General features: G+C 33.1%; 2 protein-coding genes across 4 annotated transcripts in view; one reads left to right on the top strand and one right to left on the bottom strand.

Moving 5' to 3' along the window:
* Window positions 1-24,209, top strand: part of LOC129225289 (hypoxanthine-guanine phosphoribosyltransferase-like) — a 27,131-nt gene extending 2,922 nt beyond the window's left edge. For 2 of the 3 annotated variants that reach the window (XM_054859877.1, XM_054859878.1), the window contains exons 2-8: window positions 6,869-6,975; window positions 7,679-7,865; window positions 11,764-11,829; window positions 12,464-12,564; window positions 13,152-13,198; window positions 15,144-15,220; window positions 15,810-16,193. In XM_054859877.1, the coding sequence (XP_054715852.1) occupies window positions 6,869-6,975; window positions 7,679-7,865; window positions 11,764-11,829; window positions 12,464-12,564; window positions 13,152-13,198; window positions 15,144-15,220; window positions 15,810-15,860 (636 nt within the window). In that variant the 3' untranslated portion in view covers window positions 15,861-16,193. Of the gene's footprint in view, window positions 1-6,868; window positions 6,976-7,678; window positions 7,866-11,763; window positions 11,830-12,463; window positions 12,565-13,151; window positions 13,199-15,143; window positions 15,221-15,809; window positions 16,194-22,989 lie in introns of those variants that run through there. The other variant, XR_008580731.1, reaches the window with a different exon arrangement.
* Window positions 24,210-35,515: 11,306 nt separating this feature from the next.
* LOC129224869 (potassium voltage-gated channel subfamily H member 7-like) lies at window positions 35,516-128,549 on the bottom strand. Its single transcript, XM_054859415.1, has 14 exons — window positions 128,520-128,549; window positions 127,008-127,412; window positions 88,586-88,979; window positions 78,002-78,201; window positions 72,733-72,985; window positions 62,565-62,758; window positions 58,633-58,708; window positions 56,657-56,908; window positions 53,216-53,437; window positions 51,008-51,185; window positions 49,693-49,914; window positions 44,325-44,612; window positions 41,774-41,927; window positions 35,516-35,794 (listed from the first exon to the last, which is right to left on the bottom strand). The coding sequence occupies exons 1-14, from the start codon at window positions 128,547-128,549 to the stop codon at window positions 35,516-35,518; spliced, it is 3,147 nt and encodes a 1,048-aa protein (XP_054715390.1).
* Between the last annotated feature and the right edge of the window lie 15,630 nt (window positions 128,550-144,179).

Raw genomic sequence — 144,179 nt, 5'->3', positions numbered from 1 at the left:
AGCTTCTTTCCATGAGACGCCAGGTCAGTTTAGTCAAATACTTCAATAAACTTTCTAGTATAGGTCATGGAAACAAAACTGCTTGCTACCTAAACAGTTGGACAAACAATAAAAGACTAAAGAGAAACAGCACCTTTTCACTGATAAAATCACAACAACTAATTGCATCAAATGTGGAACCTCACTATATTCATTGTAACTTAAATACTTGTACAGACCTCTCCAATGTTGAGTTTTGTGATGGTCTCCTTACCACCCTCAATAAGAAAGAATGTGTTCCTGAACTTCTTAGACAACTGGCCCTGGAAGTCATCAATAAAATCTCTCCAAATGATATTACAATATATTCAGATGGCAGCAAAATGAATATTCAGGCAGGTAGTGGAACTTAATTAAAACTCCTCAAGAGAAGTTCTTCCTAAAGCAACGAAATCCAGATTTTTGTTCAGTTTTCCGAAGCGAATTAATAAATTGCCATTCACATAGGACTGGAGAAAATTATGTGCGAAAACAACTTCGGTGATCTTTGGATACTTTCTGACAGTAAAAGTTCAATTCAACACCTCAGAAACTGGTCCCTCATAGAAGACAAAACTAGCCTATCAATCTTACATAAAGCAAAGCTCATAGCCCTTCAGCATAAGGTCCACTTTCAATGGATCCCTTCCCATGTTGATATCTACGGTAACGAGCTGGCCGATACTCTTGCCAAAGAGAGTCTTGCCCATCCAACACCTTTCACCTCGGAGCTCACCTATCTAGAACTGTTCTCCAAGCAAAAAGCCAATAATAAAGAAAAATGGTTAATACCTCCATCGCACAATTGGTACAAAGGCAAAAGGCCAGGACAATCTTTTGCCCTTCCCTGTGACAGGCAGACTAACACCCTTCTGTCTCGCCTCGCCAGTGGACATCTGAAAAGTCTCACTTTCTCTGGAAGCGCCAAGAGGTTCCCCATCTGCCCTAAATGCCAACAAGACCAGGCATCACCACAGCATATCTTGAGCTGCCTGGGATTGGATTGGAACAACATATTCGACAGTCCACTGCTAGTGTCAGATTTCATAAGGGTCAATGGCTTCATCGATTTGGTCTGACTCTGTCAGACCAAAGGGAGATTAAAAACAACAACAACAAAATTTAAATTAGGGATGCACCAGATATCCGGTATCCGGCCTATCCGACTGATTTTTTAACTATCCGGAACTATGAGGTATCCGATCCGGCAAGCCACTCTGAATCCGGATATCCGACAGTTTTTTGCAGGATATCCGGGAAGTTATCCAGTAAAAATGTGAGAGATATCCGGGGTTGATGTGGGGTTATCCGGTACCAAATGAGGGTTTAATTTTGAATTTACTTTTGCAAAAATTCCAGTTAAAGCTTTCACTGTTTCATAAACTTTTTGATGATGCTTTCTCTTTTAATTGCTGCTTCAAAAACAATCATTCCTCTTCAAACCTAGCTTCTGGCATTCCCCCGCGTCCCCCCCCTCTCCTTCGCAAATCTGCTGACGGTATGTTGCCAATAATTTCTACCTCTTAATTGATTATTTAAGCGTAAGTTTATTAATTTGTTTTTAAAAAGTGAACGCGTTGAGAATGACTCTTAATACTGTATTTAAGATGTTAATTTGCATCTTTTAAGAGAGTGAATCTTTGTTTTCTGGAATTAAAGTAAAATTTTCAGTTGATTATTTTAGCATAAGTTTATTAATTTGTTAATTGGGTTGCCCACCTGGGGGGGGGGGGGGGGGTTAGGGGTATTTTCTCTTTTTTCCGGGGAACTTTTTATTTGGGGGGTATTTATGTTTTTAGGGGATGGGCCATTGCTCTTAGGGGGGGGGCACCCCTGTATTTAAGATGCTAATTTGCATTTTTAGAGAAAATGTACTTTTATTTCTGGAATTAAAGTAAAATTTTCAGTTGATTATTTAAGTTTATTTATTTATTTTTTGAGTCAAACTGGCCCTGTTTTAATATTTTCTTTTTTAACTTGTATGTTAGAAAAATTTTACACGTGTATTATCTGCAATAAAAATGATTTCAAAGCAAAGTTTTAGTTTTTGTTATTTCTAAATTGGAAATAAGAAAATGTATTACTTTATGATGAAATTTAAAAAAATTTCTCCACGTCATGCAAATCTAATAACAAATACGACGCATTATACAACCTTTAAGATTTCAACTATGAATAATTAAAAGTTTAAACCATGTGTACATTACATACAGAATTAATTTTTGCCGAAAGTTTGTCTCTTTCAAAAAAATCTGTCGAAATAAAACAATATTTTAATGTTTCATTTTATATATAGCACAATTCCAAATTTAAAATATAGAGGCTCTAAAAAAGTACATTTGAATGTACTTAGCATGTTTTTAAAGAAATGATATGTGGAACAAGTTTGATTTATTGTTTTGAAACGGCGTTGTAGAAAAATATACGAACATGCAATGCAATCAAAATGCCGGATATCTGTCGGATATCCGAATCCGGCAGGTAGGGGGGCATCGGATATCCGGTATCCGGCAAAATCACCATCCGGTGCATCCCTAATTTAAATTAAATACAAATACAAAAGTGACGACCAGCAACAGGCTCTGGGCCCAGCTAGATTGGTCCTAGTCAATTTACAATTCCCAGGGAAGATCAATGGCCCTCTTAAAACTATCTACTCCCTTGCTCATTACCACCTCTTCCGGTAAGCTGTTCCAAGGTTCCACACCCTGCAAAAATAATATTTTTTCCTAATATCCATGTTAGTCTGAGATTTAAATAGCTTAAAACAATGACCCCTTGCCCTGTTTTCGGTGCTAAACCTCAGCCCCGTAACATCTTTCATTTTAATAAATTTAAACAACTGAATCATGTCCCCTCGGTCTTTTCTTTGCTCAAGACTACATTTTTTGCCTTCTAAGCCTGGAATCATAATCTAAGTGAGAAAGTCCATTTATTAGCCTTGTAGTCCGCCTTTGATACCTTTCCAATACATTAATATTTTTCTTAAGATAAGGAGACCAAAACTGAACAGCATACTCCAAATGAGGTCTTACCAAACTTCTATATAAGGTCAGAAGAACTTCCTTAGATTTGTTTGAAATAGATCTATTGATAAACCCAAGCATCTTAATATTCTTAAATATTAAATTGTTATTTAACTATTTAATGCTGCCATATGAAGGCAGACAGTATCAGGGTTTAAACTGGGTTCAAAAGTTCTGTAGCGTAAAAGCTAAAATTGTGGGAAAAGTTTTAACAATATGCTAAAATGTTACGTATTTTCATATCTTTCTAAATGCCTCAGTGTGTTTTATCTCCAGTTGAAAATAAAATTCTTATTTCATCTATGACGTCTTTAAAGAAATGAGTACCAGCTATTTTTTTAACGTAGAATAAAAAAAAAGAAGCCATATGTTTGGTTTTTTAGAATGTTGCATTCCCCTCCTCCTAATCACGTAGTTATTGATGGGACATAATGCGGGAAGACTAAGTATTGTTGAACTTAATAGTAATTTAAAAATCTTGGTTTAAGATTTAAAAAAGATTAAGTTGATTGATGCCATTCTGCTTCCTCTCTTGGATCATATATTGTTTCTTTTTTAAAAATTTATTTAATTTTTGGTTGAGTCAAAAAGCAAAAAATGCTTTGCTTTATTTTTGCAATTGAGATCTAGTGTTTTCGCATTTTGCGAAAAATGCAACCGTAGTGGAAACCCTGGGCAGTATATTTGTGCTGTGATAAATTCCCTGTTTTGTACTAATGTAAAAATAGGCTTGCCAGATTTCTGAAACCGAGACACCAGAATGCCCCCCTCCCTTCCCCGAGTCTCAAGTATTCAAAAGAAACACATACCTATGGCTACAAATTTTTAGCCTGACCAGGGGGAAAAAATGACACAAGCAGATAGAATTGAACATTTTATTTCTTACATGCAAAAATTTATAAACCAAAGGCCGTAGCTGGGTTTCTATGTTAAATCTGCCCTAGCGGATTTTTCAGCTCACAATTGGAGGATCATTTTGGTGTCAAATAAAAATAATTTAGCCAAATTTTCAGCTCTTTATCTAAACCCACCTTTGAGTTTTTCAAAAAAAAAAAAAAAACCTGTTTTTTTTAATTAAAACCTTTTTTAATAGTAAAATTCAAAATTAATGAATGGTAATTTTTTCCCTCATTCTTAGGATTAAAGTACATGAAAAATTATTATAGTAATAATTTTTCAAGATTATTACTCTAATGAAATTACTTATTATGAAAAATTATTAGAGTAATAATTTTTTAACGAAAAGCCAATTATTGGTAACGGGAATAAGATTTAAATATTTTTTTTTCAATGCCTTTCTGAAAATTGGAATTTTTTTCAAATATTTTAAAGTGGTGGAGCAATATGAAAAAAATTAAAAAGTGATTTTTTTTCATCATTTTGCATTTAAACAAATTTAAACATTTTTGATGGCCAAAAAAATTTATTTGAACTATGTCAGTAAAAAATCTTTTGCTAAGTGAAAAAAATTAAAAAAAAAAAGAAAACTTTGAAAATACTATCTTACCAGAAAAAAAAACACCATAAAAAACTAAGACATATCCTTCATGAATGTAGGACATGTAATGTAATTAAAAATGATTAAAGAGTATTTAAATAAATATTATTCAATCCCCTAAATTGTACATAGAGACGATTATATAATTTGTTCACGTTATTTTGAATAATCTTCCCATCTCGATCCAATAAAGACAAAAATTTCAAATATTAAAGTAACTTTTTTGCACCATTTAACATATTTTTTTAAAAATAACTGACACTAAATATAATAATTTTCAAAAATTTATGATTTCTTAAGTAAAAAAGGTTAGTCTTTGTCACTGTCTTCATTCACAAAAACACTTACTTTTTCATCAACGAACAGACTACTTAATATTTCGGCAGGCTTTACTATTTTTGCCAAATACCGAGCATGAGGCAAAAAATATATGATCAGGGGTGATTGTGTACTGAATTTCCGGTATTTTCGAACGTATTTCCGGTATTTTTATGTCTGAAAATACCAGAATTATGTTTTTTTTGTTATGCTTTTATCTTCCTACCTCCGAAATTTTTAAAAATTATATAATACTCATCAAATATACCTGCAACAGCCTTAAGATGGACACCTATCCCTTAAGATGGACAAATAAATGTCAAGATAATTTGTATAATACCAGCTCAAAAGTAACTTCGTAACCCATTAAAAATTTAATCACATGTACACACAATAGTTTGACTCAGAACTATTTAATACTATAGCAAAGGTGCACTTAAGTAATAAGGGTCAAAGATTAACCCCCCCCCCCCCCGATCTCGCTTTGAAACTTTCAGGTATTTTTTGATGAACTCACAATCACCCCTGTATGATCACAGCTATGTGTGAGCAATCACAGTGCGCCTACCATTAGCAGTCACAACAATATCTTGTAATCCCAGTAATGTCATTTTGGCAATCAAAAATATTTAAATTTGTTTAAATGCAAAAGGATAAAAAAAAAAAAACTTTTTAATTTTTTTAGTATTGTTCCACCACTTCAAATAATTTGAAAAAATTCCTAATTGCAGAGGAGTATAAAAGACGTTTTCTGACAAAATTTGGTGAGTGACACTTTTCAGAAAAGCATTGGAAAAAATATTAACATTTTATTTCCGTCGCCAAAAATCAGCTTTTCGTTTAAAAATTATGACTATAATAATTTTTCATGTATTTTATTCCTAAGAATAAGGGGAAAAATTACCATTCATTAATTTTGAATTTTATTATGAAAAAAAATAAAATCGAATGAGAAGGTTTTTTTTGAAGAACTCGAAGGTTTATTGAGATCAAGACCTGAAAATTTGGCTAGATTATTTTTATTCGATACCAAAATGATCCCCCAAGTGCAAGCCAAAAAAAAGCCACAAGGGCAGATTTAACATAGAAACCCGGCTATAGCCTTTATCTTTTACCAGGAGGTGAAGTAAACCGGCCGAGACGCCGGGATTTTGCCTGAAAACCGGGACTGTCCGGTCAAACTGGGATGTCTGGCAAGCCTATGTAGAAGTAGTACCTGGGTAGCAAAATGTAATGAAACAGCTATGCGGCAAATATGTTTAATGCTTGTTGAATAGATCCAATCTGCTGTGGGAATTTTTAAGGACAATTAAATAAACATGCATGCATGATTTAAAAGAGCTTTTGTGTCAAGGGACCCTTTAGAGAGTGACACCCAAAGAGTATTTAAGAGTTTTTTGAAAATAATAAATATTAAAATCTCAATATTCCAAATTAAATTTACTTTAGCAAGAGTTAAAAAGATGTGTATCACACATCAGCAGAAAAAAAAATCGTCTTTCCTTTTTTCTTATTTTTAAAAATTTATTCTTCATTGCATTCGATAAAAACACTGCCATCCAATGGCGGTAGAATATTTGAAACCAATTTTTTATAACTATGCTTGATTTTATTATTATTATTTTAGATGCTTTCGAAGCATTTAGAATTGGGAGGAGTGTAAACAAATGTTTTTATGATGTGAGGGGAACCTTTTTGCTTTTGTTTAAGCAGTTAAGTTTTATTCTTGTTGCCCTTGCATTCAATAGAAATTTTAAGATACAAGGTTTGGAACTACCTTTTCCCAAATTTTCAGGGTTTTCAAACATTTGAAAATAAAATGTATTATCTCAAGAGCTTGTTTAGCTAATGGGTTTGTCCAGCCCTGACCCCACCATTCATGTACAATACTGTAGCTAATTTTGTAATTTCTGTAAAAAAAAAAAAAAACCTTATGTCTTTTTCAGTATTTTTTTCTTGTGTGAAAGGTTGCAAGTACGATTTACTTAAATTTATTTTTCTGCTTTAGGTTTCAGAGGAAGAAGAAGGTTATCCTTTAGATGCTTTTTGCATTCCTAGTCATTATGAAGCATATCTTGAAAGAGTTCTGGTACCATGCGGACTAATTATGGACAGGTTCAGAAATAATTTCAGTTTCACTTGCCTTTAAAATTCAAATTCATTTAATATTCTACCACAAAAAAAAAAAAAAGAAAAAAAAAAAAGAAAAAAAAAAATTTGCAATTTCAAATTCATGTATAAGTAGTAGTGATGCAACGAATAGTGGTTTGGCTGAATACCGAATATTCGGCTGCCAAATAGCTTACTTTTGTGTAAAAACACAAAACACCAATAGCTAACACACCAATAGCTTACTTTTGTGTTTTTACTTTTTGTGTAAAAACAAAGCACAGGTTGCATTTAAAGTGTAATTTTGTGTGGTTAATAGTTCAATATACATTAATAATAATTTTTAAAATGATTTGGAAAAGTTTTTTCAAAAAATTATAACATTAGTTTCAAATTTACAACTATTCGGCCGAAAAATTACTAAAAAGAAGCCTTAGCAACAGTTCATAAGCATGAACGTCCTATTTTTAAGCTTTAAAATAGCATTTTTTCTAGTAGAGTCATTCAGTTTTGCAAATTAATTAAGAAAAAAATAAATAAAATAAATAACTGAAATATTTTAGTGCGAAATTGCACCATATAATTTTCTGTCGCATAGACTTTTAGCAAAATTAGATGCAACAATATGTAGCATACCTTACAATGCAAAATTTATAGCGAGTTTACCATAAACCAAAGTCATCTGCAATTTTTGAATTTTCCTTTATAGAATTGAAAGACTTTCAAGAGATATTGCTCAAGATTATGTCAATCAACCCTTCACTGCCCTATGTGTTCTAAAAGGAGGCTACAAGTTTTGTGCTGATTTATTAGACAAAATAAAGCAGAATGTAAGAAACTCTGAAAATCCAACTGGTGTAATATCTGTCGATTTCATCCGTTTGAAAAGTTATGTGGTATGTTTGAGTATCTTTTCTTCTTCATTTCCGTTTGAATTAAATCATCTTTTTTCCTCATTTTGTTGAGTTTATCTATAAACAAAAATTTCCACATATTGGACGTAACTTAAAAAATTTTATGGGAGGAAAGAAATAATTCTTTTAATAGTATTTCAAATAATTTGTTGTTGAGAACAACAGCAAGCAAGTCTAGTGCTGTAAATTTAGGTTGTATTATTTAGAAACTTCTTGATCGCTTGTAAATTAAAGTTGCATAGCTTAGAAGTTTCTACAAATTGATGCAAACTAATGTACGATAAAATTAATTTCTTAATAATTATAGAACTTGAACATTTTATAATAATTATTGTGTAGCCAAGCAATGAAATCCACATTAATGTTTTGTCTTGCAACTAAAAGTGTTCATTTTGCAACATTTCTTAAAATTCTCAAAATTATGCACTACCTCTTCCAGGGGTTGATTACACAAATTGGGTGTTCTTTGCAGTTCCTTCACAAAGTTCTATATCGCAAAGGTGATCACTTCACAAAATTTTAGATCTTAAAATTAGTCCTTTCACAAAATTTCATTTGTCACAGTTCCTTTCTTAACTTTTAAGCTTAATACATTTGTTTGACAGCAAACATTAATAAAAACTCCCGCTTCCAGGTCATTTCCAGTAAAATATTTTAGGCCAAAGGAATTTCAGAGTAGATTTGTGATAGCTAAACATGCTGTGTTTACCTTGACATTAAATAATAATAATAGTTATTAAATCGAAGGTTCAAATAAAACTTTCACTTATAAATATCACTATGAATAATATTGATTCATTACAGCACAAAAACCAGTTCTATATACACAATATTACAAACAGCTGTTGTACACAATACAGTAGAATACCTTTATAACGTCGACCTATTTACTGCAATTCTCTATAAACCGCACAACTTTTCAGATGTAAACAATAAGTTTTGCAGTTGCGCAAAGCCCTTTATTCCAACTTGAAAGCATAAAAATTCTCAGGCAAATTAAATTTTGAAACAATCTTTCATCTTTCCATCTTAATTAAAAGCTTTTAAATTAAAATTAGTATTCACAGACAGAAAAAAAAGTATGCCAGATTGCTCTAGAAAATGCAGCTCATATACAAACCATGGAGTATATCACTTTATTTTGATTGTGAAACATTTATTTGTGAATGATAATGTGTATATTATGTTGCTTAATTAATGCTTTAATACTCATTGCAATTAAAACTTATTCTGAAGTGTAAACATGTAGATATATTCTGAACATATGTAGAAAATTTGGGAAATTATCTGTATAACGCAAAAGCTCAGGTCCCAAGATGTGCATTATAAAGGTCTTCTACTATATAACAAAACAGCTGTTACAACGGCTGTTAAGTGCAAAACATTTTTAGCAGTACAGTCGAATCCCGACTTACGCGAGGGATGCGTTCCAAGACTCCTCGCATAAGTTGAAATTTCGTGTTGTGGAAAAATACATGCATACAAATTTTTTAAAGCATACCAAATACTTTTAGGCACTCATAAACACCCCTCAAAGTGCTCTAAAGCATTCCTTAATCATTACAGTTTCTTCCATAAAGAACTGAACTTTTACTGTATTTAAAAAATAAAAAACTTATTCAACATGAAATACTTAAGATACACAAAATGAATGACCAATGGGAATAAATATATAAAATAAAACAACATGGTACGCACTGCATGCAGTAAAATTAAAATGATGCACAAAATAGTACTGTAAGTAGATACAATAGCAATATTTACGAGTTAAAAAATGAGGATACTAGTGATGATTTATGCTGAAAGATCAGATCGTTATTTTTATCTAATACATTTTTAAATACGCTTCACCTTTTATTTAAAATGTTTGAATTTGTGGCTGCATCTCCTCTATAGCGCGCGTAGCTTCCATTTTCATAATTTTTACTTTGCTAGACTGCTCTGCAAGCTTCAATATTGAAACTAAGTTCTAAACTTTTACGGACATCTTTTTGTTTTGACTTTTAATTGTACATATGGAAGATTCACTCATACTTATTGTCGCGCTACCTTCGACGTATTTTAATTGTTCAAGCATATCAAGAATCTTAGCCTTTTTTAATTTTTTTCATCAGAAACTTTCTTTTTCTTCACATTTTCAAACTTTAGATGAAGGTGACCCTAAGGTGCCATTATGGTTATTTGATGCACAAGACTAGTTTTCCGTGGAAACTTTGACTGTCAGTGATGCTCAAAGGGACGTAATAACATTCACGAAATCAATATTTAGTAGCCAATAACGAAGCTGATACTTCCTTCTAAAGAAATTCATGTTGTGGGCGAAATTAGCTCTAAAATTCGTTACTCGTGAAAAATTCGCGTTATAGCCATTTCTCGTAAGTCGGATCGCGTTGTAGCGGGAGTCTGTATACCGAACTGTATACCGAATGTGAATATGCTTACTGGGTATGCTACACATAGTTAAACGTCATTAATAATAGGAGATTATTTTTTGGCTAAATGAGGTAGAGTTATGTGAAAGAGATAATTGTCTTGAATGAATAAAAGCATTTACATAATTTTTTAAACATTTTTTAAACATTTAATACTATTTAAATACCCTAAATTAAATTTCTTGATTACACTTTCTTTGGTCATTCACTTTTATAACTGTTAAGAAATGATTTTCTCAATCAGTTCATACCAATATAATTGGGGGGAAAGTTAAATATAGAATGAAAGGGGATTGTACTATTTTCTTCATTTTTCATTCTTAAAAATAAATAAATAAAAATAAAACTACGGTGAAAGTAAAACTACGTCATGCAACCATTTTTTAAGGCAAACAAACTATACATGTACAAATAATGATTTCATTGAAAAAAAAAAGTCTTTATAGGGCTTAAAAGTGAGAAAGAAAAATCATGACTTTTGTTGGATTTCAATCGCCATACAAACTCTGAATTCACCGTTTCCTGCACTATTCTTATGATAGAGCTTTTGCTGCAGTTAAAGTCTTCAACTAAGGGCCAGATTATATGTCATAATATGTGAGTATTTAGTGTTAAGTTAAAAGGGTAAGCTAAAATCGGAGTTTTCAATTTCTGTTTGGAAATTTTATCCAGAGATATTGGTTGTCAAGGGGCCACCTTGTTGATCCCCCAAATTTGAGCCTCATTTTTTATACTTATTTGTTTAACCATACACACTGTAACTATTTCGATTAAAGCGCATGAAATTCTTAAACTCATCAAGGTGAGTGTTTAATAAGTGCCATGTTGCGAAACTCTGGGTAGCAATCTGAAACTCGGCATATTTATAAAGTTTAAAATGGGTGTTTGTTCCGTTTCTTCCTTATTTCAGGCCCTATGCTGTGCTTACTTTTAATTATGCAGTAAAACTATGTAAATAATAGTTAGATCCCCCCTTTTTTTTTCTTTCCCTTCTGGTGTTTTCTTCAAGTTAGCATCGGTTGCTGATGGATAATTCTTTGAACCATCAGCATCGATGTGTCGTCCTGGCCAATGCATCGATCGATACCTACTATTTTCCTTGTTGACTGCAGAAGTGAAAAGTTTCAAAATTTTTGTGGCACCAAACTGTTGAATATTTTGTGATTCATGACTTTTTTTTATGTCTTTTTTTATTAATTCCTCAAGTATAAAATTTGTGTTATTAAATTGATTGCCTAATTTATGCTATTTTGGAATTGAAGTTACAAAATGCAAAATTTTAATACAAGTTTGGTAAAAGCAATTACTCAACTTAATTAAATTATGCAAAATACATGAAGGTCACATTTTTAAGGTTTTGACTGTTGTATTTCTTAATCTCTCTTTTTAAAACTAGTGTCTTACTGCACTTTTAACTAAAATTTTATGTGTATTTTAATTATTTTTAGAATGAAGAATCCACTGGAAAGCTTAAAGTTATGGGAATCGACAATCTCTCAACATTAGCAGGAAGGGTAATTATACAACACTGTTCTTTTTAAAGTTTGCATATGTGATTTTTACAACAATTAACAATAACAAATTTGTAATTATTAAAGTGTCCCAATAATGGGGGCAAAATGTTCGTAAACAGATGTACAAAGTAAAACAGATAATTATTTTCCGAAAATTTTGATATTTCTACATTTTTTGTAATTTCTAGTTTTGGTTCCTTAATTGGAAAATAAAATAAATTTCCCATAAGGGGGGGGGTTGCCCCCCCTCCCCCGAATCGCTGCCACTGATGTTCTGCAAAGCAAAATGTGCTGTAGAATGCAATTTTGTGTACTATTTTCAGTTTAAAGTATAAAACATAAATGCTCAGTAAATAATTTAAATGTAATACTGAAGCATATCTCTTTTTCATTTAAATTCTACAATACTTGCAATTTTCACATTTAAAGATTAACTTTTATTTTATATGAATTAATATCTTCCTGAATAAATCCATATGTAACAACAGAAATTTTTACTGCTTTAGAGAAAAGCAAATTTCGCAAGCCCTTGGGTTTCATATGAAAAATGAAAATTTTCAAATAAAATTTTAAATGAGTATATATTTGTAATGAAATATTTCAGTTTTTTACTATTTTTCATGTATATTTTCAGAATCTATTAATTGTTGAAGATATCATTGATACTGGTTTTACTATGTCAAATTTGCTAGTATTACTTAAAGAGTTCAAACCAAAATCTGTGCGAGTTGTAAGGTAAGTTTTGTTAAATTATTCCTTTTTACTTGATATGAATCTATATTGTTCAAATGTCGTAAAAATGTATTAGACTGCTTATTTATACAAAAATGCTACATCTTTTAAACCTGAAAGATAATTTCTTCCTCTTTTTAAATATGTAGATAATGGAATGGAGAAATTAACAGCTTTTTCGTGACCAGCAAAATAATTAAGAACATTTTAATTAAAAAAAAATGCAAAATAATCTCACATAAAAAATATTTCTAGTATTTTTCAGTTAGAACTGGGGGAGGGGGATGGGTGAAGTTGTGGGACAAGTCCCATACAATCTGCTATTTCTTGCTGTGATACTGTTAATACATGAAGCAAAGGGATGTAAATGCCTTTGGCATTTACAACCCTTTCCAAACTTGTTTCCACGAGAAAAAAGTTGGGAAATGCTGATCAAGAAGAAAGTACTGCTCCCAAGAGTTGCTCGACAATAGGGCTCAGAGCATTAAAAGTTGAGAAATATAAATGCAATTTTGTTTTCTAGGAGTAATTTAATGTTTTCATTTTTGTTTGGTTTAATTGATTTATGACTTCTCCTGTTCCCTTTTCAGTTTGTTTGTCAAAAGGAGTCCCAATAGCAATGGTTATAAACCAGATTGTAAGTAGACTTTTTCTTTTCCTAAAAGAAATCATGTGCTTAGATGTTCTGTTCTAGTTTATGTACAAGTTGATAAATTTGTTCCTTTCCTTGTTTCAGAAAAGAATTTTTTTTTAAATTTATATAAATAAATAATGAGATTTGCTCATGCAGCATAAACAAATCATTCGGATGTCCCAAATACTAGAGTTGTGTCCTCAGTGATGGTCCCAAAATTGTTTGGAAATTTGAGTTTAAAAACTTTTGGATGGCCTTAGAACCAAAAAAAGTCCCAACCCTCCCCGCTGCGCAATGTAAGGCAAAACAACTTGAGGATGAACGGGGATTTCTGAATGTAGCATTTTATGGAGATATTCTGAAGCCTTACAGAACAGGATACACACAATGACACGAAACTTAACCATAACCTGCTCATCCTCAGAATGTTTTTCAACACAAATAGGACAATATTTTAAAGAATTTTGTGTGTTATTAAAACTTTTACATGATATAATTCCAAAGCTCCTAGACTTCTTCAAACTTTTTTCTTGCTACTTAGGGGGAGGAGGGGGGGGGGGCGATCTTGTACTTTCATTGTATAATGGTGGTGAAAGAACTGGAAATTAAAAAGTTTTAAAGCCTGGGAAAATAAAGACGAAAATAACATTAAAATTTGCCATTTTTTCTTAAAATAAAAATTTTGTTATTGTTTGTTTTCCAAATGTTGCAAGTGATCTTTTCTATTGAGTATTCATTTTTACAAGACAGCTACAGCAAGACAGCAACAAAAGCAAAGAACCATCTACAGAACAAGCAAAATAAATGAATAAGTAAACAAGAAAAGCAGCTGTAGCAGTAATCTATGAACATACAGCGTCACTGACTTTCTAGTAACTGCTCACAAGAGAGGGTGTGGTTAGTGCTTTGCAAAAGATGAGATTACAGAGCCTGCAGATAGGACTTGAAACTATTCAGAAGCAGCTCAGATCCTCCATAAGGCAGTCATGCGGAGTGACAGGATAAAAACAGCCACCATTTTATATCTGGAACATTTGAAGACTGAAGATACATTGATTTTCGTTTTAAGAGCAGCGTTCTTTTAAAACTCCTCTGCCAGAAAAACACATTAAGATCTTCAGATTTAGGCATTTTCATTTGTCTTTTTCTCCTAAGTTATGAGTTTCTTCTGAATAAAGTATTAAATGATTTGATTATTCCAACTATATATTTCCTGCATTGAAAATCAATGTTTAATTTGACTTTTTTGTTGCAGCATCTCTGTTTGAAATCCATTATCTTTTTGCATTCACCAAAGAAATTTACAATATTTCATTCAAGGCATTTCATAAATACCATCAGCAAATAAAAATAAATAATTCTTTGTTTTCATAAAATATGAAAATTTATAACATTTTCTGCCTTTTATTGAGAATAAAGAAATATATGAAAATATTAAAAGAAGCTTGTTTGCTTGTAAACAACAGATTAAGAATAAGATCAAAGGTTAAAATCCATTTTACAGTTTTTTTGAGCATTTTATGTAATTTCACGTATTTTCTGTATGGACAGGATCAAAAGTTCAAATCAATTTTGCAGCTTTTTGTGTATTTTGTGTGCATAGTTTTAATGAAGTTAAAGATATGCATTAAAAATATACTGACATTTGTATTTAAGTAAAATTTCTGTTTTGTCACAAGTCCTTCTAACAGTTTCATTTTATTTTCAAATGACATTTATCAAAACAACTAAGCTTTAAGTTGCTAGTTTTTTTAAAAAAAAATCCCACATAAGTTTTGAAATTATATGATTTAAAATGATTGTTGCTGTTAAAAAAAATTGGTCCCTGGATTTACTTTTATTGATTATTTTGTTTAAAAAACAATCACATCAAAGAAAATTGTTTGTTCAAAAATGAAGTACTCATTTTTTTCTCTAAAAGCGTTCCTTTTATTTTGAATGTTTACAGATATTGGATTTGAAGTTCCAAACAAATTCATAGTTGGATATGCCCTTGACTACAATGAATATTTCCGAGATCTGAATGTAAGTTGACTTTTTTTTACTGTAATAGAAATTCATTTTGAATATTTTGAAAGCATTCACAGATACATTTGAGTTACTATGTTTAGTTGCCACACTGCCAGGAAATTTAGCTACATGAATCAATTAAATTTATTAATTTCTGTAAACATTCTATTTTTCTGTTTCATGATGTAAATTTAAATCAAATCATATGCAAGTTTCATGGTTCCTTTTTCTATTCTGCTAATAAACCACCGCTTTGCTGAATGAAATAAAATAAGCATTTTGTGCAAAAATATCAATGAAAAATGCTGAATAGTGTGCATAAATGAATTGAAGTTGGAACATTTGGAGAATATATTAGAACTACAACAGATGGAAAAGCTTATTATAACACTTATAAAATGTTTCGTTCATAAACTGCAGTTAAAAGAATCACATAATTTAGAAAGACATGAAACTGTAATTTGAATATATGAGTAAGTTCAAAACAAAATCCTGGAGAAGTGTTTATCTTCAACGGATTAGCTCTTTTTTTTTTGTATATATAAATATATATTTATATATATGAGGTGTATCTTTAATGTTATTTCTTTTTTCTCTCTTTTAGCATGTTTGTATTATAAATGAGAAAGGCAAAGTTAAATATGGAAAAAAATGAAGCTGAAATATTTTTTAGTGGGAAGATATGAATCTCAGTTTGCAACTGTGATGTTTTATGAATGTAAGAAAGTGTTATTTATATATTGACTACACTGTGCCCTATACATGGAAGAAAAATTTGTATCCTACGTTTTTTTGTGTGAAATGTATGCATTTTTTTAAAAAGCATATCTGCCTCGTAAAAAGTCTCATATGCAAAATATATTAGATTTGTTTTATAAAGAGGAATCTCTTTTATGCATTTTATTTGTGATTTTACTTTGAGAGAAAAAACAATAACTTTATTCATATAGTAGTCTTTGCTTAATACAATTGTGCTTATTGTTACCAAAATCGCTCCTCTTGATTTTCTCGATTCATGTTCTCTTTACATGTTAAAATGTTAAAATTATCACTTTTTGTGATTATTACATCATTTTTGAACCTTATTAACTATAATAGAAACATTCAGTATGTATTCAGAAGAAACCTGTTCTTTTCTTGTTTCTGGGTTATTGTTTGAATTTCCACGAATTTTCTGTATTTATGCTCGGGAAATGAGAAATGCCCAAAAGAGTAGGGACTGACACATTTCCGAAATTTGAAGAAATACCCACACCTTCAGGTGGTTTATGTCAATGTTCCTTTTTAGAGACATATGTTAGGTAAGCAGAAATCAACACATAAACATAAAACAACACTGTGATCGTGGAATTATTACTACTTTTGAAACATATTATCAACATGAAAAGTTGCCATTAATAATGGAAGACAACCAAAAACTAACTGGCCAAGAAAACTGCCATGAATTTATAAATGAGTTTCTTAGGAGAATTTGTAGACAATCAAAAAATCATATGTAGGTAACTGATGATTAAAAAAATCTGTAATTTTTTAAATATTTTAAAAGGAAATATATTGTACAGTCGACTCCCGCTACAACGCAATTCGACTTGTGTGAAATGGCTGTAACGCGAATTTTTCACAAGTAATGAATTTTAGACTGAACGCGAATTTTTAGTTCACAACACGAAATTTTTTGGAAGGTAGTATCGGTTTTGTTATTGGCTACTAAATATTGATTTTGTGAATTTTATTACATATTTCTTTGAGCTTCACTGACAGCGTGATAGCGAAAGTTCCCACACCAAATTAGTCTAAAAGTTGAAATATAATGGCACCTTAGTGGTACCTTCATCTAAAGTTAATGAAAATGGGAATAAAAAAAAAGTTTCTGATAAAAAAGAAACGAACTAAGAGTCTCGATATGTTGCAACTACAAATTAAGCAAAAAAAAAAGGCGACGGTTAGGGGCAGCGCGGTAATAAGTATGAGTGAATCTTCCATAAGTACAATTAAAAGTCAAAACAAAAAGATATCCTTAAAATTTCAGAAGTTAGTTTCAATACTGAAGCTTGCACAGCAGTCTAGCGAAGTGAATATTAAAATGGAAGCTGCTCTTGTACTGTGGATTAAATAGATCAAGAGGAGGAGCTGTTGCCATTATTGAAACGTTATAAAAGCAACTGTATTTAAAAATGTATTCAATAAGAATAACGATCTTATCATGCTGCATAAATCATCATTATCTTCATTTTTTTAACTCATAAATGTTGCTACTGTATTTACTGTACAGCACTATTATAGTGCAGCAATTTTTTCTTTCATACTGTGCGTGCCGTGTTGTTTTATTTTATATCTTTTCCTCCCTTTGATCATTCATTTTATGCACCTTGTATTTCATGTTGAACAGTTTTTATTTTTTAAATACAGAAAAAGTTCATTTCTTTGTGTAGGAAACTCTAGTGTATAGTTGAGCAATGCTTTAAAGCAGTTTGGGGGTGTTTATAAGTGTCTAAAAGAATTTGGTATGCTTCTAAATAAAATCAAAGCATATGTTTTACCACAACGCGAAATTTCGACTTACACGAGGAGTCTTGGAACGCATCCCTCGCGTAAGTCGGGACTCGACTGTACAAAAATATAAGCTGATTTTTTAAAAATTTTATTTTGAAACTCAATATAAGGGGCGTTGGTTATTTTTTTTATTCTAATTTCCTGATTCACTTTTTGTTATCAAAATCATTGAGTCCCAGAGTTAAGCAGACATTAAGCAGAAACTACTGTACAGCATTTTTATTTCAAAGCCAAATTGTAAGCCACTACATTTATTTTTGTGTACTGATTAAGTAATGTTTTGAAATACAGTTGTAATACTTAAGTGTAAATCTATATTTTGTATTCTGCTAGAATTTTCAAGGAACTTAAGAGTGATTCCTCTTATACAGTCTGAGTAAAAACTTTAAGTCCAGTGCTTTTTTTTGAGAAATTGGACACACCTTAATCTTAGGATCAAAAAGTCATATGAGTGATAATTATTAACCTTAAATAGAAGTAAAAAAGACAAAAAAATTTAATTATAAGTGTTTCATTATCAGAAAATATTACAGATCAATATTTGAACCTGAGTAAAATCTTTAAGGCCAACATAGAAAAAAGCATATGAGGACAAATATTCAAATATTTATAAGCTTGTGTGGGAGCCATTCCTTCAAATTACTTCAAATATTCTTGTTTTCATGAATGAAACTAGTTTTTGACAAGGTTCAGGATGTATTTTTTACCATTCATCTTCTATGGTAGATTTCAGCTCTATTGATGAAGTAAAATGTCTCTCCTTTGCATAAACTCTTCTTGCTGAGTCACCAGATAAGTTCTCTATTCTGTTAAGATCTGGAGACTTAGTTGGTCATTTCAAAGTTTCAACATTGTTTACTTGGAGCCTATTTTTTGCACTGTTACTCGGACGGATAGATGCATTGTTTTTCTGATATTTTCAATTTTATCCAGCAATAAATTCAGCATTTGGTAAAAGATGACATGGGAGGACATTTTGATATGTTTGTGAGTTCATTTTACCTGAAACAAACTCAACTGAGCACACACTATTGTAAGCAAAGCACTCTCAAGTTCTGACAGAGCCTTCATCTCATTGGCGCTTGTAGAATATTTCTTTTTCTTTTCGTAAATCATGCCAAGAGTACTTCCGTCCGTTTGGTCCATCCAAACTCCACTTCTTTTCGTTAGAAAAAATTATTTGTATTCATTGGTTATCCCAGGTCATAATTTTCTAGCTAAAGTTGAAACGCTCTATATTGTGCATTTTCAATAAATGAGGTTTAAGCTATTTTGCAGCATTAATAAAATTTCCACACTTTCTAATTGTGTTGTATATCGTTTTTGACAAACACTTAAACCTATCGTCTGAATAAGTTTCCTGGTTGAGTACTTTTCAGGTAAAATAATAATTTCCAAACTCTTCTTCCATGACGCGAGGACAAAACTCTAAGTTTTCCCGGGTTTTCTTTTTACCCTAATGTACTTAAATCAAACAAAAATGTTGACTTCAGTCTTCGATCTTCCTATTCTTTCGCAATAGTACGCCTGCTTCTCCTTGTTGAAGAAAAAGCTTCAATCTGCCCTCTTTCTTGAACAGTTAACTTTTTATCTTACGATATCGTCACAAGTAGGACAAAAACTTTGATAAAAATAATCACAAAACTGCAAGTTGAAAGGTTTCCACAATCTTGTTAACTGAGGTGACATTTATTATAGTACAAGTACTTGCAGTTTTTTAAAAATACTAGTGGCCTTAAAGTTTTTACTCAAGCTGAAATGCTAACTTTGAGTAAACCACTGCTTTTCTGGTTATTGTATGCTTTACAAATCCTGTCTGTTGCGTTATTTCTTACTAATGAACATTAATAATTAATAATACAATAATATTAAAATCCCTTTAATTTCATTTTCCTTTTTTCAAAGAAAATTATACTGGCCTTAAAGTTTTTACTCAGACTGTATGTCGGTTTTTGGTTACTGCTCCAAAATCGAGGTGACGAACAAAAAATATCTTTGAAAAAAAGGGGAAGGGGGTAGAGGAGGGTATTTTCTTTAAAAGTAGAAAGATTTGCTATATAAAATCAGCCAAATGTTGCTGATTTTGACCTCAACTTCTCGAATTTCATCAAAATTTCATAATATATCGTCATAGTGTAATGTAGGAAAATACTTTTTCTTGATTTTTCATTTTAAGTATGCAGAGTTAATATGTGAATTAAAAGTCTACGTGATTAAATGATCAAAATATAGTAGTATTCGAATGATTCTCTCCAAATGAGCCAAATTCATTTGTTTATTATTGTTTTAAAAATAAATTTAACAGGCATGCATAATATGATGTTTGAAAGTTATTTTGGTAGTTTTTGAATTATAGATTTTTATAAATTTCTTAATACTGTAATTTAAACCAATCATTCATCACTCCCTCTTACTGTCCCCACACAAGATTTCAACTTTTAAAATTATTTTTTGCAATCTTTAAGTATAAATGTATTATTTATATTTTAATAATTTGATTTTATGTTCAAATAGGGACTATAATATCATTATTATAATTTATTATTAAAAATACTAACTTTAATATCATCATTGAATGTTGTTCCCACTTTCTTACTTTACTCCCTCACTGACCTATCAAAATTCCTTGCACTGCTACTCGAGGTCACCTAAAACTAGTTGATGGAATTAGAATGTTTTGGTTGCCATCACAACACCTTGCATATTAAAAACCTTATTAATTTCTTTTATATCTAATATATAGAAAAAGTATTGGTTTTGTGCAAATTTTTGAATCTTAATGAATTTGAAGGTTTTGGGGTGTGGAGTTCATTTGACCATTTTTGGAAAAAGTACGCTTGTGTGTGTGTGTGATCAGTTTTTTCCACTCTACAGCAATAACTACTGCATGAAATCAAACGAAATTTGGTACACATATGTGCCCATTAGTTTGTGGCGCGAATTCCTCCCAGGGGGGTGGAGCAATGGGGAACATTTCTTGAGTTATGCGTACCTGTTATTCCCCAGGAAGTAACTGGCGAAATCACAAAAATTGGTCCATATGTTGCCCCTAAAAGTAAAGCTGAAAACTGGGAAATTTGGTTAGTAGCCGGTAGACTCAGGTTTATTAGTGGCCACTTTTTAAAGTTAGTAGCCACTTTTTAAAACTGCAACTATGCTTCAAATTTTTATTGATAATGAAAAAAAGTATCATCAGAGTATCGCTCTTCGGTTTTAGAGCGTTAGTAAATCATTTCGCAAACCATAGGGACCTTTATGATGTTTTTCCTGTTGTAAGCAACATCTCAAGTAATGAAAATATTTTAGTACAAATATAATTTATTTATTGTATCGTTCAATAAAGCGTATAATTCATTGTTATGAAATGCGCATGTGCAGTATTTGCAGCCTTTTCCATTTCATCGATGTCACTGTCACGATGTCGTGCTTCTGTGAGAAAGCTTAATGTGGATATTTTACTAGGGATTGATACATTTCCTTAGATAATTTCCTAGTAGTCATTTTTCATTTGTAGTCATAGAATTTCATCTATAGGTTTTCACTTTTGTGTGCTTTTTGGTGAATTGCTTCCCCTACGTGTCCTGTTTTTTTTTCTTCCAAGTATTTTATTAGCAAGGTGTTTTTAAATTATATTTAAGTCTTATAATTTTTTTTTCTAAAGAAGACTTGATTCTTGAAATTTCATTCATAATATTGTTTTTATTTCAAATATAAAAGATTTCAGTATAACAGGGTGGCGACAGATCAGGGAAATGAGGGAAAAGTCAGGAAACTTGGAAAAATCAGGAAATAGCAGGGAATTTTGAAAAAATAACAAAAATTCAGGGTAAATTGATCTTATGAAGAAAAAAAAATTCCCTTGCAAAATGAAGTAATTTGATCCCCTACGAATTTTCTGCTAATTATTTGTTTTAAAAAAGTAAAATTAATGATGTGCGATTATATAGTGCCATATATTTATGCATCTTTTTTCCTCAAGGTCAAAGTATTCAATCTTAGGATGAGCTTCCTAAGATTGCTTCTGTATCTGTTAAGTTGTTTATTTTTCCTTGCTTGAATCTTCCTTCCACGCATTCTAAGCTATGTAAAATAAACATCCCTACAGGCAAAGAGGAAGCCGTCATTAAAGACTTTGCTCCCTTGCTTTTACCCATTGTATTGAAGTAATTAGCATACTGTTATCACAATTTCAAGAAAAAATCTTTCTTTTTTAAATTAATGCTGAAAAAATCTTAAATGTTATCACTTGGCATTTTTAATTTAATTGCTAAAATTGAAATTTGACTGAAAATCAAATGTTTTTTTTTGCTATGGTATTATTTGCTGTCACTTCAGATTACACAAAGGGTTTTTTAAAGACTTTAAAACTCTTTTATTTTAAAACCATATGCATATACATTTCAAAATTAATAATTGTTTTTGAATCGCAATGTTGTTTGTTACTAAAGTAATCTAAGATTTTTTTTCAACAACTGATGAAATCATTTGAAATTGAATTGTGTACATAAGTAAATGTTTTCATTATCTTTTTAATAGAAAATGCTGTATTCATTCATTAAAACCTAAGTTCTTCATTAGAGAATAGCTCGATATGACTGGCTGTTGAGAGATTTCAATTTGTTTTACATAAATATGTCTATTCTGCTGTGTGCAAGTAAAGGGCAGTAACTGCACATTTTTCATTTTTTTCTTCATTTTTGTCATGTATTGTACGTTATCTTTATTATAAATACTCTCTTATTTGGTTTCCGCTGAAAAAGAGGTGGGAAAAAACATCTAATTCGACCATTTTCCTGTTGTTAGTACTGAATCCACCACACATTTCTTCAAATATCTCGAAAACTAATTTCTACAGATACTGCCGTTTACCTGCACATGGCAGTATAATTTGCGTAAGTAAAACTATATTACTTCTATACTTTTAACTATGACTTGTTATTCTTGCAGCAACAATTATACTGCTTAAAAATTCAGTTTAAAATTATTTCCATTAAAATTTTTTAGTTTTATCAGGATTAGATATGCCTTTAAGAGTGGTTTTAATAATTTCTTAGAATTCTTATGTCAACTGGTCCCTGGAAGTAAAGTACTTGTTTTAGATTTCCTACAATATTTCTGCGTTGATAATTTAATGTATTTTTTTTTTTTAAAGGAACATCTTTTCAAAATATATTTTTAATTAACAGCTTAAACCAATTTAAACACTGCATTTTATTTAATTTGCTTTTCAGGTAGGGCAAAGGAAGGAAAACATTATCATTGGTAATGTAAGTCAGGGAAATTTGGTGAACTTAATCAGGGAAAAGCCAGGAAACTTTTTTCCAGTTCCTGTCGCCACCCTGTATAACTTAATAATAAATAGGTATATCCTGTGATAAACATTTTTAAGAGTCAAAAGAAACTTCTGATTTATTTTCCTATTTTGGTGCATTGAGTGATAATTTGTATCATATAATTATGAATTAAAATAAGCTGCATGCATTTTTTTGAGGCTTCATGTTGATTATTTTCATTTGTGGGTTTCAACATATACTTGGTTCTTAGTTATTTAGATAGAAACTTCAATGTTCTTTAAAGTAGACGTCTTCTTCTATTCCTTACAGTTGTAAAAATAAGTTGGAATCGAAAGAGCATTGGAAAGCAGGTTTCTGGAGGCATAAGTTATTTGGTCTCGTGTCCCCATTATCTAAATACGTGGTTTTAAAATCTGCCAAAATTTAAGAAATGTTGCCAAAATTAGCAAGTTTCAGTTAGTAATGGAAGAGGTCTTTCACAGGACTTGTAGATGAATGCAGATGGTGAAATTTCGTGATAAATTTCTTGCCAAGTCTTCAAATTTGACCTCTTTTCAAAAATTTCGGCAGAGTTTAAGACCCTATATCTTGATAACAGGTGGACGAGGACATTTAATTTTTGCATCAAAAATATGTCTCAAGATGCTCTTTCGATTGTTATCTATTTAACATTTTTTTGTTATACTATTTGTGTGTTTTTTTTAGTTTGCTGATATCAGGTGGATTCAGTAAAAGCCACTACGCCTCAAAGGTTTTTTATCCTTTAAACAACTTTTGGAATTGCCATGTATTTTTTGTCCAAAAAAAAAAAAAAGCTATAGTGTATTCATCGAGAAGTGAAAGGGGAAGTAAACAAAACAATGACACTTGGCGATAAGGTTGTTGCTTGGCGCTAGGATTATTGAAAACAGCACCAATCATATAAGCGATTTCATAAATGAAATTGCCAATCCAATGAAGAATTCATGAAAGTGATAAATGTTGGCACCAAACTAACATCAACCCTTTTGTTTACTTTTGCTATCACTTCTCCCTGAATCCACTGTTTGATGGGCTAAAATGAAGCCACATGCCTCAGAGGGTTGGGTATTTCTAATATTGTTTGTTGGAGTCTAATGTTGTTTCTGTAATGAAATTATTTGAGAGGAAGGAATAAAAATCGCTTTTATTCTGAATAAGAATTTATTCTTTATAACCATTTGACAGGTGTTTTCTCAGTTCAATGTGCCTTTAATGGCAATAAACTGATGCAAACAGAACAGGATTGGCTATTATCACAAAACTGCAATGGAATGACGAAAAAAAGTTCCATGTCTCCTAACGTTCTTCACTTAACCGATATGTCGGTGCAGACAGTTTTTGAATTGTCGAGTTTTTTTAAAAATGCAATATATATTTCACTCTTTTAAAATTGTTGTGCTATGGAACAGGAACGAACATTCATGAAAATGAATGTTCTAAACCTTGATGGTATGAAACCTTGATGTTCTAAATGTTCTTAAAATTATCATTCATCTCTTTTTAATACCATTTCATAATTTTTTTTTGCATATATTTTATGAGAATATCCATTTAACATATGCTGTTTTAGGTTCATTTTTCAGTAGACCTGGGAAGTATCCCTGCAAAGAGAGCTTTAATAATGATAATAGGTTTAATTGTCTGCACCAAGAACGGTTTCCCCAAAGGAAAAGAAATCTATTTAACTGAAGTTCTACTATTCATCTGCTTTATACTTTACTAATCTCTGTAACGCTATTTACATCGATAAGTCATAGGCTGTTTGTTTGATGCCCAAGAAACAAATGACACAGGGTCCGTAGAAACAATCAAGCAGCAAAATATAACAAGTTATATCACAATGGATTTCAATAACAACATATTTATGTACAGAGGGTTCAGATGTTTATATAAATAAAAACTCTTGGCTCAGAAAAAAGCATAGGCAAATAGAAGGACTGGAATGGTGCGAATATGCTAGGTGTCATCGTGTCAGGTCTATTCTCTATGTGTCAGATAAACCAAAAGGAAATAGATAGGTTGTCAGAAGTTTTGCCACATTTGAGGATTTTCGCTACAATAAGAAGCGTAAGCTAATATTCAGTCTTCTTGGCGCTGTTTTGTTGTTTTACACTCCAAACATGGGATTGATGCTGCCAATTGGCATATTTTTTTAAAATATAGATCTAGTCTAGCTTTGTTGTGAATCCAGAATAGTTTTTAATTTTTAAGATGGTTCAGTAATGAAAAAGAACTATTTGTGTTGTGGAAATCATCATCGAAGTCCACCCTAACTGATGATATATTTTAGTTTTAAATGCAAAATACCAGCATTGTTCCAGAAGAACCGAGAACAGTTAAAACAGTAGCTCAGATGTTTAGCTGAAATATTAGTGACATTAAATATTTTAGGTTATTTTGACAATTTCTATTGCTGAGTACACATACAATGAAGAACATAAATTTCAAAATTTGTTACACATAGTTTAAGTTCATTTTAAAAAGACATTTTATAGTTACCATTAAATTTGCCTTGATTTCTTCTGAAATAAGCAAAACTTTTGCCGACATTTTCTTTCCACAAAAAGTATGAAATCAAGCATTTAATGTTAATTTTTGAACTATTAATTCTTGGAAAATATCAAAGGATAAAACCAAGTTTTGAAAACTCTCATATTATTTAGTTTCAATTTTCTAACTCCCCTCCCCCCACTATCTATATATATATAAATGAATGTTTGTCTGTATGTCATCCATGAACTCAAAAACTACCCGGCAGATTTGGCTGAAACTTTCACCGTTTGTTATTTTTGGTACTGGGAATGTTTATAGACCAGTTCGAAAAAAATCCGATTGATAGTTCCCTTTTTATTCCAATTTAAGTCACAATCCATTGGATAAATACAAATAAAATTATCGGCTGCAGAAATTAATTCGCGTGAAAGATCTCATTGATAAGAAGTTAGCTGTTGCTATTTTTCTTGAGTTTGAACAAATAAATTCTTTCTTTATTGTTTTATGGCTTTCCATGCAACGGGGGGATTTAAAACTTTTTCTATTTGATATTTTTAGCGATTGATTGATCTTGCAAACTGGCTGAGTACAAAATTTGAGTATAGTCACGGCTTCACTTGATACCTGGATTGATTATTATGAAAATTGCTATATATATGTATTTTTCCACGGAGAAGGTGCATAATATGCTCATTGAAGCCACTCGCCACCAGGTGGCACTGCAGAGTAGCAACTTCTGCCCCGTTCAACCGATTGTCATGAAAATCAGTATAATGATGTATTTTTTTGTTGGCGTAGCCACGCGTGTCGGGTACAGCTAGTCTCTTATAAAAACGAACAAAAAAAACCCCCCTTTCTGCTGAGCTTGTTCAGCATACCTTAACACTGTTTTTGAAAGATCGCTTGACCTTTGAAATAGAATAACTGAACGGTTCAACTGAATGCAAAATATATTGAGTTTTCTCTTACACAAAATTTCTTACCACTTTGTAGAATACCAAAAAAAAAAAAAAAAAAACTGAGTACTGCTGAAGTAAATGATTTCATTATCAAGTGTTTCGGTAAATCATTTCTGCATGATGCTATGTGTTAAAAGTTTGCTTTTAGCATCAGGATAAGCTTTATTTTAATGTATAATTACTTTAAAAATTTGCTAATCATAATTGTGTTTGCGTATTTCTATTTGTAAGCTAGAATGTTTTGTTTTCATTTTTAAAAATTTGCATATTTTAATGCTCAACCAAAGTTTTCATCTTTAATGCTCTTTTGCCATTATCAAAGCTCACTAAAAATGGAAATCTACAGAATGTTTTTTCTGATTTCCAGTTTGAGTTACTGTGTATGAGTTATATGTTCAAAAAAAGCATGTTACTGTGGCACTGAGTTTCCCTTTACTGATGGGTAATTTATTGTTTAAAAATAATTATAATGATAAACAAGTTGTAAAATAATAGTTTTCCATTGAATCAAACATGGTGCACTATTAGAAGAGGCTTACACAATGACACCCAGCATATCCATTATGGACAGACGTTTAAAAGGAGAAGGCATTTTCTTTACATTATCTTTATATACAAATAACTCATTCCTTTTGAATTCAGTAGTTACATAATTTAAGACTTTTAATTTTCAAACACACATTCTAAATTTTTTCTTAACTTGAACTTCATAATTCTCATGCTAATCGAAGAGTCCTTCAAACTTGTTTTTAATTTAAAATTCAATGTTTCATAAATCCTCGAGGCTGTCTAAATGATGTTTACTTTACTTTGACTACGCTTTCTTCAACTTTCGTTATTTTCCGGAATCAATGTTAACCCAGGTAGCTCTTGTGACATTTAAAAGTTACATAAACGTTTTAAAATAGTTGTCAACGTAAACAAACATTTTAAAATGCTATCTGAGAAAACACACCTAGCATTTTCATGCATAGTGTAAAAGAGAATACAGGCACATAAATTAGCATTTAAATACAGGAATTATTTCAGAAGAGATCAATTTTTTAAATAAATTCAATGCATTAAATAAAATAGTCAATAAGTTTTTAACCAGCATTATTATCATAAGCAATTAATGCATAAAATAACAAGATTATTTGAATGGTTGTATAATAATGTGTAGCAAAGATGATGCTGTATGAATGAGTTTATGATTTTTATGCATTTCCTTTTTTAAAATTAACCATATAAAAGTTTTTTTCAGTTATTACCCTTTAATCAAAAATTGAAAATTTTTATAATATCAATTTCACAGACAATCGATGGGCATGCGTAAATATTCTGATCATAATTAGTTTTCGATGTCAATCTACTGTAAGAATAAGCTCTTTGAACTTTCTAAAAAGAATCTACTAAAGCAAATGTTTTATATCATTAGCCATTATATTTTCTTATTTTTTCGAATTAGAGAAAATTAATCGCAATGAATATTCAGTAAACTTCTAATGCGCAATTAAATTAAAATCTTTTGAAATAATATCTATGCTATATCAATCTTGTTTTAATAATTTCAAATTTTCAAAATAGCATTCAATTAGTGGTTTTAGTTAATTTCACAAAAATAACAATGTTTTTCATTCAAATCTACTTTATAGCTTCTGGACATAGAACTTGTTATCTTAACATAGAATTTATTTATCTTCAAATGCATAATTGAGGGTAGAGGGAATTTCACTTTGCAAATCTAGCTTTGTCTTAAACTTAAAATACTGACTTAAAAATAATTTTTAAGTTGCCATTCTGGGTTTCAGGTTGGATCTGAACCGATAAAAGAAAAGGAAACAAATAAAAAGGTAACTGTACCAGTTAAAAAAAGTTCAGTAGACATTAAGAATAATTAAAAGCAAAACATGGCTGTCAAATGAATTGAAATAAACACACAAGGCTGGATTATCCAATTAAGGGACAGGAAGCAGAAGACTGTGTCCTATTAGACAAGGCGGATTATAAGCTAGATGCTAGTAGAAGTTTTAACTAGAAGACTACTCCAAATCTTTAAAGATTAGCACCTTCAGTATATTATTTCTGATTTTTGTAGTCCTGAACTATTTTTTTTTTTGATACAGCAAGTTGTTATTTTATACATTCATGCTTATAATATTTTTCTATTAAAATTCTTTATGCCAGGTTTTTTTAGTGTTAACAAATTGCAGTATTTTTTTGATTTACAAAAAATGAAAAAAAAAAAAAAAAAAAAAAAGATAAAGCTTGCTAGTTTTCATACATTAACATTTTTTTCTAACTTATTTTTGTTATTTTTAACCAGTTACAACGAGAAGTTTCATAGTTATGTTCACTAAACTTAAAACAATTTTTCTAGAAATGTAACTTACTCATAAAATTAACGTGACTAAATATTGCAGTTTTAAAAAATTCAAGCACTATCTAATAAATTGCAAGAAATTATGCAAAAGCCTTTGAAAACTTTCCTAAATACAGTTAAATATGCTTTTCAAAAATATTTCTTTTCCAAACACATTCAGTAAAAATTTGTTTGATATGGTGAACATTTTAATAGTTATTCTATGTTTTGACTGTGCGTTTTTGTAATATTCATATAAATGTAGGACATAAGAATTTCGTATTTATATTATTACAAAAGAAAAAAATGCATTTTTATTTTTTGAAAAATTTAAAAATTTACTCATTTGTTCTTGAAACTTTAGTAGATTTTTCCCCATAAAGGTCTTATTTTGCACAATTTCGTATTACTGGGCTGTCTTTACTTTTTGCAATAGTAACTATTCAACTTCTCTCTTTTTAACCTATATTATGCATACATAATTCTAATCTAAATAAATCAGTATTTCCCTAGTATTTTAAATCTTAGCGTACCTCAACTTCGTGTCATTTTAAGTAAAAGTGTATCAAACTGCTGTACATAATATATACATGATTTCGTTTTTTAATTATAAGTTTCAGGTAACAGGCACAGTTAAGTTTTGCAAGAGAACTGAAATTCAACTCTTTTGCATGTGGCTTCCAAAAAGAAGCGTGAAATATAACATTTGCTATTTACAGATAAATCACATGATGATTGTAAACATTCATTTTCTTTGATTTTGAGAATAACATGTGTAAGAATATTTATGAGGATTTTAAACATATTATGTTAAGAGAGGGTTTACAAAAAGCATGGGCCCTTGCTCAAATTCCTTTCACTTGGCACCATATCCAAAAAACATTAATTTTAGGGTGTCAACATTTTGAACTTTTTTCAGAACGAACGATATGACAAGTGTTATAGAGATCTAAAGATAGAATTAGAATAAGCTGTGAAATAAATATTGATTTTTTTTTTTTTTTTGCTGCTCAATGTTTTGTAGAAACATGTACTATCTTCCAAATATAATGATGACTTTGAATTTTCTGGCGCCATGATTATTGTAGAATAATTAGAGACAAACAAACATAGGCAATATGAAATATTTTTTTCTCTAATTTTTGTGTTTAGGCGTTTTTTTTAAAACAATTTACCTTTAATGGAATTTTTTTGAAATTCAGAAATCACAGACTTAGATTAACAGCATGCTATTGCTTTTCAATAAATATTCATTTCATTCTATGAAGTGTGAACTATCCTCATTCTTAAATGTTGCATTGAATTTTAAAGTCCTTAACATAAATTTAATTATGCCGTTTCAAAATATATTTTTTTTTCATTTCAAAAGCATATTTCACATTTTCCTTTTAAAAAAGTATGTCGGAAATGACTTACATTTTTTACATAACTTGAATACATTTCCATTGTAAAATGTAATTTTGTTTCATAATTTTTTTACGTTTCTTTGAAAACATATTTTTTTCGTTTTCTTCCTCACTAAAGAAATGCCATTGCATAAATTTCTATTTCTATTCACGGGTTTTGTTAACTGGTGTTCAAAAAGCAAACAAATTATTATTCCATTTCTTTCGTCACTAAGCATGCTGCAATAAAAATATTATAACAAATGTTAACATTTACTAAAATTTTAATATACTATTTGAAGCCACACGAGATTTAATCTGTTATAGTCATTGCTTTGATTTGTATTACATCTTTATATAGAAGAGTAAAATATCCTAAGATGGTTAATTTGAATATTAGAATGTTTTGGAATCTGAATATTATTTTCTTCTAATGCAAAAAAAAATCTAGACCAACTATATATTGATTTTAGCAATGATGCTTTATTTTATGATGACTTAAAAGATCTTCATATTCATGCAAAGTGAAGTCAGTTTTATGAAAATGTATGAAACATGTAATTATCATGTTATTATTCCTATTATTTTTCTTTTTTTGAAATGGAATGTTACAGATTTGTTACCTACACGTGTAAAAAGTAGGCTTGCTTTTAGGAAAAAATATCATACTTAAAAAAGAGAAAATGAAGTTTTTACTGAATTATTTCAATAATTTTGTATACCCCTCCACCCAACTTGTTATAATCTGAACTTGTTACAAGTTTATTTGCACTTTGATTTTTTTGTCTTCTACTAATGGTTCGAATAATAATTTAAGAAACAATTTAACTTATAAAACAGTGATTTTGACCAAAAAAAAAAAAAAAAAATCAGTAAAAGAAAAGAAATTGCATAAAGACGCTGCATTTTAAATTGCGTCATAATTTACAAGTTTGTTAAATAGGTGCTTGATAAATATCTTAAAGTTTTGATATAGACAAATGTTACATTTTGTGGCAATACTTATAAAAGTAGACAATGATTTCGATGCATCAATGCTAAAGATTTTTAGACATATTTTATTCATTACAGTTCTTGGAATGACTTATTTCATTGAATATCTTCTTGGAAAATTTTTGAAAACTATTAAAAATGCTGCTGAGCTTTTATTTCAAATCATACTCGGGGAGTGTATATTTGCAGACGTGGCTCTATAGATTGGCGAGAAATAACCATTTATAATAGAAATATTTATCTTGATTTTTGACCAAACTTGTTCAAATATTTTAGAAATTAAATTGTTGATATGTTACAATATGCTTACGTAAATCTTTGCATATCCTTTTATTAAGAAGGTGTATTACATTTTGACCAAGAATGGCTTGCCGTTCATGGATTTTAACCTATAACATTAGCTATACAATTATAAATTATTATTGAATTTAACTAGCAAAATAATGCTGATATAAGTGGTAGTTTTTACAAAATATGAGAAGTGAGTGCACTTAATATTTTTGCCTATGCAACAATTATTTCAAGTGATGCTTCTTGAAAATGCCATTTAGGAGGCCTCATTTCCAATGCGTAAAATATGCTTGAAAAATTGACCTTAGCAGTCAAATCTCCAGAATATGGGTTGTATCACATTTCGTACAGAAATGGGAAATAGAGTTTATAATTTATTATTATAAATATATCAAATTTAATTGTTTTAAAGTAGCTATTAAAATTTTAAAGTCTTCTTTCTTCATCAGGAATGCTTACATACACATTCCTGGTCCCATCCTGTCGTGTAAAGGGGCTGGCGCAAACTGTGCCATTGATATTTTTTGAGGGGGAAGGGCGTTTAACTAATTCGTGTTTTGGGGCAGTCCTTTTTTTGGAGGGGGTAGCTTTGCTCTAGGGCGGGGAAACCCCAGTCTTCATTCCTTGTAAAAAAACCTCTAAATTTAAACTAATTATTATTTAGTATGTTCTTGATCTGAGTTTGCGGATTGAACAAAGCTACAGAATGTATAGTAAGGAATTTCTAAGCCCATTATTGATTACCTCCATGTTCAACTCGGAAAGTCTTAATTATCATTGGTATGGAAGACTCATCTCGGCATAGATTTGAATGCGACTTTGATTTCATCATTTAAACTCAGATCAATTGAAGTATTTTGTTTGAATGTGAACATTTTGCTTATCAAAGTAATATTTAAGTATGAATTCGAGCCTGGGAAAAGTTCAATTATCTAAATTAGTGCGCAACCAGAATTTCTTTATTGGGGATGGGAGGTGATTCATATGATATTTATAAAGTGCATATGTATAATTATACTAGGTCTGGCAACATCTATGTTGCTAGTAATAGAACACATCCCCTCGCTTTTTTGGGGGAGTGACAGACCCTTAAAAACCCTCCTCTCGTGGCACCTCTTATCTAAATAAACTTTCTATGTATTTAATACTTATTTGTTCATTCTTAATCGAATTTCGCTAAATGCATTCGAACCGTCAAGTGCTGATGACGTTAAGAATGCCATTCTAAACAACTCGAAGGAATTCTTTCGGGTGATATGTTAATTAGTTTTTAAACTAAGTTACATGTAGGTATTATTTTATTCTAATGAAAAAGTATAAGTATTTTTGTAAATAATTTTCTTATCAAAATTGAACTGTTTTCCTAAATGGAGACAGTCATCGTTAGAATCTAATTTTCAAAGCTGTGATTAGTTAGCAGTTTTACGAAGCGAAATTTATGAATAATGCTTTAAGTAGAAAAAAATTAAAATGCGGGGAAAATTTTTTTTTTCTAAGTTGAACATATACCTTATTCTTTATTACTGAACTTTGCGTTATGGAAATAGAGAAAAAATCCACTAAATTTTCTTATTTTGCATACTTAATACTCAATAGATATTTCACATTAAAAATGTTCTTGATAAAGAAACGTTATATAATTGGTTTATCATATGATTAATTTTATAGCCAGTCTCAAGCAAACATAAAAAGCCTTAAGAATTTTATCTTAAAACCATGCTTCTTTTTTTGTTCATTTATTTATTTTTATAAAAGTCCATTTTTGCTTAAAGCGTTGAAAGCTTTTGTATACGTCACCAGCACTTCAGTTTTATAAGTTCGATGTCTTTTTCCCTAAAATAAAATAAAAAATCATGTTACAGAAATATTTGCATCGAAATATTTTCAATTCGAGCTATGAGACTGATTTTATGAAATGTTTTTCATCATTTAAAAGCAAGCCTACTGCAAATTTTGCACGAACGCTTTCTTTCTCATACGAAGTCAACCATAACGTAAATAATTGAAAACTACTTTCTTATTCCAAAAACCATGACTGTAAAAAGTCTTACGTTTGTCACAAGCCTCGATGAAATCAAAACGGATACCTCATGAACAAATGACGCTTTTTCCGTTCATTCCTATAGCTAACTATTTGGAGGGCCTCTTAGTTTGTTCTCATGAAAATACATCGCACAGTATAGTACCAAAGTTCAAACGGTATAAAGTATAGTCTTACAATGAATAGAGAAATCACTGTATTGAGAATAAGTGTTGAAAACGCACCATGAGATATAAGAACAACCTTTGAACAATCACATTAAGTACAAGATCAAATGAAAGCTTTGACATTACAAAAATAAATAACAGCCATAAAATTCAACGTTTCGCAGCTGAATGGTAGAGATTCTTTGTATTTTTTTAATTTATGCATACATATATAAAGTTTTGAGTACATCAGGGTAAGCCAACAACTGAATCGTGAAAAAGGAAGTGTTGATATCGATATTCCTAATTCCAAACTACGATACCCAACTTAATATGTCAACTACAGTGACGTAGCTAGAAATTTCTCTCGAGGGGTGTCCTGCCTAAAATCAGCCAAAGCTGATAATTGGAAACGTTAATTCAAGCAGAGATATTTTTTATTTAAATTTTACATATGCAGTATTACGTTAAATTTATTAAGTGAAAAAATATCCTAATCGGATTGGAATAACTTGAATTTTAATTATTGCGGCTTCATTTTGAGCTTCAAGGGAGGGATCTGGACCCATTGACCACTCAATTCCCTACGCCATGCCGTCAACATGTCCTTGTTTTTTTTTTTCACTAAATTAAAAGGAAGGGGGGACAAATCTTCGAACTGTACTGTGCTGTAAACGCGGACAAAGAAAACTGAAAAAAAAAAAAAAAAAAAAATGTTGTAATTATAATAGATGAATTCAATAGGTAAATTATGAAATGCAGCATTAAATGGATATTCAGTAAATTACCGCCAATTAGCCAGGGCTAAAGCAGAAATAGTTTAACTATTGAAGGTTTAAAAAGTGTTCTCCATATTACTGTCTTATAACTTCTAGCGAAAAATTGCCCTTTATCACCTTTATCTAATTTTGTGTTTTAAGACAAAAATAAATAACGATTAATTTGTTTGTACAATTATTCAGAAGAGTTTTAAATAATTAATACTTAAAAATCGTGAAATTAATCTTGGTTTTCTTTATTAAGTTGAAAGTGCATACTATCCCTAAAAATATCTTTCGTTAATGCAAAACAAGTAGAATAAAAACGAGTGAAATCAACAAAATGAGCGAAAAAATAGAGATCACTTGCATTTTTTAAAATTAAGTATATGTTACTCTATTGTGTTATTGTAGCAAAGAAAATTCTTTTGTATATCATTGGTATGCCCAAAGAAATAATCTACGAAATGTTTTAAAATGCGAGATAAGTGAAGAAAATCCAAACTTGTGCCAAGTTTATTTATAGCAATCACACGACTTTTCTCTGTAGAGATATACGGACAGAAAGTAATTTGACCGAAAATTTATAATCACTGATTTCATTATTTTGTTGAGTTAATGAGCAATTAAAAATTTATATTTCCAAATGTTTCTTGCCTTTTAGGTGATATGGTAAAATCTATTATTAGGGATCATTGAAAGTCCTTTATAAATATTTTAAAACCGAGAAAATAATATTTCTTTTTTAACTAAAGAAAGTTTTATCGAGATCAAGTACTGTTATTGGCATACCCTAATTTTTACTTCAGTACGTATGTGTACGTCTGTATATATATATACATATTACATGTAACATACAAAAGACTCTCGATACTGTGATCCAATGTGTTACATTACGGTGATCCTACGATCAACTGGAAAATAACGATTCCATTAGAACAGCACAATCATCATTGAGAGCAAGTCTGTTGTATATAACATATATATACATATACCAATACATTCATACAAATATGATGCACAAAAAATACTGGTTCATACGTCCGAAGACTTTGAGTCTCTGAAAACGAACGTTTTTGGCTTTTTTGGTAAGTCTTCGACGCTTCGACTCCTCGCTTCAGTCTTCGACGAAGAGACGTCGTGAGGCGCAACATTCACGGATGGCTGTTCGGTGATCGTCGGGGAGGCTCGGAGTCTGTTTGCCGAATTTTCGTCTTGATTGGGAGGCTCCTCTTGTTCGGAAAATTTCGGCGTCGTTAGGATTTGCAGCTCGATTTTTTCAACAGAACCGCTCTCGGCGGACTTTGATTTAATCTGCAAGATGAAAATAAAGAATTCTTCAATAGGAGTTGTATAGTAAAATCAACAAACAACGTTTCAACAAAGAACAGCAAATTTCGTTCGTAGTAACGGGAATTTAGTTGTAATAGAATTCAAGCAATGTAGTGGAAGTAAAATGGAGACTGAACATTAATTTCGATCTTTCGTTGCATTGGTATTTGTTGTAACGGGATTTCTCTGTAGTAGATCTGCATCGCTGTCCAAACATTCGGCTCGGTTCTTGTACGCCTCGGATTAACTTCCATATCATTTTCGATGCAATCATGCGACGAATTTTACCATTCGTCCACATGGTTGGTCGAAAATGACAAAGAAGTTCGACCGGTAACCAGATTGTCAATGTCAGTGGAGATCCCTTAAGATCAAGACTATCTAATAGCATAAATTTTAATTAGAGGGAAAATATTGTCATCAAGTGATTCTGGACTTTTTTCTTTTGTTCCACGGCGTTTGCCTGTTTTTGTACAATACCAACATCTGGGTCAATGCGTTGATTTATTTTGGTCTTTACTTTCTGGTCTGTGAAAAACTGTCGTTTATCGCAAGGCCGCAGAATTTAAAAGTCAGTTTGGAGAAGTTTGGAATTAAATCCATACGACGACAAAAAAAACTCAACATGCTCACTTTTTATACTTTTTGCATAGTTTCAATTATGAAACCTGAATAATGTTACAACTGTGCAAAAATTAGGAACAATTTTTTTCTTTTATATTTCTCGAGAAGAATAATAATTCGTTGCACATAGTAATAGGTTTCAATTTTTTTTCTCACTAAAAGGACTATAATTGCTGTTGATAAACCATACACCATAAAATAGCATACTGTACAAAGTCTAAAATTTGGACTAGGAACCTTCTCCAGTCTTTTCGGATTCCTAGGAACTTTAGCAGGTCTAGTTTCTTTTACGTGTTCTTTTCAATGCAAAAATATATGCTATTTGCTACACCTAAAGAGTTATTTCAATTTGTAGGTTAGTAAATCTCACTGTGTATATATATGCCCTCACATTTGACATTGAAAAAAAAACAGTGAATTTATATTGTTTTATTTGTTAATTTTCGGTTCTGAATGTAACAAAATTTTCTAGCATATTTATGCTATCGAATCGACAAAATTTACAGCAGAAAAAGAAAAGTATTTATAAGATTAAAACTCTAATCACGAAATATTAACAAAGATAATGTCATAGGGAAATACTGCATTAAAATGGTTTTAATAGGCAAAAGAAGAGAAATAGATCAATTACAATTCAAAAAGTATTGAAACATTTATTTTGAAAGGAACTTTTGAGAATATAATTAGTAGACAAGCTGAATTTGTTACGAGCTATGCGTACCTGCAAGTTAGCTTCACTGTCAAGTAACTATATTCGCCGTAAAACCCGTTCTACAGCGGAGAGTCGAGTGAATTCTATGCTTGTGTGAAATTCCTTTACAAAGCAAATTACATGAGTTGGAGGCTTAAGATAATCATTGAAAATAGGGATGCACTGATAAGCAAATTGACCGATTATTGACTAGGCGGTAAAAGTGGCCGATGCCGATTAATGAAAAATATATTGTTTTTTAATACCACATTTTCTCCATCAACTTTTATTACTTCCTTTTACAAAAAAGGAAGTATTGTATTCGCGAAAAAATTTTCACTCAAAAATCGCCCTTAATTTCCATTTTGCTCACCCCCAAATGAATGTTGAGTTTTTTTTTCGATTCGACCACATGCGGAAAAGTGCCTAAGAATGTATAGACACGCGAAATATCCATTTTGACCATCACCGAGGTAATTACAACGACTTTTCTCGTGACGTCTGTATGTATGTGTGTATGTGCGTATGTGCGTATGTATCTCGCATAACTCAAAAATGGTATGTCCTAGAAAGTTGAAATTTGGTACATAGATTCGTAGTGGGGTCTAGTTGTGCACCTCCTATTTTGGTTGCATTCGGGTGTTTCTAAAGGGGTCTTTTGCACCTTTTTGGGGGGAAATCATTGTTAATTTCGATGCAAACTCAAGTGGTGTTATAATTTGGCGGTCACTTGGCGATATATCGCCAGTCTTTTGGTTGCCAAGTTTTGTCGCCAACTTGGCGAAAAATTTGGCGATTTTTTTTTTTTTTTTTTTTAAATCTGCTTTCAATGTGGCCATTGCTAGTGATATTTAAAGAGTTAGAGAGAGAATCCCATTAAAATTGCAATAATAGGGAAATAGCATTAAATTGGTGTAAAAGGAAGTCATGTGATGCACACATCAGCTCGTTTTTCTTAAATTAAAATTTCGACTTTTTAAGAATTAGATGCTGTGAAAGCACTTATTTTAGCGAGCTTTAATTTTCTCGATTTTCACGCGTCCTTCATAATTGCGAAAGTTTAAGCTTCGCGAAGTATTTCAAATTTATATATGCAATCAACTTTCCGTTTTGTTTGTATGGAATTCGTGAAATTTTCTGCTCACGAAATCGCTGAAAATTTCATTCTCACGAAAAGTACGTTTCCCAAAATTAAGTGCTTTTATAATACTAGTTTGTTTACTTCTGTGAGTAGTTATTTATTTTCTCCCATTTTCATAATTTTTCTTAACATTAATGCTTCAAAATTTTATTCAAATTCTGTGTAGCGAATTCTCTTTTTATTATTGATAAAACTTTATTCTGTCGTTAGCTATATTTGAAAGTAAAATTTTTTAGTTTGTAGTCATATACACTTTTAGTTTTATATATATATATATATTTTTACTATTTGTTGCCTTTTAATGCAGGCCTTAAAACATTATCGAAATTCTAAGACAATCTTAAAACACGATGCTAAAGGTAGGGGGTGAAGATAAGTATTGACACATGAGATGTGTTTTACATTGTATACATGATAATTGTTCAGTTCTATGTTAAACAGATAAATTAAGATAAAATACTGCTTCAGAGTGTTCATAAATTAAAGAAAATCAAAACATATTTAAGGGGTCACAGTACCTTTCAAGCAATTTTTTCAATTTAAGTAAATTATATTTTTCGTTGAAACCATAACATGTTTACTTACTTTGTAATCAATAATTTATTTTAAAAAATTTAAAATATTGCTTACTTTTTTAAAAAATTTAAAACATTTGGGGAAATTTCAATTTTTAAAAATCCCTAAGGCTTTTTGGTTTTTAAACTAATATAAAAAAAGTTTTTTGCTAAACGGTCACAATCATCATCTCTAAAAATCTGTGCATTCATTTGCTTTTGTGTTTACTAGAAAATTTTCTGCGATCAATTACGTAAAAAATCGTAATTTTTTTCAAAAAAATTTGGTTTTTAAAGGTGTAACATGCTCTAAACATTTGAGTAATTTATAAAATGCTTATCCATTGCACAGTTTTGTTAAATATGTTATCCTAATTGCAAAAAGTATTACTTTAAAGCTGTATCTTTAATAGAAAAAAAATCCTTAGGGATTCTTATGACATGAAAACACACACAAAAAAAAAAAAAAAAAAAAAAAAAAAAAAAAAAAAAAAAAAACGATTATCGAGAAAAATCAAGTTAAAGTTTTCTTTTTGCATAAGAACACATAGCGAGAATGACCTAAAACCACTCATAACGTTTTCAATATTTGAACTAAAGCAATGAAACATTTCCCCTGTGTTTGGACTAGTGCTTAGTTTCGAAATAAGCAATAAAAGTTTTTTTGATCATTTGGTCATTTTTGAGAGGTACTGTAACCCCTTAAAAAATACCGAAATTTTTGTAGAATGAAAAAGGTACAGATTAAAAATAAATAAATAGAATGTATGTTGTAATTCTGCACGTAAAAAGTGAATACAGTTACTGAATGAATAGGAATTATCCTTCAAACGTTTTATAAACACTGGAAAAAATAAAAAATTTGAGCTTTTTAATTCTATATTTTTATTATTATAAAATTATATTATGATTAGATGTTATCTTTTGTTGCAGAAAATGACATTTATTTATTTCCTTATTCTAGGTATACTTAATGTATCCCATGTGTTGACCGGGGTGACTACATGGTAACCAAGGGGTGAAAATAGTCCCAATGCATGTCGTAAGAGGCAACTAAAATGGGTACCAGACATTTTGGGGCTAAGTTAGTCCAACCACTGGTGCTCCGGGTCCCCGGATCAGCTGAAGCTGCTCCGTTACCACTTTCAAACAAAAGGGGCGTGGGGGTACAATTTCCGGAGTGTCTCTGGTGCTGTGCCAATCAGGCTTCCTCCAATTATATACTTAAGTTAACAGTTCTTTTAATTTATTTCTGAACTTTTTGGACTTTTGTTTCATTTAGATGATGTAACTAGGCTACACCATCCGAGATTAATAATATACTTAATGTAATTTTTACGTAAACAAATTTTTCTGCAGATTGCGGAATTTGGCCGATCACTGATTTGTAGCGATTAATCGGTGCATCCCTAGTTGCAGGTAAATTAACTACATGATTTTATAAATAGAAGACTTGATTAATGTCCGGTGTTTCCGATTAGCTAAACTGATACCACATTTTTCATGCACAACTAAACTATTGAATTCCCTCTGTAAAGGCGTTGTAAAAAGAATCAACCCCGCTTTCTAGGTACAAACTCGTAATAGCCTTTTTATAAGATTAAAAGATTATGCTTCATTATAATTCATATATTATATTTTAATTTTTCGGTGTCTCCCCAGTTTTGCCAACGCAAAATCTCCTCCTTTTTCTTATTTTCCAGTTTCAACCTTCTGATGTATTAAAGGGGGAAGAAATTTTAAATGTTGGCAAAACTGGAGATAAACCCCTTTTTCTTTTTAACATTGTTGTCTAAGGCAAATTGAGTATTTTCGAATCAATTAATAAGAGACAAATATTCCAACTGTTCTATTTAGCCCTAGAGCTTAAAAAAAACTTCATCTGGTATTACATTTCTACGGGCTTTAACTTGATATAAATTTCGAAACGGTACGGAAATTCTTTCATCTAGAAAAGAGCAATTTTATTCAGTTTTTGCGACTGAATGTAAATTTAAAACGATTGGAACATTCTTTAATTTAAAAATCTCACTGTGTAAAATACCAGTAGTGGCCAAAAGTAGTGGTTTAAAATGCACTAGTAGTATCCACAGTGAAGTATATTTTTAAACTGTAAGTCTACAATATTAATTGCCACCTCTCAATGAGCGTTTTATAGACCAACGCTTTCTAAATCTTCCCAATTTTTAAAAGTACCAGATTTTCAATTTTTATCAATTTTTTTCTCAAACCTCAAATTTAATCCAGCAGTGGCTACTCCAAAATCTAAAAATTTCAGTAGTGGCCATCTGACAGTCTCCCATCCGAAGTATTTTTACATTACTTACTTTAAATTCAAATAACTGATGATGAATAAGATTGATTCAATATGATAGTTACATTTAGCACCAACAAAAAATCACATTATTGTTGTTCATTTCTTTCTTCAAAGTACAAAAGTAAACTTGAAGTGGGCCACTACTGGTGTTTTACACTGAAAAAAATGAGTACATTCATGCTTTCAAACTTTTTTGAAACTTTTTGTTTCAAATATGAGTACCCTTGTTTTCAAATAGTGTGCTGAAGTATTTCATACTCAAAAATGAGTACATAATTCTCAGTTTTGAAATTATTACATTTTCAAAAATAAGCACAAATACCTCAAAAATGAGCACACATGTTGATTTGAGTATTTGCTGAGTATTTGAACGTTTCAAATTTGAATACCACGTAGTCGGAGCCATTTTGACTCGCAATATGTTCAATTTTGAGTACTTTTTCGTCATTTTTGAAATTGTTGTTTTTAGAGTATACCTTATGTGAAATTTTGTGCATCCCAGTATCTCTGTTCCGAGTTTGTCGAAGACCCGATTTGCACTGATGGATTTGTACACAGAGCATACACGCAAATAAACTCCCGTGCACTTATTTTTATGTGTATTGATTCCCAAAATACTCCGAGAACGTCGTACCTTGTTGAGAGGGGGCTGCGATCGACACCTCTCCGGAAATAGTGGAACGCTTTCTGTCACCGGAGAGGGAGGCACGGTTTTGGCTTGAGAAGGAAGGACTGCCGGCTCTTCAGCTATGGCCTCTGGAATATCATCCACAAGCTCTTCTTGAGATCTAGAACGATAAAGAAACGATATTAGATATTTCAATCAGTCTTATATAATAAAAAATTGAGCGTATGTATCTATGTCTAAGTTACTTCTCCCGAACGAGTGAACTGACCATCGAACCAGGTATCGATAGATTCGTATTTTTCCCGTCTTTATGTTTCGCTATTTAACACAATTCTCCGATAATAATCAGCGGAGGTATCAATTAAAAACTATTCATTATGACTCTTATATGTCGACATAAAATCCCTATTTTTCGAAGGCTTTTCTCCATTCAAATTATTATTCAGTGTTTCATCTGAACCTTCCCCAACAATGCTTTTATTCAAGTTTGTAGCGTGAAGAAAATCATTGAGAAGAAAGATCTGTTGGCATTTTTTTTTCTCGAATATGAGGAAATAAATTTCTTGCTGTTTGTTTTTCCTGTAATCGGGGTTCGGGGAATTTAAAATGTCTCCTTTTTGTTTATTTTTCCGCAACTGCCGCAAAAGTTTTCTGATTTTGTTTTGTTCAAGCCTGATTGTTGAACTCGCGTAGGGACAACCTAGACTAGATTGTTCTTTAAATAAAGAGAGGAGTCGCTGGTTTGTTGAGTATTACTAATAACATAGATTTTCGCCATTATTAATGTTACGTATTTTTATCGCTAGCAAAATTCCTGCTGAAACTAAGCTTTATATGGGCTCTGTGGAAAAAAAAAGTCCACTCTATTATTTAAGAAATAAGAAGACGACGCTTAAGACTTTTAATTTCCTTCTCTGTGTTCTGTTCATTTGCGGTGGAGTGTCCACAGTGCTTAAACAAAACAACAACCACATGGATCGGTGGTTTCGATTTTAGATATACAAGGAACATACATTCGTGTATGTAGAAAAAATTAAAACAAATTGATAAAATTTGAGGTTTGATTCTTGTTTTTATATTTATTAGGCTTATCAATTTCTAATACTTAATTACTCTCTACCCTCTGAATAAAGCGTGACATGTTTTAAGGTCGTTCTAAGTAAAGATTTAGAATTAATTTTCCTCGAATTTCATTCCACTTCCTATCCATCAGTTTTTCTGCTTAATATCGGGTAAAGTGGAGTTTGCTCAAAGTTCAGCTCAAAAATACCTCACGCACATGCCACCGCAAAGTTGCGGGGACATCACGATGGTCACAGTCACTAAGTGATAAAGTTATGATGTCTCACCCCCAGGAGACATGCTGGGACACTATGTGACTTCACTGCCGCGTTGTTGTTACAATTAATCTGTGACTAGTCACTTGGTGAAATTATGAAGATGTCAGTGCAATGCCACTTTGTAACGTCGCATCGCCATGGACTGACATCTAGAAGTTGCTGAAAACCATTGATGACTTTACAGTGACGTTACGTAACGGGAACACATAAGTGACTATTTTCACATAAGGGTCTCAGGGACCGGCTATCATTTGTTTTAGGATTTGTTGTCCTGTAATTCCATGTCGTATAAATATTGCCTGTCCGTTCTCCTACCCAATATTAGGTTAAATCATAGAGTAAAGAAATATTTACATAGAGAGGCACCGTCTATGGTAAAAAGGAGATGAAATAGAAGCCGGAATTATGGGATACAGCGGTGCAATGATGAGCGGGTTTATGATAACATGACACTTCTCGAGAATTGCTTTCACCAATCTCGCAAAGAGACCAAATAAAGTAACTCGCGGATTGGATTGCATTTTAATTCATGTTTTAATGCAATTTCAAAAAACTTGCTTCATAAACTTACAAGGATATCTAAGTTTAAATTCACAACCAATTGAGATTCAGTAATGGAATGTTTTGAATCAAAATGTATCTCAAGATATATAGCAAGAAGCTAAGGATCTTGTGAAACAGCGGTGCAACTTCCGGCTTCAATTTCTTAGAATAGCGGGGCCTCTCTATATAATTTCTTTACTCTATGGGTTAAGTGGACTTTGCCCAAGGATCAGCTAAAAGCTCCTTCGATAGCACATGTCCAGGTAGAAATGTCACTGTGCGTCGCAAAGGTGACAGTAGGGTACATAAGTAGGGCACTTATTAACACCTCCTGGAAACAACCGCTATCCCATCCTTGTTATAGTGCCTCCGGCCCTGGTTATGATGTGGCCTTTGGAGGTGAAAGGTAAGGCAAGACAGCTTTGTCTCGGTTGGCTTCTGGCCACCATAGGTCTCTAAGATTCTACAATGGTACTAAGGTTTTCTCAAAATGTTCCAAGTGAAATGAAAGCGAGGTCACTGCGGAGTACCTGCTCTGTTGCGTTGCCTTGTCGCATGAGGACATACTGGATAGACCTGGTCTGCAATGTTGAAGAAATCGAAGGCAAATGGACTCATGGACCTCATCTGTTTTCTGATCAGTCTGGATTCGCAAGAATAAGAATCAGACTCACTTGCTCCCCCTGGCGGAGAGTTGTCGCAGGGATGTCCCGTCGGCAGGGGCGCCCTGCAGGCTTACTGCTCTCCGGAACACACGCACCCGGGGCTGCTTCTCCGGCAGCTGCACTGAACTGGAGCGGAAGGAGGCTGTCACGTGATGCGCGGGGGGTGCTGGAAGGTCGGCTGGAATGGAGGAAGTCTGGTCGAAGGGGGGCAGGCCCCTCACCACTATCAGCTGATTCAGTAGCTGCATCAGGCCCTGGAGATCGGTGCTCAGTTTGTCTTCCAGATTCTGCACTTGCCTGCGAAGATTTGTCACATGAGAAAAAGAAAACTGTCGTAACGGCAACAAATAAAGATCATTTACTGCGTTTCTTATTGATGAACAATTACAAGCGCTGATTAATGACTCGAACTGAGGCAAGCCTTGAAAAAATAGCGAGAAACGTTTATAGCTCCTGTTCTAATTTTTTTATAGGATTCGAAAACAATTTTTTAAAAGAAACATAGATTATTTACAGAGTTTAAAAAGTTACAGAAGCCATTGGTATTAGCCCGGGTTCTTTTCCGTTAAAGGTACGTTACTTGGTTTGCTGACTAGATTAGCGATATCTACAAGTATATGGCAACCCTAGAAATTAGAAATTTTTGACTGTCGCAGACAACGAAATTTTTAGCTTGCAACAGCGATAAACTAGTTCAAGTCACCAAAAGGAAAGACATGCCAAGTAACGTACTAGAGTTCCGTAACCTCTAACGGAAAAGTATCTGAGCCCAGATTGTTGCCGGTTGACAAAAAGAGAATTTTTTTCTTTTTTTTTAGAAAACTGAGTGATTTCTTTTTTGATATAAATGATTATTGATGCATAAAATCTTTATTAGCAAGCAATTTCGTCATTACTATTATTTATTTTTGCTTTTGGCGACGATTAAAGATCTTCTCCTGCTCAAACTGACCAAGTTTTAACAATTAACATCAAAAATTACATCCATCTGGAAAATATTTCAATACTAAATATGATTTTTCGTGTGCAAAATTTGTAATATTGTTTGCCAAATAGCCAGTTTCTTCCTCAATTAATTGCAAATAAGCAAAATAAACAATTTTTGAGAGTAATAATTACAATGATTTTTTTGTTCGCAAATTTTGTTCGTTGAAACAGAATTACAGCAATGCAGTGAAAATTAAATCTACTAAAGATTTATTTCTTGGAAACGGATATTTCGTTGTATTGGTATTCGTTGTACTGGAATTTCACTTTATTACATCTGTGGATATTGCAAAATACCTCATCACATAGAGCGCAAAAATGGCAAATCCGTAAATTTAATCTCATTTTTTCCCGCTTGGAAATATTCACGTGCACCCCAGGATACTATCATTAATCAAATGTACAAAAGCTGAAACTCATGATGTAGCCCTGCTACGTCTACAAAGAAGGAAAGATTTATCACTGTAAGTTTAATGTTTCGCTCGGGATGCTAGAAATTTATGACTCAAACCTTCTAAGAGACGCTACTCTTTCTGATCACGGAATTTTCTGAGGGCATAAAAGCCAGCAATGACGAAATTCGAAGTCCCTCCACATTCCCTAAAGCTGTAGAGAAGTTTTAAGTATGCACACACTTCTGCTCAACTAATATGAATTTCAATGACTTGGAAGAAAACTATGCTTTCGAATATAGATGAGTTACAAAGTAACAGCAGGTTTATCGCTTATGATATTATGGTTTTTAAACATCTAATTATACTTGTACACTGGAATTGTATAAAAAAGTATCTTGCTGTTCCGTAGATTCTTTGAATGCTTAAATACGGGCCACCGTATTTAAGGAAGTGGGCGCACCTGTGTTCTATGTAAAATTCCGCCCCCCACCCCCTTTCGCACACTGCACTTACATCAGCAAAAGAACCAAAAAAAAAAAAAAAAAAAAGAAACAAGCTGCGAGTAGGCGAATTATTCGTTTATTTTCTGTGTAGTTTAAGTGATCAGTCGAGTTTTAACATACATGTACCTGCAATTTTCGAATAGCAGTATATTTTTAAGTGGCTTTTTTAATTACTTAATTAAACGAGCTGATGTGTGCAATGTGCATCACATAACTTCCTTTTACGCCAGTGTAATGATAACAGTGCTTAGGAGTAAGCAAAGAAACACTTGAAATATTTTTACCGCAAGTTTGTTGCGAACTGAAGAAAAAAAAACGTTTCTTACAGATTAATTTTCCCTATATTGGAAATTTTAATGGGATTCAATTGTTAACTCTCCAAATATCGCCAACAGTAGTCAAAATAAAACCAGATTTAAAAAAAAAAAAAAAAAATCGCCAAATTTGTCGCCAAGTTGGCAAAGAAACTTGGCGACCAAAAGCTTGTTGATATATCGCCAAGTATTTGGCTAAATTTTTACACTACTTGAGTTTGCAGTGAAATTAACAATGATTTCCTCCAAAAAAGGTGTAAAAGACCCCCTTTGGAACATCCGAATGCAACCAAATGGGAGGTGCACAACTAGACCCCACTAGGAGTCTATGTACCAAGTTTCAACTTTCTAGGACATACCGTTTTTTGAGTTATGCGAGATACATACGCACATGCATACGTACATACGGACGTCACGAGAAAACTCTTTGTAATTCATTCGGGGATCGTCAAAATGGATATTTCGGGTGTCTATACGTTCTTAAGCATATATCCGGGTAAAAAAAAAATCAATATTCATTTGGGGGCGAGCAAAATGGAAATTAAGGCCGATTTTTGGGTGAAAATTTTTTCGCGAATATAATACTTCCTTTACTTTGTAAAAGAAAGTAAAAAGCCAAACTATATTGCCCAAAATCTATTCCGAAATATTGCTATTATGCATTTTCAGAAAAAAAAATAGTAAAAATAATTAAATAAATAAAATAATTAAAAAAATAAAATAAAAAGTCAATAAATGAAAGATAGAAATTAATAAAATAAAAAATAAGTTTAAAACTTCTTTTATTTTTCTGGTGTATTTTTTTTAAATACCAATAACATTTTCTAAATATGACTACTAATCTTTATATATAAAAATCTTCTGTGCGGACGTTTGTCACCATAAGGCTTTTAAACGGCTGGACCGATTTTGATCAAATTTTTTGTGTGTAATTAAGTTGTGGCAAGCATGGTTTCGAAGCGCGATGGATCGAATCGGAAACGTTTTTGTTTATTAATTAATTAATTTAAACATTGGATGGTTATATCTCCCAAATGATTAATATTTATTTTAACCTATTGTTGAGCGAGAATTGAAATAAATATTTAACCCGTTGCCAAAGGACAGTAAGAAAGCCAGCTCTGCTTTTTGTAATGAAATTTCTTACTGTGATATGTCGATAAAACGTAGAGAGATAGAGTGAAGCCTACATTTCTTGAAAGCAACGATTTTAGGTCCCGAGATATATTTTAAAGTCAAGTACTGGAAGGTTCACGCAAAACGTGTGTTATGTCGTCGTAGTTGAACCATGTGATCGGATCGGTGCTTTTGGTTTTCCTAACCAAATTATCAGAAAGTACCGTACCTAGCAACATTTTCTTCTCGGCTCAAATCCATCTGAGTTTTGATACAGATGTCAAGAATACTTTAAGAATTATCAAACTAATCAGTACATTATTAAAGGAAAACATGACGGAATTTAAAGACGAAACAAATTTTATTTTTGTCCAGATAAATTACAACGGGGTAGTTCTATACACAAAAGATCAGTGCAGTGGAAGATCGGGGACATTTCGATAATTGGGGATCTGGCGCGGTTGTCTTATTTTCGGCAATAATAACTTTATTCTGGTAACCCTGCTAATTTATAATATCGGTATGTAAATAGTTGCTTCCGTTCTCTTTGTTTAGCTTTGCAACGAAAAATACCTCTCACGCAGGCGCTGGAGCCAAAAGTTGACGCTAATGAAAAAAGATCGCTAGATTCCCAACTATAGAAATATCCCCGGAAGATCTTGATCTTTGGAAAGAACAAATTAGGCAATATATGAAGTTTTAAAAGTTTTCGTTCAAAAGATCGGACTGCTAATCGGTCGGAGTTGGCTTCGCAATCTGATGGGCTGGATTACAGTAACGTGGTGGCTTGGCGACTTTGGCTATAGACAATAGAGTTGCACGATCATTTGTTTACATTTTAAAGCTACTGTTAATGTAATTTATTGTCCTTGTTCTAATCATGCATTTGTTTCCTTTATTAATTACACAGATTACGAAAATGGATCTTTATTTTTTGGAACATCATGTATATAACGAAATCTTTTTATAATCTCTATGTACATTTTCTTCTGTCTTTTCTTGGTATCAGAATCAATTTTTAGTCATTTTAGTTGAAGAATGTTTTTATTTTACAACGGGAGGGGAAAGGGATGAGTGATTTTCGCCCCCCCCCTTATTCAGAGAACTGTTTTTACCTTTATAATTTTTTTTAAAGATATCCTTTCGATTGTTTTATTCTTTTTTATATGGGGGACGTTGCAGAGGGATTTACCGTTTGTTCTAAATGGGTAGTTAGTTTTTTATCCTTAATATTTGAGGACGCTTTTTATCGTTTAAGTATGGCTGAAGGAACAAACCATCAAGTACGGGGGAAAAAATAGTTAATAAAACAACTGCTCAGTGGGCATTAGATAAATCAAGTTGTAATAAATATACCCATTCGGACACCAAGCAGCTTAAATAATTTTCTTTTTACTGTTTTTTTTTTCAAAAAAAAAAAAAAAAAAAACGGTTTAAACACTTGATAACTTATTGAAATTTTTTAACTTTTCAATTTACAAAGTTTGAACAGAACAACGTCTGTTGGGTCCTCTAGTATAAATTTAAAATGCTTTGGTTTTTTTTTCAATTTTCAAAAACTGCCCTATTTGAATTCATGGGCATCAAAGTACCTTTTCGTGATAAATTTGGCGAAGACCAGGCGCAAACGATTGATTTGTATTTGGAACATACAGACAAACACGTATGAAAAGACGTTTTCATTTATAGATTATATTTTCCTTTTAATAAACATATTATTGTTTTCAAAAACTAAAGAACAGTAGAGTCCCGAGAACTTGGCACTCGATAACCTGTGCGAATTCAGAAAACGCAGTCACATTTTGGCCGGAGGGGAAAATGTTGCGTGGAAAACCCATTGCACGCGTTTCCGATTATCCTGCAATTTTACTAATTCGGTCACTTACCGATCCACATTAGTAGGCAAAAGTGTTTGAAATTGCACTGCATTACGCAATTCAAAAATTCCTTTCATTTCTTTTCAAAATTTTCTCTTCCCACCTGTTGATACTAATAAACAGATTTTGTTCTTACAAAATGGTACCAGGAAACAAACTTTATAAAAACCACTAATCACACTAACTTCGACAGATCGTCGATGCGAACTTCCAACTTGCAAAGCTCATCGGTGGATTGATCACCCACAGGAAGGTCGGGACTGAGTTCGTCACCCGGGGTCTGGGCGTTGCTGGAACTACAAGAAAGAGGAATGGTCATCGAAGATGAAGTGGACTTGTGACCACTCGACGTGGTCTGTGGTGCAGAGCTCGTCGTGGTGTGTCTACCATGGCTGGACTTGGATAACCTACCGGGAAGACAGAAAGGTGTAGAATCTAAGATATTTATCAGCAATCTGCAATTCGGAAGGAAGTTAACATTTAACTATTCAGTTAATTAACAGCTGACTCAAAAAGAAAACTTGTAAGGACAGTTTTAATTTTAGAAACGGAGAAAAATTGCCTGTTAAACTTTTAGATTTAAAACATGGCATTGAGTGTTATGAGGTTGTTGGCGAAGTACTTGAATACCAATTTATAGATAACCATCAGTTGAGCGTCTATAAGTATTCTCATGAACAACTTCTGCAGCAGCATGTCAATCTAAAATACTTTGTGCCCTGTGGGTAGTTTATAAAAGAATAATGCCGACGAACCTTATTCATGGGTTTCAATATAGTTTATTTAAAAAGGCTATGAATATGATGCATATGCAGGGTTTAGACCTTTTTTGAATAAAGCATTAAAGAACGTCTTGAAAGTCATTTTTAGAGAACGTTAGAACTTCCATTCATTTTCGCCAGCGGCTCAATGGCTAGAAATACAATTATATAAGAAATCTATCAGTTTTTTTGTAATTATACTGGGGGAAATTACGATAATATGGGAATAGTCATTAAATATTGGCTCTTGCAATCCTGGCAAACACAACCTAATTTCAGGAATGAATACTTTCTTTGAGGTTCTGTTATTTGGTTCCTAGTGTGTCAAATTCTATATTACAGTACATTTCTCTTTGATTTACAAGGCTACCTTTTACAAGGAAGATTTACTTTGCAAGTTTTCATTCTGTTCGCAAAAAATACAGTACTTGATATTGCTTTGTTCGTTAATCAATGCTAGGCACAGATATCTAAACCTTTCTCTTAAGCATGCAATGAAACCTAATCAATGTCTGTCCACAACTAAATATCTTAAGTATTACCCAACGCCAGTGGCGAATATGGTCATGTTTCAGTTAAGAAAATGTTCAGCCTTGGTCGATACTAAATAGGTTAACGTAAATCGTAACTTTTAGCGACTCATGTTTGGCATGCAGCAAATGCTAAAACAGCCATTTTCCCATATTTTATTATTTTATTTTTCATGTGCAGAATCAAATTGAAGCAGGAATTATCTAACCTGGACCTGGATCGACCCGACGCAGTGCCGTCTCCTTTTTCGACGTCTTCCCCATCCTCGACGTCGCCGTCGGCACCTTCTTCGCCTTGCTCTTCGTCGCCAAGCAGACCACACGGCACCTGGAGAGGACTCACCAGAACTGCCATCTTGCGAGACACTAGGGAAGCGCTCCCCGAAGCTAAGGATAAAATAGTTTTGTGGTTACATTAAACAAGCAGATAAGGACATGTAATAAGTACATATTAGAGACAAATAAAAACATATTTTCTCTAAGTGATAGTTATGCGTGAAGCCCAGTGACTTTATGGTAGCTCTTTGTCTTTCCACGCTAGAGGTAACCAAGATGCACATGATAAGTGTTTCATTGTCAGGCCTAGATCTGCGTACCTGCAGTGCTGGGGGACATACGTCCTTAAGGGGCTCAACAGCCCAAGAAATGGATTCAAAAAGACTTATATGCACTAAGACATACCATTGCAAATATACACTGCTAGCCTCCGTGGAAAGGCCCTGCAGATTTGTTGCAGGGAAGCCCAAAACTTATAGATCCGGGCCTGTTAGTTTTGTGACAAAGAAAGAGAGCCCCAAAAATGTATCTCGAATGGAGACCCAGTCTGTAAATCCACCACTGTTCCCGGGTTTGACACGTTCGACTCGGCTTTTCATCCCTTCAGTGGATTGATGAAATGAGTAACAAGTGTGCTTGAAATTTAAACATGAGGGGTTCCACGTTGGATGACTATCTAACTGAGACATCTGCCTTGGCACCCCAGAGCCCTCAGTCATAAAAAGTGAGATGGGCAGAGTAGCCACTGACGCCCCCCCCCCCATGGCTATTCGCCAACGAGTTTAGAATCCTGAGCAGTAACGGAACATTCAAGCACAACTTCTTTTTCAGAAATTCATAACATCGTAAAAATCTGTAGCATGACATTAAAAACATTTTCACTGATCTGTGTAATTATTAAAAAGAAAAACAAAAATCTGGATTTTTATTATTAAATTTTACAGCTCTTCTTCAGGTTTTTTAGTGAATTTGTTTAAATAGTGGTGCGACAATACAGAAAATGAGCTGGTTCAACCAGACATAAAAATTTTCAGTCGTTTTCTTTTTTGAGATTGTATAGAACAGTGCTTCTCAATCTATGGTCCACAGACCACAAGTGGAACGCGAGCAATTTTTCTGTGGTTCGTGAACAGCTAGTGAAAAATAATCTACATTATTTTTATTATTGTATTTAACTTGATTAAAGAAAGCATTTTTATTTGTCTCATTTCACTTTATATAATTGTTGTGAAAATATTGTTTTCCTCAGTAGTGAAAATATTGAGAACCACTGGTATAGAAGGAAGGTACTGCTGGCAATTCATCTTAAGAAACTTTTGAATCCTCAGTTTTTTTTAAACAAACTAAAGAGTCGTTCATTCATTGGGGTATGTCCATTAACTTGTCGGCTACCTTATTTGATAAAATGTTTTGAGGATTTTTGTCTTGTTTATGCCGATAACTCCTTTTTTCTATATTTTAGCATTGTACTGACATCATACTCTGACCACTGATTAAATGGAAAGGCGAACATCCGGCTTAGAGGTGGAAATGGATGCATCTATTACTTTGAAGGATGGCAGTTTGCTTTGCAGATGTGTGTTACTGCTGAATTAAGTATTGGTACATTGAAATGAATAACACGCGCACATCAATTCTTTTCCTTCCCCCCCCCATTCAGGTAGAATCGTCTTAACTGGAAGCTCACCATTTCCATGACAACCGTGATCACACAGTATACAGTTTAAACGCGGATTGTATGGAATTGGCAAACGTCCAGTTAAGACGAGTCTATCTGAATGAAGGGGAAAAGTAAAAATTTGATGCACGTGTTCCGCTCATTCACATGAAACTTTGCTTAATTTAGAGACATACAGCAAAATTTTCTGCTGAATTTTTGCAGAGGATACATCTGCAAAAGCTGGCGTTCCTGAAAACTTATAGATGTGTCCATTTCCGCCAGTAAACCGGATGTTTGCCTTTTCATACAATCCGCGGTCAAACAGTACGGAAGTTTTTTCACGTATAGAAACTCTGTACTTGTGATTGTGGTGAAAACTTCGTGCTTTACGTTTTTCTAGATTCCAAAAAAGAAAAGTAAATTTTTAGCATTAGCAAGTGATCAAATTGTAACGACCTATTTAGAGAATTAAACATCGTACCTTGATCTGAGGATGCCAAGAGTGGTGCTCTCTCTTTAAAGTGCTTGAGGGAGGTGGACGAACGTGTTAAGGTGGCAGGCCGAGTCCATATCTCGACCCTCAAATCTTGAGCGCTAGACCCTTTGGGATTGAGCGGAGGACTGTGACACCTGGAGCGAATCTTTGACGAACTGCTGCCACCGAACATCGCATTCGTCAAGTTCGTGACGCTCTCGATAGCATCTAGAAAATAGAATAATGTACTTTTCTCCCCAGAGTAACTAGTAACGGAATGAGGCTTATAGTGTTTATTCATATCAAGTAAACACATAGAGTTATTCGAGCAAAAAATATCTGCTCAGAAGTCACCATTTTCTTTTAAAGATGCAGCAAAATATGTCGAGTAATCCCATAATATTTTGCTGCCACAAACACTCCTTTACTTCGGAAGTTATTTAGTTGAATTATAATTGAACAGGTTTCTAGAAACAGTCCTTGACAGGAGTAAAAATTAAACCTTGTTGATATATTATATTTGCTGGTATATTTTTCAACTGAGCACAGCAGGGAAGCAAGTAAAGCAGTTGAGGCCGCCATCCCCCCAAACCTTGTTTGTGTGTCATACTACCAATTCTAGTATGGCAATATATACATTTAAGGTCTGTTATGACCAATCACTCCTCCCACCAAGACTAGAATCAGTACTTGTTAGAATCAACTCCACTAGGAGAAAGTTTTGGCTACACTTGTAGAGTACAGATAAGATTTATATTAAGGCCTTCAGCACAGAAATGGACTAACTCTGAAGATTATGATTAAAACATTGTTGGAAAGTAATGCCATTGAGTCAGTTTGAAGTTAATTGACATTTAGTGATCCGATCTTGACGACGCTTTAAAAGGTTTCAATATATGCTCCTCCCACGTCGATGTATAACTTCCAGAGAAGTTTTCGGGCATTGAAGGCGTCACGATTGACTTTTCCAGAATATCGTTTCTTCTTTGATTTTGTTAAAAGTCTCAAAATAATGTCCTTTCATTTTGATTTTCAAGTAGGGGAACAAGAAGTTGAGGCGAATCACATCTGAACTACATTTTGGAATTGGGCAAAGGTGCTAATTATCAGCGTTTCGAACCAGCAGATTGTTCATCACATTTTCTTGACAGTACTTTTTGGAGTGTGTAATATCCGTGTAATTTGATGAACCTTCGCAGACAGCTTGAGTACAATGCAGTAACCCGAGGCATATTTTCTGTGGTGGTTGTTAATTAGTTTCTACTGCGGGATTCATTGCTGAACTCTTCACAGCCTTTTAAATCCTTTTCGGCGACGGTGGCTTTTCCATGAAACAATCATTTCCAAAGGCTCTCTTGATCACGGGAACAGTGTCTACCGCGGTGTTGTCAAATTTAATAATAAAAACCGCGGCAACCTTTTGTTCAGTTAAGGGCAGTTTTCATGGAAGACAAGAACTAAGTTTACGAAAATGCGTACTCTACGGATGGTCAGAAGCGACAGAGTATAAATAAAGTGACTACAAATCCTTATCACTCCGAGCGCACTGCGGTGTGTATTTTATTCCCCCTAGGTATCACAAAAAAAGCACTGCTTCTCTACCGCTTTAAAGTAGCACACTGGCATGCCGTTATACAATACTGTATGTATATCAGTCCAAGATCTTTGTATTTGCCCAGTTTTTTCCCATACCAAGGTTTCCAAATAAAACGGTATCTTCTCTTACAACTGGCAGCATCACAATATATCGTCGCTAAAAAACGAATGGGCGTATCTCAAAAAAATCGAAAAACGAGTTATAACCACTACAGAAATATCTAAAGTCGATTTTATAATATGACCAATGGGCGTATCTCTACAATAAATAGTAAAAACTTCACAGCCCCTCACACTGGTAGTGGTTCTCAAGCGATACAGGAAATCTTTAAATCGGTTTTCTGCAAAATGCTTAAAAGTGAGATACGCCCATTTGTCTCTTTAGCGAAGATATGTGCAATGTTGATGTATCACCGAATCTTGCAAGAATTTGTCACAGTCTATTCATATTGCTTCATTAGGTATCGTATATATTAAAAAACAATAACAATTGTGTCATAAAACTGCCTAAGCACTAGCAGAATAAGAATTTTCAGCTGAAGAAGGAGGAGTGATTGATCATAACAGCCCCTACATGTATTCCTGGGAGCAATCATGCTATTTACTTTTAGTTAACTCAGTTAACTCAGAAAATTTCACGTGCACGTTTATGGTGTTTGCAATTTTTTATAGCAGCTAGCAAAGCAGGAAAGCGAAGGGACAAGCAATTATGTATCTCCAAATTTCGAATTAGGGGCTTTCCAAAAATGATGTCACGCCTTTTTTCACCTTTATAGACACCTCTCCCCTTCGTCAAAAACTGTCCCTGTTCACCTCAACCCCTCCCCTCGTCACATGTCACGCTATATTACATAAGCATATCATCATCAAAAAAAAAAGTTTTTTTTTTAAAATTTCAACCCAAATTAGGGATGTCAAATTTCATATAACCTCTTTCCCCCTCCCCCCGACACAATTTCACTAACCCTTTCCCCCTCTTAAAGCGTGACATCATTTGTAGACGATTCCTTACCAGAAAACCATACGAATTGTGTAATAATGAATTAAATTAAATAAGTTGTAATCGAAAGATCATATTGAGACACTTTATTGACGCGTAAATTATTTCCCCTCTTCTCCCCGTTATCGATATATGAGTTCTTTAAGTGTTCCGATTTTGAATTAAATTCGCCAAGCTTCAAGAATTGGCGAGAAATGAGCAATACCACGCGACTTCACTGCCTGTACGTGGAAGGAAGTTTATCTGCAAAGCGTGTGAAAGATGGCATCCATTAGCCACCGAAACTCGTTAAATTTGGCGACTTTTCTAAAAACTTCGCCAGGCTTTAAGACATCATAATTCGATAACGGGGAGTGGAGGACAAATCATTTATGCATACAAAAACATGCTCTACGCTGTTAAAAATTAAGGAACATTTTTTAACAAGGTAAATTGAGTACAGAGAAAATTTTATAGTTAATTGTACTGAAAAAGCAAACGATTGCAGCACCATGTGGACCACGTGATATACAGAGCGACACACTTCTTTCGCCTTTTCCAATCTATCCGCGAGCTCATTCAGGGTAGTGGTTTAGATAGCTGTCACGGAACAAAGGGATGCAAGTTAGAATCCCGCTGTTCGCATATCCCTCCTTTTTATTTAACACAGCTAGCCGTAGCGTTCTTGCTTTTCTTACCCTAACATTTTACAGTAAAATGGGATTCCATGTTAAAAAAAGTACTTGTTACCGTAAAGTTGAAGGAAATTTTTTAACAATGTACTATGCTTTTTCTATTGCTACTTATATGGATTTTTTTTTCATTATTACACTCTCGAATGGTTTCCTGAATGCAGTCGAACTGAGACGTACCGGATATGGAGTGCCGGACACCACTCTTCTTGGCCTCTCTGCCGACAAAGTCGAGGTTAGCGGGTGTGATGTCCAGCCCTGCCTTGTCCGGCGTGAACTCGATGGTGCCGTTACCGCTGAATTGCCGGTGGTCATCCTCGTCTTCGTAGTCACTGAAGCCAGGGATGCCTCCTTCGCTCAACATTACTGATCGCCGGTTGGTGCGTTTTCTCCTAGGCCGTGGGTACTGGTATGCATAAATTCGCGGATCCTCTGCAAGTACATCATTGTACAGCAATGTAAAATCTTATCCTGGACGAGAAGAAATTATTTCGAAGGAAGAAAACAGGAAAGAAACCTGAGGTCTTTCCAATGAACACAAACACGAAATGACACACTGGGTCCAGTAAAAGAGAAACTGCTAGCCATGTTGCCTGGAATTGAATTGCATTACACTCAAGGATGGATGTTGTATCCGACAATGTAGAAACACAGAAACAGTATGTCTACAACGCTTACATATCTTTCTTGTTTATTACGAGTGCTATATCTCAAGAAGTAATGCTACGATTAAGATGAAATTTAGATTAAATGTGAACCTACACGGTAACACGTGCTGATTCAATTTTGGCGCCAATCGCACCAAAGCAATCTCGAATAAAAATAACTTAATCAATGCATTAATAGGGAAGATAAATCGTAATAATTTGTCATCTGCATGGATTTAATTGTTGGCAATGGTTTTGACTGGATTTAAGTGTAGGCAATTGGTTTGGATGCCGGTTTAATGATTTGACTCCAGCTTTCATAGTTTACATCCCAAACTAACGAAAAGAAGACATTAAAAATCAAAGAACAGAAACAAAATAATTCTTACTTTACATTCTCACGTGATAGTTTGAAATACATTTCGGAAGTTACAAGATGTTGGGACTTAAAAATCTTTCCGAACATCATGGATAAATTTTTGTGGCATATAACTACTTATTTACACCGTGTCCTAAGAAAGAAATTGTTATGGATTATAGACATATTCACAGTAAACACAAACTTGTGATATCAAACTTCTTTTTACCCCCTCTTTCTCTCTCTTTCTTTCCCCTTTGTTACAAACTCCCAATTTCACGAGCCTCCCACTCTCCTCAAAGTGTGACATAATTTGTGGACGACTCCTAAACTAAATAAGATTGAACTATATTATTTATTTCTTTTTTTTTTTGGCCGATTAACTAAGTTTAATAGGAACTAACTTTAGCTGTCGTTTCCAATTGAACTTTTAATCAGATTGAATGAAACCGAACAAAATTTGCTGGAGTCTTGAGCCAACTAATCACTCCACTAAAAATGCAGTTGATTATATTAGTTGATGCCTAACTGACTACGCTCAAGGAAGAAAGATTTAAAAATGACCGAACTAGCGTAATCTCTTGAGATCATCAAAAATGGAATGTTTGTTTATTAGCGATACTTTAACTAATTCATAGAAATTTATTGAAATTTAAGTCCGTCTCTGACTTTACAACCCCGACTCCTGAAATTTTAAAGCCTCCAACTCCAGATTCCAACAGTTTTACCTCTCAGTCAAGCCACCTCCGACCGCGCAGCTCTGGCTACCAGCTGCATTTAACTGCCATTAACATTAACGGTTGAAGGTGTACTTTAAATTTTCACTGCTTAAGATCTTAATAATTGTGTTGTGAAACAACAAAAATGGGGAAAATTTCGGGATTGATCTAATTAGGTTAAGCAGTAAAATATTATAAGTACTGTAAAACTCCTCTAATGCGGACACTACCGGGACAAATTTTTGTTTCCACAATAGAGGGGTGTCCGCAGGACAGGGGTTTAATAACGTTATTTGCCTTGGAATCGGGAAATTAAAAATTGTCCGCATAAGAGGGGTGTCCGCATTTGAGGGTGTCCGTTAGGAGAGGTTTTACTGTAGTAAATTAGGTATAAGCAACGAAAGAAATTGAAAAACATGTAAAAATGCTCACCATCTTCGGATACACTTGCTGGTCTATACGTCAATTTGTTTCTAAATAGTTCTGGGTCGACTCCTGCTTGATCGCCCTGCGTAAAAATAGAAATAGAAGTGACTGAATTATTTTTCTCAAAAGACCATTCATGTAAATAATACACAAGTTTAATTATAGCAATAATAGAAGTCCAGAATTATAGATATCAATTATTTTTGGCACTGGTTATCTGTTGGAGACTAGTGAAATGTCTTTTCCCTAAAAAAATCAAATACAAGAGGTTTCGAAAGTAATGGATTAGGGTAAAGTTGCCATTTTCGTCCCCGAGCTCAATATGCTAACTAACTGGAAGGAAATCATACGCTTGTGCTGTGCAGGTGTCCTCCAAACGTACACCCGTCCTGTTGTAGCTAAAAGTTTAAGGTATGATTTGTGAGACCATATTTCTTTCTTTTTCTTATCAATCGACCAGGGTTTGTGAGTGTGACACCACACACGAAGAATGGCACTAATACGGGTGACATATGGCTTGGGAATTGCTGCTCTGCCGTAAATGTTCTGTTTATGAAGATGTCTTCTAACTGTAACCATTGACACAGAAGAATCCAGACGCTGATTGAGCCTTTTGGATACTTTTGCTTCAGCTGCTCGTTTTGTTGTCATTATCGCTCTCTTCCCGTCAAGTATTTTTTTACAGAGCTCGTCTTGTCACTCTGTGTTCTGTCGTAACTTTAGACACTGTACTTCTAGAAACGAAAAAAAGTTTAGTCGTTTCGGTCATACTTGCTTTAGATAGAGGGACTCTACAATTCGGCCTCTTTGAAAATCCGAAAAGTCCGACATTTTGAGCTTTTGAAAAAACAACGTTAAGACTCATAGACCTTCAATAAAGTTGTCAGCAGAGTAGGGGAAAGTGGGGGTAAAACCGGGAAGTCGGGAGCAAACCCGGTAGCACCTTCTAGCCTCTGTAAGCGCTGCAATCGTGTGAACAAGAGAGGAACTACCTTCCACCTTGATGAAGAAGCAGCGGCCATTAAATTAGAATGATATAGACTCGCTTCTTTTGTTCTTGTGAAGAAAATTCTGTTTGAAAGGTTTTGACTTAAAAATTTTGAACAAAACTAGACCGATTACACTATGTTTCTGTTCCTGTAACAGTAAAGGTATGTAGCTCTCTTTGCACAACATTTAATTACCTTCATTATCATTCTAAGTAATTGTCTGCAGCATTTTGTCTAGCCATATGACAGCTTTTTTTAAAAATGAAATCTGTACGTGCGGGGCCAAACCAGGTATTACCCGCAGCCAAAGGAGGACAAGAGAAAAGGAAAAACTCATTTTGCCGGGCTCCCCGTACAAGCTTCATCCTCAGGCAACATTAGAAAAGAAAGAAAAAGAAAAATGGTGGAAAGAAGATCAAAGATAGAAGTAGGGTTTTCAATCCCGCCCCGATTTCAGTCCCGCGGGATTTCAGTATTGTAAGGAGCTAGTCCCACAGGATCCCGGGATCAAGCGGGATTAACTTTATTCTTCTAAAAATAGAAAAATTTGTGCTTTTTAGGAAGGAATGCTTTTGTTACTTGAATTAGTAGTTTTTTTGAATTCCGTACACCAATTGAAGAGCACTACAAAGTCAAATTCCAATTAGTAATTATTGTTCAGTACGCAAAAGTATGCCCTAAAAAGGTCCAATGCATCGTAAGAAAGCAACGCTAGTACAGGATGAGAAAATATTTTTTCTCAAAATATAATGCGCTTGACGAAAACACGTGCTGTGGCTCCACTTTTGCAAAATATCCCCATTATCTTCATCTTCTGAATTAGATTTTCTACTCTTATGCTTGGTTTTTTTCCACAAGAACTGCAAAGCTCGGATAAATACGATGGCTATGTATATTTTGCTGTATCCAGTTTAACTTGCATTAAGAATACCATTGTTGTTTCATAAACGTTAGTCAATGAATCAGTGAATTTGATTTATTACTGCAACACGTGAGTGCTATTTGGTTTCACCACGTCGTAGGCTCAGTAAAAGTTTTTGGATAATTTCACTAATTTTACCTTTCACTTTAAAGAGTCATTCAAAAACTTGAGCAGCTTAACTTACTGCACTGTCATGCGAGTCATCCTATGTTTCATCAAGTTTCTCTCGCCTCTTTTGGAGTCGTGCCGAATATATAAATAGTGGCAGGTTTTACATTGCTTTCTTCTTTGTAGAAAAATATTGCGCTCTTAAAGGTTTTGAGTGCATTCCTTAAGCTTACAGAAGTTCTCCAACATTGCATTGAAGTTACTCCAGCGGGTTTTGCCATCTCTCTATTTTTTCTAAAGCGTAATTTTCTGGAATTTTAAATTTTAGTGATGGTTTTCCAAAATGTTTTTAAATTATACACATTTTCTCTACTGCTGAATGTATGAAAACTAAATCCTCGAATGAGAATACCAATTCAATCTCAGAAAATAAACTCAATTTTTATCGTGTTCTTAAATGGTAAATCCACCGTTCATCATATGAGACAAAGTTTTTCTTGCTCTTCTTCCAGATATAAGAGGAAAGTTCTTCAAACTTCAGATTATGCTTGTGAAAATAGTTATTTTGTGAGCGGCGAAAGTTGGAAAACGTTTACGTGGAAAAAAATTGCAGGATTGAAAATCCCACGGGATTAATCCCGCTAAATATCATGCGGGATTCGTATCGATTTTCCTAACTTCCATCTAGGGATTGGAAACCCTAGATGGAAGGAAGGAAAAAAAAAACCCTGAAGGAAAGATAAACGAATCAAAGAAAAGGCAACATTATAAAGATGCCAAAAAGGAATAGACAAAAAAATGGATCCAATGCATCCAATGTCGTCATTGGGCCCATGAAAGCTGCTCTGGGGCCGAAGAGGAAGATAACTGTTTTACTTGCAACTGGTGTCAATAGGCCTTATATTACAGTAAAAATTTAAAGGTAAAGACAGTTAAATTTATTGAGAACTCATCAATATGTGTCCTTTTATACTTATGCTATTATGTTATGACAATAGTTAACATATGTCACTAAATAAAACTTGAATTTTGAGAAAACTTTAAAAATTTTTATTTTTTCATAGCAATAACATGTCTACCCGGTTTTATCCCACTAGTGGGGCAAAACCGGGTAAAATGACTTTTTTTACAAAAAAATTAATAAAAACACTTACGGTTTTGAAACTGTGGTTGCATTAATAGATAAGTAGTGCATACTTTTGTTCCTTTATGCTAAAAACTGTGATTTCTGGAAGCCTGCAAACCTTAGGATCCCGGTTTTACCCCACTTTCTCCTACATACGTTTCTATTTGTGTAAAAACTTGTAGCTACTGATACCCCTCATTATATCGCGCATTCGAATGCATTGCGCTTTTCATCTGTCTCCCGAAAAAATAAAGAAAATAAAACTTAGCTTTAAGGGGAGCACGTAAATAGTAAAATAATTATATTTCCCAGGAATGTTTCTTTCTTTCCTTTTCAGCCAATAATGAAACAGAATTGTATTCCATTTTGAGCTAGCTACATTTTAAGAAATAATTGTGTGAATTCTTATTTACCAAAAAACAATTGAAATATTTTAGATATTTTCACTTTGTTTTCTAAGCATTTGGTAAAGTTTTCTTTTATTGTTAATGCTCAGAAATTCAGCTCAAGGTAGGAATATGCTAGATTAATTTTAGATGCACATATCAGTAGTTTGACAGTTAAAAGGATCGCTGTTTTAAATAACCTCGGTTATATCGCGCTTTCAGATATATCGCGCTTTTTTATTGTCTCCCGACGAGCGCGATATAACGAGGGGCTACTATTTTAATGCTTACGAAGTGTATTCAAAAATGTTTCGAATATTCACAGGTGTTTCCATTATACTTTGATAACCACTCGAATAAAATTCTAAAAATAATAATTGGTGAAAGTAATCGAATTCAACACTTACATCTCTAAGCACAAATGTGATTTCGAGGTTGGTAGAAAAATTTTCCCGAAACTCGGGATACATGTCGAGAACGTCAAGCAAATCTTCGCGAAGGATCTTGTGCAGGTCGCAGTATGTAAGAGCTCGAACGTTGGAATTAGACTTGCCCACGCTCGTATGAATACAAGGGTTCTCCCCAAAGATGTCGTCTTTGCCTAAAAACAAAAGTAAGATCGTGTTACAATGAAAAAGCGTTGTGTACGTAGACACGCATACAGCCATCCTCCCCGCACATTAAGGTGGTCTAAAAATAAAAACTTTTGAAATCGTATTCTACACAAGTTTATTCTTATTCAATGTGGTATTACAGAATTAAGGGAAAACGAGCTGAAATGTACGTCACATGACTTTCTTTTACTGCCAATTTAATGTCATTTTCCCATTATTGGAAATTTTAATGTGATTCAATAGTTTACTCTCTAAATATTACCAACAGTGGCCAAATTGAAACCAGATTAAAAAAAAAACATCGCCAAATTTGTCGCCGAGTTGGCGACAAAACGACTGGCGATATATCGCCATGTGTCCGCCAAATTGTAACACCACTTGAGTTTACATCGAAATTAACAATGATTTCCCCCCAAAAAAGGGCAAAAAACCCCCTTAGAAACACCAAAATGCAACCAAAAGGGGAGGTGCACAACTAGACTCCACTAGGAGTCTACGTACCAAATTTCAACTTTCTAGGACATACCATTCTTGAGTTACGCGACATACATACGCACATACGCACATTCGCACATACATACATACTTACATACAGACTTCGCGAGAAAACTCGTTGTAACAAACTCGGGAATCGTCAAAATGGATATTTCGCGTGTCTATACGTTCTTAGGCACTTATCCACGTGTGGTCGAGTCAAAAAAAAAAAAAAAAAAAAAAAATGAATTTTGACATCTTGAATTCAAATTATGATTTTCGCAATCACGATTGTGTGTATGTAGGCGTGTGTGTTTGTGTGTGTGTGGGGGGGGGTATGTGCGTTTGTGTGTAGGGGTATGTGTATGTAGGCGTGTGTGTTTGTGTCTGTGTGCTGACATAAGTGTGTGGGTAGTTGTGTGTATGAATGTGTGTGTGGGGGGGGGGGGGTATGTGTATTTGTGTGTAGGCATATATGTTTGTGTCTGTGTGCAGGCATGAATGTGTGGGTAGTTGTGTGTATGTGTTTGTGTATGTATGTGCGTGCGTGCGTGTGTAAGTATGCATGTGTGTGTAGGACATGGATGCAACCTGGAGACGGCTTTCGCTAGAGGAGCAGCATCGTGAGGACCCGGTCGACGGTGATGGTGCGGAGGGTGGCGGTGGGAAAATAAAATGATAGGACATCAAAACAGTCAAGTGAGAACAATAAGCAATCGTGATTGCTCAAAAAAAAAAAAACATTTATTTGGGGGTGAGCAAAATGGAAATTAAGGTCGATTTTTGAATGAAATTTTTTTCGCGAAACTAATGCTTCCTTTTTTGTAAAAGGAAGTAAAAAACAAACAGCTGATCAAGTCCATATTTATCTATCGCAATGATTTAGCGCTTAAAGATGAGCTCAAAGAAAGCGGAGTTTTTATTAAATCGCCGATTTCTCGACGAAGTTTTTTTTTTTTTTTTGCAGATGATATAAAACAGCTAATTACAGTCAACTCCCAATTATGCGCGGAATTGGGTGGCACAAACGCCGCGGATAATAAAAATCGCGGATAAACCGCAAAAAAGATAAAACGAGAGACAAATAAGGTACATTTGTCCTTCCTCAAAAAGTTAGCTGTATTGATGCATAATACATTTTTCAATCAGTGAAAATATATACATGGAGTAAAAATGTTTGTACTTTTGCACAACAGAACTTATCAGCAATAAATAACAAAAGTAACGATGAAGAAAGCACAAAAGATAAATAAAACAAAAACAACTCAGTTTAAATTTTCAAATTTTTGGCAAAAAAAAAAACAGCCATTGGTATTTGCTTTTTGCTGCGAAGATACGTGTTCTTGATTGTCGATTGACTCGTTTTTTTTTAACTGTTTTTTCTGAAAGTATCAAAAAGCATAATTGTATCGAAACTTCAACGCAATTACGGTAAATCAAGAGATTCTCTAAAAAAATCAAAATTTTGTATGTGCACTTTGCTTTACCAGTGGCACTTTTTCCGCACTACCCATCATTGAAATTAGGAAAAATTTTTTTTTTCAGCCGACCCTATAGTTGGAGCAAACCTTATTTGGCAACATCACAGCATTACGATCCTAATTATGACTCTTCCTGCTCAGATTTGCCCTAACTGTAGTATACACAGTTTCCAATTTCATCGAGCATGCATTTTCATACTTTTCTTTCTTTAGATGTTAATTATAACAGTCAGTTAAGGAGGCATTAAGTTTTGAACCAGAGACTTAATGTAACTGCAAAATAGAGAATATTCTTTACCTCTAAAGTTTAAATTTTTAAGAAATATTAAATTTCATACTTTATTGCAATCAAATTATTCCAGAGCCTTATTATATGTATAGGATTTCATAATAAAGATATAACTCTGATCTTAAACAAAAGTTCCACTTCAATGGAAGCACTCCAAAGTAATTTAAAACTACTTCTCTGGAAAATATAGGTACAATAACGCAACTTCTTACGTAATCTCAAAAGAAAGAATAACATTTAGTCTCGAATATTTCAGAAAACTAAAGAACACTTTAGTTTCCATTATTGTTATTACTGTTCGGGTAGAATACTTTTATAAAAACTTATTCTTCCCCATCATTCGAATACGTGCAACTGCAATCATAGGAAAGCAACGAAAGATGAAATTGAGTCAAGTTAAATTGCGACCATAAAATTTGTCAATGCTATATATAATGCAACATAAAACTTCAAATTTGTAGCCAATAAAGTTAAAATGGAAGTATTTAAATTTTTAGAAGATAGTGTATCAGTTATTTAATAAAATTTTTGAACTTCGAACGTACGTCTTAGATTGCCTAGACACATAAGTCAATATGCCATGTTTTTACCCACATTTGGAATGAATAAAGTTACATGGACTTTTTAAGAATTAGTAGCGGGAAATTCTTTTGAGAAAAAATATAAGAGTCTTAATCGACTATTTTACAAGTCACTCCTCAAATATACATAAATCAATACTATATGTCAATTCATATTTCGTATGAATAAAGTAAAATAGAATTTCTTACGATAAATTTGCGGTAAATATTTTGGGGAAAATATATATAGCAGTAGTAATAGTTTATTTTAGCTTACATATTCGTAAAATTCCATTGTGTTATTTTGTTTTATATTTGATAAGGGAAAAGTAGATACAATCTGGGTACCAAAATTGCTCGTTATTGTCTAAAGCAGTGCTTCTCAAACTTTTTTTACTTTGCGGCACATTTAAGAAATTTCTAGATCAACGGGGCACACTGAACTAAATTTCGCAATAGTAATATAGAAATGTTTTTACCATTCACTGGTAAAAAGACGGGGGGAGGGGGAGGGGACTTTTTTCATATGAGTAAAACAATTATAACAAACGTAGTATATTTAAAATTATTTAGAAAGCAGAAATATTTCTAATGTATTGAGGTTGATAATGAGCAACAAAACTATAGCTATTTACAGAAAATTATGCTTCATATGTTTCAAAGCATTTCTGTCAAACTTGTCATTAACGTGCACACTGCAGTTAAACAATTTATCAAATAATGTTTCAAGAAAGAAGCAAGCAAGAAATTAAAATCAAGCACCTAACTTCCGTTTGACACTAATTTTTGCACAGACGTTTAATGTTCGGCTCTATGTTGAAAAGAGCTACACGAAGTTCTTGATCCAGGCTCTTTGGAGATGACCTCTTACTGTTTTTTATAAGTGCGAAAGTTGAGAGGCTGAGTTCACAAAGATATGTTGTTGAAAATGGTAGCAGCACTTCAATAGCAAGACAAGAGATAATGAGATACTCATTTTTAACCAGCAACCAAAATTCGTCCTGAGGCACTTCGCTCAACTTAAGTTTAAGAGTACGGTCGTTCTTGAGGTTCATAAATTTTTCTCGCGCCTTCAAAGAAAGGTCTTTAACTGATGCATCCGCGCAGATGAAGAATATGAATCGCGAATCCAGTCATACTGTTCCATATTACTGTTCTTGAAATAGTGCTTAAACTTGTCTTGAAGTGTGACTAAATGTTCTGCCACCACATTCAGCAGCTTTTCTTCCATGCCATTTTCTTCACATATCATGTTGAAGGTTCACTTGAACATGTCCAAGGAGCCACGAACTACTTCTTCTCTCCACAGCTGAATTTTTGATTTGAACCCGCTTAGCTTGTCCATATATGTAACCCGAATTCTCTCCTTGTCTTTGCATTTTCCGATTCAATTCGTTAAGGTTTTCGAAAATGTCAGCCATGTACGCTAGTTTTGCCACCCTATATTTGTCTTGCAGCAAACTGGCGCACTGCATTTCATTTTTTAAAATCAAAAACTGTCGTACCTCGTCCTTCAATTCAAAAATTCTTGATAGTACCTCACCACGCGAAAGCCAGCGAATCTTTATATGAAGAAGTAAGGAGTGGTGATCTGCTCCCATTTCTTCACAAAGTACGGAGAAAAGGCGAGAATTACGCAGCCTCGATTTTTAGTACAGTAAAATTAGGCCAAAAAATGGCCAAACCCAAACATCCAAAAAAAAAAAAAGTGAAACCTGTTGCAAATTACTTCTTACCCTTCCAGCAAGAAGGGGTAAAAAGTCCCAGCACTTTGCGCGTCGGGTTTTGGGGGGAAGGGGGGGGACGAAATAATCCTCTATTTAACTAAAAATAATTTCTATTACTTAAAAATGATTCTCAAACCTCGCAGAAACCACTCTATAATAGTAAAATAATAAACTCTTACAGAAAAAAATTCCAATTAACAGGGGTGCACAGGCGGGGGGGGGGGGGGGTCGGGAAATGGGGGGGGGAGGTTATGGAGCAGCTTTGCGTCATTGGAATTTTTAAGGCAGTTTTTCCAAGGTCTATTTCTTTCTTTTTTGAGGGTTTTTATTCTGGATGGATACTCCGTCACACTTAAGGGGTGCGCCATCGCTTGGGGGGGGGGGGGGTGACCCTGAATTTACATTCTAAAATCAACTATTGCAGTGAAGTTCGCGAAAAAATTTTCCCTGATTTAAACTTTTCCGAAGTACAAAATGCCACACAATGATATGGTAATGTCAGAATGATAATTCTAAAAGATCTAAGCGAGCTCAGTAACCAAATTATTTGCCTTTGAAGTTATTAAACTGTTTAGAGCGCTGGAAAACAAAATTCCTGTGCAGCATAAAAAAAGTCCAAACTGACCAAAGTTTCCCTACTTCTTCTTGATTAACTTACTTCAACTTTTCTAAAATCTTTTGCCATCATCGTAAGGGGGGACAAACCAAAATTGCCAACAATGAGACGGGCAATGCTGCAATTCTGCATCCTCTAAGTCGGTGGGGGTTCTCATTTGCAAACACCGAGCTACCTCTCTTTTACGCAGCTGGTTATGTGAATTATGCTAAATATGCAGACATATACTTGCAACACTATCTCAAACTTTTGAGTATATTATGCAATAAAAAAAATTGATCATATCAAACATCAGCTAAAACATCAGCTATCCAACGATGCAACGCAGTGACAAATTCAGGTGGTCTAGAACCTGTAGTGATTCAACGATAGAACAAGTCTTGAGGAGAGCAATGAGCAATACAACAATAGAATGCTAAATATTTACAGCTTTTTGCCTCCCAGTTTGGAAATCACAATCCGTTTCTAAAGCCCCCAGAAGTTTCCTACCTCTCAAGTTGGTAGTGGTATTGGTCGCTGATTATAAGGTGAGTTGCGATGAGAACTTTAACGTTCGGGTAGTAGCATCAAAGGATATTGAAGGCAAACAATTTTATGGCATTTCTTTGTAAACGAGGTAAGCAGTTATGTCTTTAGCTTCTGTTACGAGAGTAGTTACTATCTGTAAAGATGGAATAACAAATTGTTAAAAACTTCTGGTGCGAGTTATGCGCTGATCCTCCATCAGTATTCGATGAATCTGGTTTCAGAAGGGAAGAAATCTTGTATCGTTAAAGTGCTATTATCTGAAGCAAAAGGTTCATCCACCATCACAGAACGAACAGCTGGTGTCATATATGAGGCAGTGAGAAGCAAAGGGATGTAAGTGGACATTTTCAAGTTTTGAATAAAACGCGTTTAAAGATAAAATCCTAGATAGGCTTTCATTGATTTTCTTTTCTAAATCATGCTGTATAGAAGCAACTACCAGGTCTACTAGTACCATCTCTTGCCCCAAGATAGAGGAGGGGTTCACCAACCATTTATACTGTTTATCTCCAAATTTTTAATTTGTCACTTACATCCCTTTGCTTCTCACTGCCTCATATGTAATAGATAGGAGATACCTGCTTGATCATTTTTTTGGTAATAATCTGTAAGCTTCAAGGAAATATGCCAGCAATGCAGGGTTAGGTAACTTGTAAGTATGGGAAAGCTAGTGTCATTTTTGATGGATGCAAAGAAAGCACCACAGAAATATAATGTGCGTCCTATTACAACAGCCAAGCCTTCTGCTCTAGAAGACTTTCTGCGTCTCAAATCTTGTGCTTGCTCTGAGAGGTTCATTGGATATAGTGAATGTTTGAAAAGTCTGAAAGTGCACTGAAGTGCTCAATTATATGCACAAACTGTGTTAGACATATCTGCAACAATAACGATTTGGCTGAGGATCTAGATTCCAAAAAACATTTTGATAACGAAGACTTTTTGTTACAAGCTTAGAAGAAATCATTTGAAAGCAAAACACAGTTCAGCGTAATTTTTCTGGCCATTTAGTTAAATGTGCACCATCAGAGGGGGCGGGGGGGGGAGGGATAGTATTTTAGTACATAATTTCGTTTTGGGAGGTGAGCTACTGTTCTTATGAGGTGGACAGTCCTAATTTAATGCATTTTAGATTTGATTGAAATAATACTTCTAATTGAAATAAAAGGGGGGGGGTGAGGATTTATTTTATTTTGCGGAGGGGGGATGCTGTAGCTTTGAGAGGAGGTGCACCATCGATCTTGGAGGATGGACACATTCGATTTCTAACTTTAACTTAGCATAACATAATGTTTCCATATGAAATTTATGAAGGGGGTTTCGGGGGTACTGCTTCGTTTTACCGGGATAGGGGGTCTCTGTAGCATTGGCGAGTTACATCATCCCTCTTGGGGGTCAAACACCTTTAATTTCATGCTTTTAAATTTAGTATAACATATTATTCTCACTTTAAATTTACTCTAAAAATTCTGGAAAAATACCCAAAACGGCAATTTTTAGATGCCCCCCATTCCAAAACCCGACGCACAATGGGGTGGGACTTTCTACCTGTTCTTACTGGGAGGGTAATAAACAATTTACACCAGGTTTAGCTTTTTTTTTTGGATGTTTGGGTCCGACCCCTATTTTTACTGTACTATTTATGAAATTCACGACTTCAGTCAAAGCTGATTTCAGCTCATCTGGTAAGTTCTGCCATGAGAGTTTCACGTTGGAGGAAACAGTGTATGGTTTTAATTTCTATTTTACTAAGTCTCAGATTCGTGCTTTGAGAAACTACGATAAAAGGAAATTAGTATCGGAACTGGAAAAGAGGAAAGCAAAATCTAAACCTGGGGCTAAAATTCCTCTGGGAGAAGACAATACTCACGTTAGAGAAAGATTCAGAAAAAAATTCTGTATAATTAGTTGATTTCGTGGAAATTAAAAACCGTTTTCGAAAACTGAAAGAAAAGGATCACAAGAAGTTTAAAAGAGGTGGAGCAGCAAATCCCGCCTCTCCCCTTGTCTCGGGTATGTTTTATTGCACATGATCGACAGGGTGAATCGAGAAGTTACAGAACGATACGAAAGCTATTCGGTCGTAACTTTCAAATAAAATACGTCAAGGCTCTTTCTTTTTGTATAAGTACGAAAATACCGCGGCACACCGGGTTCCTTGTCGCGGCGCAACAGGGTGCCGCGGCACACCGATTGCGAAGCCCTGATCTGAAGAATCCACATGAATAAAAGTTCTTCAATTTATGTTTGAATACCTGGGGGGGGGGGGGGCTTTCAATTCCTTGCTCACTTTAGCTCGTCCACATTTCTTGAAGATTTCTACTCGCGCGAACTATGTTTTATATTGGCACTATATTTAGACATAGTTCATAAAGTTTGTTGGGATTTCTGCTAGCCTACAGATGATAAATTTATGCTGCTACGTCTCCAGCATAGTACATACATGTCAATTAATAAATAATTAATATCTAAAGAAATAGTAATGAGGTGATGATTAAGTGTTAATGTCTGCCCTCGCTGTTGGGTTTCTTGACCGTCCAGAAGATGTTTTGCACAGTCATGTCCGACTGCCAAACGTCCCGCTTTATCACACTGCTATATTCAACCCAAAGGAAACGCATTTCTCAAACATGATGCAAATTGCGATTAAAAAATTATAGACTACAGAGAAGCGTTATAAGATGTCTTTCCTAAAATGAGTTTTCAAGCAATTATAGGTGCTATAGAATTAAATCGCTCGAGTAAAACTGGGAATATTTTAGGTTTTTTTTTTGAAATCCTCGGCGTTCATAAACAAATTGTTTACATTACCTTTCACTCGAAATTGTATTGTGACTGTCTTAAGCTAATTTTATTTGTTCTTGTAGGAAATACAAAAGTAACTTGGCCAAAACTCTTGTTCACAGTTTGCCGCCAAATTTTCCCTACTTTCTACCATCAATTTTACACAATTGTCACACTTATTCAACTAAAATGGCAATTAGAAACAATCAAAAACTTCAAGTGGATTGAAAGATAAATATGAGCTACTTTGAAACAAAGAGTACATTTATACTTTTAATTTGGAGAAGTGAATGCCTCTCCAAATTAAAAGTATAAATGTACATCTTTGTTGCAAAGCAGCTTATATTTATCTTTCAATTCACTTGAAAATTTTGGTTGTTACTAATTGCCATTTTAGTAGAATAAGTGAATATGTTTAGTCGCAATTTGTTTTTGATCGCGAGCGATTTTAGCATTGTCTTTAGAGATTATAAAATACGAAAAAAAAAGCAATTTTCCTTGGTTAGAGAATCATGTCACTTCGTCAAATGAAATCATTTAACTTAGTCTTCTTACTCAGGAATTTTCATAATAAATACAATACATATACTGCAAAGTGCTTTTTATCGCGTTTTCTTAACGGATATAGCAAGGATTTGACTTAATTCTCGAAGGAAAAATGGAAAGTTCAAAACATTAAATAAATATTTTGAAAACAAATTTATTAAAATACTATAAATAAAGAGGAATAAATATATTTCAAAATTTCAAAGTTTAGGGAACACCGAGTATAGTTTATACACTTTTTATATTTTGTTTTTCCTAATTTTTGTCGCTAATATTAGGTACCAAAATAAAATTTCTAGTTTCAAAACTTTTGTTGTCACATTTTTTTCATGTAAAAAAAAAAAAAAAAAAAACCCTTGAAATTTTTTTTTGTAATGTATCAACTTGATCCACATGAGTTCAAATTGATACAAAAACATATATACTGTTATAGACGTATAGATTGTTTTGTTACAGTCGTAAAAAGCAACGAAATCAATTTTTTATGAGTAAACCTCTACATATGCAAAAAAAAAAAAGCTCATATGTACAACAACTCATAATTTTCTATTACATAATGTAGTAAAAGCTCAAACTAAACACCATTAAATATTCGAATAACATGGTAATGCTAACGCTTGATCTCTGTTTAGTAGCATCAACATCAGTGAAGGAGTTTAAACAGAATTAGGTACTTATTTGGAGATTTTAAACCAAAAACGAAATTGGAAATCTTTGCATAAACAAGTTTTTAACTATGTAAGTAATGTTAAATATTTGAAACACATGTTTTGTACATTCTTTCACAGATTAACAGATAACACAGATCAGTTTGATCGGTCAGCAATCAGTTTAATCGTTCTCATTTCGTAACATGACTAGAATCGCAGAAGCTATTACTAAGTTCTGAATGGTTTCACTTTGTAATGTACGCTCATTATTTTTATACAATCACAACTAAATGGTTGAACAAAACTTACTTAAGATGGCCATTACGACATCGTCCTTGATGATCTCGATGGTCCCACGTGAGATGAAGTAAAGTGAAGTGAGCACGTCGCCCCTGTGAACGAGGGTGTCACCCGGCGGCGCATGCGTCGTCTTGAACTTCATGGATAAGGCTCTCAAGCAGCCGGGGCTTGCTCCTTTGAACGCTGGGCAAGTATTGAGCAGATTTCGATTCAGGTGCAAGCATATATCTGCCTGCAGGCACTCTGGAAATCCTTTTAGCACCTAAGGGAAAAAGAAGAAGTATAGGAAAAACTTTTAAGTTGATAGATTGGATCGAGTGAAGCTTCGCAAATCAGGGTTACTTACAAGTTTTTGGCAGTTCACAAATCGACAAGTCTATGCTCGTTTGATTGTACTGTCTGATCGCGGATTGTATGTAAAGGCAAACATCCGGTTTATGGACGCATCTATTAGTTTTTAGGTACGTCAGGTATTGCGAATGTGTGTTAGCTTCTAAATTAAGCTAAGTCTCATTCACATGATCGGAACAAGCGCATTAAATTTTTACTTTTCCCTCTCATTCAGATAGACTTGACTTAACTGGACGCTTGCCAATGCCATGTAATCCGTGGTTGGACTACCTCGAAATCAATTTGTTAACACTATTAACAATTAACTTCACGATTAATCAAAGCTCCCTTAATACTAAATGCCTACCGCATTCGCATCAAAAAGTGAAATTATCCAAATAATGCTAATAATTCGTTAAACAGCGCTACCCAGCGGTCATCTAACGGAGGCATGGCTATGGCGATAGAACAAAAGAATTCAGATTAAACTGTTAATTGGCTTATTTATGAAGTTAAATTTAGAAGTTAAACAATTATTAATTTTTCTGTAATGAATTTCTAATATCTTCCAAAGATGGCAGTATTCTCCGAATAGTTTTGAGTTCGTTTTTGATCAATGTTAAAAGCGAGAAAGCGATAGGGATTTAGTATTACGAGCCTTTGGATATTATCCATTTTTATTTTTCGTAACGATTAAAAAACTTGTCGTGCCCAAATTAACACTAGGACAAAGGTATAATAAATTTCTTTGAAAAAGCAAGGATTGGTTTAGCATAAATGCTTGTGAATTTATTGTTTGCTGCTTTGTGATTGCTGTAGGAGTAAAGATTAGTTTTGAGCAAAGATACTAAAATAGAAATTCAGCATATTTAAATACATAACTAAGCGGCCACAGCAGACTTTCTTTTTTTTTGGGGGGGGGGGGGGGGAATTCCAATGCTTATATTTCTGAACTTTGGGATGAAAACAATGGTTTCCAGGTACTTAGATGATTTTTTCTACGAGCTAGAAATTTTTCGCGATGATAAAAAAAGAGCTCCATGCTACCCCGAAACATATGACTTCAATTCAATTATTTTTTCTCGCTTTTGAACAAGTTTTTATTATTGAATTGTAATCCCAGTGTTCCAGAAGGGTTTAGCTGTAATAAATAGTGCAGTTCAGTAATTCTTAGCTATTTTACAGCAAAAATTTTTGTTATCAAATATCTATTTTCTGTTCTTTTTTTTAAAATTATTATTATTATTTTTTTAAATCTTCAAAATACAGTCCTAGCTTTGTAGTTTTTGGTTTAATTGGGGTTGTTGGTGCAAGAGCTAGTCGTCTATTTTGTGGTATACCTTTGACAAAGACCTGAGCATGACAATAATAATAATAATGATACAACCGAACTTGGAGTGTTTTCGGTTTAAAGTGAATTTACAATCTTTTAGAAGTTGATTTGAGTGGCTTTATTTTTTTTTGGTGGAAGAGCTATCGGATATGAGGAACCACTATAACAATAATTTATTTTCTAGCAGCAAATATTATTCTTATTTTAAGAAACAAAAGTAAACCATTTAAATGGATCTACATAATTTCTTATTTAATCAGTCTTGCTTATTTAAGATCTTCTAGAATATTGTTAGGTTCGGCTTTTAAGCAACTACTTGCTATAATGCCAAAAAACACCCAATAATGAGATAATCATGCCAAAGTTTCAAACATACTAACTCTCGTAGGATGAAATTGTTAGCGTAGGTTACTCCATTTAATTGGAAGTTAACCCTTCAATTAACGAGGCTTTTAAATCTAACCCTGCTGAGAGCTAATTTCATTAACATTTCTCTGAAAAATTTGCCGGCACAATATGCCAGTGCACGAAATTTTTGATTGACTGATGAGAATTGCTGAAATAAATTACTGTTTTTGTTTACGAAAACAATATCCGTCAAAACTAGGTCATTTTTTTTTCAGAGGAATCAACAGCAAAGAACTAAAAAAACAAAAGAGGACAATTTATTCTATGAAAATATTCAACAAACCGACTTATGTTCCCCAGCGTATTAAACACAAAAACTGATGTTTTATGTCTTCAGAATAATTAAAGGTCTTAAAGCAATTATCTTCCATCAGGCTTTTAGAAGATTGAGTTTTAGTGCTTTGTGCATATTAAAACCTTTCCAAAACTAATAGAAATGTCATCTGGCTTCTAATTAAAACCGCTGTTTAGCTTTTGCCAACGAAAAAATAAGTTGTTTTGTTCTAGGATATTGATATTGTCAGTTTAATCCGTTGAACTTCAGATATTAATTTCTGGACACATTCTGCTAAGGGTTAAATGCATCCGAGAATTTAATTTTGAAAGACGCCCTTTCAATTTTGGAAATGTTGGTGGGAATTCGTATTTTTTTAAAGGGATGATTGTTGAAATTGATATAATTTAGTTTTTTAATTTTTCACTCAAAATTGCTGGTTATTAAGTTATTCTTACAGATGCGTATGTATTCATAGAGTTAGGATGGATAAAATACTAGTCAAAAATGCAAATTATTAAGTCTATGGAGCCAGTGGCTTAGGGAGACATTTTTCATGGGAATTTTTTACATGAATTTTTTCAAAATTAGATGCGGAAAGCGCAGCTTTTGACCCTTGCATGTGTGTTCATACATATAATTTTGCTGCCTCTTTGGAAGGGGGAGGAGTGACCTCCATCCCTCCCCTTGCTATGCCACTGTATGGAGTTGGAAAAGACAAAACAAAGTAGTCACTGGTGTCTTTAAAAGGGATTTTTTAGATTAAAAATTCCACCTCTTTATAATTAAGTACTTTGCCACTTAGGCATTTAACTCTATGTTTCCATTGTTACAATGGGGTCGTTTCCAAAATTTTAAAGTATTTTTTCTGAAAAAACATGCTTAAAAACATAGAATCCATTAATTTTTTAAATATTTTGTTTAAGTTTAATAATTTTAAAACATTACTTAAATCGGTGTGCTTTCATTGTTTACATTTCTTGCCAATGACATCAGAAATGATGAAATGTAAATCTGTGTTGCCATTCACAGAGAAAATTATTTAATTCTCATCTTTACTGACGTGTATTGGCAACGATATGGTTGATAGCAAGCGTAGAGCGCAATTTTAATTCGCTTCTTGGTTATCATAACGTGGAAACGCGGTATAAAAATGCGCCAAAGAGCATCATTTGTGACGTCATCAAGACCACGCCGTGTTTGCAAAATCGGACATTTTAAAAAATTAATTAAAAAAAAAAAACTGTTGGGAAAATGAAAGAATTTTCTGGGTTCATGTTATTTTTTTTGCTTATTCTATCAATTTCAGTGATTAAAAGTACTACTTTTGACTGAAGAAAACAACCCCATTATTTTAGATACTTTTTGTTCCTTTCTTCTGGAAACGCACATTACTTTCCTTGATGATTACTCTCTCTCCCCTTGTCCACTTTTATACTTCTTGACCATTAAGTAGAGTAAACTATTTTATACTCTCAATTCTTGTTCGGTTTAGGGTAAAATAAATTCGGTGTAAAAGAAAATAAAATAGCATAAATTTGCAGATAACTGCTGTCTCATTGTTCGGGGCTACATCAAGCCTCCATTTCAACGCAAACAAGTGAGATTTTGGATGTAAAAGTTTCCGATATTTTTACATCAAAGAGCTCATTTTTTGAAATTTCAAAATAGGTTTATTGAAACCCCGAAACAGGTTATACCACAGACGTATTTTATATTCCGCACTGAATTTTTTTTCCGTGACCATAAAATGAATTCAAATTTATCACCAAAATAATAGCAATATTATTTTGGAAAGAAGTACTTTATTTAAACTTAAAAAGGTTTACATCAGTCAATAGGGGCGTAGTACGGCTTTCTGTGACACGCATTCTTCTGCGGAAAGTGGTCACATGGTTCACATTCATATAAGGTGAAGAGAAAAAAACCCTACGTGGTTAGAAGAAAATTATCTGCAGTTCTGCAGTCACCGTGCCTATTTTACTTTAGAACAGCTCCAAAATTCTATTCACCAGTAATTTCGTTAAAAATTGTTCCGCTGTATAATGAGAAGAAAACTTATTATGAAGACCGGAGAGGATTTTCTTTAGCAAATAAATTTTTAAAAGTTTTTATCTTCAATCAACGAATTGATGATTCTCATTATCAACAACTTTTGCCGTTTAGTGCACAAATTTCCCATCCCGGATACGTATAAACTAATCGGTTTTAGAGCAAAATACCTAGAGATGGCCTTTTGAACATCATACGAGTGCTTTTTTTTTGTCACATATAGGTCGGAATAAAGCGAAATCAGATGGTGCGATGCCAGGTGGATATGGAGGGGGGGGGGAAGCAGTCCACCACAGCTCATCATTTTTTAAGGGTTCACCTTGAGCAGTGCGGCTTTGCATTACCATGTTTCAGAACCACTCCTTTTCTGCTAATAATACTGGAGATAATCTCGCCACAAATTGCACCATCTGATTACGCTGTCTTCCGATTGCCAAAACACTTTCTATGAGACAAAAACTTGGAAATTTAGCTTGTATCCAAGACGCCATTTCCAGATATTTTGCTCCAAAGATCCTTTTTATGTCTCCGGATCGAAAATTTGCATGCTAGATGGCAAATGGCTGTTGATAATGAAGGTAATTACAGCGATAGTTACAAATAAAAACGTTGAAAAAATTATTTGGTTGAAAAGAAAAAAAAAAAAGACATTACATTCCGGTTCCCCTAATATTTCGTAAGCGTTTCCTGAGAGCACAGCACTGGGCTCTTTTTAAAAGTCAACTCTTAAAAACTTTTTTCAATTTCAAATACTACATTAAAAATTAAATGGGGCAAAAAGACTCCACATAGCTCAACGGTACCCTGAACGACTGGAAATTATTTAACTACGTGTTTCACCGCTGATTGATGAATCAAATACACAGAGGAATCGGTCTTACCATGTTCATATCGATTCCATTGGTGTAAGTCCACGCATGTTGAAAGTATTCTTCTAGCCTTTGACGGAGGGGATTTGGGATTTGATGGAACCTTATAAATTCTTTCACTCTTAGGAGTTGCGTATGGTATCGAGCAGTACCGGAGTACAGTCGTTGGATGATAGCAGAAACATTACCAAATATACTCGCGTACATGAGCGCTGAAAGAAAGAAAAGGTATTCATGATCACATCATTGCTATTCATAAAATACCCTTTTTTTACAACATACATGGGCAGGTAAACGCAGGATCTGCAGAAATGAGTTTTCGAAATATTTGAAAAAAAAAAAAAACGCATTTTGGATTTAATACTAACAGGAAAATGTTGGAACTAGACATAGTTTTCGCGTTTTTTTTCAGCGGAAACCTAAGAAGCAAGTTTGTACCATAAAGCAAAAACGAAATGGATAAAAAAAAATGCTGTTACTGCCCTTTACCTACCCACGACAGCATATAGTTTGCTATAAAATACTTGATATACTTTAATGATGCATAGTATGGACCTAACATTCGAAGTACAGGTCATCATGTTAAGTCACATTTCTATCAGTTCTTCAATTTCATGGCGATAATAACATTTTGTTTATGGTTACTAAGATGACAACCATAAGCATCATACTAATTATTATAAACGTTATAACTACCATCTTGATACATTCACCGAGTTTTTAGCACATTATATATTTGCCGTTTCCTTGGTGGTATTATGGTCGTACTAACACTCACAAAGCAAAAGTTCTGTAACTTAGTTTGACCGTTTATTTTCAATTCGTCCACGTATACCTCGCATCAGAACCCAATGATAATGCATGATAAATAAACCTAAATACCATCCTTTAAAAATTGTTTTTTGCTTATCTAATGCAATTCACGAACATGTACGCACGTTAACAGTAAGTTGCGAAAATTCACACTTGTCCAATATTGCAGAACCTATGAATCACCGTAACATGAACAAGAACTGCTGATGAAGTCATTAGGTCTGTTACAGTTTTAATGTAGACTGAAACAGATTTTTGAGTTGGATATTTTTACTAATAAAGTTTAAGTATAAATTTAATGTTGACTGAAACAAATTTTGGAGTTGATTGTTGTCTCCGATAAACTTTAAGTATAAATTGAATGTAGATAGAAACAGATTTAAGAGTTGATTGTTTTCACTAATAAAGTTTAAGTATAAATTGAATGTAGACTGAAACAGATTTTGGAGTTCATCGTTTTCACAAATGAAGTTTAAGTGTAAATTGAATGTAGATTGAAACAGATTTGGAGTTGATTGTTTTAACAAACAAAGTTTAAATGCAAATTGAATGTTGACTGAAACAGATTTTGGAGTTAATTATTTTCCCTGATAAAGTTTAAGTATAAATTGAACTAGATTTTAGAATTTAACATTCGGAATTAAAACGTTTATCAGGAACTACATTTTATTTATTTTTACGGGCACCGAACATCCCACCAGATAAAAGTAATAATAATAATTATAATAATAATAAAAAAAAAAAAAAAAACCAGCAACGTTTTACATTTGATAAAAACTGAATATTTTCTTATTAGAATGTGCCCTAAGCACGTTTTACGTTCTCTATCATATCTCTGCAAATAACGGAATTTTTTTGATGCAATTACATTTTGTTCAAAAATATTTGCAGAACAGTACACATTAGTTTTCACAAAAATCGGTAAATTTAATCCGACGAAGCATATTTGGGGAAAGCAATACGTATAATTTTGAAGAATTATTAATTCTATCTCTTTTAGTTCACTTCGAGTTCAGAGGCAAAATGTATTACCAGTTACGTATGAAAAATCTTTAATATTTATTTCATAAAGAATTATATTAAATCAGTTTTACTTCAGTTCTAATAGTGATTAACATTTGAACAGAAAAATAATATTTGAGGCAGATGAAACATTGAAAAACCGAAAATTCAAGCACCTTAAAATAAAATAAATCACGATGAAAATCGTATTTTTACGACATAGTCTATTGTAATTTAGCAAATCAATTTAATATCAGATTTACCTTCCGTATAAATAAAGGAAATATTTGACACGAATTGATATATATATATATATATATATATATATATATATATATATATATATATAAAACCCTCCAGGACTCTAAAAAACCCCCGTCCTTTATTGTTTGGTTTAAGTAAAGACATTGAAGGTGACAGGTTTTTTAATATGTATATTTCAGAAGAAAGAAAATCACAAGTGCAAAACGTCGCACACAATTTAATGCTTTTCCCCAGGTGGTAAAGTTTAATTCTTCGTCATTTCGTCAATGGAAAAATAACATTGTTTTGCTAAAAACTGAGATTTAACTTTCAAAGCTAAGAATAGAAGCAGGAATAAAACATGAGAGAAAGTTTAATTTCTTTTTATTTCAGAAGAAAGATTTTTTAAAATAAATAACTTATCAGCGCTGTTTACATTTTTTCCCCTTTTAAAATCTTTTATTCCTTTTCTTTTTGAGTCGATAAGTTCGCAGTGTTTTATTAGATTTATCTTTTCAAATAGTTTGCATAAGATTTGTGTGCGGGTAGGTGGGGAAAGGGAGGGGAGGGGAGGGTAGAAAATCAGATGATTGTCTTTTTGAAGCATTTTATTTCATACTATGCAGAAACTTTTCAACTTTTTCCATGCCCAATTATTTTTTGAAAATGCTAACTTTAGGCACGTCATTTCGATTTTTTCTAGGGGGTGACAAAGGGTATAAACTCAATTCAAATTCAATCGAAAAATAACGAAACCACGCCTTACCTCCCAGCGAAGATACTCGCTCTTCCTACGTCACGTGCATGCAGAACAACGCGAAGAATTGAGCCTAGTACTAGTTTGTTGTCTAAAATAAGTGTTGTCACGATGGCTTCGAAACAAGAGCAATGGAGTTGGGTCAAGATTGAATGTGCCAGATGCGACATCATGGTCTTCTAAGAGGTTTGCGGAGGACCTGCATTGCCTTAAGCCTTGGTTTCCTAGAAGCGAATCGCTGATCTTCGATGTCGCTCATCACCGTAACGCTGAAATCAAAGCCAAGTGGATTGCGGCGTGGTCATTCACGACGTCGAATTAGCTCGGGCGCGCATGGGCAGAAGAATCAAGTTTTCGCCTCGGCGAGGAGCAACGCCGACGATCGGCGTGTTTGTTTCTAGGAAACCAATGCTTTAGACACAGAGACACAGAACAGTGGCAATGTCAACGAAGGACGCCAAAATGTGGCAGACATGCATCGACCAGGTCGAGCAGCGCGGGTTGATTTACTCGATGGATGGGTCTGGGAAGAGGTGCTCAGGTGCTGCATCATCCACCATAATTTTCAGCTCTTATGACTTAGATTCAATTTCTAGGATGAAGGAATTACTTCGTGGCTGTCGTTTCGGAACTGTTGTAGAGATTCTTGCGGTAGTAGATCGTTTCTTTTAAGCTATCAACAGACAGGTACTGCTACATGTGCCCTACCACTTCCACATTGTTGGAAACTGACACTTGCACACAATCCTGGTAACTATTTTAAAGTTCTGTAATAGTTGGTAGCATGTATCGCTTTTGTATTAAATGTATAAATAAATAGTTACCACTATTAAAGTTTCTAATATCGTTCTGTGTCTCCTAATGGTCCTTAAATAAGTTAAATACTTTCAATGCGATAAAATTTATACAAAAAGGTATAAATGATAAAAAAAACACTATCAAGTCTTGACTAGATACAGTTATATCAAATAATATTAATCAAAATTTGAGATACACGGTTACGTGTTTAGTTCGAAAATTTCTTAGGGATATAACGAAGGAATAATTTAAAAAGAAAACGGAACGCAGTCTCAAATAACATAGTTCAGTGCAGTTCGAAAGATCGCTAAGCACTAAACAATGATGCACTAAATTCAACAGGATGCAAGCTTTTGCGTTTGAAAATTATACGTTATTTCATGTTTGAATGCGATATGAATAACTAGGAAGAAGTAGAACATAATGTGTTAAAATTATCTGCTAATCCATCTTATACAAATAACAAATATACTGAACATAAATAAATACGTAGGTTAATTTTAAATATGTTAAGCTAATTTTTAAATCTAAATCAACTATGTTTTACAATATATGTGCTTTAATTTTACACATCATAATTAGTGCATTTTAGTCATAAAATAGGGACTAATCTGAATAGTAACAATCTGACCTTGGTTTCCATGCATCAACTGCTTGATTAAATATACTTAAAATAATGAAATGCTGTGATATTATGAATTTATTTAAAACAGATTTGTTAAAAATGACCCAAAACGTTAAGCTCAATAATTAAAATCCCATAAGAACATTTTGTTACACCTTATTAGTATATTTTGCGAGAATATTAGAAGATAGTTTTATAAATCTGCTTAGTTTGAAAGAGACCATCTGAATTTCAACAAATTAACTAAATGGTAGGCAATACAAATGACATTTTGAGTTCACGATGCATCAATATTTTCATTAATTCTTAAAATGTTAACTTAATACATCTGAGTTTACTTAAATTTCTACACTCTTACAATAAATAATACGAATAAGGGTTCTCCCAGAAAGATTTACAAGGTAATTTTCAGTTGAATCTTCTATAAAATCTTAAGTTGCCTACACATGAATAAAAAGATTGGCTTTGAATAATTAATTTATATTATTGTATCATTATTTTGGAAGGAAATTTTTATGAATAAAATGACATCGAAATGAGAAACAATAAGATCCAAAAGTTTGCACGTATGGTTAAAAAATAAAAAAACAATCTTACAATATGATGGAAAAGGTGTTTTTTCAAAAACTGATGGCCCCAACATTTTAGTACTAACCGAAGGAATGACTTTCCAGATTCTGAAGAGAGCATTTCTATTGAAAAATTCAGCCACCAATTCCTTTTCCGGCAGGAAATTCGCCAATGGGACGATGGAAGCTGTATTTCCTCCGTGAATGCAGAATAAATTCCACTGTGTTTGTCAATGAGAGCCTTCAGAAACATCTCTTGCTATTCTTAAGGATACACAAAGGTTCCCTCTTTTTTCTGGCTTGATTTAGCCATTTTACATTGCTTAAAATTGGCAAGAGGATGTTTTTTTTTTCTAAAAATTTGATTTGCTTGATAAAAAACCCAATCTTTTCAGTGCTCATAAACTACGCCTGTTGAATGTTGTTAAGCTCTTGCTAAGCAGGTACTTCGTAAAGATGGAAAATAAACGAAGAATTTCAAATTTGTGGTTGAAAGGAGCAAAAAGTTAAAACTAATTGCGCACAAGTGGATGTGGACTATCCAGTTAAACGTGTCATTACTTTCTTGAAGGTATTTAATAAAACATATTTTTCTCTTACATAATCTTAATGAAGCGTGAAATGAGTTTTGGTTTTAGCAACCTTCTCTGCATTATTCACTAAGAAAATGTGTGCAAAACTTTGCATGGACATGCCTTACATATGAGGCTGTGAGAAGCAAACAGATGTTAGTGGTAAAATTAAAAACTCGTAGATAACCAGTACAAATGGTAGGTGAACCTCTCCTCTTTCTTGTGGCAAGGAATAGTACTAGCAGCCCAGGTAGATGCAGCTACACAACATGATTTCGGAAAACTTTTCAATGAAAGCCTACCTAGGAGTTTATCTTGAAACGCGCTTCACTCAAAACTTGAAAATGTCCACTTGCATCCCTTTGCTTCTCACTGCGTCATATTATAACTTAACGCATTTGCCCATCTCTGACACGGACGAAAGTTACCGACAACTTTTCACATGACCGTGTCTCACAACAAGATGTGACTCACATCTCGTAACTCGCGCTATTTTATTTCATATGTTCGTCTAAGACACGTTCTAGTAAAAATAGATAAGCTAGATTACCATCTAGGCTAGTGGTACAATCTATTTTACATAAGTTTAAATGTGAATGTTAACTCATTTACCATAGATGGTACCTCTATGGACCCATTTTCTTGTGCAAACCACATGGTGCTTTTTGATGATTAATTTTTTGTTATGGTGCTTTGTTTATTAGGAATTCTTTGGTCTAAAGCAGTTGTTTGGTGTGGAAAAGGTAATATATTCCTCTTCGTTGCGTTAACTATCATTAAAGTAAAGAGTTAAAAGTGAATTAATTTTTACTAAGTGTTTTCTTGCATCTTGCTTAGCGAAAGATAGCCGTAAGAGTAGACTTTGATACTTTTGAATATGCCAATTTAACGGAACTTTTCAGCAATCAAAGCGATGATCTCTTCAGTGATGGAAATATATCGTTTACACTTTGCTTGTATAACAATTTTTCGTAACTTTTATACTGTTTCCTCAACAGAAATTGCAAAGACTAACTACATCTACAAAAAAACACTTGATGATTTTTTACCAGCTCTTCTGAAAAAAAAAAGCTTTTTTTAGGGTTTAAAGAAAACTGGAAGTAATGGCAAAAGAAATCATGAAAATAATTAATGGTAGGGATTATGTTGGGCGAAGGAAATGTAACTCAAGTTTCTAGAAAAAGAGTTAACGTAATGAAAAACAAATAAAGAATAAGAAGATAACGTTACCAGTAGAAACACATCATAATAATATGTAAAGCAACCAAAATTTCAAAAGATGAAAAATATCCCGGACTTAATTGAAGTTGGCATTAAATTAAGCGAAACATGTATGAAATACATTAGTCTTGCTTTAGTTTACGTATAAAGGATAGTGATGTTGTCATAAAATATAGGGTAGGGTAAAACGTATTTGAGCTTACATTTTCTTTCCAGTATGGTATCTTAAAGTAAAAGAGCTTTTAAGGAACATAATATATTTTAGATCAAAATTATTTTGATAAAGGTAATAGTTGCTTTAAGAAAGATAAATTCATATATTTTTTAAATTTATTGTAAATGTAGACATATTTTGTCAGTTTAAGTACAATACAAAATGAAGTTGAAATTAAATTTTATAAATTTAATCATTTTGCGAATTTTCCACCAAATTCATGAAATACGCAAAGTTGGGGCAATTAGGGCCACTTCATTTTTATTTCGCTTTGAACTGTTTAATATCTTTTTAGAGAAAGGAAGTCGATCGTTATAAAGGCTTTTGGGTGATTTTTTGACCCTTTGAAAATGCAGAAAAAATAATTAGCCTAAGTTATTTACATACAATGTACCAGACAACCCGGTTATCACATCCATAGACTGCAGTTTCGTTCTTATTAGAACTCATCAGTCTGGGTAACTGAACAACCTCTTGGGGTGAACCTCTTACCATTCCTCACGCTATCTTCTCCTATCATTTAAGCAGATTAAACGTTCTCCTTTCATAGACTTTTACACAGTAAATCAATGATATAGTTTTTTACAAAACGCTTAAAAGCATTTTAACCTCATAAGAACAAAACAAATCGTCTAAATGTAAAAAAAAATTACATAGTGCAAATAACATACCATTTTTTACTAACAAACACTCTGAATTTAAACATTTTTTGTATGTAGATAGCCCTTGCTTAGAGACGGTAACTTTACAGCTCAGTCAGAACTACATAAAATATACCAGACATCCCGCTTATCACACCCAGAGACTGCAGTTTCGTTCTTATTAGAACTCATCAGTCTGGATTAGTGAATAAGCGAGCTAGAGGCAGATGCCATTTCATTGAAGCAAGCTGAGAGCACCAACAAACGGGTAGATAAAATAAATTTATCTCACCAGAGAGTGTCCGCAGCATGGTGCGGTTCGATTTGTGAATTGAAGGCAAAGCTTGGGTAATTAGCAGTAAGTACCGCACGTAAATGTCTGGTATATTGCATGTGGTTCTGGCCTTAGCCCTGGCTTACGGGCGGTAACTTTCTGCTAAATTATTCACTTTGGCTCTTAAAACTCGTGATTAGAATTACGCTACCAAGAACCACAAATCGAAAATTTGGGATAATTTTGACCGCATGTGCGGAAAACTTGTTTTTGATTAACTTCTATCTAAATGTGTTTTAATGATTCAACTATGACCACTAATGCTTTGTGGTTTTTAGGTAAATTCGTTATAAATTGTTGTGATTAATTTGCTGTAACCTCCCTTAAATTGATTAAAACGATCCATTTTTGTTTGTAAATTTTGATTAGAAAATTGGTTTGCAAGTAAACAGTTTTTAATGCATGTTTTATAAATAATATGTCCTCCTAATTTAACTAAAAACTTTTCCGCTTTTCCTTTCAGGAGATCTAATTGCTTTTAAGTTCAAACTAGGTTTAATATTTCTTGTAAGATGAATCGAAATACATTTTTAATTCTAATGTAATTATTGACGATGTTAAACTGCAGTAGACAACGGTCACAATTCAACTCTCTCTTCATTGCATACGACAATAGGAGTGGCTTTACCCCAAATGACAAACGGTTTTGTTTTACGACATAATAAAATATTTAGAAATAAGCTTAACAAAAAGAAAAGTTTCGTCCAATCTAATGTTATATACACTGGGACATTTGCTTTATTTATTACCATGTTTCCCCCTCGTAATTCTTATAAATTGCTGCTGAATAAGACACTCGGTAAATGATACCGCTTGTTGATTATTTCTGAAGAGAGAAGTCATTTATTTATTCGTATGTGTAAATGTCAAATCTTCTTTGATTAGCTTTGCATTACAAAATTAGACGCTTCGTAATGCTTGAAAACATTTTAGTACTGTGTAATAGCATGCATTGAGAATAAAATATCCAGGATAGTTACTTATATGCTTTAGTCGGATTTGTATTTCAGATTAATATTTCTTACGTGTAAAAGAATAAATATTTGAAAAAGTCAAGATTTGTTTTAGTTCGTTAGGTTGTTGATTATCTAGTTTTGAATTTTTTCGAATGAGCAGGACGGTAGAATTTTTTTTCCAGCAATCTGCGAAGGAGATTAAAAACTCAAAAGTAGTCTGCAAGGTGGACCAACATTAGAAATATTATTATAAATGAGCAAAAGAAATGCTTGAAAATAAAATGTTAAATAGAAAAAATACGAGTAAACCGAAGGCAAAAAAGCTTTAAAATAAAATAGAAGATTGAGGCATAGGTAGTTGCGAGAGGGAGTGCGCTTTTTACCACACAGGATTCCTGCCTATATTAAAGCGCCCTTTTTTTAAAGTTTTTTTTTCTTAAATATCACTTAACGGTTTTTTTCTACTTTAAATGTGATAAATTCGTGCAAAAAGCGAGAAAAAAATCTTTTCAATTCAGAAATAGTCTGCAGACCTCCTCAAAACTTTGCAACGGGTATCACAGCGTCGCGCTGTTTCTGCTACCGAGCGTATGAGTAAAGATCCAAATCTTCCAATTAAACACGCATATTATTCTGCGAGTTAGTAATGCTGTCTATTCGTTTTAGAATTGGATCATTTGCAGACAGTAGCTATCCATGTTATTCAAAATACACATTTTTTGGTCAGACACAAACTGTGCATTTATTATAGTCTAGTTTTATAAATTGAAGTTGCTGAAGGGGTTTTAACAATGTAATACAATTCAGTAACCTAAGAAACTGAATTAAATGCACGATGTCAAAGATTATATGAATAGTGTGACCAGGAAAAAAAATACACTGAGAATCATCCAATCAATTCAAAACTTTTGACAAAGAACTCCAGAATCTGTTTCAACCAAAACATTACTTTTTGTCCCTGCATATAATTGGTGGAATGTTGCACGTGCAGTTTATTTAGTTACTTTCATGTGGTAATTGCTAGTTTAGCTGGACACGAAAAATTTGTATTTCTAAAAGTTACCACTGATCACGTCTACACCTGGACTGTTAAAATCTCTTGCAATAAAACAGATGAAAGTTTTCTTACCACTTGTATTAGTTAGTTATTTAATCGTTGTACCCTTCTGTTTCTATGTGTTTCAACTGTGTAGAGTGGTCAGAAAGAGAGCGTACCGCCTACTGTTTTTTTTACATTAAGTTGGTTATTGTAGAATATTTGTTTCCTAAGCTCCCCTTGAAGTCTTGAGTCCTAAACAGCGGTGCAACACTTTCCATGTCGTAACAAAGCTGAATTATACACTATGTTTTGCGGCAAAACATCTCCATTTCCCGAAACTTTGCAAAACATCCGCGACAACATCTAGCAGAGTTCAACTGGGTTGCCACATGGATGGTGTTCTGTTGATGTCTTGAGAATTCAAAGTAAATGTATATGGAAAACATTCAACAGTAACTAACATAACGTTGAAAATGAAGCAGGGGTAAGTCTACTTTCGTATCACTCTGTACGTTTCTGCACCTCAAAGGCAGACTAACGTAAGTCACATTATTACTACTTTGCAGGAGACCCTAAAAACGTTTGCCTTGTGCATATAAAGGTTGGAACTTACATAACTCTGGTAAGTGCTTTTAAATGAAGTTGTTTTATAGAATTTCGTTGCTACGGTTGAATGCGGAATAGGATTCTGAATACAATGTAGTGGTAACTTAAAAATGTCTCCTTTTTTGGACTTAGCTAGTCTGACCCTGAAGTACAGATTTGATATAAGAGGGAGAAAGAGATAGAAAGAATACAGAAGCAGTACTCACATCCGACCAGCATGACGATAATGGCGAAGATCTTCTCCATGTTGGTGTTGGGCGAGACGTTGCCGAATCCGACACTCGTCAGGCTGGAGAAGGTAAAGTAGAGGGCGGTCACATACTTGGACTTGATGCTCGGTCCCCCTTGCGAGTTGTTGTAGAACTGGTGCGTCATGTTGGCCAGCGCGTCCAGCCAGCCGATTTTGGGTTCCTGCATAGAGCGTTCCGCGTTTGCTATGGCGTACCAAATGCACGCGAGCCAATGGGCAATCAGCGCGAAAGTTGCCACCAGCAGCAGCAGCACCGCGGCCCCGTACTCTGAGTAGCGATCGATTTTACGGGCCACTCGGACGAGTCGGAGCAGGCGGGCCGTTTTCAGCAGGCCTATCAGAGTCGTCGTCTGGATCAGAAAGAAAACGCACGGTTAAACAGAGCTCACCAGGCATTCCTCTGACCGGAATGCCTGATCCATACACACACACCGATGCTGCTGTTGAAGGTTTGGAGCTATGGCCATGTCACGGCCTTCGAGAGTAGCCACGGAAAGGCCTGCCTAACCATAGAGTAACAACAGAACTAGAGCGAGCGCTGGAGTTTTTCTTTTTGTCCCGATTTAAGACGTATTTCTTTTTCAACCAGACACTGATGAGCTTTCTAGCAGATGCTAACGACAGATTAAACATTTCATCAAAGTAACTGGTAAGGACCGGGCCTTTTTCTCGTCTTCTTTTTTAAGGTAGTTTTTTGAGACAAGTGTAAGCAGTTTTGACTGCTACCATTCGACGAGCAGAAAGAGCTAACTTTCAGCGAAGCGTCTAAACTTAGTTAATATAGCAATACAACTTCACCATGACCTCGCGAGAAAGATGCCAAACATTGTACGCCCTCTTCCTTGAGCGCTATAGTGTAGTTCTGATGGGTTGAGTTACGACCTTGACAATTTTTGCCTCTTTTTAGGGAGTTCATTGAAAAAGAGACGCATTATTGGCATCGATTTGATTAGGAAAACTTGCAAAACTGCAAAGACAGTAACCCGACTCAGCACAGCTTCACTACTATCTCAAGAACAAGTAAACATTGTCAAGGCCACAGATCAACATATCAAAACCACACTATGCTTTCTCCTTAAGTTAGAGCCAGTTTCAGCCTCGCGAACAAAGGAGCACGCACTGTAGTTTTTATATCAGTTCCATTTGCTCAACAGCGAAAAACGTCAAACACTAACTTTTGGTTCCTTTGTCTGGATATCGCCAAGGTTCAAAGCATACTTTGACATCATTGTTGGCGTTTTGAGCAGTTGATATTGTTTAGATCTTAAACATATATCACATTCTTTAAACACGCGATTACAGGTATATATACTGTAAAGATGATGAGAAATAGGGCCGAGTCTTAGTGACTACTCAAATGAAAAGTTAAATTTGACGTCAGCGTCTGTAAAAATGTTCATCAGTGACTGGTGGAGAAAAATACGTCTTTAATTAGGACTTGAGTAATCATTGGCCAGAGGACTGATTTCTGAGTGAGTTGATGCATCAAATTTTGTTTTATCCTTTGTTTTCATTGATATTTCACTATTGTGAAAAATTTTTAACTTTGAGAAACAATGCAAAAATATCTTCTGAAGATAGAAATTGCATCTTTGTGGTGTTCAAAAAGATCAGACTCGTGTTAAATTACATACGAATAGAACTTGAAAAACTTTACTAAATTTAGCTAAACATTAAACCATTGTCCATAGCTAAATGTCTTTGAAATTTAATAGTCAAGAAATGGTAAAAGAGCCACAGAGCTTAGAATTTTGAGGTCGGGAAATTTGTGATGATGTGATGTCCTTATACACAAACGCGATTACAGGTAAATAAATTGTAAAGATGACGTGAAATAGATCCGATTCTTAGCAACTACTCTAGTGATGTTTTGCATTTGACGTCAGTGTCTGCTAGAAAGTTTATCAATGTCTGGAGGAGAAAATCACGTGTTAATTCAGGAATTGAGTAATCATTGGCAACAGAGCTAATTTTTCAGTGAGTCGATGCATTAAAACTAGTTTTATATGGAGCTCCATAGGTATTTCACCATTGTGAAAGATGTTTTTCGATAAGTTTGACCCTCATCATGCAATACATTTTAAATATATGTAGCGCAAAGCTTATTTGCTAACTATTAATAAAATGTTATGGATTTTATACTTAAAATAAAGCATTTACAATATTTAGCATTAGCAATAGCAATTATTCTTGCTATTCTTTATTCCACGTTATTGTGCTCAATTTCTTTCAAAGAAGGAGAGTTCAACTTTGTTTTAATTCTGTCTCACACAAATAACTAAATAAATATAAAGGAAAAAAAATAATATAAAAGGAAATGCTTTGACAGGCAATGAAATAATTACATGGATTGCAATAAAAAAATAAACCCATTATAGCTAACTATGATTTAAACAGACATTTAATCTATTGCTCAATTGAAGGCGTGAAATTCAGCTGAATCGTCACCAGATAACGAGTCTGAGGTTATATGAATTGTTAATAGCTAGAAATAAGACTGATGATTTTTTTTAAACTTTGAGTATACAATGAAAAACTTTGAATCACTTTTGAAAACTTTCGTTTAAAGCTTATCATATGGGTCAAAATTTTGTTTTTTAAAGCCGGGTCGAGTTTCTTATTAAGAGGTTTCCTCCCAATAGCAATTATTACTGAATTCTTTTTGAAGCTAGTTCAAAAATGTCTACATAAACTCAATTAATACTACAAAATGTAACAATAAGAGAAAACTTGATTGATTTGGTGGAAAAAAAGTAACAATACTTTCTTATTGTTACTTTTTGTAGAAAATACTACAAAAAGTAACAATAAGAAAATATTGTTACTTTTTTTCCACCAAATCAATCAAGTTTTTCAAACATTCTAACGACTAGTTGAAGTTAAACGGAAAAAAAGGGTCTGATGTCGAACTATCTAACAAGTTTTGTGTCAGTTAATAATATATACTCTCCAGCATTTAGCTCCAAACTTTCAACAACTGCAAAAGTGGTGAACCTGAAAAGGGCTTATTTGGATTTGGATTTCTAAGTTATAGATGTGCTTATAAAAATTAGAATAGATTTATTGGTTCTACAGCTGCAAAAGTCTTCCTACGTTTTTATTTTTCGGTTTAGTCGTCTTTTTTATTTTAAACTCACAAACCTGTTTTGTGACATAGTCTGTGAAATCGTTTACTTTTCAGAAAATTGTATCGAGTTGTTTATTTAACTAAAATGTTTACTGAAATATTTAAATTAAGATTTGCTAAAGTAAAGTAATGTTTCAGTAAGTTTATTTGCTGAAATATTTACCGTAAGATTAGCTGTTAGGCAGCATTACAACCTATACCCCCCCCCCCCGCATAAAGTTAAAGGAAACATATTTTTCGTTCTAAGTTTGGTTAAATTTGCTTTTGGCAACGACGAATAAGGCTTATATTTTTCATCAGCAACTATAACTTGCGCAGTATTTCTTTTTGCTTAATTTTAAACAAATTTTAGTTTTTTTTATTCTTGTTTCAATAGCGCTTTGAGGAACATGAGTTTCTAATTATGTATATTTTGAGCAAAAAAAAAAAAAAAAAAGAGAGAGAAAAGTTCAAAGCAGGGCAAAACACATGCTGACAAATACTTGCATTTAAATGTTAGATTTTAAAAAATAAGAAGCCAGGCAACATCGCATTTTTAAAGGTCTCAGCTAAAAATTTGCTGTAAAAAGAGTTATGTAATGCAGATTTTTTTTAAAAAATATTTCTTCGTTGCGTATCACCCTAAACTATGTAATTTTTCTATGATAACAGCAAAAACTAATTTTTCGCCTTTTTCAATAAAAAAATAAATTTTCCCATTATCATTTCATTTTAGTAGCTTTGCATAGTAAAAAGGGATTTCTTTTTGCAGAAGCTTAGAATGTATAATTCGTTTTGTAAAAGATTTTTCAGTTGTATTACATTTGGGTTATAAACATTTTTATAGAATATTAAAAACATGGTTACATCCGGTAACAGATTTCATGCGTGCTTATTTCTTTAAAAAAATAACAAACAATATAGATTGCATTACGATCAGTAATATGTAGTAAAATATTAGTATTTTGTTTCACTCGGTTATTTTTATTACCAGATATTTTTCGAGGAAATTTTCATGTGTTTACGAACAGACTAAGAAAGTTTTGCATCATAAATGTTTGAAGTCTTTCTTTTGCCAGAAATTAAGGAAGCATCTTGTCAGATATTTTTTAAAAATAAATTCCCTCTAATGTGTGAAAACGTTAGTTAAAAAACTTGAAAGGAATATGCAATAATACATAAAAACATTCAAAAACTTTTATCAAAAAGCTAAACTTTGTCCTGAATGTAGAACATCTTAAAAGAATTTTTCACCTTTTCTGAAGATTTTTAAAGGAGTCAAAAAAGTCGTGAACGAGATATTTATCTTGACAGCTAGAGTAGAATTTAGAATTTTGCTATAAAGGACTACTCTATATCACTAAAAGTACTGGGACACTTTGAAAAACTCACATTTTTTGCGGATTATTCGAGAAATAAGAGACCAATTGTGTTCTGTGACAAGATAATGCCTACTGCAGTAAACTGTTGATATTTATAGAGCTTTTATGAGTAATTATCTTTAGTAATCTGCTTGAAGGTTACTTTGTTCATGTACATATTAATTAAAACAAAATAATAACAACTTTGCATTTGCTAGACGATTTATTTTTTTACAATTTGCTCTTTCTTCTTGGAGATCTGTTATAGATTATGTATACTGTGCCTTCCATTGAAACTAATAGAAGTTCAATTATATCAATATAACTTAAATGGCATCAATAAAGAAGTGAAATATAAGTGAACTACTGTGTCAGTTATTAATTGAAGATAGAACATTCGAGTCAACCTCATTGTTTACTAAATCTTATGTAAAGTATATTATGTTTATAACTGCTACTTAAAGGGACTTCGAAGTTCTATCAGGATGATTACTGTCATTTGTCAGTTGAGGACAATTTTCGACAATTGACCATTTACTTCTTTTATGTAATTCTGTTACTGATACCGGTTTAAAGTTTCAAATTAAGCCATCACTCACTACTGTCATAAAGATGAGCATAAGTATCAGCTTAACGGTAAAAGAGCTTTTGGGATTTGAAAAGGGAACTGTTTTTAAACGCACACTGACTTCGAGTTTTCTTTATTCTTTCTTGTAAACTGTATTTGTGTTTTTCTTATTAAAATAGAAAGAAGTAAAATAGTTTTCTTCTCAACGACCTACTTTTTCTCCGCATTTCAATTCTTTACTAACCACATGATGTTTTTACTTTTGTCCTTATGAATTCAAAATAGAAAGAAAAGGTTTTATCAATAAAAAAATTTCATCAATTTTAAGGTCATATTCTTCTTTCCTTTGAAGCTTACAGTAATCAATTTAAAATAAAAAGAAATTCAAGGTTTTTATGCTTGAGGATGGAGTTAGGTGCATTTCTAAGAAATCTATTCTCAAATCCATAATTCTTGCAAATTTCTTTCATTATCTTCATTTCTATCAGCTTTAAATTCATAAATGAGAGATGCACGGTTTTTGTCATTCGATGACGAAATCACCTTTCATGAGAACTAAATTTTTATTCAGTTATGTCGAGTCACCTGCTCTAGTAACTTGCAAAGTGTCCCAAAAATGTATATACTTTTTGAATGGTTGTAATGGCCAATTTTAATTTTCATTTTTCAATTGTGATGGCTTGCAATAATGAGTGAAGTAAGATTAAACTTTGAGAAAGGAAAAATCATTCTTAGAAGCTACTAGAAGATTTAGAACATAAGAGAAGAACTGTTTAGAAAGGAGTTTTAACGAAATGCACCAAAAAAGAACCACAATTACTCGTTTGCTAAATAAGTTTGAGGAAGAATAAACTTTTAAGACCGGCAATGAAAACCATTTCGAAAGACGACGAACATTCACCAGCCTAACAAAAGAAGTGGAGGAATTCGAAATGCTCCTTCAATCACCTTAAAAATCTGTTCGGCAAGCCGCTCGTGAGTCAGAAGCTCCAAAAACGAGCGTCCATCGAACTTTGAAGAGTTCCCAATGGAAAAGTTTAAGTTCTAGATCGGTCCATGATCTGAAAGAAGACGATGATGACTGGAGAACTGAACTTTGTGAAGGTGGAACCAAGCAAATTTTCAGAATACGATCGATCCCTCCCCCCACAGGCTTCTCCCCGATGCATTCTTCTCTGTGAGGGCTTGTCAAGCACAATGTTTACAGCTCAAAACCAGCTACAGTCAAGAAATTCAGAGGAGCCACTGAGAGAGAATATTCCCGAATATCAGTCAAAATGATTAGGAACAATTTGGATTCAATTGGTCATAGTTATCAGCTATACCGGAACCACAGTGGTCCAGAATTTTAACACTTTCGTGAAAAGGCTGATGGCTGCATTGGTTCACTATATTTGAAACTTTACTGTATCATAATAGTTTTCAACATTACAGTCATTCAAAAAGGGTATATGTATTTTTCTGGAACACTCCCTACATATTTACTAGATCAAATTTATAACTAAGGTAAACTAGTTACTCTTACTCAGATTCAGTCTTCTTCACTACATTTAGTTAATTAAAAACGACAAATACTCTTCCTAAAGGTATATATTATTTTTTACCTATACAAAAAGTCATGAATTTTTTTTTGTTAAAATGATTTAATGTATAGAAATTTATTTATACTACATTATCTGAAAAAAACTAAGTAAACTTAAAATGCAATGCATAAAACACGTACCTTCTAACTATACCTTTTTTGCAATTTTATAAACACATACTTTTAGATTTGTTTGTCAGCCAAAACATTTCAAACATGCGAAGAATAACATAAATGTAGTTGATTAATTAAGCATTGAAAATTCGGGATAAGTATTTTACGTTTGATTTCACAAAAATAAATTTAGTTCTTAATGTGCCATACAGCGCCAGAAAAGCATTTTGCGCAGTATAATTTCAAAGAAATAGTAATTAACATGATTTTTATACATATCATTTTGTTTGTCGTTTGCTGTTTCGAATTCCCAAATATGCGAAATTTTTCGTTTTAGAAAGGAAGGCATCTCAAACTTCTATGTCATCCGAAACAAAATAACCAATGGACAACCAGAATAAATGAGTTTCGTAGAATTTTTAGTATTGATTTCAAAATATTTTTTATTTTACGTGATTAAAACAAGAAAAAGTCGAAGTTAAAAACTATCGACCTGTCATTTTTCTCTTGCAACTGAATGAAATCTTATATGCTTTTTTTTAAGGCAAAAAGTTTTTTTTCTAACTATTGAAAGGATGTAAAAGAAACGTGTAGTTTGAATAACAGCAGTTATGTTACGCAGAATGACATTTAAGATTTTTTAAAAATGTGTTTGCATGGATATGTATGTGTGAGTTTGCGGGGAATTGCTTTTATCAGTTTGAGATTTTTGTTTGAATTTTTACAGCTATATTATATTTTTTCTATTTTAAAAGTAAATGGTGCTTTTTATGATTTTGGATATCTTTTGGGTTATAGCATGGGTAATTCATGGTTTGGCGTGCTGTAGTTAAAATGTGTACACACTTTTGGTTCTGATCCACAAAAAAGTTTGGGAGTGGTTCTCAACTTTTTCGTACTTGCGATCTAGTCTTCAATCATAATTTTCATTGCACCCCTCTCTTAGCCCTCTTCGTAAAATGACAACATAAATAGTAATGAATGTTGATTATTATATTACACAGGGGTGTCCACCTAAGACGGGGGGGGGGGGGGGGGGTCATGGCGTAGATTGCGCCAGTGAAAATTTTAAGATTTCTGTTTCATGGGGCAATTTTTACTTTTTTGAGAGGGGGAGAGGCTCTTGCTTATATTATTATTTATTGCTGATAACACGCTTTATTATTAGAAATGTAGGTTGCTATAAAAGCACTTTTCCCAGCAACGTAAATAGAATAAAATAAATCAAACCTATCAGGATGAAAAATAACACCTGTTAAAGAAACATAGTTAAAAATGCAATGCTCTGAAATACTTGAAATTTTGTGGCGCGTGATTAAGGACTAAAAGAAAATTACACATGAAGAGAAAGTGAAAGTTTTGTGTCTAGTGTTGAAAAAAAAAGAGTAGAAATTCTAGTTTCTCTTCTTGCTCAAAAGTTTATGTCAAAGAAAACTGAGCCGTGAAGGTTATTGTACTAATTTCAATGAAAAATCTGAAATCTCATAGAAAAAGGAAGTTTCAGCTGAGCAGAAAATAAGAGAAAAAGATAATGCAACAAAAAGAGGGAGAAAAAGCTAAAAGTGGAAAAAACACAATTTAAAGGGAACGAAACAAAAGGTTGGAGAGCTTCAAGATTTTGTGAAGGATCAAGATACGTTTTATTATTAGGCATGCACAAAACGCAATTGTATAAATGGCATGAAATGTTTTAAAAATGAAAAGTGTTAAGATAATAAAAATTATCCTTCAAGGCATGATGAAAATCTTTTTTTCTTTTTTTTTCACCAGTGTTCGATATATTTATGATCTTCAACGAAAAATGCATGATACTATTGAAACTTCTTTATGTTTTTAAATAAGAATTTTTTTTTAAATAAGCATCAAAATCATATTCTTTTTTTTATTATGTACGATACTCAAAATATTTTCCAAAAAAAAAAAAAAGCTTTAAGAAATATTTTAAAAGCATCACTCTTTTTTAGACCAAATGTAAGACATTTTGATGAGTTTTCCCTAATTTCTCATTTTTTTTGTCAAGAATTATCTTGGAAACATTATTATGGACACAAGGAGAGAACTGATACGGAGAGTATAACTTTAGGCGAATCTTGTACCTATACATTAGGTACAAAATTAGTTTCATACTTCTGAAATGCTACGATGTCTTTCATTTTTCTGAATATCAGTACTGTGTTTTATACAAGACAAGGTTTGTCAAGAACTTTTAATGAAGTAATAATATTAACAACATTTACAAATTATAATAATCAATTAAGTATTCATGCATAAAAATGTAATCAAATACTTTGAACTACACACGTATATAAGAAGTAAAGTACTTTTGGTCCGAAAAGTAAAAGAAAATGTTATAATGTTAAAACGCACATATTGTGCAGTGCACATACACGTATTTCGTGTTTACAAGTAATCACTTTTTCAATGCAAAATACGTGTGTTTATGGATGAAAAGACATCCGACAAAAGCTTAAAAAACTTTTGTTGGATTTATTTTTACCTACAAGCTAACCTTTTTTGCATTAAAACAGGGGTTCTTTGTAGCGCGGAAACACGTGTATGTAGTTCTCTGCAAAATTTCCACTTTAAACGTTGTAATATTTCCTTTTTCAAATTCATATAGTTTTGAAATCCATTATTGATTTTTAGTTTGCTTTAATCTAGATCATTTAAGCGGATTTTTTGGGAAATAACGCTAACAGTATTTTGATGGAATTAAAATCGACCGGTAAAAAAGTTGTAGAATATGGATGAGGTTATGCTTTTATGACGCTAATTGTGTAGCATGTGAAATCAAATACAGATTTTTAACCCATTTTAAGCTCATTTGCATTTCAAATATAAAATGTAGAATTAAATGTGTTCATTTTTAGCTTTTCATGGTAATATGTCCTCCACAAAATGAATGCAACGTTTTAAATCGGTAATACTTATGAATATGAAATAAATGTAATTTGCATACGTTTTAATTTTATCATTTTTAAATGAAAAATCATGTTAACTACATTTTTTTGGAAAAAAATCAATAAAATATTATGGAATATGGATTAACTTAAATGAAATGAAAACATATACGAAACATGAAAACCTGAAGTGGATTTTGAATTTACTCATGAGAAATATATTTCATTAATTTAATTGAAAAGAAATATGTTCATGCTGACGAAAAGCTAGCACAAAGTGTGTACAAACTTGAACACTGAAGTTGAAAGACTGATTCTGTAAAAGTAAATAAGTGTAACTGTTAAAATTGCTTCATATATGTATTTTTTATAGTTTCAAAAGTTACTTCCATAACGATTATACGTAAATAAATCATCTTGAATAGAAATACTCGTGAATATATGCGCAGTAAGTCTTATAAAAAATAAAAGCATGATGATTTGTTTTTTCCTTTCACATAATTAAAGGAAGTCTTTCAAACAAGAATTAATAATTATTGAGTTATAAATTATAAAGTCAAGAAAAACGATTTATAAAGTTAAAAAAATTGGGTGAAAAATAATTTAATATTTCGCATCAGTTCATAACTGAAGCAAAATCTATGCCGTTAGTAATAAATAAGTGGTGATTTTTCTTCGTGTTTTCTGCTTTAAAAAAAAAAAGAATAATAATAAAAAAAAAAAACCGCTAGGAAATTATTGATGACAATATTTAACAGTTTTACTTTTAATCTGCTTGTTTATATTTACAACTTGTTTCACACTGAGCAGTTTAGATAAAAAAAACTTGCGTGAAAAACTTAACTGGGCACTTCGAAAAACTTAAAATTTTGTTGAGGGCTCTAAGCAGTTGTTCCATTTTTTTTATATTAGAGGACTTTAATTGATGAAAGGTTTGCGTATTATTAATTTGGTTTCATAACCATTTCTACATTATGACATCTTTCGTTACTTATACAAATACAAAAGTGACCAGAAACAGGCTCTGGTATAGGTAAGCTGGTCCCAGCCACTTTAGTAATCCTCAATGAAGACAAACAGTTCTTTTAAGACTATATTCCTGACAATGATAGTTACAGTTGCTTTCTGTAAACTACTCCAAATACCAACAACCCCGTTAAAGTAGTACTTCTTCCTAACTTCAAGTTTAGCTTCGGATTTGTAAAGCTCAAAAGAAGGTCCCTTGGTGTTTCATCTTTGCGGAAAGTTGGCCCATCATCATCCTCCATTTTAATAAGCTTAAATAACTGGTTCATGGTCATCTTTTATTCATTAGCTCGAAGCAATATATATATTAAGCATTTTAAGCCTGGAATCATAATCCAAATTCGAAAGTTCAATTTCTAACCTAGCCTTTTGAACCCTTTCGGATAAGTAAACATCTTTTTTAAGAACTAACTCGCGCTCGTACTCTAAATTAGATCTCACCAAATTTCTGTCTAAATGTAGAAGAACTTCTTGAAGGTTGATAACCTTTTGATAGAATCCAACAGTCTGCTGTCTTTGTTACTTGTTGTAGAGCACTTCTGACTTAACTCAATGTCTTAACTGATGAAGACATCCTGATCAACAACTGGTTTTTCTTCGCTAATGATGGATAATTGTAAATGATGGCTGGGGTGTTTATTTAAATGAATAGCGTTAGATGTTTTCCAGCAATGAAAAACATTCCCCACTCAACTACACACTTACACACTCATCTACATCTTTCGAAGCTTTATCACTTGTTCTTCACTGCTAACAATCCCTACAACTTCCACATGATCTGGAAAAATATTAATTTTCCATCAAACCTTTCACTAATATCATTGAAAAGCAACACTGACCCTGAAATTGAACATTGTGGACTACTTATTAAAACATCATTCCACTAAGAATAATTACTCCTAACAACAAAATATTATTTTCTCTCAGTAAAGAAATTTTAAACTTAAATTAAAGTTTTCTCATAGTTTGCGTCCGCAGAGCAACGTAGACTATTTAATGCAAAGCTTTTTGTAAGTGAATGTAAACACAACATTTACGCTCAATTGTTGCTCTCTAAAGCCACTGCAATATTTTCATACAAGGATATCTCCTATCTAAAACAATATTATCAACGAGATAACAAACCATTAGCTGTTAGTCAGTCTTGATGGCAACTTTCTCATAGAAATGCAATGCTTTTGTTACACATGAGCTTTTCTACCTAAAACTATATTTGCAACGGGACAACAAAATATAAGTTGCTAGTAAGTCTTTATGGTAACTTTCTCATAAAAATGCTATAAATTAGTTACACAGGATCTCTCCGACCTAAAACAATGTTATCAACAGGACAACAAACCGTTAGCCGTTACTTAGTCTTCATGGTAACATTCTCTCAGAAATACAATGTATTTGTTACATACGATATCTCCTACCTAAAACAATATTATCAACGAGACAACAAACCGTTAGCTGTTACTTAGTCTTCATGGTAACTCTTTTATAGAAATGCAATAAATTAGTTACACAGGATTTCTCCTACCTGAAACAATATTATCAACGAGACAACAAACCGTTAACTGTTACTTAGTCTTCATGGTAACTCTTTTATAGAAATGCAATAAATTAGTTACACAGGATTTCTCCAACATAAAACTATATTTGCAACGGAACAACAAACCACCAGTTGCTAATAAGTCTTTATGGTAACTCTCTTATAGAAATGCAATAATTTAGTTCTCCTACCTGAAACAACATTGCCAACGGCACAATAAAACATCATTCCCCATCTAGTTGATTATCATTAGTATTAGCTGAGTTTCAAAAATTTTACAGCTTGTTGAAGTTAGATCCCTGGATCTATAATGACTTAACTTTGTTTCAGCTTCTTAAAAGAGTGGCGTTTTGTTTACAAGCTTACTGCCTACTGGCACCATCCCCGAGTTATACTGTCTGTTCTCGAACTCCGCGACTAGTAGCTGCGAACGGTTCCAATTGAAAAAGGGGTGATGGTTTATGGAAGCGCACTTCCCGGTGCATTCATTTTTTTGCTTGCTCGTTACTTCCTTCTTGCTATCACCCCTGTTTTGATAAAATCAGAAGAGACCGGACGCATGCGCAAGTTCAAGTGAGGTTTCGCGTTAAAATATCGGACAGTAGTTTTACGACCTAATTGCAAAATACTAAATGAAATGGATTTATTGAAGTTTAGAGTGTTCTTTCAGTTAAAGTCTTCTAGCTCTAAACTTTTACAAAAAATATTATATACTTTTGAGAGACTTAAGTTTGATGAACCGTCACATAATTTCTCGCATATTAGATTATTGTTATCTATAGCTCAAACAACAGTAAATCTACAAGAAAACTATGTATCGAAAACTACATGAACGAGTTCTTTGCCTTATTCGAAAAATATGATAACTGGAGTTTGAGCAACTGCATTCCTGTTGAACGATTAAATGTTTGTTTTTCTCCAAAGCTTTATCGTTTAAATTTCGTGATATCCTCAAATACGAAATTTATCCTAGAGTTTAAAAAATATTTATAACAAAATAGTTAACGCCCATACAAAATTGAATATTGCGCTAATTCATTTCAGTATTAAGAAAAACTCTCTCAACGAAGTAAACATCTTTTTTCTTGTTTACTGGTGTAATGTTTTTAGCTTAATAGGGAAATTTTGTTACGCCCTCGTACCTTTCTCTTTCACAGTTAGTAATTGAAGTGCTTTCGATACAAGAAACATATATTTTTAGAGAAGAGTTTCGGAGAAATTAATTTCAAGAGTCTACGAAAAAGAGTCCTCTTTCTATGCTTCTAAATTAGCTTTAATATAATTAATCCATTAAGTCTAGAAAGTTTTAGTAATTATTATTTTCTCTCCACGGAAAATTTTCATTAGAGCTTATGCATAGTGATATTCTTATCTATTAAAGGACTCTTATTTATAAAGTCGTTATTAGCTTATTTCAACAGCGTTCTCTTTCAAAAACTTACAAGAAAAAAAATAGATTCGTATTTTAATTTATTTATATGAATGCTATTTTCTTTAGTGCAATCGAATATATATCAGCGTTTTTCTTTAAATATGTAGCTATTTAAAAAAAGAGAGTTTTTTTTTCAAAAAACATTTAAGCATCAACATAGTCAGAATTTATTACTTTTTGATAGATAAATAACTCAATGGGAAGTTAACATTCAATTTAAGCGTTTACAAAAATAAATAACTATTTAGAATTTTAAATCTTTGGAAAAATTCAAAGATGTTTTCCAATTTAATTTACCAACAAATGATTTCTAAGATAGTTTTAAGTACGATTTATTTCTATATATTTCGAAACATACAGAAAATTAAATATTAAAATGTTAACTTTTCCGGAGTAATTAAGATTTATTAATGCTTTGAGTTTTACGGAGATACTTTTTGAACAAACAAATGAACTCGAAGTTGAATTTGCCATTTCATTTTATTTGTATTCACTTTACTTCAAATTATACGCAAAATAAACTACTGTTAACATTTAAAATTGAGGGGAAAACATCCAGATATTTTGCTATTAATGTGCTTACTCGTTTTAAAAGTACCTCGAAATAATAATATTAATAGTAAAAAACATATATTATTCTTCTTTTCTGTGTCAAGGTGTAAGTATTTTTTAAAAACATTCAAGTTGGAAATTACAGAGAACAAATAATAAATTTTTGTCAAACATAAAATTAGGTTTCGTTGTTTTTTACGTACACCAGAGCACAAGCACAGCGAAATGACTGTTAAATAAAACATTTTTAGAAAAGTGTCACAATTTAATGATTTTGAATGCACTAATGAATTAAAAACACGTTTTGGATTAAAACTGGAGGTTACCTATGTACGCGTTCATCGTATTAAAACACTCAGTAAGTCAAACAAATATTTTAACAATGATCATTTAAATATATATATTTCGAGACATTTTTAACGAATGTTGATTGGAGGACTTTCGGAGAAGATTGAAAATGCGTTTCAAATTTAGTGAAGAATATATTTTCAAGTTTTACATTTTAAATTAAACTATCGCATCGCGGAAAATGAAAAAAAAAACTATTAAAAATTTAAAAATATTATATTTGATTATTTTTTCTTAGTTTTTCATGTCAAAAATTATAAATATTAAAATACAAAATGGTACGAAATCTTTTACTTCCCTGCCTTTCTCCATTTCATCCTAAGCAGTTTTTTTTTTAAAATAGAATTGATCATTCTTTCGTTTTTTAGCACCCCTCTCTCTCTCTTGTTTCATTTCGCTCTTCTAAAATAAATTTCAATTCTCCAAAAATGTTAAAACATATATTCTTTGAAAAAAAAAAAAAAAAAAACCGCCTAGCTCTGTCTACATTGCTATTAGTATAATGTTTCTACTTGTATTAGGTAAATATCCTTTGTTAAGACTGATAAATATACGCAATTAAAATTTACTCCTCCGAAATAAATTTCACTACTCCAAAAAATGTGAAAGAGTTTTTTCACACTAGATATATCTCTAAATTATATAATGCCTCTATATATTTTGGTAAATATTCTTTGTTAAGGCTGATAAATCTACCTAATTAAATTATTTATTGTTGAAATGATTGATTGAGAGGGATATTTTAAAAACTTTCACATTTTTATATTTGTATCAAGATATCAAAAGTGCAACGCATTTCAAATCAGGATAGGAAAAAATGATTCAATTTTCCTTCTTTTCTTAGATTGTTGCTAGAAATAGTCTCCGAAAGGGGAAAAGAAAAATTCCGTAATTGCATTACAGTCTCCACAAAAGTTTGAAAATTAAAAAAAGATTTCCGCTTCATCTGGAACACTCTATATTTAACTATGAAGTTTTCGGTCCAGAAACGCATATGATCAATATGAATGCAGCTATTTCGTAGAGCTTTTACGAGCATTTCAAGTTTTGCGAACAGCAGCGCATGCTTATTTATAAATCTTGAAATCTAACCAGAGTTATGGAAGCGGAGTTGTAAAAATAGTGTTAAGTTCGCAGCCATTGGCATTTTAGAAAAACAAAGCTTTCATTTGTGCGCAAGCATATTTTGAGAAAAAGTGCATTGCTTTTGAAAATTACAGGGTCTGTATAAAAAGTAATGAGACTCATTTTTTCCTGATGCGACTGTACCATTCAAGTGCACAGAAACTGGTTAGTTCGGTGGTGGGGGTTACTGGTTGGACTCACTCAAGTTTGCGGGTTCCAGGGAGTCTTTGTTCGAGTATGTTATAGTGTACCTCAGTTGCAAACGTCGGTTCCAGCTCCAAAATGCAAAGAACTTTTGAGCAGCGTTACGTGATTAAGTTTTGTGTGGAACTTCGTAAATTGCCCTCAGAGGCTATATAGATACGTAAAAAAGTGTGCGGAGATAACTGTTAGTTAAAGGCACATGTATTTCGGTGGCACAAATGTTTCAAAGATGGCCAGGACAGCGTTGAGGATGAATCGTAAACAGTGTGTCCGTCAACCAGCAGAACGTACGCCAATGTGGAACGTGTGCGTGTTGTGCTAAATTCGGACCGCCGGTCAAGTGGGAGAATGATTTCAGATGAAGTTGGACTTGATAAAATGACAGTTCGCAGCATCATAGCTGAAAAATTGAGAAATGATGGAAACACCTGCTTCATCCTCCAAGACTTCCTGGTCACTAATAGTATCTCTACGCTTCTCCAGCCCGCCTACAGCCACTATTTAGCTCCAGCAGAATTCTTTCTATTCTCGAAGACAAAAAATCACTGAAAGGACATAACCATGGAACTCTGGAGGTCGTTAAAACGCTAGCACAAGACTTTTAAAGGACATTCTGGAAGCAGGCTACAAAGCAGCCTTCAAAGCTTCAAAGCTGGGATAAGTGTGTGCTAAGCCAAGGATTTTATTTTGAGGAATTTTGGGTGTGAGTATTAATATCTGCAATAAATTCTTAGAACACAGCTAAGACTCATTACTTTTTATACAGACCCTGTATATTAGCATTTGTGTTTTTGAAATTAGGTTGATAAATAATTATAAGAAAACCAGCGTAATAAATGCACAAATTTGCAGATACTGTGTGGCAATGAAAAGTTGAGCTATGAACTTGACGATGGTTACCTATTTTGGGGATAATAGGGAAGGATAATTGACGAAGAGTTTGAGTTGGGCAACTTCAGTAGCAGCTCTTTAAAAGTATTCCAACTCAAATCAGCTCCACTAACAAGTCTCCTTTTCACATTTAGGTAAACATTGTCAAGGTCATCGCTTAACCTAACAAACCAAAACTACTTTTTTAAAACAAAATACTTATCAACGAAATAAATGAACAAATATCTTTGTGCTACAAAGTAACCTTAAGAAAAACAACGCAATACATGGGCAAATTTAACTGATTTCAGACACTTATTTCGGGGTTTCAAGGAAGTCCTTTTTCATTGCAGAAAAAAGTGAGCTTGTGGTTGTAAAGTTGTCGAATGACTTAACATCTAAAGCTAACAGTTTATAGCATTGAAAAAGGGGTTTATTGGAGCTCCGAAACACGTAACTGGAATTATTTGTAAATTTGTGCATTTATTACTTTGTTTTTCTTACGGTGTGTTTAGACAACAAGGTATTTGTTCATTTATTTGGCTGATACATGTTTTATTTTACAAAAGTAATGGTAATTTAGTATGCAGATTTGAAAACTTTAGCACTTCTGTAACATTTTAATGCTTTTGGATAAGTATACTAATTCAGTAAATAGAAGAACTGTTAAATAATTCTTTTAGAACTAAATAAATTTGGAAAACATACTTGTCACATTCTAATGCAAGCAATCCTAAGATAATTTCATTTTTTACATTTAGTTATCAATGAAATGGGGCTTGGTTAATGCTATCAAAATTACGGAAGAAAAAAAAAGAAAAACCATACGCATGAAAAAATGAAAATGTCAATTTGTCTTGAATCCAAAATAATCGAAGATTAATTTTTCAGAACATTGAATATATAACGTTTAACTTAATGCATATTTGAGTATTCATTTTTGCGCTTAAAATTTTAATATCATTCCTTTTTACTTCAAATTACATATTAAAGGTTTAAACTTATTTCACTAATGTTCTTACAAAATGAATTATTATGTTGATTTCTGAAAAAGGGATGTTTTAAGCCGATATTGATCGCTTTTGTTAAAATGATAGAGAGAAAAACGTACTATTTTAAAACAAGTAAGAAATCCTTTAATTAATATATGTGGAAGAAAGGGTAGGCATTTCAAGGGTGAGGATTCACTTTTCATTATCGTTTCTGAAAATGTAATTAATAGTTATGAACTGAGGTTTATAAATATTGTTATACATTTAATTATATAATCAATAAATTAAAGTAGAGTTCTATGTATAAGTTCACTTCGATGTGGTTAGAAAAAATAAAATCATATATAGGCGTATAAAAAACGTATAACACGGCGTATAACACGGTTCATTCGTTCCGTGCAGTATCGAAACTTAAAAATTTCTTTTTTAAAAAAGTCTCGTATAACTTTACACTAAAAATCCTGTACATAGTAAAAGTCATGTCAATATGTATCGTGTTGTATCGAAACCGTGTTTCGTGTTATATGAAAAGCGTGGTATACGAGACTCATAGAAATAATGTGAATCAAGGGATGTGCATCGTGTTATATCGAAACCAAGTTTCATAAAAAAAAACAAAGTAAAAACTTATGAATAACAGAATGTATTAAACAAAAAAAAATCTACCTTTTTAAAACTTTTGTGTTGTTGTATCAAAACCATGAAGTATTAAATTCAAGTTTTGTACTGTGTAATATCGAAACCGTGTAATAATAATTGCAAATTTGGTACCGTGTAATATCAAAACCGTTGGGTGCAAATATCGTGTTATACGTGGGACGCCTGTAGTGTACATTGAGCGTGCCCAGAAAGTGTCAGACATTGGAGTTTTTTAATCTAATACTAAAAATATAAATTATTAATGAAATTTTAAAAACAAAATTTAGAAGCTATCCCTTATTTTGAGTTTTAAACTAAAACTGACCGTTTACTAATTTTTGGAGAAATTATTTTGAAAGAAAGCAATTAGCAGTTAATGCCCGAAATTCGTAACAATGATGGTTAATGGGTTTTTAAAATGCAATTAATTAATCTAAAACGAGTTTTTCTTTTTCGTTATTGCTATTCGCTTTCGTCATCGCTTTTGTGTTCGGTTTTTGGTCAGAAATATTTATTTCTTGTTCTAGAATAAACAACTCTTAGGTAGAATAATGTGTGAAATTTTACGTATTACTGTTATTACGTTTTCATGAATTGTATACTTATTCCTTTTGATAAATTGAATTTGGAAGCAGGTTATCAGCTTCTCTCTTTGGAATTAAATGCAATAATTTATAACTTTATTGTTGTCGATTTACTCAGCTGTCTTTTGAATTTCATATTCTTGTAAATTTGGATGCCTGCTTGGTTTTAATCACAGTTCTGGTATGTCTGGGGAAGAGCCAATGTGATAAAATCGGTTTAATCCCACTATGTTGTCTCACATAGTTTGCCAACTTTTGAGCCATGATACCTACTTTAAGTAAAATATTAGATTTCGTCTTAATTTAGGTGGTTGATTTTTTATGATAACTCTATGTTTTATATATATATATATATATATATATATATATATATATATATAATGAATTTTTGAGTCGTGAGCCCCCGTGCTTCTACAGCTTATGGCAACTTGTGCGCTGGTTGAGCATTAGCAAGCAATTTAGTGGCAGCTTTGGCACGTTCGGCGCAAAAGCGTCATAATCAGAGAAAATAATAATAGTGAATCAAAAGTGCTTACAAAACATAAATCACATTATTTTTCACATAATTAAACAGCACATAAATTCGACGCACATGCTGCAAAGTATAAAAGAAAAAATATTAAAGCATTAAATGTAACAAGATGCATAGTATTTATGTATAGCATTTAAATCAGCCAGAATAAAAAAATATTTGCTAGCAATGTAACTTTTGAAATATCAATTTAAAACTTCCTGAGTTTGTTATCTTTTTTTTTCTTAAGACTCATTTCTCTCAGAAAAAATAATTGAAATCGGCGACGTAGAAAGTGAATTTTTTGAAGGTTAAAATATTTTGCTTCAAACAAGCAAATTGCATTCGACCTAGGAATGTTTCTTGAAATTCAATAATTTATACGTTTTTTTTACCGAAGAGTTTACGTTTAAATAGAAGCAATTAAATTAAAGGTCTCTCATGTTATAATTTTAAAATAGAAAAATTCAGTTTAATACCCAACTAATCATTCAAAATAAACTGCATGATGTTAGAAAAACAATCATGTAATTCCTTGAACGCCATTGATGTATAAAATTTGCAATAAAAAAAATAGAGATTCATTGACATAAAAAGAAAAACTTTAGTTCAAATTAAAAATTTACTAACCACTACAGAACTAAAAACAGGTTCAACGTACACATGTAATACACAAATTGTACAGTAAAATACAATACAATAAATACATTTATAGTATTTGCAAATATGAATTTTCTGAGTTACCTTTAGCCCCAAATAAATAAATAGATCAATAAATGAATGTAATAAATAAACCAAATTTGCATCATTTTCCCTAGAAATGACTAAAGAATGGAAAGAGATTCATGTGACATCCATAATAAAATTAATGCCTCGTTTTAAAGTACGTCTTCATTTGTGTAATGTGGGGAAAAATGACGTATGGAATATTCTACTGAATTTAAAATGGAAACACTTAAAATTTAAACCCGTGATGAAACTTTTCAATGTGTCACAAAATGCAATGTCAAACTAGAATAATATGCGGAAGTATTAATGTTGCTTAATTTTCCACTAAAATATAATTCGTCAATCTTTAAAAAGTTAAAAAACAGGCATAGTTAAAATTATGGAGGATAATAAAATATCATAATGATAAAATCATCGGTATGGGGCAATGAAAATAGATTTTTTGCCAAAAGTTCACAATTAATAATAAAAGTATTCGCAACTCCAATAAACTTAGGATGCGCTGCAGCCACTGTCTAATGGCGGATGAAAAAGGTAAAACTAACATTAACTTGTTTTGACGCTTAGTGAATGATAGTAATTTTTCATCATGTTTGTAGGAAGCTTTCTTTTCTATTCTTCGGAAATTACATTACACTAAAAACTGTCTGAAACCTGTAATTTACTCCAAAGAAAACATGTGGAATGGCATGTTTTACCTTTTTCGGTAGCATTGTTAATCACCGCAAGGTAGCGTATTCGAGCTCCGGAGTTGCAAATTGATAAGTTAATATGTTTTTGTTGACACAATTTAGAGTTTAAATTTCATTTAAAATTTTAAAATAGTTTCAGTTTTGCTTAAACGAGCGAGATATAAATAAGACTGAAGAAATCGGAAGACGTTTGTTATTTTTATTTTGATACAACATATTTTTTAACCTCTCTCTCGCTAAGAAAGGAAGAAAAGAAGATAGTCTCATTGTTTGAAAAGTATTATTTTTCATTGTAAAATAAAAATATTATTTTAAAATTAGAACTAAAAAATGTTAATTCAAATGAAATTATGTCAGTGAGTCTAACTTCACATTAGACGTTAGACGATGCCATGTAACTGCATGTATGGAGACACCATCCATTGTTAGAGAGGATGGCGAATGCGCAACGTTTCAGCACATAGACAGTGTGGTTAAACGCCGAAGAGAAGGTAGTCCCACAAGTTATTGTCCACTACAAAACATGCCTTTTTTGACCACTAGGGCGCACTCAGGGGGAGGGAGCACACTCTCTGGGCCCACTGCTTTTCGAGTTCCTGAAGCAGAGAACGGCATGTTGTCCAAAGGTGTCCACATACGGCAATGTGGTGAAGACGATATTGCAGTAGCTTCAGTAGGAAACGCTGGAGCTGGAACATCCACCGTGCAGACCTTTCACTGTTTGACTTTCATGTTTTTGGACCTCTAAAACAAGCTATTCGCAGACGACACACTGGCTATCGCGGATATCCCTATGGACGACAAAGTGTGTGACTGGATTCAGTCCTGGATGCAATAGCAACCTACTAGCTTCTTCAAACATGGAATTGACCGCCTAGTGTCGCAAAGGGATAAACGTGCCAACAGTTTTGGCGACTAGTTTTGAGTTAATAAAATTGCTGCCGTTACTTTACACTAGTGACTTGGTTTCATTCGAATGCCCCTTATACATTGTTGTAAAATTGATTGGATAGCTACAAGAATATTTAATCACAGGAAAAAAATACCAGTAACAGATAAATTCATTTAACTCTACTAAACGGCAGTTTGATGTTCTTCATGGTTCTGTTAAAGTCGTTTTAAATTTCAAATTTTCTAAGAATATATTTTTATGCATTGGATGACGTTTTTAACTTTAGATTATGTTTTTAAATTTCAAAGGCATTTTCTGTTTTAAATCCGACGCTTTTATCTAACATGTGAGTAGATATTATTAATTCGATAACAATTAAAAACTTTCTCCATAGAAAGGGACACACCGAAAGGTATATGGATGTTTTGAGTAACTAGAAATTAGAAGAAAAGGTAAAAAGAAGGAATGAATTTTATTAAACACTTGCGCGGTACCCGCACGACTTTACCCGTAGTAGAACATTAAAAGGTCATTTGGTTTGCCTGCATATTTACAAATAATGGGTGATGAATTTCTCACCAATTCGTTATGTTAATTTGCTCGCCCATGTTATGGTAGTTTGCTCGTCCAAGTTATGGCAAATAATGGATGATGAATTTCTCGCCAATTCGTTATGTTAATTTGCTCCCCCATGTTATGATAATTTGCTCGGTAAAATGCTCCTAAAATTGGAATAGAGAAAGGACAAAATCGAACTTTTTCGAAAAGTGGCTTTGAGGTGCACACCCCCATGCTACAAACTAATTTTGTAGCAAATTTCATGAAAATCGGCCGAACGTTCTTGGCGCTATACGCGTTACAGAGATCCAAACTTCCAGACATCAAGAAATCTAGACAGAGATCTAGACTTTCCGCTTTATTATTAGTAAAGATAAAGAAGAAGTGACACTGAATTAAATGTTTCTAAATGTGAATGTGTTTTATACAAATCCCAACAGACGTAATGATAAATACTTCTTAGAAAAAGAAAGAACTTCGAGCTAGGCCAGTGTCCCATAAATGTACCACAGCAAAGTAAAACATGAGCAAAAGCTACTTTTCGCTTCTACATGACAGAAGTAATCAATGTCTGATGGAGTTGTTACGGAAAAACCTTTCAGTTTCTAAATTATAAATTTCGATAGTAAAAGAATGCTCTTTTTAGAGGCATTCTTCACACGAATCCTTTTTCGGCCCCATTCCAAAAGAAATTCCGAGTTCCTGTAAGAAGTTTATACCTCCACATTTTTATCTCGAGTAGTGAAGCGATCTGATGAACTGTGTAGGGAGAGAGGCGAATAGAAGTAGCGGAAGAGAAGAGGATTCCGAAATTAGTTTCGGTAAAATTGAATTTCCAGGAGAAAAAATCGCGTCTTTTTACCACGTGTTTGAAAGATTTGTCAAAACTTTTATTCTGAGCAATTTACGTTCATTTGGATAGTAGGGTAATGGCTCCAGTGACAGACATGCTGAAACATCGCTCTCAGAATAACTGAATTTTCTGAGCCTTTCAATGTATTTAGATTTTTAAAACTATTTTTCTCTCATGCAACTTCATCTCATCTAGCGTTTGGCTGCTTCTGGGTACCTATGAGTTGGTTAATTCTGTTTTTATTCGCTCAATTTCGGGAAAAGATCCGAACCCCAGTAACAGACACCGAAAAATCTGATGATATCTAGTAACAGATAGGATGAGGAAAGGATGAGTAATGGACAGAATTTCCCTTTTCTCTTTGAAATGTACAAAAGTTCTTTATTACTTCCTTTTACAAAAAAGGAAGTACTGTATTCGCGAAAAAATTTTCACTCAAAAATCGACCTTAATTTCCATTTTACTCACCCCCGAATGAATATTGATTTTTTTTTCGACTCGACCACACGTGGATAAGTGCCTAAGAACGTACAGACACGCGAAATATCCATAATGACGATTCCCGAGTTAATTACAACGAATTTTCCCGTGACGTCTGTATGGACGTCTGTATGTACGTATGTATGTGCGTATGTATGTCGCATAAATCAAGAACGGTAAGTCCTAGAAAGTTGAAATTTGGTACGTAGACTCCTAGTGGGCTCTAGTTGTGCACCTCTTCTTTTGGTTGCATTCGGGTGTTTCTAAAGGGGTCTTTTGCCCCTTTTGGGGGGGGAATCATTGTTAATTTCGATGTAAACTCAAGTGGTGTTATAATTTGGCGGCCACTTGGCGATATATCACCAGTCTTTTGGTCGCCAAGTTTTGTCACCAACGTGGCGACAAATTTGGCGATTTTTTAAAAAAATCTGTTTCAATTTGGCCACTGTTGGTGATATTTAGAGAATAAACTATTGAATCACATTAAAATTGCCAGTAATGGGGAAATGACATTAAATTGGAGTAAAAGGAAGCCATGTGATGAACTCATCAACTCGTTTTTAGATCTAAAACCTTATTAAATTCAAATGAACATGATTACCGGCAGACCTCGTGGTGACTGTTTATAACCTTCCACCACTGCCTTGTAAATACGAACTGGCACAAAAATTTCACTTTGACAGCACTAAATGGTTGCACCGTATTCATGGGTCGCAGCAACATCGGTTTTACCCGCCTAAAATTCTTATTATTTAAATCCAAACTTACGACTGTATGTTACTGGACTCTTGTCTGTTACTGGTGCCGTTATCTTATGCTAATCGAAACTGTGTTAATTTAAGTTTAATGAAATTTTTTATGTATGTTTACAGTTGACATTCGATATTACGAACGTCAAATTTAGGAACGCTCATGATTTTACGAACTATTTGCGAGTTCCGCAAAATCTCCCATTGAAAGTTTTTTTAATCTTTTCTACGAACTGAAAATAGCTAATTCTCTTCTTTACGAACGCGACATAAGGTCGAAGTAGCTCTTTCCGAAAAATTCGAGTACCAGGGACATAAAATCTTAGGAAAGAAGATGTTCCCTTCCATTTAAATTGCAATTGAAGGGTTTGCCGTAACAAAGAGTTAACTCCATTTGTTTATCGTTTGGTTCAACATGAAGTTATCTCCGGTTGATAGCTCTCAAGTTCGTTTGGTTCAACAAGGAGTTAACTTCGGTTAATAATCCTCAAGTTATTCGCTAGAATGAGTTAATTACTTCATTCGTTTGAGGCAACATGCAGTTAACTCCAGGAGATTTCCCAACAATCAAAAAATGGAGTTAACTCTTTGTTGCCACAGACCCTTCAAATTCATCTTCCTCCAGCATTTAATATTATTTTAATAAAGAAATAAGTTATTGTAAACGTGGTCAATGGACCTAGATGTTACGATCCGAAATTCTGGATGTCTGAGTTTAGATGCTTTTTTTTATTTGGAGCATAACAAAAAATATAACGTCTATTAGTTTTGAAAGAACTCGTCCTGGATTTTTTCTTGCCATCATAACAGTTTCTGATGCGTTTCGATTTAACGAACTGTCGTTTTTACGAATCTTTTTTCGTGGTCCCAAAGAGTGCGTAAAATTGAGCGTCAGCTGTATATATACAGGATGGCCATAGTTAAAATTAGAAATTCAAATCGCTCAATTTTTAAACTTCTGGGCAGAATGACCCGATATTTTAAGAGAATAGTAGTAATGTTTTAAAATTATTTCTGGTGAAGGAAAAAAAATAGTTCCAAATTGTGACAGTGATGGCGCTATTAGGAATAACATTGCTATTGTGGAGGTATGCCTATCCTAAGCACTTGAGATGAGAAGCGCAGTCATAGCATCTGCGCATATACCCGCCTTACAACTTCTAACAAGTAGCAGAACAAAGTGGAGGAGCAAGCCAATCGTTTATGGGGAGTCAATTGGGGGCAAATGCCAACCGTTGGCATTGAGAAATCAACCTATTTACATATACATTTTTTTTTTAAATTTTCGACTTCATATGCATTGGATATGTACCATTCAATTTCCTCCCTAGCAAATAATTTGAAATGAACTATCTTTACTGTCATTGCAAACACCTAATATTCTTTTTTCAATTGTAAAATTTTCGGTAACCTTTGAAACCTGTTGTTTCTTTTCGATTAACAACATTCCCGGGCTTAACAAGGCCTTTCCCTTGATATTTCACCGACAGAGCCATCTAACACTATACTTTCGCAACTAGTCTTATTCCTTCGTTAAACAAAATCCCATGGCCTCACGATTGTTCTGGTGGAATATTAAGTCATTCTCCCATTAAAATATTTTGAAATCGCAATTTTAAATAAAATCACCCTATATATATATAATTTTCATGATTATAGGGATCTTGGTAAAGTTATTTAGCGGAAAGATCTTAAATATACTGTTTATTTTATCTTACGAAAATGTCTTACTGCTTTAATCTAATGCTTATTAAGGGGACGGTGGACCTCGAATTCGGCAAAAATTGACTAAAAAATCAAAATTTTGATTTTTATGTTTTGTTGAACTTCAAACGTTTCTCTTCCTAACTCAAAAAACCGCTTGGGCGATTGAGCATTTTTTTACCAAAGTTACGACTACTTAAAGTTTGCACACAAAACGATTTTTCATGAGATACTCCTGTCAAACTTGGCTGTTCAGATGTAAACAAAGCAGGAAAAGTTAAAACTTAATAATCTCTGTTATTATTTTAATTAAAATATTATTATAAATCTTGTTCTTATATAACATGCTTCAACGACAAATAAAAACACTGAAAAAGAGGTTTTGCAAAGTAAATTTTAAGGGTAAGTGCAAAATTATACTTTAATTGCATTTTACTCGAAACAAAATTTTCTTGATTTTCATAACTACAAAATACTCCATGCGACACAATTTTTGCTCAAAGTTCACGAAATTCAAAATTTAGCCTCATGTTTTACCAAATAATACAACTTGGTGTGCATTATAGAATCTAACTTCAGGAAGGTTTATAAAAATTGAGTAAAAATTACTAGCAGTAAAAATTTTGAGGAATTTTTATCGAAGTATTTTTAAAAAAGTCTAAAATTTTTATTTTTAAGGAATTTACTAATTAATACCAATTTTCTTTGTAATGACTTATTATGTAATAAAATGAGAAAATTAAGGAAAAATGTAAAAATTTAAGTCGCGTAAAACATTTTGAATTTTTGAAAAATATTTAAAATTTTTAACTTTTAAAATAAGTAAAAGCTGGTTTTCCTTTTTTTTTAAATACTCTATATGTTTATACTTAAATACATATGCACACAAAATCTTTTGTCTCTAGTGTGAAAACTAAAAAAAAAGTAACTTAAAGTCCACCGTTCCCTTAAGATAATTAAGATAAACTATCTTAATTATCTTTATTACTATTTCCTTCACATTCTTCTGATTCGTATTTTACTTTTTCCCCCTTCCAGAATTTCACAACTCGAAAATAGGCTCTTGCGAACCGCCTTCTCCATTTTTCAAAAATAAATAATGTACCCTCTTGTTACAAATTTAGGCGACAGTCAAAAAGCAATTCTTTCAAAAAATGTTTTCTTTTTTTTAGTTTAGCTGATCCAGCATCTGATGTTGCAAGAATTAACGCGACAGTTCGAACGCTACGACAATTAAGTATTTAGCAACGATAAACTATTTTCTGAGATGGTATTTGAAATATGCATTAACTGCATCTGTAGCAGAAGAATTTTGTTTATCAGGCTCTTATTGGAGAAACCTTCAGATGATTTGGGTAACTTCACTTAAATGATTATATTTAAAGCCGGACAGATTTTTTTCATGTAATCGATATAATTTTAGTTGATGTTCTAAAAATTTGCCAAATACATAGTAGTTGCACTTTAAATCCCATTATGTATTGTACATCTAAATTGAATTGCTGTTAACAAATAAAGCAAAAAAAGGCCACATATTGTTTTTTTTTTGGACTAGGATGCGTTTCGAATTTTTTTCTTTAAAAAATATAATGGTTAATGTCTAAGTTAATGTTGAGCTGCTGACAGAGTTAATAATCTAGAAAGCACAATATGATATTGTAGAAGACCCAAATTAGGGAAAATCCTGATTCATACTGATAATTACCACACCGGGGAAAAACATCTATAATGAGCTGTTTTTTGAAAATTGCAACGCTAAATTAGTCGTGGCTAATGATTTTTTGTCTAATTCATTATCCCGCAACAAATAAATTAGGTGTATCATAATCAAGATACATTGGGCCATTTTTTTTGACTTAATCATTCATTCAGAAAGAGGCAGTGTATTTACATAAGTTTAATTAGGCTCAAAAATATCCAATGCATGACAGATTATTTAACAATGCATAAAGGTTGGAGCTAAGCTTTTGCAGTTTCAGATTAAAATAGTTTTAAGGGGGTCCGGGACACAGTTTGAAAAAAAAAAAATTCTTTAAACAGTTCAGAGTTTTGAAATTTTTTGAACTGATTCACCTATTTTATGAGCAACATCATAACATAAATAATAAAAAAAATCTCTTTCCATTTAAATTCAATTTGTTTAAAAAAAAAGAGGTTGCTTAAAATATCTAAAACTCAAAATATTCTTGGTCAATTTTCAACTTTTTTTTCGAAAAATTATGCAAATATCTTAGCATTAATTTTCATTCAGCGATTTCAAAAATACTAATTGAATTAAAAATAGAAAATACTTGAAGAAAAATTTCGAAAAATTCAAAGATACTTTTTTTTGGAAAAAAATCATAGTTTTTTGTAAAAAACGTTTTTTTCAAGTTTTCTGAATAAAAACTATTTGAAAAAGATATGCTCTAAATTTCATTACTTTATCTTGATCAGTTCTTGACTTATAAAAGTTTGAGCAAAAATAATTATACCTTTCATTATAATTAAGATAGGAACAAGATTCAAACGTCCTTTTGAACAGAAAAAAAGCTGAAAATGGAAATTTTTTTTTAAATGATGAAAGCTATTTTCAAAAAATAAGTGAAAACATGACATGAAGCTTTTATTCCTTGAACTGATGGGCATAATCGATTTTTCGTAATCGAATCACTCGATTATTCAAGAACACTCGAGAATTCGACTGTCACATCTCGAGTTCTCAGTTACCGTATTTCGAGTTCTCGATTATCACAACTCTAGTTCTCGATCTCAAAAGATCTCTATTATCAATCACTCAAATTCTCGATTATCACATCTCGGGTCTTCGATTTCAAGAGATCTCTATCGCTCAAGTTCTCAATTTCAAAAGATCTGGATTACCAATCTCTCGAGGTCTCGACTTTAGAAAAATCTTGATTATGAAAGTTATTATCAGAGAAATTTTTATAATGTTGTATAACTCTCAAAACTCGCTCTCTGATGTACAGTTTTGAATTTAAGATAAACCCACGCACATAAACAAATTAAGCATGAAAGGTTAATTTAATGCACCGACATAAATTTATATTCATAAAAGCTGAGTTGTTTACGATTCGGATCAGTTTATGTGTATGTTACTTTACCTGAAACCGAACCCCTTTATATATCACTGATTTATCACCTAAATTTATCCATGCCTTAACGGAAAATATTATGCAATTACTATAGATATTAATGTCAAGGATTGTATGTGGGATAACGCAGTAATGAGTACTTAATCTCTTAGGGATTACATCACTAATGTAGTTTGCAAGTGAATAAGATGGAAGATATGCGTTATCAGTGATGATCAAAGCTAGATAATTGTAAATGCATTTGCAGCAATTTGGGCATCAATCGTTCTTAGAAAGCATATTTACTGAGATATATAATGTGCTAAGAAATGGATAGGTTTGACTCAACAGGCAGTGAAATGATATCCATACGTAGAGTCACTGTGAAACTTTAGCATATTCCATTGCGCTGTTAATATCAAGAATAGGGAAAGAAAGAGGATTTTTTTTAGCCATCTCCCGCTTTAATAATATGTAAAACTCGTAACACTTAAAATTTGACAGTTTCTGTGTATGCTTGTGTGTACGCATGTGTGTGTCCGACAAAGGTCATTTCCGATTGGCTGGAGGGGTGATGACATCATCACAAATGTCACGTGATCTTTATGATGATCACGTGAGACTGATTACCTATTAAATTCAAAATGTAGCCAAACGACATTTGGCAATTTCTTGCCGAACTTGGAGCCAAAATTAAGCCGTCAAAAATGATACTAACTTGGGGATATCTCTTTTGGTATCTCGCGAAGAGCGTCGACTACAAATACGTACGAGATCATCACTATTTGAGCACCGCAAGCGTGAAGTATCTTTGTCATTTTCTGGTCAGTGATATTGCAAACTACATACATATTGATCAGGAATATCCAACAACAATAAAGTATCGTAAATTAAAGAAAATTTCCTGAACAAAAAAGGATTATAGGACAAGCTGACATTTCAATGGGGTCGTTTCCAAAATTTTAAAAGTATTTTTTTCTGAAAGAGCATGCTTAAAAATATAGGATCTGACCATTTTTTAAATAATTTGTTTAAGTTTAATATTTAAAAAAATACTTAAATCGGCGCGCTTTCAATATTTACGCTTCTGTCGTGTGACATCACAAATGATGAAATGCCATTCAATGTTGCCATTCACAGAACAAAATATTGAATTCGCATCTTTACTAACGGGTATTGGCAGCGATATGGTTGTTAGCAAGCGTAGAGCGCAAATTTAATTCGCTGCCTCATTATCATAACATGGAAACGTAGTGGAAAGATGCGCCAAATTGCATCATTTGTGTCGTCATGAAGACAACGCATTGTTTGAAAAATTAGACATTTAAAAAAATTAATTAAAAAAAAAAACTGTTGGGAAAATAAAAGTATTTTCTGGGTCCATGTAATTTTTTTTGTTCATTCTATCCATTTCAATGACTAAAAGTAGTACTTTTGACTGAAGGAAACCACCTCATTGCAAAAGGGATACTAAAAGGTGTGCTTCAAGCACAACCTCTTAAACTTCGACGTGAAGTCTGAACATAAAATCTATAAGCGTCTTTGAATATAATTTTACATGCACTATTAGTTGTCAGTTTTCATGGCTCCAGGATGTTTTTTGTGCCATGGTCTGCCTGCTGAATTTCTGCTGAATTCAACCATTAACACGCTCCATGTGGAAAATATTATTTATGAAGGTTCTGCGGTGATCAATCACACTCCACAGCGTTTGGAAGGAGCATGGATGGTTAGGCGTGTCACCTTTCTTTTAAATTTCCGCAATTGAAACGTATCATTGCTTTTAAAGTTGTTTTTTGCATTCATATAATATTGTTGGGAAAAAATCGAATATTACAATATATGATGGTTTCCATTGAGTATCCCTCATAAAAAAAATAATAATAAAGAAAAATTAAAAAAAAAAAAAAACCTGATGCTCATTTTCGTTAGGGTTATATTTTGAAAGTTAACCCTCTTTCCATATCCCGCCTACCAATCCCATCTCACTATCACTGATTTGAAATGTCTAATTAATAAATAGAAGGATCTGTATAATAAAAGAATCATTCTGAATCTTTTTTATTTTAAAATAAAATCTAGGGTAAAAGCATGCGTCTCTTTCTACAGGGTTGTGCCACTCGTTAATACATCATTCACTAATAACTATGCTTTACTTTTTGTTTGTCAGTAATTACAAATAATATCAACATAATGTGTATTACTCGTTTACAACTGAAAAGACCAGTCCAAAATTTTATGACTAAGTTATTATGATGTAGTTTACCATAATCTGATGCGGGAAATTTATAATTTAGTTCTTTACATACAAAATTATGAGACTTATAAGAGAAAAAAATATGTACGAAAGTTTGACTGAAAAGTTTTCCGAAATCCACTTGTACAACACATAATTGCAATCTTCGTATGCATAAATACAGGATTAAGCTGGGAAATTTAAAACCTTATTCTAAACGAAATTCTTCGCGATATTTATTAAAAACTTCCTTTAGGAAGAATGCTTTATTTTATAGCGTACATTTATGAACAAAAGAGAAAGAACGTGCTTATTTTATTATCTAAACAGATTCATTAATATTTTCCCCTCCCGACGGTTTTTACGAACATAAAATTAGCTTTAAGGCTTTTACCACTCTCAGTTTAGTGCGTAATTGTTTACTGATAACGTACTTCAGGAAATACTTTTTTTAAACCGGAAATAAAAATTTTCGTTTCACCGCTGCATATGCTTTTGATTCCAGTAAAATAAGGTAATTCCACTCTCATAAAAATTTTCAGCACAATCAGCAGAAAAAAAAGTAATTTAAAAGGAGAACCTATTTAAAATTCATGGAAAAAAAAATACCCTAAGTTTTTTTGTTCCCCATGATGGAATGGATTCTGCTGAGGATGCAAACTTTGAATGTTTGTTCCACCAAGCGAAAATTTTTTTGTTGAGAAAACAAAGCGTTTTCCATTTCCTCACAAAACATTTTGTACCAGTCACATTTTTTTATTTTCGGTTTATTTTTGAGAGGGAAACTTGGCCATCAACCAAGATCTTAAAAACGTGCATTATCATTGTTAAATGCTTTGGTAGGAGTACAATGCATGTTGAATACTTCAGAGAACAAAAAGTAGTTTTTGTTTGAATGTTAATAATAACAAATTGATTTGTACTGCGTGTTTCATGCAATTTGTCATTTATCTGACGCACATATCAAATCTTGTTTTCGTTTCTGGTAGCAGAGAGTCACTTGATTATATGAGGGCTGACCAATAAAGTTAATACTCTGGAAAATAAAATTATCGTTTGCTTTTTTTTCGTATTTTTAAATTGCGTTTAACTATTTTGCTTCTATTTTTTTTTCCTTTCAGTTTCCTTATTTCTTTTGTTTTTAATTGCTATTATTAAAATTATTATTAATATTTCAGACGATAAAGCTCTTTGCATCTTTTTCATTATTTTAATTTACTCATTTCGGCAATTTCATTCGGTTTGGATATTCCGAGTATGTTATTCCATTATTAAACTCTAAACGCTTTGGTACGGTAAATATGAATGATATATCTTTAAATTATATGCAAGATATTTTTGTATCAGATACATTTAAATGAATTTTTTTACAATATATTTTTCGTTTTCATTTTGTGTTATACAAAAGAAAAAGTTCTAAAACTTAAAAAATAGTTTTTGTAAAAACTGTTTTTTAAATTACAATTTTCAACAGTATCTTTCATTTATTGTGCATATTTCTTATTGCACAGATTAATTTATTTTTTGATGCTGGCTTCATTTATTATGATATAGCTTTTAAAATATTACAATTTACTGGTATCCTTTCTGTATGATATTTAGCATGAATTAAACAATCCAAAACATTGACTGAAATCTATCCAAAAGTAAATTTATTATAGTATAACTTTTAAAATATTACGATTCATTAGTGCCTTTTTCGGTTGCTATTGAGCGTGAATTAGAAAATCAAAATCATTGACTGAAATCTTTTCAAAAGTAAACTTATAATGATATAACTATTAAAATATCACGATTCATTGGTGTCCAATTATTCATTAGTGTCCTATGCAATTTAGCATGAATGAAAAAACCAAAACATTGACTTAAATCAATTCAAAAATATTACTTTTAGAAAAACGGGGTAATAACCTTGGTACAATTCTTGATGCAAAAACTTCAATTTGACAAAAAACAAATTCATTATTATTATTATTTTACTTATAACATAAGTTATCATCAGAGCAGGTATTAAAAACCACCATTAATAATAACCTGACGATTGATAATCTTTCACAAGGGCATTTTCAAAAACGTTTCAATCGATTTGAAATGTAAGATCAAAGCACACGCCAGCCTTATCTTATTTCAATGCAATTTCATTTAGAGACGAAATAATTATTCTTAGAAAACGAACATGGAGTGGGATATTCTAGTGAAAGAAAAATAGCTGTTGAATTTTTTGTTTCGGGTTAATCGAATGTTTTATTTTATTTAGATTAAATTTATTTTGTAGAAGTAGGAAGAAATTTTACTAGAACATGTTTCGAAAGACTATTGAAAGATGTTTTATTAGAAAAGGGCACGTTTTTTACATTCCTAGCTCGATTTTCATAGCTAGTTCTTAATTTAGTTGTAAAATTCTGTTTCAAGGAAGGCAATTGTTTAAAGAATATTATTTTCCTGCAATAAATTTATTTCCTGCTCCAAGAATTGTTTTCTTTAGTGAAATTTTAATTTAAATTTTCTACAACCCCCCCCCTTAATCCCATAGATTTAAAAGGATTTATAAGTAAGTTTTCCATTAACGCTGTTTTGTATGATAAAACTTTGTTAGCATCATATTTGGACTGTACAGAAAACTTTTGCGCTTATTTTAATATTTCAAAAACTTAAGATTTCAATTTTTCTATAATATTTTTTTGCGCTTAAAATTTGCCACTCAAATTAGAAAACAACATTAAACATACATGGATCTAAACAAAAGAAAAAATTAGACAGTTTGACTCATGATCATTGCTTCTTTTTCGCACACTTTAAGTAGTTGTACTCATACCTTAGTTTGCATGAAGAGCAGCATTGAGTGATTCTTTGCACATACCTCAGTGTGCATGAAGAATAGCAATGAGTACTTCTTCGTGCACACTTTAGTGTGTATGAAGAACGGAAAACAGAAAAATAGTTTAAAAAATCCTGATATGATTAAATGGGTAACTAAAAATACTGCACTCGCAAGAGTGTAGAGCAAGTAAGAGTGCAAAAAGTAAGTAAGTAAGTCAAGTAAGAGTGCTCGTAAGAGTGCAAAAAAGAGACATTTATTAAATTGTTTTAATGTATAATCACTTTTTTAGGGATAAATGCGCCAGATGGGAAAAATGATGCAAAGGAATTATCAGCAGTAAATGAACAATATTTTACCCCTTTCTTAAAATTGGGAATAAAAAATATATTCCCAGGACCGGATCTATAAATTTTGGGCCCTCGCTGCAACACAATTTGTAGGGCCCCTCCACAGAGGCCGACAGTGTATATTTGCAACGTTAATAAAACATGGTACTAGTTTTTTTTTTTCAATTTCTTAGGCCGTTGGGCTCCTTAAGGACGTAGGGCCCTCGCACTGCGGAGTCTGTGGGTACGCAGATCCGGGCCTGTATATTCCTAATCATTACTAAGAAAAATGACGCAATGAAACTAACAACAGCAAATAAACAATATTTTACCCCTATCCAATGATTGGGAATAAATTTATTTCTACGCATTCCTAGGAAAAATGATGCAATAAAATTAACAACAACAAATGAACTACATTTCCAATTTAGTTTGATGCCAATGTAGAATCCTATAATTGGCAACAAACACAGATATAAATGATAACTAATAAATTATTTGTAAACATATTTTATTTAAATCACATTTGCGCTTTATATCAAGATCTTTTTTTTTGATGAAAATTTCATTCAGATATACCTTCTCCATTTATGCAGTAATTTTTTCCGAGAAAGAATACTTGAATGCACAGAAAATCTATATTTGAGAATCAAGTACCTTTTTTCCAATGATCTTTAGAACGAATGTTAAGCGTTTTATTTTCCTACATTATAGGGTCTGATATATTTCTTTTTCTCTCTCTGAAGACAGGTTTAGAGTGCTTTCCTTTGTCCATCTGTTTCTTTTATTACCATTCTTATTCGAAATGTGTCTTTTAGAGTTAATCAAAAAGCATTCCTTCTACTTGAATCTCAAAAAGAAAACTGAAATTCCCGCGAATTATGAAGGACTAAATGATAGTTCCACTTGAAAAATAATGCAAATGGAAATAAATACGCAAACACACTACTATAATGACTAGATAAAATTTCTTCACTTATGTCACGAAAGATTGCTGCTTATTATTCAAGAAAACCAGGTATTTTAAATTAAATAAGAAAGCACAAATAAGAGGATTTTGCATAATTGAAGAGTTTTTATTTCTGATTACGTTAAGACGGTTTAAAATTCCCCTTAACAATAACAGAATGGAAATAACAAAATGTAAAGTGGCCATTTGAAATTGGTTTGGTAATGTAACTTTTTAGTTCGATAACATAATTAACTTCATTGTTATTTTCTACTTTTTTTCAAAATTTTATATTGTTATAATAATAATGATTATTATTTCAAAGTTTCTGAAACTGTTTGTTTTATACTACTATTATTATTATTATTGCTATTATTTTTTCACACTTCAAGTTTTTTTCATTGATTAACTGTCTATTTTTTTAACATTTTTCATTTAAGATAATATGATTTTTTAACTTGATTACGTAATTTCCTTCATTGTTATTTCTGTTCTTAAAAAAAAGAAAAATACACTTTTTTTTCATTGATTTGATACCTATTTTTTAAGAACTTTTATCAAGAATTTTATATATTTTTCAAGTCCATTTCTTCGATAAAAATGTCAGCATCTATAAATTGTATTATCAATAGTTATATATAACTTTCACCTCTTCCCGTCTTCAAATATCACAACTGCGAGCGTATGGTTCAGCCAAAAAGGAAGAGCTTGACAGTCATATACGTAGGGAAGCGTAACGTAATCGCCATGAGGAACAATTTAGCTCTTCCGCAAAGTTTTAACTCTAAAGATGATGCTGAACAGTACGATCAATAGTAGCGTAAAATGTTGCTCTTTAAATGAATTTTGAAACGCGGCTGAAACTAAGTTACAACTCCAGCTGTCAACTTCAAAATTAGAGGTGACGTAATGCACATGGTCCGTTCCAACTCTTGACCCAACTGCTTAATTGGTATCTAGTGAGTAAGTTGGGGGATGTCAAGGAATTTTCTATCCAATGTTATTTGTTATTTATTTCTACCTATCACGATTTTACCGAATAATTTCATTTTTATTCTATTTTGAGTTGTAAAAGTGACGCGTTTGAATTAAGATTTTTACGGAATGCATTTAAATTTTATTTATGAAGTTGAATTAAAAAGTAATTTTAAAATGCAACTGCACATTTAAACTTATTTCTCGAAGCAAAAAGATAGATTATGGTTTGTATGAACAAGTGTCCGTGTAGATATTTACTTAAACCCTTACTTAAGCAAATACAGTTTTTTTTTTCACATTTTACTTTAGTGGTTTTATAGCTAACTTCTGAAGAGACAAGACGTTCTCCACATTCATTCAAGTATTCCATCTTCTGAAATTTTCCTTTTTTGTCGTAATTACTCAAGCGAAAACATTTGCGACCGTGATCTCTTTGGAATTTCTGATCCATAACGCAAAACTGAATTGATCATTTTAATTGGAATTACGAAACTATTTCTCGTTTTATCTTCTTTAGAATTGACCTTCTTGCACCGTTTGAGTAAGATTTTGTTTTAAGTTATGATTTACATTTTCCCTTGCCCTCAGTATAGAATGTTTATAGTTGAAGTTGCCTTGCAGAAACATACGTAGAGTTCCTTCTAATAAACGCATGTCCTTGAAATATGGTACATATGGATCAACTACAAAAGCAAAATATAAAATAAGCAAAAAGAATATTTTAGAAATATTTTAGCACCAGGTGAGAATTTCTTGGTTTGTTTATCAATTGTAGTTCTTCCCGCCAATTAATCGGGAAATCTTATGCGTTTTTAGTGAAAAAGCTATAACAGGTTAGTATATGTGATTGAAGCAGAAACAAAACACATTAAATAGATTATGTGATAAAATAAATTATGCGTAAATATATCATGTGTTTTCTGTTATTAGGTTTCCGTTTTTTGTTCGCGCGTCCCTTTCTCAACCGATGGTTAAAAAATTGCTACGTAGTTCGTTCACGGGAAAGATCGACTAGTTTTAAAGTTAGAAACGCGTTATTTGGCGACTTCAGTCACGACGTTTTTGACTTAGATAAGTACAAATTGGTACCAAGATAACGGCGACTGCCAAAAACTATTGGTAAACTTTTTTTAAATCCCAAAGTGGCTTACAGGCAAAAATTCTGGTAACCAATTTTTTTACTTTCGACCTATATTTACCGTGAGCAGAGTGTAGTGTTTTATTATTGTAAAGTTACTTTCCCTTATTTCACATCACGTGTACATAAAACTTTAATGACTTACTTGAAATAGAAAGGACTTTACGTAGGTCCTAACAAGACAACTTAAACTGTCCTGTATATATATCAGATACGTGTTAAATAGGAAAGTCTAAGGTTCCGTACTGATTTCGTTTCGGGAGAGTGGCACTCCTGTTGCAACTATAGATCATACTGATACACCCCAACGACTCCCGTCATCTGTCATGGTTAGGACTTTCGTTTGATAAGTCTCTGAGGAGAGCAAAAGCGGCGACTTCAAAAGATTTCTTTAAAATTTTGAAGGTTTGTACAAAGTATGCGACCATAGTGCCTTGTGCAGGTAAAAGGCAGTATCTGTAGAAATGAGTTTTTGAGATATTTCAAGAAACTCGTTCTGGATTCAATACTAACAATAGGGAAATGCTAGAATTAGACGTCTTTTTCGCGCCTTTTTTCAGCGGAAAACAAATAAGCGAGCTTGTACGATAAAGGTAACGTGCAATAGATGACAAAAATGCAAAAAAAAAAAAAAAAAAAAAAAAAGAAATTAAAAAATTTGCAGTTACTGCTCTTTACCTGTGCACGGCAGTAATAGCTCGACGGGCCTGTGGACAAAGTATAGGCAAGAGGGGGAAAAAAATGAACTCACCTCATCCGAATTCTTCCCAACGAGCAACAGGTCGAAGGGTATCGCGGCGACGACGTCAATGATGAACCATCCGCGCAGGTAATGGACGGCGATCTTGCCCGGGTGGCTGACGACTTCGTCGTTGGAATTGACGTAGGTGGTGCGGAAGTTGATGAGGATGTCGATGATGAACATGACGTCGACAACAAGGTCGATGATGACGATGGGGCCGTCATTGTCCAGCCGCTCCTCGCTCAACAGGAAGGCCGCCACGTATGGCGTGAAGATGGCCGTGTAGATGACGAGCAGCAGGATAATCCAGTCCCACACCGCTTTGAAGGGACTGTAGTGGAGGATCGTCCACTTGTGGACGCGGGGCTTTTGCAGTTTGTACTCGGGCAACACATCGGCGCCAAGCGAGAGCACCTGGGGAAATCGGAAAAGAGTGTCATTAAGAGACAGAAAGCCTTCTTTTTACCAGAGCTTCGAGCAGTAAATACACTCAGGAACATTAAAAATAGAGCCCCGAGAAGGAAGAATTGGATTGAAGTGAAATTTATAGCGTACGGAATAATACAGATGAGAGATACACTTGATCCCAAAATCTAGACAGTTAAACAAATACAATCTAAGAAATGAGATAAATACAGTGCTAGTTCAATATCGCGTTGGACCCCTTTTTGCTGCAATACATGACGCAATACGGTCCGACATTGAGCTAGTTTAACGTCTGATGTTGTTCTGAGGCAGATGGACCCGCAAATTTTGAACACCCACTTATAAATCTTGCACAGAGTTGCACGGCGACATCTGGCGTTTCAACTGATCCCATACACGCTCTATAGGGGACAAGTCGGCGGAGCGGACTGGCGACGGAAGAGTCTCAAAAGGACGTAAGAAGTCTTGAGCAACTCTAGCTGTATGCCGGTGAGCATTATTTTGCTGGAAAGTTGCTCCTGGAGGACCATTTAGGAATGGTCCTGGATGTGGTTGCAGAATGTCATTAACATAATATTGGCCCAAGCTTCCACGTACCACAACTATAGTGAACCTGCCATCATAGGCTATAGCCTCCCAGACCACTTTGCCCGTTGTGCGGGTAGTGTGTCGTGTGAAAGAATAGCCGCGTTCACAACGCACATTTCGACCCGGTAAATCCCCGCTCTGGCTCGACGAAAAACCGATTGAAAAATTCCCCGTTTCCATGTAAAAAGAGGTTTTACCATTGTACCAGAGAAAGCGGTTTTTTCCCAGCATCCTTAGCGGCTAGTAGACGAACTTGTTTCACGTAATGCATTCTATGTAAAAACACCGCTTTTACTCCAGAAGCTAACAGGAGTCGAAAGATTCCATATAAACCCCGCAAATAACCGGAATGCGGTGAAAAGCAGGTTTTTCCTGGGGTCGAAAGTGTCCAGGTTATACTGGTACCTTTCTCCAGGGCGCCTCCACATCCGTGCGTGGATACAATCTGACCCCAAAACGAATCAAGTTTCATCACTGAGCACCACCTTTTGCCAGTCAGTGACGAACCACATCGCTCTGGCTTTGCACCATTGCCATGTTTTGGTGTTAAAGGCAGTACACGAAAAGAGCGCTTGGTCGGCAGATTTACTTTCGCAAGACGTTTAGAAATGGTTCGGGGAACAACTACTACCCCTACGTCTGCTTGTATGGCGAAACGAGTCACTGTGAGATCCATGAGCACTTGCCGCACGATCCTTCCATCCTCTCTCCTCGTCGTCTTCCCGGTAGGTCCAGACTGTTTTTTTTTTGCACCATCTCGTGTCCACTGCCTCCAACAGTTTCTAACGGAACACTTCGAACGATCCACCTGGGCAGCAACACGGCTCGTCGACCAGCCCACAATTTTCATGACGATGAACAAACCTCTCTCAAACTCGCTTAACTGTGAGAAACTTTTTCTAACTCGTCTACCTGACATGCTTTACTCATTAAGGTTCTCCGAAAATCCGGCTGTATTCGTAACGTTTGCAAATCTTAAATTATGCACTTGTTTACATAACACCCTTTTCCCGATTTCACCGATACTGTAGGGTAAATGGTCATGCGCATTGACACCAAACTTGGATCATTCGCATATCAGATGTCACTCTTTTTATATGCAAAATTTCACGGTTGTACCTTTCTTCTCTCTTGGGGCGTTATTTTCAATGTTCCTGAGTCTACATTTGAGGCAGTGAGAAGCAAATGGATGCGAGTGGACATTTTCAAGTTTTGAGTAAAACACATTTAAAGATTAGCTCATAGGTAGGCTTTCATTGAATTTTTTTCTAAATCATGCTGTCTAGCATCAACTACCAGGGCTACTAGTACCATCTCTTGCCCCAAGACAGAGGAGAGGCTCACCTATTATTTGTACTGCTTATCTACACATTTTTAATTTTGCCACTAGCATCCCTTTGCTTCTCACTACCACATTTCTTTCCGGTTCAACTGAAAAGAATTATATCGGCTCGGTTCCGGTTTTCTTTCAACCAAAAATAACAGCTTTTGACTCGGAAACGAAAATCGGCAAATGGGCGAACAGATCGGAGGACGCCGTGGGAACCAATCAGTACGTTTGGCGCCTAAACAACGAGGGTGACGCGAAGGAAAGACTTTAAGAGGACGCTTAAGAATATCAATTAATTATTTTACTTAATGTAAGGTAAACATACCAGTAGTGACCAGTGCTTCAGTAGACGCCAATTTAAGATTTAAAACGCACTAGTAGTAGCCACTATGAAGTATATTTTTAAATTTTGTGGGTCTTCAATATTGATTAATTCTCTTGAAACTCAATGAGCGTATTATAGCCCGATTCTTCCTTAAATGTTATTTTCTAAAAATGCCAGAATTTCAATTTGTTCAGTTTTTCATCCATTTTTCCCCAAACCTCAAATTTGTTCCATTAGAGACCACTTCAAAATCTGTAAATTTCAGTAGTGGCCATCTGACATTCTCCCATTCGAGGAATTTACAAAACTTACTTTAAATTTTAAATAACTGATGAATAAAATTGATTCAATACGATAGTTGCATTAAGAGCCATTGTCTGTAAGGATCAGGCAGGTTGTGAGTGTTGGGATTTTTAATTTTCTTTATTTTCACATAGGTTGTTTCTTATCATGAATGTAATGTAAATCTGAAATTTGAGCTTTGTCTGACTCACCGTTTTTGAGAAAACAATTTTTTTTTGTTTAGGGGGCGTGGCACATTTTTGCTGGTTTTTCAAATTTGCAGATTTTAATGTGCTTGTTGCTTGAAGCGCCCTTATAATGACATGGATTTTTTAATTCCATATTACTATATGGTCTTGTTAGATACTGTTACAGCTGTCAAATCGGTGACACTAAGAGGGCGACGCCCACAAACTCCGTTTAAAAATGACCGAAAATGAATTTTTTTCTATATTCAAGGCCAATTTTCTCAAAGCGCCTTCATGATGACACCAACATTTTTAGATCATTTTCTAGCCACACTTACATACATCAAAAATATGTATCAAAATTGGTGTCACTATAAGGACGCCAGAAGATATTGGAACTTTTATTCGATAAATTTCACAAAAACACAAATATTTAAAACCTAACTACAACTGTCGCCCTCATAGCAGAGATCTGATACTAAATTTAGTTGATAACCAACATGTTTGTTTAACATTTGCACAAAAAAAAAATCGGTGTCACTCCTATTATTTTTGGAAATATAATCGTTCAAAGTTAGTACGTTAAGGAGTTTTTTCATATTTTTTTATTTAATCTTTTCCCCCCCAGATAGTTTTTTTGAACATATTTATTTTTAATCTTATACAAAAATGTGTATCTTTTAACACAAATAGCTTTGGGCAGTAAGAGCGTCTTTTTCTTGAATAGAAAATGCCCGTTTTGATATAGGTACAGGCGGATGTATTGTGCATAATATATCTAGATTATCATACCAGTAGTCATCTTGTTTTTTCAGCCAAACAAATCTATTTATTCCAATTGTTCTTGAAATACATTTGACCTCAACTTGCAAATGGATTTTATACGAAAGATGTATAGAGAGAAGCTCTTACAAACATCTTTTATAAATGCTTCAAATTTTCAACTAATAAATACCCCTGCATTGCCAAAAGTTCAATTTAATGAAATTGGATGGGCCCTATCTTTACGAGCTCAGTTCAAGTTCACTTCAAAGCAGAAGGAGTATTTATAAGAACAATTTACGATTGGTGAAAATACTGGGAAAAAACAACATCCCTGTCAAGTTGCACACTAGATGAGAAATGCAGTTCGTAACGGGGAAAAAACTGTTCGTTGCTTCAGAGTATTGTACTATGAAACAAATCCTGTCCTTCTTTTCGATGGAAGAAACAAAAAAACGAATGCATTATCAATACATCAAATGAGAATATTTGAAGAAAGCGAACATTCAGAATCTGAAACTGAATTTGAGGATAACGTAGACCAAAACGAAGAAAACATCAAGATTCAAATCAAACCAATTTCAGAAAGACGGTCATCTCTTATTGAAAATTGCTAATTTTGTAGCACTAAAGCATGGGAAAACATGGTATCCCAGAAAAATAGTAGAAGTTGACCATTTGCAAGTTTAGGTCAAATGCATGTCAAGAACAATTGGAATAAATAAATTTGTGTGGCCGGAAAACAAGACGAGTATTGGTATAATAGTCTAGACATGTTATGCACAATAGATCCACCTGGTACCTACATCAAAACGGGCATTTTCTATTCAAGAAAAAGACTCTCTTGCTGCCCAAAGCTGTTTATGTTATAAGGTACACTTCTTTGTATTAAACTGAAAATAAATATGTTCAAAAAAAAAAAAAAAACCTGGGTGTGAAAATATTAAATAAATAAATATAAAAAAAACGCCATAACGTACTAACTTGGAACAATTATATTTCCAAAAATAATAGGAGTGACACCGATTTTTTTTGTGCAAATGTTAGACAAACATGTTGGTTATCAACCTAATGTAGTATCAGATATCTGATATGAGGGCGACAGTTGTAATCAGATTCTAAATATTTGTGTTTTTGTGAAATTTATCGAATAAAAGTTCCAATATCTTCTGGCGCCCTTATAGTGACACCGATTTTGATACATATTTTTGATGTATGTAAGTGTGGATAGAAAATGATCTAAAAATGTTGGTGTCATCATGAAGGCGCTTTGAGAAAATTGGCCTTGAATATAGAAAAAAAATTCATTTTTGGTCATTTTTAAACGGAGTTTGTGGGCGTTGCCCTCGTAGTGTCACCGATTTGACAGCTGTAACAGTATATAACAAGACCATATAGTAATATGGAATTAAAAAATCCATGTCATTATAAGGGCGCTTCAAGCAACAAGAACATTAAAGTCTGCAAATTTGAAAAACCGGCAAAAATGTGCCACGCCCTCTAAACAAAAAAAAAAAATTGTTTCCTCAAAAACGGTGAGTCAGACAAAGCTCAAATTTCGGATTTACATTACATTTAAGATAAGGAACAACATATGTGAAAATAAAAAAATTAAAAATGTCAACAATCACAAATGCTTTAAACTGCCTGATTCTTACAGACAATGGCTCTTAAGTACCAATACACATTAATCATATTATTATTGTTCATTTCTTTCTTCAAGCTTATAAGTAACCTTGAAGTGGACATTACTGAAGTAATGGCCACTGCTGGTGTGTTTACCTTATATTCTTTTTTGTTTTAAAAATATAATTATATCATACATGTTGAGGTGCACATGTAATAATAATAATTATATCGTTGAAGTTAAGTTGGAAAATATTGATAAGTTGGTTACAGATACAAAATGACTGATGATATATCGAACCGAAATAAACCAATATATTTTTAGGTTCAGTCCCGGTTTTCGCTCCGTCAAAAATAACGGTTTTCGGCGCAGTTCAGAGTGAATTACTTTACTTTATGTATACTCTTATTTGTACTAAAAAACACAATTCTATTATGTATCTAGCAATGGACATGTAATGATGCTAATTATATGATTGAAGTTTTACTAGAAAATATTGATAAGTTGGTTACGGAAACAAAATGACTGATGATATATCGAACCGAAATAAACCATCATTCTTTTCGGTTCAGTTCCGGTTTTCGTTTCGCCAAAAATAAAGGTTTCCGGCTCAGTTCAGAGTGAATTATTCTATTTTATGTACTATATTCTCATTCGTAAAAAAATACAATTCTGTCATATATGTAGCAATAATACATCTATGATAATAATTATATGATTGAAGTTAGAAAATATTGATAAGTTGGTAAAAGATAAAAAATAACTGATGATATAGCGAACCAAAATAAACCAATATTTTTTTGGTTCAGTTCCTGTTATCTTTCCGACCAAACTAACGGTATTTTACAATTTTCTATTCAGTCAAGTCTCGAATCTTCACTTTTTGCGCTATATGTATTGGCTTAAGAATCATTTTACTGGTGTTTAGAAAGTTTTACTATGGTAAAGATAATCTATTAAAGAAAATATTTAAGATACATACGCATTTTCAAAAAAAATTGTGATCCTTATCTCATCAAGCCATTTACCCGTTGGTACAATATTAGCTACATTAGTTCAATTTTAGTCTTAAACTCCTGATTTTTATCAATTTCTGTTCTTTGGAATGTATTTGTCGGAACCGATTCGACTGTAAACAAGCAAGTTTGGTGTCAATAGTCCTCATATATATAATAGCGAATTCACTGATCGAGTAACGCTCCTGATGTCTCCAGCAATTAAGCTCGCCTTACGGTATGATAATTTGAAAATATTTTTTTGTAACGTTTGACATGCAAGGAAATGCTTTATTTTGACGATGCTGAACTGGATCCGGTAACTTAACTGTTTTTCTGGTAAAACTATCATTTTAGGAGAATGAAGAAACGAAAAAGTGGTCAACAATGAACACTATCTATTGGAGTTTAGGGTTGATCCACCAGAGTTAGGGTTAAAATTTCAACTACCAAAATATCATCAAACAGGCAATTGCTTCATTCAAATGTAGAAGCCATTTTCACCCGTCATACTTTGACGTGCGATTTTCTAGTTGTCAAATATTAGTTTTTGAATGGGTTGCCTTGAGAATTACAAAGAAATCGAAATTCAATTTTCACGTTAACTTGGAATGGGTGATTCAATATGGAATTTTTAAAGAATTATGTATGAAACAACAAACGGGACTTCCTGCATCGGTAGTTATAACGGAAGGGTTGCAGTAATGGGAGGTCGTTCTAAAGAGCGTTGACTGTAATTCTTTCTTTTATCGTTAATAAATAGTTTGCAAGTTTTTTGTATAAACAATTAAGTAGTAGGAGAGACTGGGGATCAAGTATCCCCAGTCTTGTTTACAATTAGTTTCCCAGTTTAGTTTTCAATTTCTTTCTCCGGAGCAAGTTATCAGTTTTTAATTAAAAATTACGCGAACAATCGTATCTGTTTCCTCTATCTGACAGTATTTTTTTTCAGTTGTTCATTTTCTTGCAGAAAAATATTTGCAATTATCCTCACATATATTATAGCCAATGATCGAGTAACCCGCGAATTTCAACAATGAAACTCGCGCCACGGCATGATAATTTGATATGTTTTGGAAATGCATAACGTGCAGGGAAAGGTTTTATTGTGAAAAGGCTGAACTCGATCCGATCACTCAACTGTTTTGCTGGTAAGACTGTGTAATTTCGGGTGAATGAAGAAACGAAAAAGTGGTCAACAATGAACGCTATCTACTGGAGTTAAGGGTTCATCCACTGGAGTTAGGGTTAAAATTTCAACTACCAAAATATCATCAAACAGGCAGTTGCTTCGTTCAAATGTAGAAGCAATTTTCACCCGTCATACTTTGATGGTCGACTTTCTAGTTGTTTATAAATGGACATACGTACCAAACTGCGATCATTAAGCATACTATTAATCATATTTCCTAAAATAATTTGAAGAGTATATTTTTTTGATAATGCTATTTTATAAAATCTTTCTGATTTTTAAAAGTCGCGAAATGGATGTTGAGGTTATTCTTAACTTCTGATTACTGCATCCATGCAATTGGAATCGAAGCTTTTAAGTTCGAACGAGAAAATGAAATGATCGCTTGAGAAATGAATATCCTCTTCAATCAAATACAGTTACGGTTACTTCAGAAAAGATGAGAGGGATCGGTAAAACCGTCATTCCATTATCTTCAGTATTCCGCTGCATTGAATGGCAATCTATCATTAAAAGAAGATAGGAACCTTTTCAAATGGACGAGCAAAAAGTAATCCCGTTTCTGTTTTTGATTAAACAGGCATTGTTGTTAAGAAATTGCGTAAATCATTGGACTTTTCAAATGAAGAATAGTTTATCATTTGAAATAGACAGAACTCTACTTTTATTCAGATGTGAATCATTAAGAACTTAACATTACGATTAAATACTAAAAACATTCAGGGAAATCTTTTGGCATAAAAGAACGTAAAGTATAGTGATTTAAAATTAATACCCGTCATTACCTGCAATGGTATTTTTAATCTTTACTAATAATAAAGCTAAAAGTCTGTCTGGATCTCTCTCTCTCTCTCCCTTGATATCTCTCTCTGTCAGGATCTCTGTGACGCGCATAGCGCCTAGACCGTTCGGCCGATTTTGTTGAAGTTTGGCACATAATTAGTTTGTAGCATAGGGGTGTGCACCTCGAAGCGATTTTTCGAAAATTCGATTTTGTTCTATTTCTAATCCATTTTAAGAAAATTTTACCGAACAAATTATCATAAAGTGGGCGAGTAAATTACCAAGTTATCATAACATGGAACCGTAACTTGGGCGAACCATTTGGCGTCGTCCACACCGTCCATTATTTGTATATACAAGCGAACCAAATGACCTTTTAATTTTTTACCACGGGCACAGCCGTGTGGGTACCACTAGCGACAGAATATTATCCAATATTATTAATTTTAGACAAAATTAAACAAATTAAAATATTTTCATGCAATGTACGTTTAAACTTGCAAATACCAATGGGGTTGCTTCCATCAGTCAAAAGTACTAGTTTTAGTCACTGAAGTTGATAGAATGAGAAAAAATAAAAATAAAAAAAAATAAATAAAATAAACAACTAAAAATAAAAATAACCTGGAACGAGGAAAATTTTTTATTTTCAAAACGCTTATATTTTAATTAATTTTTTAAATGCCCAATTTTTCAAATAAGGCGGGGTCTTTATGGTCACACAAGCAATGAACTTTGGCACATACTCCACTAGCGCACTGAATGCTTACGCTTGCTGTCTACCGCGTTTCCAGATTTTGATAATTCAGAAGAGAATTAAATACAGGGTGATTCAAAATGAATAGCGGGGTTTTAACATGTTATAATATTTATTACACCAAACTTACAGCCACAAGTGATATATCAAATGAAAGAGAAACTCAAACAGTTTTGTTTGTTGGCATCAGTGCACATGCTAACTGGTACTTCTTATCTGTAACTGGTACTTCTTCTCTGGATACTTTACAGTTATGGCTCTTCCCTCAACTGACACAGGATGAACCAGAAAACTTCATCTTTCAGCAAGATGGTGCGCCGCCTCACTGGCATAATGAGGTACACGATTGGCTTAACCTAACTGTACCTGACCGCTGGATCGGCCGTAAGGGGCCTAATGACAGGGCTTGTTTCCCATGGCTTCCACGGTCACCCGACCTATCGCCGTGTGATTTCTATCTTTGGGGGTTTATTAAGGACCGTATGTATGTGCCTTCACTGCAAGCCGACCTTCCCGAATTAAGTAACAGGATTGAAGCAGCTGTTGCAGCAATTATTAATGAGACACTCATCAAAGTTTGGGAAGAACTCTCATATCGTCTTGACGTGTGCCGAGTGACGAATGGTGCTCACATTGAACACTTGCAGGCTATTAAGTAAAACTGTTTGAGTTTCTCTTTCATTTTTATATATAACTTGTGGAAGTAAGTTTGGTGTAATAAATATTAACCCCGCTCTTCATTTTGAAACACCCTGTATTTCTCTCTACGCTTGCTATCAACCATATCGTTGCCAGTACATGTGAGTAAAGAAGCGAATGCAATATTGCGCTCTGCGCTGATGGCATCAGTGAATGGCGTTTCATCACTTGTGATGTCATCTGCAAAGCGTAAAAAATAAAATTGAATTTGTGCAATAATTAAAATAATTTTTAAAAAATATTAAACTTTGTCAAATTATTTAAAAAATGTTCAAATCCTATGTTTTTATGCATGTTCTTTCAGAAAAAAAAATACTTTTAAAATTTCGGAAACGACCTCATTGCAATTTCAAACATTAAAAATATTTTTATTTCTTTTTTTTTAATCAATGTGTAGGAAAATAAACAGGGAAAATATTAGAGCGAAAAGTTATATGATCATTCCAAAGTATTTGACAGTGAAATGCTCCGTACGTACGTAAAAATAAATCTTGAAATATTTATTTTTTTCATTGTAAAATGCAGAGGGCGACTCTGATCTGTATTTTTACTGAGAAAAACATATAAATATTTTGCTTTTTATGCGGGATATTAGGGCTTTATATACGAATTTAACTTTACGTAAGGGGTATTTCACACCCAAATGAACCTGTACTACCTTAAATAAAACGTGTGAAAATGAAATCCATGGAAAGTTATAATAATTATTTTATTGGAAGCCCGAAAAAAAAAACAAGAAGTTCTGTCTAGAACTAGAAAAGCCTACTTTCCCGTGTACCCATACTACTTTCTAGTACCTGATCAATATTCTCGAAAATAGCTAAAGTCGCAAATTTTTTCAAACATATTTTTAAAATACTTTAAGCTAATTTCTAGGAATAAAATATTACTCACTCATCTAAAAAAATTAGATGCGTAAAAAAAAGAAAAAAAAAAAAAAACCGAACAAATAAAATAGCAGCAACTTTTAAACAAAGCAGCTAATACACTTTTTCCATTAAAAAAATCTTTAACAGCTTTCAAAACGAAAAAATAATTAAAATTAATAAGCTCATTAAAATAAAAAAAATCGTCTTTTTCCCCTGTTGCCAAAAACATTTTTTAAATGAATTAATGCACTTACCAAAACAAAAAAAACCTCTAATTTGAGTTCCCAAACTTTGAATTCAAATTATGTTTTTCGCAATCACGAGTTGCGACAAGAATCTACTGGTTAGAGTTATTGTTTCTAGAAATGGCTCCCCCCTCCAAGCATGTCCCTCCTCCTGGGTGGTTACGTGTGTATAGTTGTGTGCGTGTGTGTAGGCTTACGTGTGTGCACGTAGGCGTGTGTATGTGTGTAAAGGCGTGCGCGCGTAGGCAACTGTGTATGAGCATGCGTGTGTAGGACATGGACGCCACCGCCCAGCAGAAGTGGATTCCGGTGGACAGTGCTCAGGACCAGCCGCGCCGCCGCCGGTGGACGGTGGTGCTGCAGCCCTGGTCCAAGCTGAAAAAGGAACCGGAACATCAAGGACTGTCGAGTGAGAACAATGAGCAATCGTGATTGCTCAAAAAAAAAAAAAAAAAACAATAAAATGCCAACTTAAAGAAATAATATTCATTGTCACAAAAAAAAAAAAAAAAAAAAAATCGTCTGCGCATATCTTTATGTAGAAACATAAATGACTTCGAGTTTATTCGCCAAAAACTGAGTACCTAAATTAAAACTTTAGCGCGAAAATAAAAACAAGTCATATCAACAATAATTATTTCACAGTTAAAACCATAGCTGCGGAGTCGGAATCGAAGTCAATCTCATTTTGAGATAAAGGAGTCGGAGTCTAATATTTAAGAATCAGAGTCAGTCATTTGTCCTCCGTGTATACATTTTTGCCAAAGCTACGAAGTCAGAGTCGAAGTCGGGGAGTCGGAGTCCGATTAATTGTCCGGCACAGGAGTCGGAGTCGGAGTCAAGTGCCGTTAAATTCTCGGAGTCGAACTCTGGAGTTCGCCATCAAGAGTTATTTCCAGCGAAATTTGTTTGAAGTAAATCCGCCTTCAAGTACAGAATCTACATTGACTTTCAGTTTCCCCGTAGGCGCTATTGTTAAGAGATTTGAACTGTTCAAAATTGAACGGAAAATTGTTCAAATCAAAAAGATATTTTACATACAAGTTTTTCATCAAAAGCTTTTTCCTACTAGTTTGTTTGAAGCAAATTCGCCTCAAAGTTCGGAATTGCCTTGAATTTCCCCGTAGACGCTAATAATAAGTTTTTTTGAACTGTTTAAAATTGAACAAAAAATAGTTCAAATCAAAAAGTAAAATATGGGAATGAGGTGTCCTCGCCGAGATCTTTCGAACAAAAAAAAAGTTTTTCGAATCGGACTATTCATTCAAAAGTTATTAGGGGGGGACAGACAGACAGACCGACAGACATTTTTCCCCATCTCAATACCCTACTTTCCAATTTTTAATTTTTCGATATTTATTTAATTATTTTTGACATTTTTTTTGTTTTTCGCGATATTTTTAAGATGCATTGAGCCTTCTTTCATGCTTTTTTCTTCTTTTTCTGACTTTTACAGGGAAAGTAGGCTAAAAATGGATAGCTGACCAATTGCTTTTGTCCGTCTGAAAAACAACAACAAAAATAAATAAATCTTACTAATATTATATATGCGAAAGTTTGTCTGTATGGATGGATGTATGGATGTATGGATGGATGTATGGATGTTTGTTACTCTTTCACGCAAAAACTACTGAACGGATTTTGATGAAACTTTACAATAATATAGCTTATGCATCAGAATAACACATAGGGTAGTTTTCGTCCCGTTATGGGGGGCAAAACCCCCTTAGGGGGGCAATAAAACACAATTTTTGTATAAATTCTCTAATATTGGGATGAATAAATACTTGCACATATTTACATTATATGTCCATCGAAAGCTCTGATTTTTCTGCTGAAGATGGCACCTGTTCGAAATTTCTAAGTAGAATAAAAAACGAGTTATGAGCTTTTTAGATCCATGTTCGAAGGCTTTCCTCAACTCAATACAGTATTTAGTGTATCATCTCAACTCCCTGTCGATAGCGACAATTGTTGTATTGTTGACTTTCTTTGCTTTTCGTGATTGTTCAAGGCTTTTCTCAAGTCAAATCTTGAAGTAAGATTTTTGCACAAGATTGGCAAATAATACATGATTTGGCTGATGATTTTCCATTTAAACGGAACTTTAAAGTAATTAATGGTTTTTATTATTATTTATGCTAATTGAACACTTACTCATTATCCAAACAACCAGCAGATCGCCAAAATTTTTGCAGAAAGATTTCCGTAGCTGATGCATTTGGCAGTTTTTTCAACGTTGCTGTTTTTGAAGCCGAAGACTACGTCATAATGTTTCTCAGCTTTCACCATGTAAACAAAATATCGCCAATCAAAGAATTTTCAAAAGACTTTTTTTACTGTGTTAAATAATCCAGCAACTAAATTAGGCAAATCCATAAACAGCACAAAAACTTCCATTAATTTTCCTTTTTGCACAATTTCAAACAATCACCAAATTTTATTACTTATTTTGGTAACATTTCGGATGAAACTGTTTAGCGCCATTTTATGGTGACCAAAAATATCTCAGCATCTGGCGACGATATCTCTGTAACGAAAATTAATATCATATCGTTTTACAAAGTAAGGAAAGAATGGGGGAGCATCATCGAAGGTACCTCGAAACGACTTTCGCAAATTCGGTAAAATCGCACCAAGAGCCACAATGATTGAAATTTCCCGAAATAACTAAAGCAAGTATAAGGGGATTACGAGCGCAGCTACTTTTTTTTAATCACTTCGTACTTCATTAGCCATACAGAGAAGGTTTTAGACTCCATGTTAAAAAAAAAAGTATCAACAGATTAATCTTTTTAAACATGAGAAGATTAATTTCATGTTTTTTAAATTTGTATATGCTTAAATATAGTGCTTTCGTTTCTAAATCAATACTACTTTGTTTTTATACTTATTGCTATTTTAGTTTTATGGGTAAGGAAGAAACTCTATTTTTAATCACGTCAAAAAGATGTGTTTTAAATTCTTTTACTTAAAACAGAAAACAAAAGCAAGTAACGATTTTTTCTAATAATTATTACTGACCCAGGCAACGCCGGGTATTTTTGCTAGTAAAATAAATAAAACGTTTCAACTGCTGCATTTTTATTTATAGTTTGCCAAATTTAACTTAGGTTTTATCACCAGTCCTACATGATAGTTTCTAGTAAGAATTGAGAAAAAAAGTATCATGGTCATATGTGCCCATCACTGACATACTTAATTTTACTTGACTAGTCATGGGCACATCAGCTTAAAAGGATCTTAAGTAACTTAATTAATAGCAAAAATATACTATATAATGGGGAAAAAAGCTAAGAAAAGAGTACGCACCAACAAAGCTGCGATCTGTTTCGAAAACAAGAAGTTCTGTCTCGAGCTATACGAGCTTACTTTCCCGTATACCCATACTACATTCTAGTACCTGATCAAAATTCTCAAAAATAGCTAAAATCGCAAATTGTTTCAAATATATTTTTTAAATATTTTAAGCTAATTTCTAGGAATAAAATATTCCTCACTCATCTAAAAAAATTAGATGCGTAAAAAATAAAATAAAATAAATAAAAATAAAATAAAATAAAATAAAATAAAAAAAAACGAACAAATAAAATAGCAGCACCTTTTGAACAAAGCAGCTAATACACTTTTTTCCATTAAAAAAAATCTTCAACAGCTTTCAAAACGAAAAAATAATAATTAAAATTAATAAGCTCATTAAAATAAATACATCATATAAAAAAAAAATCGTTTCTTTTTCCCCTGTTGCCAAAAATAATTTTTTTAATGAATTAATGCACTTACCAAAATAAATAAAAACAATAAAATGTCAACTTAAAAAAATACTTTTCATTGTCAAAAAAAAAAAAAAAAAAAAAAATTATAATCGTCTGCGCATATCTTTATGTAGAAACATAAATGACTTCGAGTTTATTCCCCGAAAAATAAATACCTAACTTTATAATCACGCTATTAAAACTTTAGCGTGAAAAAAAAAAGTCATATCAACAATAATTATTTCACAGTTAAAACCATAGCTGCGGAGTCGGAGTCAGAATCAATCTCATTTTGAGATAAAGGAGTCGGAGTCGAATATCCGAGAATCGGACTCAGTCATTTGTCCTCCGTGTATAAATGTTTGCCAAAGCTGCGAAGTCAGAGTCGAAGTCGGGGAGTCGGAGTTCGAATAATTGTCGGGCACAGGATTCGGATTCAGGTGCCCCTAAATTCTCGGAGTCGGAGTCTGGATTTTGGCGTCAAGAGCTATTTCCAACAAAATTTGTTTGAAGTAAATCCGCCTTCAAGTACGGAATCTATATTGACTTTTAGTTTCCCCGTAAGCGCTAATGTTAAGGGATTTGAACTGTTCAAAATTGAACGGAAAATTGTTCAAATCAAAAAGATATTTTATATACAAGTTTTTCACCAAAAGCTTTTTCCTACTAGTTTGTTTGAAGCAAATTCGCCTCACAGTTTGGAATTGCCTTCAATTTCCCCGTAGGCGCTAATGTTAAGTTTTTTTGAACTGTTCAAAATTGAACAAAAAATAGTTCAAATCAAAAAATGAAATATGGGAATGAGGTGTCCTCGCCGAGATCTTTCGAACAAAAAAAGTTTGTTCGAATCGGACAATTCATTCAAAAGTTATTAGGGGAGGACAGACCGACAGACAGACAGACAGACATTTTTCCCCATCTCAATACCCTACTTTCCAATTTTTAATTTTTCGATATTTATTTAATCATTTTATTTATTTTTGACTTTTTTTTTGTTTTTCACGATATTTTTAAGATGCATTAAGCCTTCTTTCATGCTTTTTTCTTATTTTTCTGACTTTTACTGAGAAAGTAGGCAAAAAAGAGATTAATTATCTAAAGTTCTTTAATTTTTTTTTCTTTCGCTCTGAATTGTATTTTTCTACAATTAATTTGACAGATTCTATCACGCAATTTTGCGAACTGCAAATCTCCATATTATACGATGAAACACTTTTTTTTTTTGTAGTAAAAGCAATTTAAAATATTGATTTTGCCGGAGCATCGATCGGAGACATCGCTGATGCTTTATACTGCTTAAAATACTGTTTTACAAAGAATACGCTTATATTTCAAATCCCGTTTCTGAATGGGATATTTTAAATATTTTCTTCAACGTGGCGAAAAATGTTGAGGTTCTTTTTAATGTAAATGCCAAAATATTTTGTCAAATACAATTAAAATGTTGTCATTTTAAGCTTTAAGAATTAAAATTCATTAGTTATAAGTAATTCTTGTAATAGTTTTTATTCAAATGCAATATTTGTTTATATATCAAGAAAAAATTATCTTTTCGAAACATTTATGAAATAAATACATACAAACATACATGAAATACACCGCCAACCTCAGTCATTCCAGCCGCGGACTGCAGTTTCGTGCTTATTAGTACTCATCAGCCCAGCTTAGGAATTGACTGAGCTGGAGGTGGAAAACCTCTTAAGGAAGCCAAGAGTGCCAAACAAACTGGTAGCTAATATGGAACTAGCGCAGATCAGATGAGTGACCGAAACAATGGTTCGGTTCAACTCGAAGATTGAAGGCAAGGCAGATATTTTCAGTAAATTACCGCCTTATAGCCAGGGCTATGGTAGAAATACATGAAATACACCGCCAGCTCAGTCATTCCAGCCGAGGACTGCAGTTTCGTGCTTATTAGCACTCATCAGTCCGGCTTAGGAATTGACTGAGCTGGAGGTGGAAAACCTCTTAAGGTAGCCAAGAGTGCTAAACAAACTGGTAGCTAATATGGAACTAGCTCAGACCAGACGAGTGACCGAAACAATGGTTCGGTTCAACTCGAAGATTGAAGAAAATACTGAACTGATTGACCGAAAATACCTGCCTATAAAGAAATAACTGATTAAATTAATAGAGTAATTTAATCAGTTATTTCCCAATCCTCAGCCATCTTAAAAAAAACACTTTTTAAAGTTATACTTATCCTATTTAATTAGAAAATCTAAGCCATCACACGAGTAAAGAAATTATAAATAAATATATATCCCCCCCTTTTTTCCCATTCATTTTTATCTATCTTCCTTTGTTTATTTCCTTTTTGTCTGGATTGACACCCCCCCCCCAATTTTCTTCTATTTA

The sequence above is a fragment of the Uloborus diversus genome, chromosome 6 (assembly GCF_026930045.1).
Source record: "Uloborus diversus isolate 005 chromosome 6, Udiv.v.3.1, whole genome shotgun sequence".
In the NCBI taxonomy this organism is placed as follows: domain Eukaryota; kingdom Metazoa; phylum Arthropoda; class Arachnida; order Araneae; family Uloboridae; genus Uloborus; species Uloborus diversus.
The sequence above is the reverse complement of the archived record's forward strand: the minus strand, read 5'-3'. Positions and strand labels throughout refer to the sequence as shown.

Bases quoted from the DNA above. Each gene is read 5' to 3' on its own strand.
- LOC129224869 (XM_054859415.1), bottom strand. From the start codon at position 128,549: ATGGCAATGGTGCAAAGCCAGAGCGATGTG. The intron at 56,909-58,632 runs GTGAGCATTTTT...ATGTACTTGCAG, and splicing joins AGCAAGTGTATCCGAAGATG to AGGATCCGCGAATTTATGCA. The intron at 35,795-41,773 runs GTACGACGTTCT...TTCATCTTGCAG, and splicing joins CGCAGCCCCCTCTCAACAAG to ATTAAATCAAAGTCCGCCGA.